We start from the raw sequence: 144179 nt of genomic DNA on the forward strand, positions 1-144179 counted from the left end.
GACAGGGCATCAGCTTGGTTATTTTCCGAGCGAGGGACTTGCCTTACTTCAAAACTTTTCAGTGGTTCTACTTCCTGATGGACGGCCTGCATGTATTTGACCATAGTCGGATCTCTAGCTTCGTAGGTTCCATTAACTTGGCTCACAATCAGTTGGGAGTCAGATAGTGCTACAATCTCCTCGCGCCTGCCGCCTTACACATTTTTATGCCACAAAGCAGGGCTTCATATTCGGCTTCATTATTTGACGCCTGAAAGTTAAATCGCATAGCATACTCAAAAGTATCTCCTTCTGGGGAGTGACAGATTATCCCAGCTCCACATCCATTCTGCGTGGACGAGCCATCTACATACAATGTCCACACCGTCTTTGTATTCTTGGCAAAGTATGGCCTTGTCATTTCAACAATAAAGTCGGCACATGCCTGCCCCTTGACAGCTTTCCTCGGCTCGTAGGTGATATCAAAGGCATTCAGCTCTATTGCCCAATTCAGCATTCGTCCTGACGCCTCCAGCTTTGTGAAGGGAAGTTTGAGCGGTTGATCTGTGTAGACCACTATTTTGTGAGCTAAGAAATACGGACGGAGCTTTTTGCTGGCCATGAACAGGGCTAAGCCAAACTTTTCCACTGTGGGGTATCTAACTTCAGCATTTTGAAGAACATGACTGACAAAGTATACCGGCATCTGTATTCCCTCCCTCTCTGTCAGTAGAACGGCACTCAACGAGTGCTCGGACACGGCGAGATACATGTACAAAGTCTCTCCTAGCAAGGGGTTAACAAGACGAGGCAAGGTATGCAAGTGCTCCTTTAATCTGACCAACGCCGCCTCGGCTTCGTCCGACCATTCAAACTTGGCCTTCTTTCTGACTGCCCTAAAAAAGTAGTGGCACTTGTCTCCAGCCCTGGAAAGGAATCTGCCCAGGGCGGCCAAGCAACCTGTGAGCCGCTGGACCTCCTTCACTGTCTTTGGTGAGCTCATATCAATTACTGCCTGGATTTTGTCTGGGTTGGCTTCAATTCCCCTTTCATCAATCAAGAAACCTAAGAATTTTCCTGCCGTCACCCCAAACACACACTTCTTAGGATTCAACCTCATGTTGTAAGCTCGAATAGTCTCAAATGTCTCCCTAAGATCAGTTATATGTGCCGCCCGCAGCTTACTTTTTACGATCATATCATCAATATAAGCTTCAATATTTCTGCCGAGCTGCTTTATGAACACAGTGTTAATAAGACGCTGAAAGGTGGCCGGTGCATTCTTTAACCCAAACGGCATCACTTTGTAGCAGTAAAGGCCTTGTTCGGTAACAAATGACGTTTTTTCCTGGTCGTCAGGCCACAACGGAATCTGATGAAACCCTAAGTATGCATCCATGAAGCTCATCATAGCATGCCCTGCTGTAGAGTCGACGAGCCGGTCAATCTTAGGCAATGGGAAACTTGAAGGAAATAATGCCCTTGGTCCAAGTATGCATTCTATGTTAAGTCTAATAAGTGCGGTTCAGTATTAATTAACAAGTTAATAAATTCAGTGAGATCAAGTGAGCTGAATGCCTAGCTAGAGGCCGCTTCAGTTCAAGTGGAATTAATGATATTAATCCACAGCTTACTCTTGACTGAACCCGTAGGGTCACACAAATAGTACGTAAACGGATCAAGTATTTAATGGCATTAAATACTCCATCTATGGATATTCGGAATCAACAGATCTTGGTTTCAGTGGGAGCTGAGATCGTCACAGGCAAGAAATGAATACTCCGGAAACGATGATATTGCCGGAAACGGAAATATGGATCGTATCGGAAATATAAATATTATCCAAGTCGCAGATGTTGCCGGAAACGGAAACATGGTACGTATCGGAAAATATTATCGGAAATGGAAATATTGCCGGAATCGGAAATATTGCCGGAAACGGAAATATTGTCAGAATCGGAAATATTATCGGAATCGGAAAATAATTCCGGAAACGGAAATATTAAATATTTGTTCGAAACGGAAATTGATTCCGGAATCGGAAATATTACATATTGTTCGTATCGGAAATGAATTCCGGAACCGGGAATTTAATCTGAAGCGCATCGTACGAATAAACATCGGACGAGCTTGCTAGACGCAAGGCCTAGCACGAAGCTAGGCCCAACGCCTAGCAAAGCCCGCGCGCGACCAAAGCAAGCAAAGCCCAAACGCGAGAGCAAGGCCAGCAGGCGCGCGCCCCTCGTGGGCTGCGAGCACTTGCTGGGCCTGGGCTCAGCGCGCGCGCGCGCATGGCGCCCCTCGTGGGCTGCTGTGCGTGCGTGTGTGTTTGTGCTTGCGTACGAAACCTTGATCGGTTAGGATTCGTATAAGATTAATTTCCTAAGTCTACTAGATAAATTAAGTGATTGAATTTTAGATTAATTCAGATTCACTAAATCGTTTCCTAGTAGGATTCTAATATCCGATACCCATGCCCTATAAATAGGTGATCAATGCTCACAATTTATATCGATTTTTCAAGTATTCAAAGTGATTTTTGAGAGCAAAAATTCAGTCATACAATTGCCTAATAAGTGCCGAAAATTCTAAGTACCTTAAGGGCGATCCTAGTTGGTCAAGCTTAAGGCGGATCCGGACGTGCTGTGGACTATCTACGGAGGGACGACACTTGGAGTCCTAAAGACTTGTTCTTGTTCGGTTCGGGCGCAGCTAGGGAAGGCACGCAACAAAGAGTATGCATCTAAACTATGCTAAATGATTATGTGAAAATAATATGCTTTCCTGGCTTTATGGTTTTTCCGCATGATTTATGAATTGTCATATGTATCATAACCCAACAGTGGTATCACGAGCCTCTTATTATTTTCATAATCTAAATTGCATGAACATGGTTAAATATTACTCCCTCCGTCCCGGAATACTTGACCTGTTTTCCTTATCGGGCCGTCCCTTAATACTTGACCTGTTTCTAAAAATGGAAATATTCTAACAATATTATATTATTTCTCACTCCACCCCTATTAACCCACCTACCCCCTACTCCATACAAAAAATAATTAAAAATTCAACCCCTACTCTCCCCCAACCCCACCTCTTAACCCACCTCCCACTAACTACATTAAAATAATACCCCACTATCAACTACTACCTATTAAATTAAATAAGTCAATTCATGTTCCTTAAACTCTGTGCCGGTCAAACCGGGTCGAGTATTCCGGGACGGAGGGAGTACAAATTTGCAAGAATTAAAAGGGGTGATTAATTTTCGTAATTGTTAATTAATTGCAAATTGCGTTTATTTAATTATACGTACGCAGTTTTTCGGCAGTTTCTTCGTTACTCATCCAAATCGAGTGATTTTTGTGTCAATTCCGCATGTAAAAGGCATTCTAAAATTTTGACAAAAATAGTGTTTTTCGGCCGAACCCAGAATTCTCAAATTCGAAGCCTAACTATGACTTTTCGGAGGTTTTAGTTTTTCGAATGCAAAATTTCGTAAATTTAAGATGTTAAATTAAATATTTGCGATTCTTGTTGATAAATCTTGAATTTTTGATTGACCTACTGTATATGTTTAACAAGTTTGAATGCCTAGCCTTGTTAATTATGCAATCTAATTTGTAATTATGATTAATTTGTTGAAAATTGGAATAATTTAGAATTAATTTGATTTTCATAATTAGTTATAATTTAATTAGAAACCTATGATTAAAAACCACCATAAAAATTGTAAATTTATGTTAAATTTTAAATTTTTATGACCTAGACATGAATCCATGTTAATCGGAAATCAATTGAATAATAAATTTTCGATTTTTCGCCCTAAAATTATGAAATTAATATTATTTATTAATTTGTCATTAATTTTGAATATAAATTTTAAATTTTTTATGCGATTCGCTCATATAACTTGCACGCACAAAGCAATGGACGCTACGTGTTACCTTTAAGGGGTGTTGTATAGTGCGGGCATGTGACGACGAGCAAGGGAGCTCGTCGCCCACGCGGTACGAATGCAATGAGCAAGGCCATGGTGCACGAGCACAAGGCAGCAGCCCTGCCTTGTGTCGTGGGCTGTGTGCATGGGCGAATGGGCGAGGGCGAGAGCAAGGCACGAGCAGTCGCGTGTGGGCAGCAAGCGAGCGTAAGGTCGCGTGCCACGAGTGTTGCGCCAAGCATCGATCGCTCGCGCGCAGCGAGCGCTATTGTGCGTGCGACGAGCGCTGCGCCCAGCGATGGCGTGCGAGTGCTTGTTGTGCGTGCGACGAGCGCTGCGCCCAGCGATGGCGTGCGAGTGCTTGTTGCGACGTGCGACGAGCGCTGCGCCCAGCGATGGCGTGCGAGTGCTTGTTGCGACGTGCGACTAGCGCTGCGCCCAATGATGGGCTGCGGCAGCATGCTCGTGCGTCGAGCGTTGGCGCGCGCAGCGAGCAACTGCTTGCGTGATGCCTTACGATGGTGAGCAGCAGCAATGCGAGGCAGCGCATGGGCTGCGCGCACATGGCCAGCGATGGCTGTGTGCGTGTGACCCATGGGCGTGCGTTGCGTGGGGTTGTTGCGTTACGATTAGATCGTTTTGAAATTTTAATTTGAAATTTTCAGTTTACGTAATTTTAATTAATTTTAAAATTGATAATTTAAATTATTTTCTTGGATTTTAATTTTGAATATTGTAATTATAATCAAATTTATTTATTCTAATTATTTTACTAAAATTAAAATCATGAATTAATTTAAATACGACTGAAATTAAATTAAACTTTTGGATTCAATTATAAATTTATATGAGCTTTAAATTTTAATTAAATTTGTATGTTTCCAGTTAGACTAGAAATACATTTTTATGTTTAAAATTAGTAAAGCATATGAATTTATTGGTTTAAGTGGGAGCCCCTTTTAGTCATAAACTCTTGATTAGTTCTACAAATCCTTAAGGTTAAAACAACTTGATTAGAATTAATAAGGACTGAATAATTGGTAGATTATTGGTGCCCTTGATTAATTGCTGCAAATGTTTATGTGATGCATAATGTGTTTTACTAACCAGCTATGTGGGCCATTCATGATAATGAATGGGTGAATGGTATATATTGTATATGTACTGTTTTGCAGGTTATGAAGTGACTAGTATGGCCCAAATAGGATAGAAAATATGGTCTGCGTACCATTAATTTGAATGTAATTGGTCTAAAAGTACCAAAGTTGTTTTTCAATTCAAATATGGTCTGCGTACCATCAAATAGTTGTAATTAGTTATAGCTTATTCTATTTGAAGAAAATGGTGCCTCCCACGGAGATTTTCAAGACGGACTTTGAAGTTAAAGCTTCAAGATGAAGTCGGGTCATACTAGATCACATTTATCTTATGCATGTTTTAAGTTATTTATTGCTTTTAAATATGTCTTAAAATGCATGAGATCAAAAGCTTGATTATGTTGCATGATTTAGGATTTTAGTTCACTTAAAATCTAACCAACATAGTAAGAGCCTTAAGTTCCAAACTTAAAAATTGAGTTAAAAGGTGCCATGCCAAAATATACACTTGCTTGAATATCCTTTACATCAATCTAGTAATAGTTTTCGCTCAGCGAGGTGTTACTTATTGGTCCTAAAGGGGCAAGGTACACAAATAATTGTGAGTACATGTTAGTTTTGGTGAAACTCAACGATATAAGTAAGGAGTCCTTTTATGTCGTGGCAAAATCGATAGGTTTACCTAATAAGTTCTTAGACGTACCTATCAACCAAGAATAGTTTCTAGACTATTAGCAAAAGGCTTTTGCTTACCTAAGATGTTTTAGGATTAAGTCGACAAACTGTGCTTAGTTCTTCAATGATTTTAGGATCTTGGAATCATTTTATTCACACCTGCCGGAACACATAATTCGAATAAAATGCTAATGACTTGTTTAAATTGCATGATTGCTTTAATTTTCAAGTTATTACTCCTGATAAATGTTTAGACTTTGCATGCTTCAATGTATGTTTTAATTATTGTTTATAATTAAATATCTTGCACTGCAATAAATCCTTTTAGAAAGGTAACAGTAAATTTCCTCGATTGGTAGTGAATCCAAAAACGATTCACGGAAATGAGAGAAAGTGAGGAATAAAATGTACGTTTCTTATAGCGACTTTTATGGTTGTTTTCGAACATCAAAATCGAATGGCAAACCAATTGGTGCTTGTGAATTAAAAATACAATGTAGTTTTGAGATCATAAAGCATTGAGTTTAAACGCTCAGCTTTACCAATGGTTAACAACCTAAAATATTTTTTCCATTTAATTCTCGAATGAGTCTAGTCCCTAGACATTCGAATAGATCGATGCTTAGAGAACTTTAGAAGCTTCTGGTAAGATCATCTAGTTGAAACTTAATATTCAACATAAATTAAATGGTAAGAACTTTGTTGGAGTGACATTGGACATGTCTAACAAAGTGTAAAAGTCAACACTAAAGAATTCAATTCTTAAGACTATAAGAAAGGGTACAAGAAATAGGAAAACGAGGAACAAATGAAAGGAATTTACAATTCCGTTTCTACCTATAAGTTTATGTTTAAAGAGAAGTGACCTAGCAATCAAACTTCCTTGGTATCATATACCGCTTGAGGTTCTTACTTCGGTAATAACTCAAACAATGGAAGCTAGGATACACTAATGACCTACAAGTGGGAAATGAAGCATGTCAATGCTACATTAGTTGTAGGGTCATCTAGTTTGTTTTAAGTCCTTTCAAAGGATGGAACTTAATGGCTATTTTGTTCCATAATCAACATACCTAAATTTCTGTTTTCAAACACAGAAAGACTCACATTCAAGAAAAACAAAAACAATGTTTGTTTATTTATTTGAATGAAATGGTCAATTACAGGTTGAGTCAATATGCTTGATTAAAACAAACAACTCTTTAAAGAACTTTACTAGGTTCAAATCAACCCCTTGATTTGAGTTCCACTAATCTTTGGCATTGTTGCTTAGACCATATCAACAAGTTAACATTCAAAAGCTCTATTTTGATGGACTTTTGAAAGTTTATTGATTTCTAGATCATTTTAAGACAACTAGTCTTACTTGTTGAAAGTAACAAAAGATATGAACTATTGTTAGAACGCCTAGACAATAGAGTTCAAAGCCAAAGAAAGATTTTATGACTTTATTATTTCACATGGATTTGAGTGAATATAGGTTTATTTACTCAAATGTGATATAAGTTGAATCTGTTTGGCTAGTTCAAAGATTCAGAAGTATAAAATCCACTTGGCAAGAAATCATAAAGATCTAGGTTAGATCATGTTGATGATTACTTGAGACCAAATATGATCATCAATGATTGTGTGTTGTAATTTCACAATCTAGGTCCATAAGATATGGCATATCTTAGTTGGAATAATCGAAGTCAATTAGTACTTGATTCGATTAATGATGAATCATAAAGACTTTTCCTATAATTTCTAAAAAAAAATGCTCAACTACCACCAAACTAAACCAAATTCGTCAAAGCTATTGAAAAGTAATTTCAGAATAACTTTTCATAAAATATATCTAGAGAGTTGCAAAACTCAGTGGGAGCCTAGTGTTTGTCATTCGACAAACTAAGGCCCAAGTATAGATATATGTTTCATTATGATTTATTCAAATGAGACACAAGGGTATTGTTTCTACCACGAATTTTTGAGAACATAATGTTTGTTTGCTCGAAATAATGTCCTTTTGGAGATTCGTTTCCAAAATGACAAGTGGGAGAAAATAGACCTCGAAAGTCTTCGAGGCGAACAACAAACATAAACGGACATTCCGGAGGCTTTTCGAAGTGCTTCAGAAAATCCGAACTTATTCTGTAAGGACTTTACAAGTGGCTTTAAAGAATAGACATCTCTTAGAAGACTTTACAAGTGCTTCAAGGAGAACAGAATATTCAAAGGACTTTCAAGTGGCTATTGATATTCTATTGTTTGATGTTCTATACCCAAGTAGGCATAGAATTCAAGTCACTGAAACTATGAGATTCTTCTATTAGATAGTGAAGAAACATAGAGATCATGTCAATGAAACTATGAGATTCTTCTATTAAATAGTGAAGAAACCTACTACTTGTAGTCAAAATATTATCGTATAGATTAATGAGTTTGTGACTTGTAAGAAAGCTATGACGAAATATAGATTCCCTAAAATGGTTAGAGGCCATATATAGACTATATGTTTAATTGGTTAAAGGCCATAAAACATACTCAATGTTTTGATGACAAAATTGAAATTTTGTTGATTTGCAAGAATAGTTTCACACCTATTGGTTGCAAGTTTGTTTTAAGGATAAAAACCATCAAACATGAAATTGTGTTCACAACACAAAGCTAGATTAGTTGCTAAAAGGTTACAAGCAAATTCACGGTGTGGATTGTGTTGAAACCTCATGCATAATCGTAATGCTCAAGTCTATAATTCAAGCAATGATTGCATATTGGTACATATAGCAATTGGATGACAAAACGTATTCCTCAATCAAATGTTGGAATAAACTATGTACATGGTATATCATAGGATTTGTGGATCCAAATAAATGCTTGAAAAGGAAAGCTAGCTTATAAAATCTAAGTACAGATTTAAGCAAGCAATTGGGAATTGGAATTGTATTTTAGTGAAGCTAATAAGTATTTTAGTTTCATAAAATGTACATGATTCTTATAGATTTATAAGAAGTTTAGTGGGAGTACGTAAAACTTAATTGGTCCTATGTGTATCACACACATATCTCTCTATTGAGAAATAACATTCAAATGCTAATGACTTAGATTTGAGATTATTCATCAATGACGGACCATGGCGAAACTTAGTACATACTGGGTATTAAGATCTGGTTACAAAGATCTTATAATATTGTTTTAGATTAAGTAATGGAATTTACTAAATCAAACACGAAAGACTCCATTGGAGATATTCGACCCATATGAATAAATCTAAGTAAAGAATGTTTGAACTATGTATAAGCATTTACTAAGTTAAAACATCAAAGGATCTAAGTGAGATTCTTAACCTATATTATATGTCAAAGAATTTAGCTGGATTCAGTATCTACTGAAATTGAATGAGCTAAAGTTACATGAATAGAATTCGATTGAGAATTATTCTGCAAAAGAATTTATCATGTATGTTATAATATGAGGATCGCCAAAAACGTATCGTATGACTTTAGGCATGACAAACATATACCAATCTCTATTGATCTAAGTGAAGATCAACTAGATTGAGATCAAGAATACTTATGGTACTTGAAATGGTACATAGGAATATTTCTTGATTCAAGGAAATAAAGATATGCTAAATATTGATGCTACACGCATAAACACTGGCAAAGGATCAAGCAAGACCCTTTGGAGTTAACCATTGATAAGGACGAGCTATAGAGCATCGTGTTTTGAAATGGCAACATGGATTGGAGACCATGAGTTGTTGCGTGGGAAATTAAATATTAATTTCTATGTTTTAAGATACAGCTGGAAATTCTTCCACATATCTGTGAACTGCTTGGATAAGTAAATCCAAACAAAGCATCACTAGCAAGCTATACAGTTGAAGTGAAAGTACTTATTGCCTAAGAAGCAATAAAACTGAGTTGTTTACATTAAAAAGTTCTTCACTGAACTTGGCTGGATCACATGTCTGCTGACTTGATGGTTCTTCATTGCAAAATGCGTAGAACCACTATTTAAATAAGAAAGACTAGATCACATAATAAACAAACTCAAAAGATCTTATCATCCTATCTCGAAAAACATTCGATGAAAGGGATATTAAGATTAGCAAAGCATGATAACTAAAACTATGCAACAAGTGAGAAGCAACACTCACATTGTAGCACTGGAAATCAAGCATAGCTTTGAATTCCATGAAATGTTTTAAAGATGGGTTAGAGGCCCATGGTTGTAAAACGTTGGGGTTGAACATTTATCATATATGAAATGTATTTTTCATATTCCATTTAATCTTGGTTTAGTATTAAATGATGAGTCCCTTCAATTTGACGATATATTCAAGATAGACTGTCAGGACCAGTCCTGTGACTAAGAAATGTCTATCAAGTGAACTTGAATGTCAAAAGTTGAAAATGGTCCCTAGTCGGAGTTTTCTATAAAATTGGACGCATAGAAAACGTTAGACGACTAGAATGCAAGATGACTAGTAGTTCTGTTTCTTGAACTATGTGGACATGGCAATGTCATAATCATTTGCATAGATACTTACTTTGGGAAGACTAGTATCGGACAGACCTATGAAACTTTACTGTAAGAGATGAAAATTTGTCATAAGTAAATTTCATTAAAATTATTAGACACTAAATCCTCAATACCTGAGTGATTTGAGATTACTTGTTTGAGAACTGGTTGCTTTGACGTTGACCAACCGTCGCACCGTAAAAGGAGGCTATAAAGGCAACGCTCAGGTAATCACCTGTCAAACGAAGTCTAATCTCAAGATCGCAAGATTGGGATTGTCCTCCCATAAATCGGGATGAGATGCTTAAAAGTTGTACAAGGCCACTCGGAGAGCTAGAAACTGTGAAATGCATGGCCGTGCTCGGATGAATCATAGGCTATGATTATCTGTTTATTTGATCAGTTGAACTCTGAAACCGAGGAACACCTCTGGACATAATAAGGATGACAACTCTTACCTTATGCTCAAGAGCAAGCATCGAGTGACAAAGGAATTAGGAAATGCACACTTGTCCCTAAGGACAAGTGGGAGACTGAAGGAAATGAATACTCCGGAAATGATGATATTGCCGGAAACGGAAATATGGATCGTATCGGAAATATAAATATTATCCAAGTCGTAGATGTTGCCGGAAACGGAAACATGGTACGTATCGGAAAATATTATCGGAAATAGAAATATTGCCGGAATCGGAAATATTGCCGGAAACGGAAATATTGTCAGAATCGGAAATATTATCGGAATCGGAAAATAATTCCGGAAACGGAAATATTAAATATTTGTTCGAAACGGAAATTGATTCCGGAATCGGAAATATTAAATATTGTTCGTATCGGAAATGAATTCCGGAACCGGGAATTTAATCGGAAGCGCATCGTACGAATAAACATCGGACGAGCTTGCTAGACGCAAGGCCTAGCACGAAGCTAGGCCCAACGCCTAGCAAAGCCCGCGCGTGACCAAAGCAAGCAAAGCCCAAACGCGAGAGCAAGGCCAGCAGGCGCGCGCCCCTCGTGGGCTGCGAGCACTTGCTGGGCCTGGGCTCAGCGCGCGCGCGCATGGCGCCCCTCGTGGGCTGCTGTGCGTGCGTGTGTGTTTGTGCTTGCGTACGAAACCTTGATCGGTTAGGATTCGTATAAGATTAATTTCCTAAGTTTACTAGATAAATTAAGTGATTGAATTTTAGATTAATTCAGATTCACTAAATCGTTTCCTAGTAGGATTCTAATATCCGATACCCATGCCCTATAAATAGGTGATCAATGCTCACAATTTATATCGATTTTTCAAGTATTCAAAGTGATTTTTGAGAGCAAAAATTCAGTCATACAATTGCCTAATAAGTGCCGAAAATTCTAAGTACCTTAAGGGCGATCCTAGTTGGTCAAGCTTAAGGTGGATCCGGACGTGCTGTGGACTATCTACGGAGGGACGACACTTGGAGTCCTAAAGACTTGTTCTTGTTCGGTTCGGGCGCAGCTAGGGAAGGCACGCAACAAAGAGTATGCATCTAAACTATGCTAAATGATTATGTGAAAATAATATGCTTTCCTGGCTTTATGGTTTTTCCGCATGATTTATGAATTGTCATATGTATCATAACCCAACAAAACTGTCCTTGGGACATGCCTTATTGAGGTTGGTGTAGTCAACACACACTCTCCAGGTACCATTAGGTTTCTTGACGAGGACTACATTAGCAACCCAGTCGGGGTACTGACTAGGCCTGACGAACCCTGCCTCCATCAACTTTTGTATTTCCGCTGCTGCCGCCTGATTTCTATCTTCCCCATGGTTCCTTTTCTTCTGACGAACCGGTTTGAAGTTTGGGTACACATTCAGCTTATGGACGGCCACAGCAGGATCAATACCCGGCATTTCGTCCACTGTGAAAGCAAAGATATCTTCAAATTCTCTCAGAAGGTGGACCAACTCTGCCGCCAGCGGGTCGTCAGGAGAAATCCCGATGGGCACTACTCTGTCAGGTTTATCTGTGTTTAATACCACATTGAAATGAGCCCCAACAGGCTCTGGGCGTCTCTCTTCCATGTGCCCTGCTGAGATAGTTAATGTTTCTTTGACGATCTTGGGTTGTGTGTCGCCACATTTTCGTTTGTTTCCCGATGTCCCTTTCTCTTCACCTGTCCCCCATGCTTTTGGACTCAAGGTGGTTAGGTAGCAATCTCTAGCTTGTTGCTGATCACCATGTATAGTGCTGACACTCCCATCGTCACAAATAAACTTAAGAAGCATCAGATGAGTCACGATGACAGCCTTTGCCCTATTTAAGGTGGGACGCCCCAAGATGATGTTATATGCCGTCAGGTCTTTCACTATGAGAAAACGGACGTCCATTTGTCGAGATTCCTTTTTATTTCCCATCCTCAGAGGAAGAGCAATTATGCCGACTGGGTGGATGATACTACCTCCGAAGCCTATAATGGGATAGTGGATTTTCTCAATCTTTGAGGAATCATGTTGCAGCCGGTTCAAGCACTCTAGACTAATTATGTCCGACGAACTTCCTGTATCAACCAAAATACGCCTAACCCTCAGATTAGCAACTTTTAACTGAATTACCAAAGGATCGTCATGTGGGGTGGAGATTTTCCCACGGTCGGCTTTGCCGATTTCTACTTTTGGAAACGGGTCGGCTGTGGCCTTGCCGGACAGCATCACTTGCCCCAATCGCTTGGCATAATCCTTCTGGCCCCTCATGGTCGGCCCGCCGGCGGCCAATCCTCCGGAGATGACTGCTACGCATTCTGGGTCAGTACGATTCCCATCTTCCTCCGAGGGAGGGGATTTGTTCTTCTTGTAGAAGGGTTTGCCAGAACCTCCCGTGTTCCTACTGATATAACTCTTTAAGAATCCCTTAGCGGCTAGGCCGTCCAGTGCCCTTTTCAAGCTCTTATATTCTTTGGTGTCATGCCCAATGTCGCTGTGAAAGTGACAGTACAGTTTGGGGTCCCTACTTTCTGGTGGCGACTTCATGGGAAATGGACGATCAATGTCATATTTGGACCCGATGTCCATCAGAATTGTGTACATGTCTATGTTATACTCAAATCGCTCCCGATCATAAGTTTTGGATCGTTTCTGGCCTGCCGCCCCGGGAGCCCTGTCTGACTCTTTGGCAATAGCCCACGTCCCATTAGGCCGGCTCTTCTTTTCAAATTTCTCCTTTTTTGCCGCCGGCTCGGCGGTATCACTTCCTCTGGGATCTTTCGGGACGCTGTAAATCTCTGTTGCATGGATGAAGGCCTCGGCCTCATCCAGCACTTCTGCCATTGTTCGGACGCTTTTCTTTACCAGATCAAACTTGAAAGAGCCCTTTTTAAGCCCTCGAATGAAGTTATCGAATGCAACACCATCTGGCAAATCCGGAATTTTCCCTGCCTCTAGATTGAATCTCTTCACATAGCTCCTCAGAGACTCGTCTTTTCCTTGCTGAATCCTACTCAGATGCATGCTTGTCTTCTTTTCTTCCTTGTGAGCCATGAACCGAGTAGAGAACAATAACTCGAGCTCCGAAAAAGAGCGAATAGTTCCAGCTGGAAGTCTCTCGAACCACTTAGATTCTACTCCTTTGAATGTGCCCGGAAAATACTTACACCAGGTTGAGTCAGTTGTTCCTAGGACATACATGTGATGCCAGTAAACCAAGAGGTGCATGTCTGGATCTGTGGTCCCATCGTAAGCATCAATGTTGGGCGGCTTGACTTTGGGTTCCCTCGGGGCTCTCATGATGGAGTCTGCAAAAGGGGTGGTGTGTCCTAGGGCCATGTTGGACACCCCCTCCTGAATGTGATACACAGGATCTTGACGCCTTGAGTAGGGTACCCGCTGGGAAGACTCGCGTCTGCGAGTTTGACGGGTTGGACGGGTGACCCCTGGGCGCGCCTGGCTCAGGTGCGTATAAGTTGGATGAGGGAGAGGTCTATCCGGCATGACGGGGGTTGACCCAGTGTCAGAAAGTTCAGACTCAGAGTCAGGCAACTGCTCTGCGCGTGGCCGCTCACGTCCTCGGGACGTTTCTCCGATCAGCCGATGTGGCAATCAGCGTGGTAGGTAAGACATTGCCTGATTGGGCTGACTCGCTGGCGGCTGCCTCCTCAGGTCCTTGCCTGTCTGCCTGGTCCAGACGTTTGGGGGGAGCAAAGAAAGTGTTGGCCTATTGCTTGCCGGTCCCTCATGATTTGCAGCCGCGGCAGTGGTGTAAATCAGCATACTCTTCTGTACCTCAGCATTAACTGTCTTTCCCATATCAGCTTGGAACTCAGCCAAGATAGCCCGAAGAGCACCCACAGAGACAGGCATATCAGGGTTCTCCTCTATTACTGTATCCGCCCGAGGATCCAGGTGTCCTCCAGGAGGGGTGCGATTGGCCTGGTCGTCCTCCTCGCTGAGCACCTCTACCTCGGCAGCATGACGCGGGGTGTGCCCGGCCGCAAATATTCGCGCGGCATCTCCAGTGATTCTCGTGGCCGGCGTCTGATGCTCAGTCGGCATTTCTCTTTCGAGGGGTGGCCGCTCTACTCGCGTAGGCCGCCCAGTATCATTGTCCTGTCGTTGATCTTCCATGTTACCGTACCTCCCCACAGACGGCGCCAAATGTTGTGGGGTTTTTCCGGTGAGATACCTTGGAGGTTTCCCGGTAACTTCTGAGGATTTCACAAGAATGTATTTTTATAGAGAGAGAAAGTAGAGAGAAGGCAGAGCAGCAATTGCTCTTGATTGTATTGATTGTGACCCCTTTTCTAGGGAAGTGGGACTATTTATAGTACTAGGTTTTTGTGGGAATGACCTAATATTCCCTTTACATGATTGGCTAGGGTAGGGGAGGAGGACATGTGTCCTTTCTCCTTACAATTCTCTGGCCCCTTTTGGCAATAGTGGGCTTTTTGGGCCTATTGTGCTTATTCATACTACTTGGAATACCTACTACTTAACCCCCTTTTCAGGTATAGGTACATTACATACCTTTATACACACTTAAATACAAATACATATATATTGTAGATACGTAGATTGATACCCATGCTGTGGAGTAGTCTTCGTATGGTTTCTGCTTAGGGGGCGTAATACGTGTCATGTGTCGCATCCTCATTGGTACACGAAGGCATGGTAATTTTACCCACAAGAACTACTACTCCATTAGGACCCTTAGCGGTCGTTGTCTAGACCACAGATTCTTTCATAAAAGATAGTCAGAATAAACCCTAGAAAAAGTATTTTTTGACATTGTCTGCATTCCAGGTGCGTAAAATAGGTCGGCCCTGCATGTCCTGAATGCGATAGGTTCCATCTCTGACTTCGTCATAAATCTCATAGGGTCCCTCCCAAGTGGGCGTCAGTTTACCCTGTTCATTGGCTCGTCCCACAGACTCCATCTTTCGGAGAACAAAGTCTCCTACCTTGAGCACTCTTTTAGAGACTTTCTTGTTGTATTCCCTCGCCATCCTTATCTTGTACAGTTGTTGCCTCAATGCTGCATCTCCTCTTACTTCAGGTAAAAAGTCAAGGGCCAGCTTCATCATTTCCCAGTTGGCATTCTCGTCATATAGCATGACTCTTAGTGTAGGTTCACACATTTCTATGGGCAACACGGCCTCCGCACCATAGGCTAGCAGGAATGGGGTTTCGCCGGTTGAGTTTTTGGTCGTGGTGCGGATGGACCACAAGACGTTTGGCAGCTCATCAGCCCATAGACCCTTGGCCTCATCTAGTTTCTTCTTTATCCCCTCGGAGATAATCTTGTTAAACGCTTCGACTTGGCCATTGGCTTGAGTTCGTCCCACTGAGGCAAAACAGCTGTGTATGGCGTGATCTGCTAACCACTCCTTCAGTTTAGGCGTCTCAAACTGAGGCCCATTATCAAAGACGATAGCTTGTGGTATTCCAAAGCGAGTCATGATATTTTTTCCAAATAAACGCCCTCACATCACTTGTCTTTATGTTCTTGAGAGCTTCTGCTTCAACCCACTTGGTGAAGTAATCAACAGCGACTATCACATAGCGCCGGCCTCCAGGGGCCGCTGTATATGGCCCTAACAGGTCCATCCCCCACTTGGCAAACGGAATGGGACTCATAATAAGAGTGAGTGGGTGGGCCGGCCTGTGGATGAGATGAGCAAACCGTTGGCACTTGTCACATTTTTGCACCATGGCTAGGGCGTCTTCTCTCAAAGTGGGCCAATAATAACCAGTTCGCAAAGCTTTTTCTGCTAGGGCTCGTCCTCCAATGTGGGAGCTACATAATCCTTGGTGCAAATCGTCTAGAATTTCCTTTCCTTTCTCAGGAGTGACGCACCGCAGGAGAGGTCTGGAAAATGACTTTTTGTACAAAACTCCATTCCACCATTCAAACCAAGAACTCTTCTTTTGTATTTTGGTGGCCAGACTTGAATCGTCCGGAAGCGTACCGTCCATTTTGTAAGCAATGATAGGATCCATCCATGTTGACGACCGATCCAGGACAGCTACTATAGGAGCGCACAATTCCTGCTCAATACTTCGCTTATCCTTTACTTCCCAAAACACGTGACGCGGAGTATCACAGGAAGCCGAGCTAGCTAGTTTCTGAAGGAAATAATTCCCTTGGTCCAAGTATGCATTCTATGATAAGTCTAATAAATGCGGTTCAGTATTAATTAACAAGTTAATAATTCAGTGAGATCAAGTGAGCTGAATGCCTAGCTAGAGGCCGCTTCAGTTCAAGTGGAATTAATGATATTAATCCACAGCTTACTCTTGACTGAACCCGTAGGGTCACACAAATAGTACGTAAACGGATCAAGTATTTAATGGCATTAAATACTCTATCTATGGATATTCGGAATCGACGGATCTTGGTTTCAGTGGGAGCTGAGATCGTCACAGGCAAGAAATGAATACTCCGGAAACGATGATATTACCGGAAACGGAAATATGGATCGTATCGGAAATATAAATATTATCCAAGTCGTAGATGTTGCCGGAAACGGAAACATGGTACGTATCGGAAAATATTATCGGAAATGGAAATATTACCAGAATCGGAAATATTGCCGGAAACGGAAATATTGTCAGAATCGGAAATATTACCGGAATCGGAAAATAATTCCGGAAACGGAAATATTAAATATTTGTTCGAAACGGAAATTAATTCCGGAATCGGAAATGTTAAATATTGTTCGTATCGGAAATGAATTCCGGAATCGGAAATTTAATCGGAAGCGTATCGTACGAATAAGCATCGGACGAGGCCTGCCGGACGAGGGCCCAGCACGAAGCCAGGCCATCGCCCAGCAAGCCAAGCGCGCCACACAAACAGCCACGCCAGGCCCAGCGCAAGGCCAGGCCCAGCAGGCCGTGGCAGCGCGCACAGCGCGCGCAGCGCGCGCGGGTGCTTGCGTGGGCTTGTGGCTCGCGCAGGCCTCGCTGCGTGGGCTGCTGCTCGCACGCACGCATGGGCGGCCCATCGAGGCTGCCGTGTGTGTGTGCGTAAGTGTTTGTGTTCGTGCACGTTTCCTAAAACGTGCAGAGTTCGGTTAATGATTAAATTCCTAATTCTATTTGATAAATTAATTAAATTAGAGTTCTTGTAGGATTCTAGGTTTAATTAATTTGTATCTGAATAGGATTCCAATTCCCTTTCCATAACCCTATAAATATGTGGCCTGGGTTCACAACTTATAACGAGTTTTCAAAGTATTCAAAGTGAGTTTTTGAGAGAAAAATTCAGCCACACATCTTGCTCAAAAGTGCCGAAAATTCTAGTACCTTAAGGGCGATTCTAGTTGGTCAATCTTAAGGCGGATCCGGACGTGCTGTGGACTATCTACGGAGGGACGACACTTGGAGTCCTAAAGACTTGTTCTTGCTCGGTTCGGGCGCAGCTAGGGAGGGCACGCAACAAAGAGTATGCATCTAAATTATGCTATATGATTATGTGTAAATAATATGTAATCCTGGGTTAATGGTTGTTTCCGCATGATTTATGTAATATCATATGTATCATAACCTAACAGTGGTATCACGAGCCCCTTATTATTTTCATAATCTAAATTGCATAAACATGGTTAAATATTACAAATTTGCAAGAATTAAAAGGGGTGATTAATTTTCGTAATTGTTAATTAATTGCAAATTGCGTTTATTTAATTATACGTACGCAGTTTTTCGGCAGTTTCTTCGTTACTCATCCAAATCGAGTGATTTTTGTGTCAATTCCGCATGTAAAAGGCATTCTAAAATTTTGACAAAAATAGTGTTTTTCTGCCGAACCCAGAATTCTCAAATTCGAAGCCTAACTATGACTTTTCGAAGGTTTTAGTTTTTCGAATGCAAAATTTCGTAAATTTAAGATGTTAAATTAAATATTTGCGATTCTTGTTGATAAATCTTGAATTTTTGATTGACCTACTGCATATGTTTAACAAGTTTGAATGCCTAGTCTTGTTAATTATGCAATCTAATTTGTAATTATGATTAATTTGTTGAAAATTAGAATAATTTAGAATTAATTTGATTTTCATAATTAATTGTAATTTAATTAGAAACCTATGATTAAAAACCACCATAAAAATTGTAAATTTATGATAAATTTTAAATTTTTATGACCTAGACTTGAATCCATAACAATCGGAAATCAATTGGATAATAAATTTTCGATTTTTCGCCCTAAAATTATGAAATTAATAATATTTATTAATTTGTCATTAATTTTATAAATTTTAAATTTTTTATGCGATTCGTTCATATAACTTGCACGCACAAAGCAATGGACGCTTCGTGTTACCCTTAAGGGGTGTTGTATAATGCGGGCATGCGACGACGAGCAAGGGAGCTCGTCGCCCGTGCGGCACGAATGCAATGAGCAAGGGCGTAGTGCACGAGCACAAGGCAGCAGCCCTGCCTTGTGTCGTGGGCCACGAGCAATGGACGAATGGGCATGGGCGAAGGGCGAGCCAAGGCAGTCGCGTGTGGGCAGCAAGCGAGCTGCGCCACAACGCGCACTGCCTCGCGCAAGAGCGCGCAGCGAGCGCGTAGCGAGCGCAAGCTCGCGTGCCACGAGCGCTGCGCCCAGCGTTGCTCGCGCGCACAGCGAGCGATGGCTCGCGCGCACAGCGAGCGATGTCGCGCGCACAGCGAGCGATGACGCGCGCCCAGCGAGCGATGGCTCGCGCGCACTGCGAGCGATGGCTTGCGATGGAGATGCAGCAGCTATGCGACGAGCGCATGGGCTGCGCGCACATGGCCAGCGATGGCTGTGTGCGTGCGGCCCATGGGCGTGCAATGCGTAGGGTGTTTGCGTTACGATTAGATCGTTTTGAATGTTTAATTTGAAAATTTCAGTTCACGTAATTTTAATTAATTTTAAAATTAATAATTTAAATTATTTTCTTGGATTTTAATTTTGAATATTGTAATTATAATAAATTTTATTTATTCTAATTATTTTACTAAAATTAAAATCATGAATTAATTTAAACACGACTGAAATTAAATTAAACTTTTGGATTCAATTATAAATTTATATGAGCTTTAAATTTTAATTAAATTTGTATGTTTCCGGTTAGACTAGAAATACATTTTTATGTTTAAAATTAGTAAAGCATATGAATTTATTGGTTTAAGTGGGAGCGTATTTTAGTCATAAACTCTTGATTAGGTCTACAAATCCTTAAGGTTAAAACAACTTGATTAGAATTAATAAGGACTGAATAATTGGTAGATTATTGGTGCCCTTGATTAATTGCTGCAAATATTTACGTGATGCATAATATGTTTTACTAACCAGCTATGTGGGCCATTCATGATAATGAATGGGTGAATGGTATATATATTGTATATGTACTGTTTTGCAGGTTATGAAGTGACTAGTATGGCCCAAATAGGATAGAAAATATGGTCTGCGTACCATTAATTTGAATGTAATTGGTCTATAGTACCAAAGTTATTTTTCAATTCAAATATGGTCTGCGTACCATCAAATAGTTGTAATTAGTTATAGCTTATCCTATTTGAAGAAAATGGTGCCTCCCACGGAGATTTTCAAGACGGACTTTGAAGTTAAAGCTTCAAGATGAAGTCGGGCCATACTAGATCACATTTATCTTATGCATGTTTAAGTTATTTATTGCTTTTAAATATGTCTTAAAATGCATGAGATCAAAAGCTTGATTATGTTGCATGATTAAGGATTTTAGTTCACTTAAAATCTAACCAACATAGTAAGAGCCTTAAGTTCCAAACTTAAAAATTGAGTTATAAGGTGCCATGCCAAAATATACACTTGCTTGGATATCCTTTACATCAATCTAGTAATAGTTTTCGCTCAGCGAGGTGTTACTTATTGGTCCTAAAGGGGCAAGGTACACAAATAATTGTGAGTACACGTTAGTTTTGGTGAAACTCAACGATATAAGTAAGGAGTCCTTTTATGTCGTGGCAAAATCGATAGGTTTACCTAATAAGTTCTTAGACGTACCTATCAACCAAGAATAGTTTCTAGACTATTAGCAAAAGGCTTTTGCTTACCTAAGATGTTTTAGGATTAAGTCGACAAACTGTGCTTAGTTCTTCAATGATTTTAGGGTCTTGGAATCATTTTATTCACACCTGCCGGAGCAATAAAATCGAATAAAATGCTAATAACTTGTTTGAATTGCATGGTTGCTTTAATTTCAAGTTATTATTCATGATAAATGTTTAGACTTTGCATGCTTCAATGTATGTTTTAATTATTGTTTATAATTAAATATCTTGCACTGCAATAAATCCTTTTAGAAAGGTAACAGTAAATTTCCTCAATTGGTAGTGAATCCAAGAACGATTCACGGAAATGAGAGAAAGTGAGCAATTTAAAATGTACGTTTCTTTTAGCGACTTTTATGGTGGTTTTCGAACATCAAAATCGAATGGCAAACCAATTGGTGCTTGTGAATTCAAAATACAATGTAGTTTTGAGATCATAAAGCATTGAGTTTAATACGCTCAGCTTTACCAATGGTTAACAACCTAATATCTTTGTCCATTTAATTCTCGAATGAGTCTAGTCCCTAGACATTCGAATAGATCGATGCTTAGAGAACTTTAGAAGCTTCTGGTAAGATCATCTAGTTGAAACAGAATATTCAACATAAAATGGTAAAGAACCTTGTTGGTGACATTGGACATGTCTAACAAAGTATAAAAGTCAACACTAAAGAATTCAATTCTTAAGACTATAAGAAAGGGTACAAGAAATAGGAAAACGAGGAACAAATGAAAGGAATTTACGATTCCGTTTCTACCTATAAGTTTATGTTTAAAGAGAAGTGACCTAGCAATCAAACTTCCTTGGTATCATATACCGCTTGAGGTTCTTACTTCGGTAAAAACTCAAACAATGGAAGCTAGGCTACACTAATGACCTACAAGTGGGAAATGAAGCATGGCAATGCTACATTAGTTGTAGGGTCATCTAGTTTGTTTTAAGTCCTTTCAAAGGCTGGAACTTAATGGCTATTTTGTTCCATAATCAGCATACCTAAATTTCTGTTTTTCAAACACAGAAAGACTCACATTCAAGAAAAACAAAAACAATGTTTGTTTGTTTATTTGAATGAAATGGTCAATTACAGGATGAGTCAATATGCTTGATTAAAACAAACAACTCTTTATAGAACTTTACTAGGTTCAAATCAACCCCTTGATTTGATTTCCACTAAATCTTTGGCATTGTTGCTTAGACCATATCAACAAGTTAACATTCAAAAGCTCTATTTTAATGGACTTTTGAAAGTTGATTGATTTCTAGATCATTTTAAGACAACCAGTCTTACTTGTTGAAAGTAACAAAAGATATGAACTATTGTTAGAACGCCTAGACGATAGAGTTCAAAGCTAAAGAAAGATTTTATGACTTTATTATTTCACATGGATTTGAGTGAATATAGGTTTATTTACTCAAATGTGATATAAGTTGAATCTGTTTGGCTAGTTCAAAGATTCAGAAGTATAAAATCCACTTGGCAAGAAATCATAAAGATCTAGGTTAGATCATGTTGATGATTACTTGAGACCAAATATGATCATCAATGATTGTGTGTTGTAAGTTCACAATCTAGGTCCATAAGATATGGCATATCTTAGTTGGGATAATCGAAGTCAATTAGTACTTGATTCGATTAATGATGAATCTGTTAGGTTATGATACATATGACAATTCATAAATCATGCGGAAAAAACCATAAACCCAGGAAAACATATTATTTACACATAATCATTTAGCATAGATTAGATGCATACTCTTTGTTGCGTGCCTTCCCTAGCTGCGCCCGAACCGAACAAGAACAAGTCTTTAGGACTCCAAGTGTCGTCCCTCCGTAGATAGTCCACAGCACGTCCGGATCCGCCTTAAGATTGACCAACTAGAATCGCCCTTAAGGTACTAGAAAATTTCGGCAATTTGAGCAAGATGTGTGTTTGAATTTTCTCTCAAAAACTCACTTTGAATACTTTGAAACTTCTGTTATAAATTGTGAGCCCTAGCCTCATATTTATAGCGGTATGGAAAGGGAATCGTAATCCTATTCAGATACAAATTAATCAAACCTAGAATCCTACAAGAACTCTAATTTAATTAATTTATCAAATAGAATTAGGAATTTAATCATTAACCGAACTCTGCATGTTTTAGGAAACGTGCACGAACACAAACACTTGCACACACACACGCACGACAGCCACGATGGGCCTCATGCGTGCGCGCGAGCAGCAGCCCACTCAGCGCCCGCGCGCGCTGCGCGCTGCGCGCGCTGTGCGCGCTGTGCGCTGCGCGTGCTGTGCGCGCTGTGCGCGCTGCGCGCTGCGCGCAGCCTGCTGGGCCTGGCCTTGCTGTTTGTGCGGTGCGCTTGGCTTGCTGGGCGATGGCCTGGCTTCGTGCTGGGCCTCGTCCGGCAGGCCTCGTCCGATGCTTATTCGTACGATGCGCTTCCGATTAAATTTTCCGATTCCGGAATTCATTTCCGATACGAACAATATTTAATATTTCCGATTCCTGAATTATTTTCCGATTCCGGTAATATTTCCGATTCTGACAATATTTCCGTTTCCGGCAATATTTCCGATTCTGGCAATATTTCCATTTCCGATAATATTTTCCGACACGTACCATGTTTCCGTTTCCGGCAACATCTACGACTTGGATAATATTTATATTTCCGATACGATCCATATTTCCGTTTCCGGCAATATCATCGTTTCCGGAGTATTCATTTCTTGCCTGTGACGATCTTAGCTCCCACTGAAACCAAGATCCGTCGGTTCCGAATATTCATAGATAGAGTATCTAATGCCATTAGATACTTGATCCGTTTACGTACTATTTGTGTGACCCTACGGGTTCAGTCAAGAGTAAGCTGTGGATTAATATCATTAATTCCACTTGAACTGAAGCGGCCTCTAGCTAGGCATTCAGCTCACTTGATCTCACTGAATTATTAACTTGTTAATTAATACTGAACCGCATTTATTAGACTTAACATAGAATGCATACTTGGACCAAGGGCATTATTTCCTTCAGTCTCCCACTTGTCCTTAGGGACAAGTGTGCATTTCCTAATTCCTTTGTCGCTCGATGCTTGCTCTTGAACATAAGGTAAGAGTTGTCATCCTTATTATGTCCAGAGGTGTTCCTCGGTTTCAGAGTTCAACTGATCAAATAAACAGATAATCATAGCCTATGATTCATCCGAGCACGGCCATGCATTTCACAGTTTCTAGCTCTCCGAGTGGCCTTGTACAACTTTTAAGCATCTCATCCCGATTTATGGGAGGACAATCCCAATCTTGCGATCTTGAGATTAGACTTCGTTTGATAGGTGATTACCTGAGCGTTGCCTTTATAGCCTCCTTTTACGGTGCGACGGTTGGTCAACGTCAAAGCAACCAGTTCTCAAACAAGTAATCTCAAATCACTCAGGTATTGAGGATTTAGTGTCTAATAATTTAATGAAATTTACTTATGACAGATTTTCATCTCTTACAGTAAAGTTTCATAGGTCTTGTCCGATACTAGTCTTCCCAAAGTAAGTATCTATGCAAATGATTATGACATTGCCATGTCCACATAGTTCAAGAAACAGAACTACTAGTCATCTTGCATTCTAATCGTCTAACGTTTTCTATGCGTCCAATTTTATAGAAAACTCCGATTAGGGACCATTTTCAACCTTTGACATTCAAGTTCACTTGATAGACATTTCTTAGTCACAGGACTGGTCCTGACAGTCTATCTTGAATATATCGTCAAATTTGAAGGGACTCATCATTTAATAAACCACAAATTAAATGGAAAAATGAATTCCTTTCATTTATTGTGAATGATTAACCAATAATGTTTTACAAAGATTTAAACTCTAAAACTTTAAAACATTAAACAGAGACATCAAAGCCATTCTCCAATATGCTTGATTCCCATAGCTGCAGTGTGCGAGTTGTGCTTCGCTTGCGGCAGAGGTTTAGTTAATGGATCTGATATGTTGTCATCAGTTCCAATTTTGCTTATCTCGACTTCTTTTCTTTCAACGAACTCTCGTAGAAGGTGAAATCTACGAAGTACATGCTTGACTCTCTGGTGGTGTCTAGGCTCTTTTGCCTGTGCAATAGCTCCGTTATTATCACAATACAGGGCTATTGGTCCTTTAATGGAGGGGACTACACCAAGTTCTCCTATGAACTTCCTTAGCCATATAGCTTCCTTTGCTGCTTCATGTGCAGCAATGTACTCCGCTTCAGTTGTAGAATCCGCAATGGTGCTTTGCTTAGCACTTTTCCAGCTTACTGCTCCTCCGTTGAGGCAGAAGACAAACCCAGACTGTGATCTGAAATCATCTTTGTCGGTTTGGAAACTTGCGTCCGTATAGCCTTTAACAATTAATTCATCATCTCCACCATAGACCAGGAAGTCATCTTTGTGCCTTTTCAGGTACTTCAGAATATTCTTGGCAGCAGTCCAATGCGCCTCTCCTGGGTCTGACTGGTATCTGCTCGTAGCACTGAGTGCGTACGCAACATCCGGGCGTGTACATATCATAGCATACATTATTGAACCAATCAATGATGCATATGGAATCCCATTCATTCGTCTACGCTCATCAAGTGTTTTTGGGCACTGAGTCTTGCTTAGAGTCATTCCATGAGACATGGGTAGGTAGCCTCGCTTGGAGTCCGCCATCTTGAACCTATCAAGCACCTTATTGATATAAGTGCTTTGACTAAGTCCAATCATCTTTTTAGATCTATCTCTGTAAATCTTGATGCCCAATATGTACTGTGCTTCTCCTAGATCCTTCATCGAAAAACATTTCCCAAGCCAAATCTTGACAGAGTTCAACATAGGAATGTCATTTCCGATAAGCAATATGTCGTCGACATATAATACTAGGAAAGCAATTTTGCTCCCACTGACCTTCTTGTATACACAAGATTCGTCCGCGTTCTTGATGAAACCAAAGTCACTGACTGCTTCATCAAAACGTATATTCCAGCTCCTGGATGCCTGCTTCAATCCGTAGATTGACTTCTTTAGCTTGCATACCTTTTTAGCATTCTTTGGATCCTCAAAACCTTCAGGCTGTGTCATAAACACAGTTTCTGTTAAAACGTCGTTTAAGAAAGCAGTTTTGACATCCATCTGCCATATTTCGTAATCGTAATATGCAGCGATTGCTAACATTATTCGAATAGACTTTAGCATTGCAACTGGTGAAAAGGTTTCATCGTAATCCACACCGTGGACTTGCCTGTAACCTTTTGCAACCAATCTAGCTTTGAAAACTTCAAGTTTCCCATCCTTGTCCTTTTTCAGTTTGAAAACCCATTTGCTTCCAATGGCTTGGTAGCCATCTGGCAAATCGACCAAATCCCATACTTGGTTTTCAGACATGGAGTCTAATTCAGATTGCATGGCTTCTTGCCATTGCTTGGAGCTAGGGCTCGTCATAGCTTGCTTGTAAGTCGCAGGTTCATCACTTTCAAGTAATAGAACGTCATAGCTCTCGTTCGTCAAAATACCTAAGTACCTTTCCGGTTGAGATCTATATCTTTGCGATCTACGCGGGGTAACATTTCTAGATTGACCATGATTCTCACCAGATTCTTCTAAAGATCTCTGAGTTTCATCTTGAATGTCATCTTGAGCATTCTCTAGAGTTTGTTGTTCGACTCGAATTTCTTCGAGGTCTACTTTTCTCCCACTTGTCATTTTGGAAATGTGATCCTTCTCCAAAAAGACACCATCTCGAGCAACAAACACTTTGTTCTCAGATGTATTGTAGAAGTAATACCCCTTTGTTTCCTTTGGATAGCCCACAAGGATACATTTGTCAGATTTTGGATGAAGTTTGTCTGAAATTAATCGTTTGACGTATACTTCACATCCCCAAATCTTAAGAAAAGACACATTTGGAGGCTTTCCAAACCATAATTCGTATGGAGTCTTTTCGACAGCTTTAGACGGAGCTCTATTTATAGTGAGTGCAGTTGTATTTAGTGCATGTCCCCAAAATTCTAATGGAAGTTCGGCCTGACCCATCATTGACCTGACCATGTCTAGCAAGGTTCTGTTCCTCCGTTCTGACACACCGTTCCATTGTGGTGTTCCAGGAGGAGTCAATTCTGATAGAATTCCACATTCTTTCAGATGGTCATCAAATTCATAGCTCAGATATTCACCGCCTCTATCAGACCGCAGTGCCTTAATCTTCTTGCCTAATTGATTCTCTACTTCACTCTGAAATTCCTTGAATTTGTCAAAGGATTCAGACTTATGCTTCATTAGGTAGACATAACCATACCTACTGAAGTCATCAGTGAAAGTGATAAAGTAGCTGAAACCACCTCTAGCATTTGTACTCATTGGTCCACATACATCTGTATGGATTAAACCCAATAGTTCATTTGCTCTTTCTCCAACTTTAGAGAAAGGTTGCTTTGTCATTTTGCCAAGTAAACATGATTCGCATTTACCATAATCCTCTAAGTCAAATGGTTCTAGAATTCCTTCCTTTTGAAGTCTTTCTAAGCGTTTCAAGTTTATATGGCCTAATCGACAATGCCACAGATAGGTGAGATCTGAATCATCCTTTTTGGCCCTTTTTGGTATTTATGTTATATACTTGTTTGTCGTGATCTAATAAATAAAGTCCATTGACTAATCTAGCAGATCCATAAAACATCTCTTTAAAATAAAACGAACAACTATTGTCTTTTATTATAAAGGAAAATCCCTTAGCATCTAAGCAAGAAACTGAAATGATGTTTTTAGTAAGACTTGGAACATGGAAACATTCTTCCAGTTCCAAAACTAGCCCGGAGGGCAACGACAAATAGTAAGTTCCTACAGCTAATGCAGCAATCCGTGCTCCATTTCCCACTCGTAGGTCGACTTCACCCTTGCTTAACTTTCTACTTCTTCTTAGTCCCTGTGGATTGGAACATAAGTGTGAGCCACAACCTGTATCTAATACCCAAGAAGTTGAATTAGCAAGTATACAGTCTATAACGAAAATACCTGAAGATGGAACGACTGTTCCGTTCTTCTGATCTTCCTTTAGCTTCAAGCAATCTCTCTTCCAATGCCCCTTCTTCTTGCAGTAGAAGCATTCGGATTCAGAAGTGGGTTGACTGACCTTCCTCTTTGCAGATTTGGCGCCAGTTTGCTTAGTTGGGCTGGCCTTGTTGCCACCTTTCTTAGCATTCCTCTTCTTTCCAGATTTCTTGAACTTGCCCCCACGCACCATAAGCACATCCTGCTTATCACTTTTGAGCGTCTTTTCAGCGGTTTTCAGCATACCGTGAAGCTCAGTGAGCGTTTTGTCCAGACTATTCATACTGTAGTTCAGTTTGAACTGATCATACCCGCTATGAAGAGAATGGAGGATGGTGTCTATAGCCATTTCCTGAGAAAATTGCTGATCCAGCCGACTCATATTCTCAATGAGTCCAATCATTTTGAGAACAGGTGGACTTACGGGCTCGCCTTTCTTAAGCTTGGTCTCAAGAATTTGCCTATGAGTCTCGAATCTTTCGACTCGAGCCAGATCTTGGAACATGTTCTTCAACTCACTGATGATTGTGAAAGCATCTGAGTTGATGAACGTTTTCTGCAGATCCGCACTCATGGTGGCGAGCATTAGACATTTCACATCCTTGTTGGCATCAATCCAACGATTGAGGGCTGCCTGAGTGACCCCGTCGCCTGGAGCTTCGGGCATCGCCTCATCTAGGACATACTCCTTTTCTTCCTGCATAAGAACTATTTGCAAGTTCCTTTGCCAGTCAAGGAAGTTTTTCCCGTTCAACTTCTCCTTTTCGAGAATTGATCGAATGTTGAATGAATTGTTGTTTGCCATATTAAAAACTACAATTGAAAAGAATAAACAAATAAATAACCATTCACAGTTTCTCTTAATAAACTTAAATTCTAGCATTCATGCATAATTCAATGTTTATTAAGCATTTTATTCAAGTTATGTGTTCCGGCAGGTGTGAATAAAATGATTCCAAGATCCTAAAATCATTGAAGAACTAAGCACAGTTTGTCGACTTAATCCTAGAACATCTTAGGTAAGCAAAAGCCTTTTGCTAATAGTCTAGAAACTATTCTTGGTTGATAGGTACGTCTAAGAACTTATTAGGTAAACCTATCGAATTTGCCACGACATAAAAGGACTCCTTACTTATATCGTTGAGTTTCACCAAAACTAACATGTACTCACAATTATTTGTGTACCTTGCCCCTTTAGGACCAATAAGTAACACCTCGCTGAGCGAAAACTATTACTAGATTGATGTAAAGGATATCCAAGCAAGTGTATATTTTGGCATGGCACCTTTTAACTCAATTTTTAAGTTTGGAACTTAAGGCTCTTACTATGTTGGTTAGATTTTAAGTGAACTATAATCCTTAATCATGCAACATAATCAAGCTTTTGATCTCATGCATTTTAAGACATATTTAAAACAATAAATAACTTAAAACATGCATAAGATATTTGTGATCTAGTATGGCCCGACTTCATCTTGAAGCTTTGACTTCAAAGTCCGTCTTGAAAATCTCCGTGGGAGGCACCATTTTCTTCAAATAGGATAAGCTATAACTAATTACAACTATTTGATGGTTCGCAGACCATATTTGAATTGAAAAATAACTTTGGTACTTTAGACCAATTACATTCAAATTAATGGTACGCAGACCATATTTTCTATCCTATTTGGGCCATACTAGTCACTTCATAACCTGCAAAACAGCACATATACAATATATACCATTCACCCATTCATTATCATGAATGGCCCACATAGCTGGTTAGTAAAACACATTATGCATCACGTAAACATTTGCAGCAATTAATCAAGGGCACCAATAATCTACCAATTATTCAGTCCTTATTAATTCTAATCAAGTTGTTTTAACCTTAAGGATTTGTAGACCTAATCAAGAGTTTATGACTAAAAAGCGCTCCCACTTAAACCAATAAATTCATATGCTTTACCAATTTTAAACATAAAAATGTATTTCTAGTCTAACCGGAAATATACAAATTTAATTAAAATTTAAAGCTCATATTAATTTATAATTGAATCCAAAAATTTAATTCAATTTCAGTCGTATTTAAATTAATTCATGATTTTAATTTTAGTAAAATAATTAGAATAAATAACATTTATTATAATTATAATATTCAAAATTAAAATCCAAGAAAATAATTCAAATTATTAATTTTAAAATTAATTAAAATTACGTGAACTGAAATTTTCAAATTAAACATTCAAAACGATCTAATCGTAACGCAAACACCCTACGCGTTGCACGCCCATGGGCCGTACGCACACAGCCATTGCTGGCCATGTGCGCGCAGCCCATGCGCTCGTCGCATAGCTGCTGCTTCCCTATCGCAAGCCTCCGCACGCATTGATGCTCGCTGCGCGCGCCAGCGCTCATCGCACGGGAGCTATCGCTCGCTGGGCGCGCGCGCGACATCGCTCGCTGGGCGCGCGACATCGCTCGCTGGGCGCACGAGTCATCGCTCGCTGGGCGCGCGACATCGCTCGCTGGGCGCGCGACATCGCTCGCTGTGCGCGCGAGCCATCGCTCGCTGGGGCGCGACATCGCTCGCTGGGCGGGCGACATCGCGCGCTGTGCGCGCGAGTAATGCTGGGCGCAGCGCTCGTGGCACGCGAGCTTGCGCTCGCTGCGCGCGAGGCTGCGCGCTCTTGTGCGATGCAGCGCGCGTTGTGGCGCAGCTCGCTTGCTGCCCACACGCGACTGCCTTGGCTCGCCCTTCGCCCATGCCCATTCGTTCATTGCTCGGGGCACACGACACAAGGCAGGGCTGCTGCCTTGTGCTCGTGCACTACGCCCTTGCTCATTGCATTCGTGCCGCACGGGCGACGAGCTCCCTTGCTCGTCGTCGCATGCCCGCATTATACAACACCCCTTAAGGGTAACACGAAGCGTCCATTGCTTCGTGCGTGCAAGTTTTATGAACGAATCGCATAAAAATTTAAAATTTATATTTAAAATTAATGACAAATTAATAAATAATATTAATTTCATAATTTTAGGGCGAAAAAATCGAAAATTTATTATCCAATTGATTTCCGATTGTTATGGATTCAAGTCTAGGTCATAAAAATTTAAAATTTATCGTAAATTTACAATTTTTATGGTGGTTTTTAATCATAGGTTTCTAATTAAATTACAATTAATTATGAAAATCAAATTAATTCTAAATTATTCTAATTTTCAACAAATTAATCATAATTACAAATTAGATTGCATAATTAACAAGACTAGGCATTCAAACTTGTTAAACATATGCAGTAGGTCAATCAAAAATTCAAGATTTATCAACAAGAATCGCAAATATTTAATTTAACATCTTAAATTTACGAAATTTTGCATTCGAAAAACTAAAACCTTCGAAAAGTCATAGTTAGGCTTCGAATTTGAGAATTCTGGGTTCGGCAGAAAAGTACTATTTTTGTCAAAATTTTAGAATGCCTTTTACATGCGGAATTGACACAAAAATCACTCAATTCGGATGAGTAACGAAGAAACTGCCGAAAAACTGCGTACGTATAATTAAATAAACGCAATTTGCAATTAATTAACAATTACGAAAATTAATCACCCCTTTTAATTCTTGCAAATTTGTAATATTTAACCATGTTCATGCAATTTAGATTATGAAAATAATAAGGGGCTCGTGATACCACTGTTAGGTTATGATACATATGACAATTCATAAATCATGCGGAAAAAACCATAAACCCAGGAAAACATATTATTTACACATAATCATTTAGCATAGATTAGATGCATACTCTTTGTTGCGTGCCTTCCCTAGCTGCGCCCGAACCGAACAAGAACAAGTCTTTAGGACTCCAAGTGTCGTCCCTCCGTAGATAGTCCACAGCACGTCCGGATCCGCCTTAAGATTGACCAACTAGAATCGCCCTTAAGGTACTAGAAAATTTCGGCAATTTGAGCAAGATGTGTGTTTGAATTTTCTCTCAAAAACTCACTTTGAATACTTTGAAACTTCTGTTATAAATTGTGAGCCCTAGCCTCATATTTATAGCGGTATGGAAAGGGAATCGTAATCCTATTCAGATACAAATTAATCAAACCTAGAATCCTACAAGAACTCTAATTTAATTAATTTATCAAATAGAATTAGGAATTTAATCATTAACCGAACTCTGCATGTTTTAGGAAACGTGCACGAACACAAACACTTGCACACACACACGCACGACAGCCACGATGGGCCTCATGCGTGCGCGCGAGCAGCAGCCCACTCAGCGCCCGCGCGCGCTGTGCGCTGCGCGTGCTGTGCGCGCTGTGCGCGCTGCGCGCTGCGCGCAGCCTGCTGGGCCTGGCCTTGCTGTTTGTGCGGTGCGCTTGGCTTGCTGGGCGATGGCCTGGCTTCGTGCTGGGCCTCGTCCGGCAGGCCTCGTCCGATGCTTATTCGTACGATGCGCTTCCGATTAAATTTTCCGATTCCGGAATTCATTTCCGATACGAACAATATTTAATATTTCCGATTCCTGAATTATTTTCCGATTCCGGTAATATTTCCGATTCTGACAATATTTCCGTTTCCGGCAATATTTCCGATTCTGGCAATATTTCCATTTCCGATAATATTTTCCGACACGTACCATGTTTCCTTTTCCGGCAACATCTACGACTTGGATAATATTTATATTTCCGATACGATCCATATTTCCGTTTCCGGCAATATCATCGTTTCCGGAGTATTCATTTCTTGCCTGTGACGATCTTAGCTCCCACTGAAACCAAGATCCGTCGGTTCCGAATATTCATAGATAGAGTATCTAATGCCATTAGATACTTGATCCGTTTACGTACTATTTGTGTGACCCTACGGGTTCAGTCAAGAGTAAGCTGTGGATTAATATCATTAATTCCACTTGAACTGAAGCGGCCTCTAGCTAGGCATTCAGCTCACTTGATCTCACTGAATTATTAACTTGTTAATTAATACTGAACCGCATTTATTAGACTTAACATAGAATGCATACTTGGACCAAGGGCATTATTTCCTTCAGAATCATAAAGACTTTTCCTATAATTTCTAAAACAAAATGCTCAACTACCACCAAACTAAACCAAATTCGTCAAAGCTATTGAAAAGTAATTTTAGAATAACTTTTCATAAAATATATCTAGAGAGTTGCAAAACTGAGTGGGAGCTTAGTGTTTGTCAAACTAAGACCCAAGTATAGATATATGTTTCATTGTGATTTATTCAAATGAGACACAAGGGTATTGTTTCTACCACGAATTTTTGAGAACATAATGTTTGTTTGCTCGAAATAATGTCCTTTTGGAGATTCATTTCCAAAATGACAAGTGGGAGAAAATAGACCTCGAAAGTCTTCGAGGCGAACAACAAACATAAACGGACATTCCAGAGGCTTTTCGAAGTGCTTCAGAAAATCCGAACTTATTCTTTAAGGACTTTAGAAGTGGCTTTAAAGAATAGACATCTCTTAGAAGACTGTACAAGTGCTTCAAAGAGAATAGAATATTCAAAGGACTCTCAAAGTGCCTATTGATATTCTATTGTTTGATGTTCTATACCCAAGTAGGCATAGAATTCAAGTCACTGAAACTATGAGATTCTTCTATTAGATAGTGAAGAAACATAGAGATCAGGTCAATGAAACTATGAGATTCTTCTATTAAATAGTGAAGAAACCTACAACTTGCAGTCAAACTATTATAGATTAATGAGTTTGTGACTTGTAAGAAAGCTATGACGAAATATAGATTCCCTAAAATGGTTAGAGGCCACATATAGACTATATGTTTAATTGGTTAAAGGCCATAAAACATACTCAATGTTTTGATGACAAAATTGAAATTTTGTTGATTTGCAAGAATAGGTTCACACCTATTGGTTGCAAGTTTGTTTTAAGGATAAAAACCATCAAACATGAAATTGTGTTCACACACAAAGCGAGATTAGTTGCTAAAGGTTACAAGCAAATTCATGGCATGGATTGTGTTGAAACCTCATGCAAAATCGTAATGCTTAAGTCTATAATTCAAGCAATGATTGCATATTGGTACATATAGCAATTGGATGACAAAACGTATTCCTCAATCAAATGTTGGAATAAACTATGTACATGGTATGTCATAGGAATTGTGGATCCAAATAAATGCTTGAAAGAAAAGCTAGTTTATAAAATCTAAAGTACAGATTTAAGCAAGCAATTGGGAATTAGAAATGTATTTTAGTGAAGCTAATAAGTATTTTAGTTTCATAAAATGTACATGATTCTTATAGATATATAAGAAGTTTAGTGGGAATACGTAAAACTTAATTGGTCCTGTGTGTATCACACACATATCTCTCTATTGTGAAATAACATTCAAATGGTAATGACTTAGATTTAAAATTATTCATCAATGATGGACCATGGCGAAACTTAGTACATACTGGGTATTAAGATCTATTTTCAAAGATCTTATGATATTGTTTTGGATTAAGTAATGGCATTTACTAAATCAAACACGAAAGACTCCATTGGAGATATTCGACCCATATGAATAAATCTAAGTAAAGGATGTTTGAACTATGTATAAGCATTTACTAAGTTAAACATCAAAGAATCTAAGTAAGATTCTTAAACCTATATTATATGTCAAAGAATTTAGCTGGATTTAGTATCTACTGAAACTAGATGAGCTAAAGTTACATGAATAGAATTCAATTGGGAATTATTCTGCAAAAGAATTTATCATGTATGATATAATATGAGGATCGCCAAAAACGTATCGTATGACTTTAGCCATGACGAACATATACCAATCTCTATTGATCTAAGTAAAGATCAACTAGATTGAGATCAAGAATACTTATGGTACTTGAAAAGGTACATAGGAATAGTTCTTGATTCAAGGAAATAAAGATATGCTAAATATTGATGCTACACGCATAAACACTGGCAAAGGATCAAGCAAGACCCTTTGGAGTTAACCATTGATAAGGACGAGCTATAGAGCATCGTGTTTTGAAATGGCAACATGGATTGGAGACCATGAGTTGTTGCGTGGGAAATTAAAATAATAATTTCTATGTTCTAAGATATAGTTGGAGAGTCTTCCACATATCTATGAACTGCTTGGATAGGTAAATCCAAACAAAGAATCACTAGCAACCTATACAGTTGAAGTAAAAGTGATTATTGCCTAAGAAGCAATAAAACAGGGTTGTTTAAAGTTCTTCACTGAACTTGGGTAGATCACCTATCTGCTGGCTTGATGGTTCTTCATTGAAAAATGCGTAGAACCACTCTTGAAGCAAGAAAAACGTCTGCTAACTTGATGGTTCTTCATCGAAGTAAGAAAGACTAGATCACATAATAAACAAACTCGAAAAGATCTTATCATCATATCTCGAAGAACATTCGATGAAAAGGATATTAAGATTGGCAAAGCATGATAACTAAACCTATGCAACAAGTGAGAAGCAACACTCACGTTGTAGCACTGGAAATCAAGCATAGCTTTGAATTCAATGAATTGTTTTAGAAGATGGGTTTGAGGCCCATGGTTATAAAACATTTGGGTTGAACATTTATCATATATGAAATGTATTTTCATATTCCATTTAATCTTGGTTTAGTATTAAATGATGAGTCCCTTCAATTTGACGATATATTCAAGATAGACTGTCAGGACCAGTCCTGTGACTAAGAAATGTCTATCAAGTGAACTTGAATGTCAAAGGTTGAAAATGGTCCCTAGTCGGAGTTTTCTATAAAATTGGACGCATAGAAAACGTTAGACGATTAGAATGCAAGATGACTAGTAGTTCTGTTTCTTGAACTATGTGGACATGGCAATGTTATAATCATTTGCATAGATACTTACTTTGGGAAGACTAGTATCGGACAAGACCTATGAAACTTTACTGTAAGAGATGAAAGTCTGTCATAAGTAAATTTCATTAAATTATTAGACACTAAATCCTCAATACCTGAGTGATTTGAGATTACTTGTTTGAGAACTGGTTGCTTTGACGTTGACCAACCGTCGCACCGTAAAAGGAGGCTATAAAGGCAATGCTCAGGTAATCACCTATCAAACGAAGTCTAATCTCAAGATCGCAAGATTGGGATTGTCCTCCCATAAATCGGGATGAGATGCTTAAAAGTTGTACAAGGCCACTCGGAGAGCTAGAAACTGTGAAATGCATGGCCGTGCTCGGATGAATCATAGGCTATGATTATCTGTTTATTTGATCAGTTGAACTCTGAAACCGAGAAACACCTCTGGACATAATAAGGATGACAACTCTTACCTTATGTTCAAGAGCAAGCATCGAGCGACAAAGGAATTAGGAAATGCACACTTGTCCCTAAGGACAAGTGGGAGACTGAAGGAAATAATGCCCTTGGTCCAAGTATGCATTCTATGATAAGTCTAATAAATGCGGTTCAGTATTAATTAACAAGTTAATAATTCAGTGAGATCAAGTGAGCTGAATGCCTAGCTAGAGGCCGCTTCAGTTCAAGTGGAATTAATGATATTAATCCACAGCTTACTCTTGACTGAACCCGTAGGGTCACACAAATAGTACGTAAACGGATCAAGTATTTAATGGCATTAAATACTCTATCTATGGATATTCGGAATCGACGGATCTTGGTTTCAGTGGGAGCTGAGATCGTCACAGGCAAGAAATGAATACTCCGGAAACGATGATATTACCGGAAACGGAAATATGGATCGTATCGGAAATATAAATATTATCCAAGTCGTAGATGTTGCCGGAAACGGAAACATGGTACGTATCGGAAAATATTATCGGAAATGGAAATATTACCAGAATCGGAAATATTGCCGGAAACGGAAATATTGTCAGAATCGGAAATATTACCGGAATCGGAAAATAATTCCGGAAACGGAAATATTAAATATTTGTTCGAAACGGAAATTAATTCCGGAATCGGAAATGTTAAATATTGTTCGTATCGGAAATGAATTCCGGAATCGGAAATTTAATCGGAAGCGTATCGTACGAATAAGCATCGGACGAGGCCTGCCGGACGAGGGCCCAGCACGAAGCCAGGCCATCGCCCAGCAAGCCAAGCGCGCCACACAAACAGCCACGCCAGGCCCAGCGCAAGGCCAGGCCCAGCAGGCCGTGGCAGCGCGCACAGCGCGCGCAGCGCGCTCGGGTGCTTGCGTGGGCTTGTGGCTCGCGCAGGCCTCGCTGCGTGGGCTGCTGCTCGCACGCACGCATGGGCGGCCCATCGAGGCTGCCGTGTGTGTGTGCGTAAGTGTTTGTGTTCGTGCACGTTTCCTAAAACGTGCAGAGTTCGGTTAATGATTAAATTCCTAATTCTATTTGATAAATTAATTAAATTAGAGTTCTTGTAGGATTCTAGGTTTAATTAATTTGTATCTGAATAGGATTCCAATTCCCTTTCCATAACCCTATAAATATGTGGCCTGGGTTCACAATTTATAATGAGTTTTCAAAGTATTCAAAGTGAGTTTTTGAGAGAAAAATTCAGCCACACATCTTGCTCAAAAGTGCCGAAAATTCTAGTACCTTAAGGGCGATTCTAGTTGGTCAATCTTAAGGCGGATCCGGACGTGCTGTGGACTATCTACGGAGGGACGACACTTGGAGTCCTAAAGACTTGTTCTTGCTCGGTTCGGGCGCAGCTAGGGAGGGCACGCAACAAAGAGTATGCATCTAAATTATGCTATATGATTATGTGTAAATAATATGTAATCCTGGGTTAATGGTTGTTTCCGCATGATTTATGTAATATCATATGTATCATAACCTAACAGTTTCGACAAGGCATCGGCCTGATTGTTCTCAGTTCTGGGAATCTGCTTAGCTTTGAAGCTCTTTAGATGTTCTACTTCTTGATGTACAACCTGCATATATTTGATTATGTTAGGGTCCCTTGCCTCATAGTCCCCATTTACTTGGCTCACAATGAGCTGAGAGTCAGAGAAGGCAAGTATCTCTTGAGCTCCAGCGGCTTTGCACATTTTTATACCGGCTAATAAAGCCTCATACTCTGCTTCATTGTTGGAAGTTTGGAAGTTGAATCTCATGGCATATTCATACTTGTCTCCTTTAGGAGACTGACATATTATGCCAGCTCCACACCCGTTCTGGGTTGACGAGCCATCTACATAGACTGTCCAGCGAGTCGTCACATTCTTTTCAAAATTCGGCCTCTTCATTTCTGCAATGAAATCAGCAAATGCTTGTCCCTTAATAGCTTTTCGAGGCTCATATGAGATATCAAATGCATTTAGCTCAATTGCCCATTTCAGCATTCGTCCGGCAGCGTCTAGCTTAGTAAGGGGTTGTTTCAAAGGCTGGTGTGTGTATACCACTAGTTTGTGTGCCAGAAAATAAGGGTGCAACTTCTTGCTGGCCATAAACAGCGCAAGTGCGAACTTCTTAATTGGAGAATATCTTAATTCAGCGTTTTGCAGGACATGGCTCACAAAATAGACGGGGAGTTACACTCCTTCCCCTTCAGTCAGCAAGACAGCACTCAAGGACCACTCGGAAATGGCCAAATATACATACAAAGTTTCCCCCTGGAGAGGACTGACAAGCCGAGGTAAGGTGTGGAGGTGTTCCTTTAATCGTACGAAGGCAGTTTCTGCCGCCTCAGTCCATTCAAATTTGCTCTTTTTCTTGATTGTGCCGAAGAAGTAATGACACTTGTCACCTGCCCTTGATAAGAACCGCCCCAGGGCTGCTAGACATCTCGTCAGGCGTTGGACTTCCTTGACTGATTTTGGCGACGTCATGTCTATTACTGCTTGTACTTTATCAGGATTGGCCTCGATTCCCCTTTCATCAATGAGGAATCCCAATAACTTTCCAGCCGTCACCCCAAAAACACACTTCTTTGGATTCAACCTCATCTGGTATTTTCGGAGCGTTTCAAAAGTTTCTCTCAGGTCAGCCAAGTGTTCTTCACGTTGCTTGCTTTTTACTATCATATCATCAATGTAGGCTTCAATATTGCGCCCTAACTGACCAGAGAAGACAGTGTTGACCAGACGTTGAAATGTGGCCGGCGCATTCTTTAAGCCGAACGGCATCACTTTGTAACAGTACAGGCCCTGCTCAGTAACAAATGACGTTTTCTCTTGATCATCTGGCCACAAGGGAATTTGGTGAAAACCCGAGTATGCATCCATGAAGGACATCAAAGCATGACATGCCGTTGAATCTACCAGCCGGTCTATCTTGGGCAAAGGGAAGTTGTCTTTTGGGCAAGCCTTGTTTAAATCTGTATAATCCACACACATTCTCCAGGATTTGTTGGGTTTTGGCACCAACACTATATTTTCCACCCAATCTGGACATTGACTTGGCCGAATGAACCCAGCCTCTAACAACTTCTGAACTTCTTCCGCTGCGGCTTTGTTTCTTGCTTCCCCATGATTTCTCTTCTTCTGACGAACAGGTTTTAAAGACTCATCTACATTGAGTTTGTGGGCGTTATGCTTGGATCGATGCCCGGCATTTCTTCCACAGCAAAAGCAAAAATGTCTTGGAATTCTCTCAGGAGAGTGACCAAATGTGCCCCAAGCTGGTCGTCAGGAGAGACCCCTACTGGCACCGTCCTATCTGGACGTGCTTCATCGAGGATGATTTCATAATGTCCACCAATCGGCTCAGGTCGTCTGGTTTCCATGTGCGTCGTGGCAATGGTGAAGGTTTCTTTCTTGACTTTCTCCTCTATCTCATCTAGCTTTCTTTTAGAGCTTGTTCGTGCTTCGTCAGTTTTTCCCCAAGCCTCGGGGCTTAGCGTAGTGAGATAACAGTCTCTTGCTAGCTGTTGATCACCATGAATAGTGCCGACCTGGCCTTTATCGCAAACATATTTCATAAGCATAAGATGAGTGACGACCACCGCTTTGGCCTGGTTTAAAGTTGGACGCCTTAATATGATATTATAGGCTGTGAGGTCTTTCACAATTAGAAATCGGACGTTCAGGTTCTTGCTCTGATGCCGACCTCCCACTCGTAGGGGCAAAGTGATTATCCCTTGGGGATGAATTATGCCGCCTCCAAATCCAATGATCGGGTAATGTATCTTTTCAATGGTCTTGGGGTCATGTTCAAGACGATTTAGACAAGCTGTGCTGATAATGTCAGACGAACTCCCCGTATCTACTAATATACGCCTTACTTTGAGGTTTGTTACCTTCAATTCAATAACCAGGGGATCGTCGTGTGGAGTGGCGATCTTGCCCCTGTCTGATTCACAAATCTCCACTTTAGGGAAGTGGTCCATTGGGGCTTTTCCAGACAACATGACCTGCCCCAATCGGCTTGCATAGTCCTTTTGACCTCTCATTGTTGGGCCACCAGCGGCCAGACCCCCAGAAATGACGGCCACAATTTCTGGATCAGTATCATTGCCGTCACGGCGGTATGACGGTGACTTGCTTTTCTTGTAGAATTTCTTACCACTTCCTCCTGCACTTGAACTGAGATATGACTTCAAGAACCCTTTGGCAGCTAACCCATCAAGAGCCCTCCGCAAACTCTTGCAATCTTTTGTTTCTTGTCCTACATCACAGTGGAACTTACAGTAAAGAGAGTTGTCCCTAGTTTCCACCGGCGACTTCATGGGGAACGGACGATCAATCTCATATCTATCACTGACATCCAGCAGTATTGTGTACAAGTTAGTGTTGTACTCGAATCTTTCTTTATCATAGGGACGTCCTCTCTTCAGTCCTTGAGACTGAGTTGTCTGATAACCTTTCTTTTCAATGGCCCATGTCCCATTCGGACGGCTGGTATTTTTATCCGATTTTTCCTTTCGCTGCGGATGGTCAGTGGTCTCTGTTCCCTTAGACTCTTTAGGGACGGAGCAGATTTCAGTGGCATGAATGAAGGACTCGGCCTCATCTAGAGCGTCGGCCATAGTTCTAACACTTTTCTTAACCAGGTCAAACTTAAAAGACCCCTTCTTAAGTCCCCTGAAGAAATTATCAAAGGCTACAACGTCAGGTAAGTTTGGAATCTGTCCAGACTCCAAATTGAAACGTCGAACATAGCTTCGCAAGGACTCATCTTTCCCTTGCTGTATTCGGCCCAAATGCATGCTCGTCTTCTTCTCCTCTTTATAAGCCATAAATCTTGCAGAAAACAACATCTCTAATTCCGCATAAGTATTGTTCGTTCCCGCGGGAAACTTCTCGAACCATTTTGAGGCAACTCCTTTCAGAGTGGACGGGAAGTATTTGCACCAGGTTGCATCGGTAGTTCCTTGGACATACATATGGTGCCGATAGGCCAAGAGATGCACATCATGGTCATACGTGCCGTCATAGGCGTCAATAGCTGGCGGCTTCACTTTAGGCTCCTTGGGAGCGTTCATGATATCAGCACAGAATGGAGTGGTGTAATCAAGGATAATGCCGGCCACTCCCTGCTGAATATGGCATATTGGATCCTGCCTCCTATTCTGGGATGTTCTACGCCGCTCGCTGTCCGCACGGCTGACATGAGTCCTGGTGAGACGGCGCGAAGGGGGAGCGAGGGGTGAATCTTGCATGACGGGAGTGGAACCAGTATCTGAAAGCTCAGTTTCTTGAGGCCTATCCAGCTGAATGATCGGTACTCTTCTTGACGGTTCAGGTTTAGGCCGAAAAGTTGGTAGAACCCGACGCGGAGCTATGGGCTGGAAGGAAGTTCTGGTTCTGTCAAAGCGTCTGTCATGATCGTCATTTCGTGCTTGGTCTTGCCGCCAGACATTAGACCGAGCGAGTCCATTAAAGAATGGTATTCCCGTCCCCTGAGACTGAGAACGGATAATTTTGATCTCATCTTGTAGGGTGTCCATCTGCGCCTTGAAGCCAGCTAAGATATCTTTAAGTTTTCCAGCAGACACCGGCAAGTCAAGTCTGGGTTTTCTTCCATAACTGTGTCGGCATCAGCTCTCAAGTGGCCGCCTGGAGGAAGCGAAGGTTGACCCGTCTCATCGTCTACTTGAACCTGCTCAAGTTGCGGCTCAGGAGTAGGTTCAGGACGACCGCCCTGTCCTACAGACGGATTGCTTCTGTCGTCTCTCCCTCGAGGAGGACGATCACCATTGATTGCAGTCTCGTCGTTTTCGTTTTGACTGATGGGCCCGTCTCCGAAGTGCTGGACGTCTACCATGTTACCTTACCTCCCCACAGACGGCGCCAAATGTTGTGGGAGTTTTTCCTTGGATGATGACGAGGAGGTATCAGGTTCCACGTAGCGTTGAGTCCAGTCCACGTCGGCGGCGCACCTACAAAACAAGAATATTCCCGTAGGAATATTCCCTCCGATGCTTAAGTAAGACACGGGTTTTAAGGAAAATGTAATTGATAAACAGAAAGCATTAAAGTAAGTAGTAGAATGTTTCTTTATCTAAAATTGTGCAGTGTGTCCATTTCTTGGGAATTGGATGTATTTATAGTCTCCCCTTTTGAAGGGGAAAACCTTAGAGTCAGGTCATATGATTGGCTAGTTTACCAGATAAGGACATGTGTCACTATCACAACATTTCTTATGGGCCATGGGCCTCAAAGGGGAATAGTACTTTTAATGTAGTCCATGCATCAGCATAAGCTGATTCTTAGGTGGCAGCCCAAAGGGGCGGCGGACCATTGATTAGGAGCTACGTGTCGCATACCATTGGTGCCACGTAGGTGGGGTATTTTTACCCACATCAATAACCAATCTGAATCTGAATCCGATCCTGGCCCACATTTGACTAGGGCTGTCAAGAAGTGAACCGATCCACCCGATTTCTGACAAAAACCGAAGTGACCCGAAAATACAAATTCACACTAGAGCTGATCACACATGGGCCCGACCCGCTAGCCCGACCCGAAAAAATCGGGGTTTGGGCAGAATATTTCTGGCCCGGCCCAACCTGAACTTTAAAAAAAATTGCGGGGCTTTGGGCAACGTAAAATAATAATTTTAGTTATAAATTTTTCCGGCCTGAAAAAGCCGCTATTTTGGCCCGAAATAGTGGGTTTTGGGCACATAAAATTAGCCCTAAGCTTGGTCCGGTCGGCCCGGCCCGACACAATGGGCATATTTTTATTTTCTCGGCCTGGCCCGAACCCGACATTCAGGTCTAATTCACACATTCAATCTGCTTAAACTACATTATCCGATTATATCCAACCCGTAACCAATCGATGACCCAATTTGACACCCACATTTGACATTTGGCATTCACTTTTGGCATTCCTTCGGTTGGTTTCGCAACTACAGTCCTACGGACTAGTATTGTCGTCGTCCTCTGTGGTTCATCTGAAAAATGGGATGTTCATTCAATTCGCCAATTCCTTCCGAAAGAGCGATTTCCATGGTTAAACCTCATGAAAGGTAAACAATTAAACCCTCCTCCCTCCTTTTTCCCTTCTTGACAATATCGTCAATGTCTATAATTTGTTACTCAATTGTTGATTTGATGTATATAATTGATGTGTTGATTTGTAAATTATCAAACCAAAAACTTATTGGTAAATATTGGTAAATTATCAAACCAAAAACTTTTCATTGATTAATTAATGTTAAATAGCAACACCATTACATTAATAAGAACACAATTACATATTGATAACAGTAATAAGAACACAATTACATAGGTAATTTGATAAGGGAATACATAATTCTTGGCTAATTGCACTGGAAAATTGGAAATGTACTTAAAATTGATTGATAAAATCCTCAAGAGAAATTCCTTTGGAGTAATAAGGATTGATCTACTCAGATTCCGCTTTCGCCGTCTTTACAACTGAGGATACGACGTTCTAAGCAGTTAGCCTGTCAAATAGAAAGAACAAACAAACAGGTTTTGAGTTATGAGATTCAATTAGCAGAAATCAAGAAACAATCATGTTTTTGTTGCTAAATATTGATTATTAGCAACTTTAAACTGGTGGGTATTTGAAAGGGGTAGCTTAAGTGGGTGGGATTTATGTTTGCTACAAATTTCAGTTTCAGAACTGATGCTTTGGAAAAGTGTGTGCTATGTTGAGTTGATAAAAACAGTGGCTTCAAGTGAGGACAAATGGTTGGCTTTCTTTTATCATAAAAGAATTTAAGAACTAGAAAGCGAAAAGAGGCGAAAAGCGTTGGATACGTGCTAGTGAAGTATCATCATCCATTCTTGTCCATCTAATTATTTGGAATCTTAAAAGATAAGTTGTTTGGACTAGCAAGTTGCAAGAATACGAAACACAGGATATATTATCCAAAATCTAATTGAATGTCAAATGGATTCTTGTTTGTTTCCTGTCTTTTTTATAGGTGGTGAGGGATTGGGGACAGGATAAGGAGTTGCATCACTTGCATGTACTGTGAAATGTGGTCATGATTCAGGAATACTACATGTATCGTGATAATAAACTAGACGTTTCATACTTTCATTGTTTCGTGATTGATAAGTGTTATGTAGAAGAATCATCTATGAAACATAAGGTTGACATCAATGAAGTTCCCAACTTCTGGTATCAGTCTCTTGGACCCATGAAATTTACTATGGTGAATATTTAAGGTCACACATGTTCTGTTTGCGCCACACTTAGATCCTCATGTCTGAATTTAACAGTGGGCGGGCAGTAAATTATGTATAGTGAAAGATAGTTGACTGATTATCATGCTTGTTAAAAGGTGGAGGGACTAAAGTGAATGGTTCTTCTTAAACTTCAAGTGAATCTAGGAACATAGTTATGACTGCATGAGGAATGATGCATGCAATGTATGGTGGCAAGTGATTGGCTTGTAAGATTTAGGTTATACCTTCATTTGTTGAATTTGATGTTTTAGCCATTGCGTCCATTTGATCTGTAAGGGTATGGGACTTGACCTTGCTCGATGCTTTTAACATCCTCAACAAGGATTTCATAGTGCCTTTTTACTTCTTCTGGAGATTTCCCAACAACATTGGCAATCTTTTGCCAACGGTCTTGAGTGTCCTTATCATATAATGCCAAGGCCTTTTCGAACAGTTTGTTTTGCTTGGTTGTCCACACGGAGTTGGAACTGCATGATGTCATATGTGACAGCCAAACGACTAATTAAACTCTTCTTGTTTCTGGAAATGAATGAGATTAAGGAGGTTTATTTTTGGTCGATATTTAAAAAGGTCAAATGAGGAAGTGAGCTAGCAAAAGAATTGTGGCCAGATTAAAGGACTGGTCACTTAAGTCTGGGAGGACTCCTTGTATTGAGGATGGGAATGGTTTGAGATTAATCGAGTTACCTCCTTATAAACTAGAGGAAAAGTTGTTTGTGGGGTTAGTCCCAGCTGTGAGAATCCTGCAAAAGGTATTCTAAGCAGTGACCCTTCCCACATTTGAAACCACAAATCAATCAGGCCAAAGAGATCAGTATAGTATGAATGGATGTACAGTTCCACATCCCGGTTATCTTGTTTATCATATTGTTAGCAGACTTTTTTCTTCATATTTGTCATTAGTTGCTAAGATTCCTACGTGTCTTGAGGATAAATTAATCCCCACTAGTGTATAATGCTTCATTAACTCTCGTCATTTATTCCCTTGCTGTTCCTTTATTGGTATGTTCCCCAGAATGATACCCATTTCAAATTTGCTTGACTTCCAATCTATTTGTTGCCCCCACCCTATTGACTTGTGTTAAATTTTTTGGTGCTGGGGTTTATTTCACATATATTGCTAGAATCAACTTGCCCAGAACTTAAGGCTCCGTTTGGTTTGGTGTAAAACGATTTTCCACGGAAAACATTTCCCAAGGGAAAACACAATTCCAAACTAGTTTTCCTTTGTTTGGTTCCTTAAAGAAAATGGGAGAAAATTGTGAAGATTGAGGGGAAGAAAGGAGAGGAGGTAAGGAGGAAAAGTGGTATCCCTCCCTTTCAAATGGAAGATGTTTTTCCACCTTTGAGGGAGTTATGGAACATTGTTTTCCATCTCTTGCCCAACCAAACGAAATAAAATGATTGAAAAGGGGAAAATCGTTTTCTATAAAAACGTTTTACACCCTACCAAACGGAGCCTAAATCCTAGACGCAGAATAATAAAGAATATGCTACCAGAATATCAATTTTTATTTAATGTTTACATGTGATGTACAAAATTTGCAACTTGTATATGAATCGGCCTTTTGCAGATTCCCCTTGATGAAAGAGGGCGATGACCTGTGGCAAAGGAGTCTGAATAGACATCCAGCTTCAGGCTTCACTCTCTGGTTCTTTTAGTGTTTGGACAAGGAGCCAAATCTAAAGGAGTAATAAGGAAAAGGAAAAGCTAAATTAGAGATCATTCTTATTTTAATTGTTTTATCTATGAATTGCTCATTCTCTTAGCAACCAAGCATCAATATCTGACATTCTCACTTCAGCTGACATAATCAAGCACACTGGTTATTTTGCCGCACTAAACTAGAGAATAATCCCCACTTTGTTTTCTTTTTTGTGGTTTTAGTGGTAGGAGAAGAAAGCTTTAAAAAGGTTTTGTTCATCACTTTGTACGGAACAAACAACCTTTTATTAGTTTTACATACCTACCTAAGCTACATGATTCTTTTAGGCAGTATCATATACTGATACCATATATAGGAATTAAAACACTATGATTGGACTGTTGTTACATCTTTGAAGATCTTCTATCTGGTGATTCTTATATCTGTGCAGATTGTTATTCTTCCACTTTCTTTTATTCAATCTAGATATGGACTACATTTTATTCAGAGAATGAGTAGATTATTTCTGGCATATACTTTAAAACAAACTGGGATAATTTTTTTGCAATTTAGTTGCTCCTGAGCAAGTTGCTTGTAGCATCTACCCCTTTTAATAAGTGGAACACCTACTGTCCATCCATTTTGATTTTTGATTAAATTTTCAAGTACATCTTTGTCGTCATCAGGCATATAATAACATGAAATTCTTCCTTCAAATGCCGAGGTATTAAATTCTGTGATTGTCTGAGTTTGTTGATATGAAATAAAGCATAGCTAGTCTATATTTATAGTTTGACATTTTAATGGTGCTTGCTTTCCAGTTAGTAAAATATGTCCTAGTGGATTCTCCTGAAGTGCCTTTTAGGGTTATTTGCAAGTATGTGAATATTATACAATAATCTACCCGTACATACGAAGTATATTTCACCCACGTTGACATGTATTGTTTTATATGTCTAAATTTTAGTTGATGTGGTTAGACCAGTGTATAAAAAAGCGCAAAGCGCACTAAAGCGATATGAGTCCTAGAGCTTAAGCGCAAGCGCAAGGCGCGGGCTTCATCGAAGTGAAGCTCACTTTTTAAGAATTAAAGATTTTTACTATTATGAATATATATCTCACTAAAATAACCACAAAAATATATAAACATCAGATTTGCTTCCCAAAATATATTACTCCTTGCTTTAACAAAAATATATTACTCCTTGCTTTAACAAAAATAAAGCATATAACATAGTTTTTATCCAGAAGCTAGAAGCTAGGGTCGGCTGTTGTGACTGTTGTCTTCTCTTTTCTTCTTTTTTGGACTATTGGTATACTTTATATTGTTAAGGATTAATATGGAGTGGTCCAAAACACAATAACAACATATAAAAAAGCTTTCAACGTAAAGTAATAATAAAAAAAAAGAATTTCAATGAAGCGCCAAAAGCGTGCTTTTTGCACTTCACGGGCGTCATGCGCTTAAGCGCGCTTCGGCGGGCTTAATCACAAGAGCTTCGCTCAGACCTAATTAAGCGTTTTTCCCTAGAGCTTCGAGCTTCAGGGCTTTAAACATTGGGTTAGACTTCCTTTTATTTTGTAAAGTAATAAAGTAATACGTAATACGGTAATTTACCAACATACATGAATTACCAACATACATGAATGTTGTTTATTTTATTCTTGTTGAAATTTACCCCCCTCCCCTTCAGATTATACTTAAGAACCGTCACTTGAGTAAAATATGGTGTATATTTTAGCCTTGCAGGTGTACAAACTATCTAAGTGCGTGACAATGGATAGGCACAAGTCCATTACAAGATGATATCTGCAATTGATCGAAATTAGACATTAAACTTCATTCAAAGAAAGAGGAAATAATCAAGAGAGGGAGAAACTCAAAAGGATGATGTCAGAAAAATATGAGCTATTTCAATTTTTTTGTCAATATTTCATTCATGTTTCTATGTGCTTTTCTAGTGACGCCTTGAGGAAAAAGGCACACTATGTACAAAAAGAGAACCCCAAATCCCCAATATTGCTTTTGTATTTAGTTAATTAAACTACAAATAGGTGGATTTTTCCAGGAGAATAAATATTTGTGTGGGAAAAGACACTTATAATTGGTTATCATTTTCCAGGAAGGAATAAGAGTGAGGCGGGTGGAGTGTGTACCTGTGTGTCATTGGAAGAAAGAGGATCTATTGCGAAAGAGATATCCACCCACAATGGTCCTTAAGGTAATCATGATCATGATGCTACATATCTGGAATCTCCTTATCTTCTCAGTCTTCGTTACTCATGCATGGTTTACCAGTGATGTGTGATGGATGTGCATGTTTAAGTGATATTCACACGCTAAAAACAGAGAAAATGCAGGGTATATAAGGCTTAACTTTAGAGCTTCTTACTCCTACTCCCTCCGTCTCGATTTTATAGTCCCGTATTCTATTTTTGGGCTTCCCAAAATTTATAGTCATGTGTCTAATTTTGGCCATACACTTTCTCACTTTCCCATACACTGTATTCCACTTTTCTTAAAACCCGTGTTTTACTAGGACAGAGGGAGTACTTTTTATAATAGAAAGGCTTGAAAATGGTTATGTTTCGAATATAATTATGTCTCCATCTTGAAGCACATAGAGGAGATTATCCTTTCAACTACTTTGTCTCATAGCAAATGCAAAGACATGATGAGCTTTGTGATTGAGTCTTATCAGGGCATATATTTGAATATTTGATACTCCTATTGATTATAAAACATTTGGTGCTTCTTACAAGCATCGCTTATTCGCTTACCTGGCTCGAGTCACCCGCCCTATGACTCAAACCCATGAACTTGAATGGTGCACAGGATGTTCTTGTGCAGATACTTGTGGAATTGGAAAATAAATTGGTCATGTTTATTTATGAATTTTAACCGAAGGGATGATGAAACCATAAGCTGAGTTTCTGATGTTACAACTTTTGGTTGTATTGGATTGTGAGCTCCGCCTAGTCAATCTCCATGATTGGCGAGCAAAGCATATCAAGGGGTATTTTCGTAAATAAATTGTTAAAGTATACAACTAAATATTAAAGAGTAAACAGGTCTGGAGGTCCTTAAACTTTGCCAAAAGGAGCAGTTAAGTCCCTCAAGTTTATGACACATATATTATATAAATATAAATTATTGTAAATAATAGAAATAGTCAACCTACTAGAATTAGTTAGCGAGATTGCTTTGCATATTTCACGCAAGTTATTTACGTATATAATGTAGCTACCAACAATGAATTAATTTACGTATTACGTATATAATGGAGTAGTAGGTCGACTATTTCTATTATTTACAATAATTTATATTTACAGAATATATGTGCCATATATTCTAACAGATACATCATTTACAGTATCTCTTCACCAGCGCAAATAGGTCGACATTTCCTTTGGTTTAGTTAGAGAGAGAAAGTTAGAGAGAACAGAAGAAAAGTTCAATTTGCCTTCTTCAATTTCCTTGAACCCGAATGGGTTCATTTCCAAGACCACCAGATGATATCCTCATGAAACACATCAATCAAGAACACACTCCGTTCAAATCCTCAGCTACCTTGAATTTCAGAGAAGCAATAGCATCATCATCCCAATGGTTTAAAGAGGCTAGGAAAATCATTACTACGTCGTTAGAGTGGGAAAAAAATAATGATAAGATCCCGGATGACGGCTTAGCGGTGGCGTTTGATAGAATCACGTTGGAAAAGTTACGAGCGCCATGGAAATTGACACTCATGGGTAAGTGCATGGGGGTTCAGGTGAAATCGAGTTAACTGGAAATAAGGGTTCGAGCGATGTGGCGTATCAAGGGTTCTTTGGAGGTTATTGATATTGGTAAACAAGTTTATTTGTTTAAATTTACCCAAACCGATGATTATGAGCGCGGGTTGTTTGGGGGTCCATGGTTCATTATGGATCATTATTTAATGATAACACCTTGGAAGCCAAATTTTAGGCCGTCTGTAAATGGGTTCGATTTCATGTCGGTTTGGGTACGTATTGAGGAATTGCCGGTAGAATACTATGATAAAGATGCTTTATATGAGATTGCTAAAGTGATTGGAAAGCCAATTCGAGTTGATTATGCAACTGATAAAGTGTCAAGGGGAAAATACGCAAGAGTATGTGTTGAAATTGATCTTAGGAAACCAATTATCACCAAGGTGTGGGTTGGTGGATTTTGGCAGCCAGTTGTATACGAGAATATCACGGCACTTTGTTTTAAATGTGGTAAAATTGGTCACGTATTAGAGAGATGCGATCAGATGGATGGGAATGAGTTGGTAAATGGACAGCCCACTAATAAGCCCAAGTTGGGTAAACAGGATGAAGCCCAAATGGAGGTGGATGCATGTGAGGCCACTACAAGTAAGGATGATAGCAGGGTTGGACAAACACAATCTGATATTTATAGGCCTTGGACCCTGGTCCAAAATAAGAGAAGTCCAAGAAATAATTATGGGAAGCAACGACAGACTAATGCCCGGATTAATGAGTATAAGAGTGGTTTTTCCTCAAAAATTGCGACAACAACCTCATTAAATGGGGTTAACTCGAGAATGACAAGGGATAAGCAGGCTCACCAATCAGAAGGAGAAGTTAATGAGCCAGTGTTAGTTGCCCCAAGCCACACTTTACTGGAGATTAGTGCTACACCGGAGTTAATTCAAGATGGGGGTGATAAAACCGTACACTTGGCAAATTCGTTCAACCACTTGGCAAAGGAGGATGATTCACCTTCTGCCTTTTATAATTCGGATCCTTCTTTTCACTGTGTGGTAAACCAAGCTAACACTTCTTCCCTCTCACCAACCAATCCCCTTTCTTCGTCTTCTGAAATTCTTCTTCAAGAAGCTACTACTTCTCCCTGTTCAAATGGAAAACCAGAAAAACACAAACACCACATGCATGCAGACAAATTTCAATCCAAATCAAACCCAGTGGAGAAACAGCAGGACTTGGATTCAAAGAGGACCCAGACATTATCGCAATCAAGTCAACCAGCAGATGATGGAGGAAATTCAGCAAGTTCATTGCCCAATCAGGCAACCATCGATGTTGCAATTGTTTCCAGAGCAATCGGAGACGAGTGCATGCAGGAGTCAGAGAATGCCGAAGTCAGGGGGAATGGAGTTCAAGAATGTGGGATTGTTAGCAATGGAATTGAGAAGGAAAGAGGGGATGGAGCCGATAGGACCAAGACCGCGAACAAGGTGGGATGTACCCCCTCCACAGGAGATGAAACACTTACCATTAACAGGGAGGGAACCGGATTTCAACCCGATAAATATGCGTCCCCATATTCCGGTTCGGGTGCAAAAAGAAATTCCAGTTCATCCTTTGCAATTCGAAACTCAAAGTCAAGAAATGGGGCATGCGGATCGCCTTATGGCATTTTACGTCACTCAGAGAGAGGTGGTGGGAGTACAAGTTCAAGTCAGCACGTTTCAAAAGATGTTAGATCCCAGGAAAGTGTTTACGTACGTGACTCTAATTCGAATGGAGGATCTAAATATGATGGGAGTCGTGCAGTATTGGAGGGATTGGGAGGAGTATTTTCTTCCACCCAATGCGGAGGAGATGGAGCATCCTAGGTTAGGGGTCCAAAAACCAATTCCAAATTTACAAATGAAAATTTGTCTATGGAACGTTCGTGGTGCAGCAAGAGATGATTTTGTTCCAAGGGCTTGGAACATAATCCAAGATCAACATCCATCCATTTTTATCCTTTTGGAGACGAAGAGCGATGATCATCGAGCAAAGGAGGTAATGTTTCAATTGAAATTCCATGATTTTCGCGTGGTTCAACCGACTAACAGGAGGGGGCGGGGGGATATGGCTGTTTTGGAAGAACTCTGTCGATTTGACTCTGTTTTCGGAAGAAACAAATCTGTTTCATGCTCTGTTTCACTTCCGAAATATAAAACCAGAAGTTTTAGTAACCGGAATTCATGCTCCTAGTGTTTCGGGTCCACGTCATCAGTTATGGAGAGATATGCAGCAAAATCTACCTCCAGAGGATACTCCATGGTTGGTGGTGGGGGACTTGAATGAGGTGACCTCCCAAGCAGAGAAGAGTGGAGGACGTACGTTTAAAACTGGGCAGTGTAGGGATCTCAACAACTTCGTGGATGCAGCGGGGTTAGTTGATTTGGGTTATAGTGGATGCCCTTTCACTTGGACCAATGCACGCGATGGGGTGGACATGATAAAAGAGAGGCTGGACAGAGCAATGGCGAATGCGAAGATGCTGGACAATTTCCCGAACATACAGGTATTACATCTACCTCGTACTCACTCTGATCACGCTCCTATTATTGTTTCTTTATATAATGATTACTGTACAGGCCCGTTTCCATTTAGATGTAAGGACGTTTGGATTGAACATCCAAATTTTAAAGAATTTTTTGCTAAAAGTTGGACTAATGAAAGCAATGATTTCATAAAGGGTAGGAATAATTTTCTAGTTGGTATTAAAACTTGGAATACTAATGTTTTTGGTAATTTGACTAGTATTAAGAAGCGTCTTTTAGCCCGTATTAATGGAATCTAGGTTGCTTTAGCTAAATATCACTCACATTTTTTGATTAATCTGGAAAAAACTTTGCTAAAAGAGCTTAATGACATCTTTAGAAAAGAACGTTTGATTTGGGCTCAGAAAGCGGGAATGAACTGGAGAAAGTATGGGGATTTTAACACAAGGTACTTTCACTTAATGGCAAAAATCAGAAAAACTAGGGGAAAAATATTAGCTTTGAAGGGTGTGGATGATAAGTGGGTTACTGATCCTCAATCTTTAAAAACAATGGCCACTAACTACTTTAGGATGATGTTCCAAATAACCCATTTCTCAGAGTAGAAGGTTAGTTAACTTGGGTGGCAATAATAGAATTTCATAGCAGGATAGCATGGTTCTTCTTAGGCCCATTTCTGATGTAGAGGTTAAGCTTAACCTTTTCCAAATGGACCCAATTAAAAGCCCAGGGCCGGATGGAATACAACCAGTATTCTTTCAAACCTTTTGGGCTGAAGTTGGGCCAAGTATAGTTAAGTTTTGTTCTGAGTGTTTTAGTTCAGCTATCATCCCAGAAGATGTTAATGATTCCTACATTACGCTCATACCAAAGTCAGATCAACCGGAAAGTATGTCGGATTTTAGACCCATAGGTTTGTGTAACACTATTTACAAGTTGCTCACTAAAATTATTACGAGTAGACTCAGGCCTATCTTAAATAATTTAATTAGCCCCCTTCAATCAAGTTTTATCAAAGGCCGGGGGATAGAAGATAATGTAATAGTTGTAAAAGAAATAGCGCATCACTATCATAAAACAAGGAAAGGGAAAAATATAATGGCCTTGATATTAGATTTAACAAAAGCCTACGATAGTCTAGAATGGAGTTTCATTAGAGATACTTTAGTCAGCTATGGATTTCCTACTAAATTTATAGATGTGATCATGTGTTGCATTACTACCCCCAATATTTCTGTTTTATGGAATGGTGAGATTACGAAGCAGTTTAAACCTTCTAGAGGGATAAGGCAGGGGGATCCGTTGTCGTCTTACATTTTTGTGTTATCAATGTTGATTGAGGAGAAAGTGAATAGAGGGGATTGGGTACCTTTAAAGTTAACAAAAACAATTTCCATTTCCCATGTTTTTTATGCCGATGATGTCTTTTTATTTGGTTCAGCTACACAGCATAACATGGAAGTAATTATGCACACAATGTCTGATTTTGGGGCTATGTCAGGTTTACAAGTTAATATGAGGAAGTCCTCCATTATATTTCCAGTTAAAATGAACCATTTAATCAGGAATACCATAGCAGGTTCTTATGGACTACGAATTTCTACTTGTTTTGGAAAGTATCTAGGGGTGGATATTAGACCAAATAAATTAAAAATTAACAACTATTTTGGTCTTTTAGATAAAACTATGGATAGAATAAAGGGATGGCAAGCTAAGTTGTTAAATATGGCAGGGAGATGTACTCTTATTAAGTCAGTTTTAAACACGTATCCCCTCTATAATATGCAGACAAATATCATTCCGAGTGGTGTAATAGATAGAATTGAGAAATCTTGTCGTAAATTTTTATGGAATAAGGTTGATAGAACTAGATATCTGGCTCGTATTTCTTGGAATAAAATCACAATTCCAATGGGGTTAGGGGGTCTGGGAATAAAGAAGTTAAAAGAATGGAATTTTGCTTTTATGGCAAAATTGGGCTGGAAATTGCTAACTTCTCCGGAAAAACTGTGGGTTAGGATTTTTAAAGATAAATATTTAAAAAATGGCTCCTTTTTTGAATTCATTGCCAAACCCTCGCAATCCCCGATTTGGAGAGACATTTTAAAAGGACGGGGTCTTTTGGAAAAGGGGATAAGGATAGGAATTGGAAATGGGGAATCCACTTCGCTTTGGTATCATCATTGGGTCGGTGCTAAACCGTTGTATAAGTTAATTAATAAGGAAATTCCGGAGTCGGTGGGTCATTTGTTTGTTAGTGATATTATAAAACAAGGACAGTGGAACCTTCAGAGAGTTTCTCACATTATACCAGATTCTATTCAATCTGATATTTTAGCAACTCCATTGGCCAAAGTGTCTCAAAGCAAAGATTTCCTTATTTGGACCAAGTCAGATGATGGCAACTTTTCTATAAAATCTGCTTATTCTCTTATCTGCAATTCCTTTTTTGAAGTCTCTGGGAATTACAACTTCATTTCATGGAAAGCCCTTTGGAAAATCTCAGCCCCCTTTAAATACAGAATGTTATTATGGAATTGTGTACATGAAATTTTGCCAGTTGCAGATGCTTTATCGAATTACATGGAGTCAATTTCTAGATACTGCAGTCGTTGCTCCTATGCTCCTGAAACTCACTTACACTTATTTCGTGATTGTGGCGATTCAAGCATTCTTTGGAATTATATTTTTCAACGTATTACAGTAGCTAAAGAAGTTTGCTTGAAATCTTTTTTTACTTCAAATTGGCAACAATGGATGGCTTATAATCTTAGTTTAAGCAAGAATTGGAGAGCTGTTTTCATTGTGGCTGTGTGGCATATTTGGAAGGCACGAAATAGAGCAGTGTTTGAGTTGAAAATGATCAAGCCTTTTTCTGTCTATAATGCTTTCTATGTAGATTATAGGGAAACTAATTTAATGATGCAGGGAAAGGTAGCCGGAAACTGGTTGCAGAAAGCTCCAGCTTGGAAGCCCCCAGCGCCAGGCTTTCTAAAATTGAACATTGATGGCAGCTGGAAAGAAAAAGATGAAGCAGGAGGTGGAGGTGTTTTTCGAAGTGAGACAGGAAGTTGGTATATTGGTTTTGCGAGTAAGTACAATGCCATTACACCACTTGCAGCAGAACTTTACGCGTTAAGGGAGGGCCTTCAAATGGCGGTTGAGTATGGGGTGCAAAAACTTGAAGTGGAAACGGATGCGGAGCTGTTGATAAAATTGTTGACATCTATGGAAGATTATTATCATCATGAATTGGCTCCGGTTATCAAAGATGTAGCTTGCCTTATGACAAGATTCAGTTCATTCTCGATCACTCATCTTCCCCGGTTATTCAACAAGTTGGCGCATTGTATGGGTCAGTATGCAATATCAATGGCCTTGGGACATAAAGTGTTCCTGGATCCACCACCATTCACAGATGTCGTGTATCAAACTCAGCTTAAGCAGGCCAAATACAGTTTAAAGGAGATGGGAGAGTCTTCATCAGCACCTCAACGTCGTGAACAAGTCATTAACTTGGAGATTCCTCCACCACCAGAAGCAGAGCCCCCTACAATGATCACAACAGAAATTATGTTTGGAACTATTCCTACCAAAGTGACTACTCAGTTGGTGAGTGCAAAGAAGGCTTCAGATGCAAAGCAGGGTCAGTCCTCAAGTGATAAAGAGTAGTTTGGGTAGTTTAAGGTTCCCCTCTCTTCTTCTAGATAAATCTAATATTGGGCTAAGTGTAATTAGGGGGGGATCAGTGTTTTGGATAGGGATTAGATTTTATAGTTGCTTTTGGCTTACTCTTTACGGGCTGCAAGTTTTTGAGGTCTTGCCCGTAGCTTTTGTAAAGTTTGGATTGCACACTCATGATTTAGCTTAATATAAATATCTCCTTCGTTGCGTAAAAAAAAAAAGTACAATAAATAACTTTTTTAATGGAAAACTACAGCTTAGCTTCCAAAACAGTGTCGATTATTATCGTTATTGGTTAAAACATAAATAAGGTCTCACTGATTAGACCCCTAATTCTTACACTAGGTTTTATTAGGAATTAATTTACGAGTTAGTTTTACGCTTTTACTCCGTATTCTTGCCATAGAATTCCTAGCAATGGATGCCCAGGCAGATTCGGACCCGAAATCTCCAAAGAGCAGTCATCCTCTGTTAGTTGCTCCTCAACAATCCTCAATACCCTCAAACTAACCGAGTCAATCATTAGCTTATCAAAACCACCTTCATTCTCTCACCTCCAATGTCGCCGATACAGGACACCCACCCAAAAACTAGAAATCAATTCCTTGTTCATTTTTGTTTTGGATACGTTCAGTGGCTTCAATGAATTCCAATTAATTATTCCCTCATTGGCAAATTTACAGCAACAAGTAACAAATTCCACCAAATGATCAATCTATTCGTTTGGGGATTAGATCTCTGTTTTTTCTTTCTCGGAATTAATCAAAATCAAATATTTTAGCATCCCTTTTAATATATTTTGTTAATTTTTATTGTAGATGTATATAAAGAACCCACCCTTTTCAATCCCAAAACCATGTAACCATCTTTCAAATTTCAAGCTAAAACATGGGTTAAATTGCTCTGTTATGATGAAATGTGTAGGGTGAAAAAGCAAATGGAAAGGCTAAGGAAGTTGAAAAAGCTAAGTCAAAATCAAAAGAAGCTATTTTAAATCATTTATACACATGTAAATTGAATTCCCTTTATTTAAAATCAGTTTTATTATTATTTAATTGAACTTAACGGAAAATGTAACGGTGTTAATAAAAATAGCTTATTCCTTCCACTTTGAGGGACTAAACTGCTCCCTTTGAAACTTGAGGGACTAAACTGCTCCTTTTGGCAAAGTTTAGGGACCTCCAGACCTGTTTACTCAAATATTAAATATACAATCTCTTTTTTTATTAAAATTATTTTCTTTTATTTTTATTTTTTCAAAGTATCAAATAAACTTTTATATTGGAATATTTAGATTGTATATTTGTTCATTATAATTACGAGAATGCCACTTGATATGCTAATCAAGAGGATTGTTTTGAAATAACTCTTGGATTTGTTGGTGCCTTCAGTTTTTTTTGTTTTTTGTTTTTTTTTTTACTTTGGTGCGTAATTGGATTAAGAATATGCTGCCATAGTTATTGAACAAGAATAACAAAGACATTTGCTAGATTGATTTAAATTGAAGGCTAGGGTTTCTAGATAGAAGGCAAAATCATAATTGAATAGATTTTGCTCGTTTTGAGATGGGTTTAAACTATGTTTTTGTTTGTGGTTGATTATTTAGTATTCAAGTTCGTGTGGTTCAGTTAGGACTTGTGATTTGGTCACTTGAGATTCTTTTGCGCAGGGATGACAAACAGACGAGATATCTTATGTATGAGGTTGGCTAAAAATATATACGGGTTTGTCTATTGATGACGCTAACAGGGGCGGACCTATGCAAACCGCGTGGGGTCCATAGGGACCCCCATTATTTTCTTAAAAAAATCAGAAAGCATACCTAATTTGAATTTAAAAGAAAAATTATATGTGTGGTCCCCCATGTTATGAGTATATAGCAACAAAGATATGGGAAAGTGGAAAAGACAAGACAATTCTCATTCCCCTAATCACGTGAACCAACTGGTCCCTTTCAACAATTGTACTTACTAAATTAATTTTTTATTGAATTTTTAAAAAAAACTATAAATGTAAACCCCAAAATTCTTAATATCTCTTTCATCCTAAAATTCCAACGACTCTAATTGATCTCTTTCCCTATTTTACTTTGAGTTGTTGCTCGTACTGCACTACTATTGTCGGTCGCCGCCGCCTTCCGCCGGTATTATTAGTGTCGCTGGTCTCTATTGTCGGTCCCCGGAGTTTGTCACCATCTTATATTCTCATAGTAGTATTGTCCTCTTAACTCTTCATTTTCAATTAATCAATTTATATTGTTCAATCTTGTTTAGGTTTTTGTATTTTGTAAATTAAATTTGGGTGATTGTAATTATAGAATTGTATTAATTTGTATTGTTTGGCTTATCGAGTGGTTTAATTTAATTGAATACTTGATTAGTTGATTTTATTTGTGGGAAGCAACTTCAAGTTAGATAGTACCAAATAGTAGTAATCTCAAATACCAACTAGAGTACGCGCATTTGAGATTCTTGGTAGCTGAGATTTATCATTTATGACTGCCAATTAGATAATCTAGTTGGGCGCAGTATGCATTTCTTCCGTTCTTCTAATTGGTTGATAAACATAAGGTAGAGGGTCAGAACTCTGAATATCTAATAATAATACTAATATTTTGCATTCTTGGGCTAGTCAATTAGATATTCATGAGGGTAGAATTTAAGAAGTTCTGCAATTAGATATTGTGAGGGTAGAATTTAAGAACTTTTATTCTAGTCGAACATCTTAAATGAGTTAATTATTAAAAGCTAATGGTGAGAGGAACAAATTATGTGAATTTTCTGATTAGCTTTTTTGTTTAAAGTTGTTAATTGTTAGTACATTTGTTAATTGTTGTTTTGTTGATTTATATAGTGACTTTGTGAGAAGGTGAGAAGATGACTAATGACAATTGATAGCCCTTCACGAAAAAAGAAAGAAAGCAATATTGAATTGATTTGTTCAAAAATAAAAAGAAATGGTGAATCAAGTTCTATTATTTTCTATTACGGAGTATTTATTTTTTACATTTTCCTTAGTTTTATTGTGTCTTATCAACGAAATTATATTTTGTTTTTAAAATGCATTATCAACAAATCTATTACGGAGTACTTTGAAACTTTTTGTGCGATGAAGTCGAATTAAATTTGGGACCCCCATTTTATAATTCCTGGGTCCGCCCCTGGACGCTAACATGCTTTATTGATATAAATTAGTTTGTTATTGATGGTAATGACTACCAATAAAAATTTTGTTAGTACCAATAAAGCAAAAGTCTTGTAGGTAGTGATTAAATTGTATATTTGGTAGTACCATTGTACCAATAACATTACCTATGTATGCCAATAACATACTCCATAATAACTTTGTACCAATAAAACATGTTAGCATTATAAATGTGTCAACTCTGTTATTGCTCGAGACTCTCCTTATGGATACCCCCCACCTAGAGATGGCCAACGTGGCGGGTTGAGTGGGTCGTGGGTGGGTCGGGAATAATTGATACACGACCCACCTTAGTTAAACTAGGGTGGGTCGAGTCGTGGATTGTGCGGAAAAAATGGACAAAGTACATGATGTGAAGTTATAAAATTTGTATGAACTTAAATTAATTAATTTTTATGTTATATCTCTTATTTACATAAATGTGGTTAATGTATATATACACAATAAAATTAGAATTTATTAGCATTTTAAATATACAAAATTGTTTAAATTAAGATGAGTTTCGCGGGATGGGTTCGTGTATTGGATGGGTTTGGTTTGTGTGTTGGGTTGGGTGGGTCAGGTGTACCGTGGTGGGTTGTGTCGGGTCCTATGGGGTGGGTCGAAATGGATTGTGTTGAAAAAATCCGACCCACAACACATCAAAAAAATATTCTTGTTGGGTTGGGTTGGGTTGTGTCGGTCATAAGTGTGTCCAACACATATGACCCACTATGGGTTATGTCAGGGTGGGCTGAATCAAACCCGATCTACTGACCATCTCTACTGACCCTACCACCTATAGCCTCATAGGAACATATCCAACTTAGTCAACTACCCATCACATTCACGACTCCTTAGTTACAAGCTTCCACAAGTTAAAAGTGAGGAGAGACTACAAATAAAGTGAGGATTCACTAGTGTACAAAGAAAGTGAACCCAGCTAGCTCTATTTGAAGTACATTTATATCTAAGGCTTCCATTCATTTTTTGTTGTCCAGTCACTAATCAAAGTAATCATATTTGTTCCGGGGTTGAAACGATGGAAGGAGCGTCCTTGATGTCTTGAGTTCCGATCACGTACGGTGCCTGCAAGATGAACTTTGGGCCAAGGGGGGGTCCCCGAGGCGGAGCCTCCGACGCTCAAGTCAGTACAATTGATGTATAAAATGAGGTGTTTAGGGGAGAGAGAGTAGGGTGGCTTCTCTAGGGTTAGAGAATCACCTTTTTACCTTGCCCTTTGAGGGGTATATATAGTGCCTTTGTTGGGCCTTTGAGGCCTTGTAAGGAATATTGGGCTTGAGTGGATTTTATTGGCTTTTAGGTTAAAATGGTGGGCCCATTTTAACACCCCAACAATAGTTGTTAACGTAAACTTGGTGGTTGGTGTAATACTGGAAGTGGAGACAAAAAGGAGCTGATTCTAGAGTGCATAAAGGAGAATCATGAAAAATCTTACAATTAGGGGTGTTCAAAATCCAGCCTGGACAGGAAAATAGACCAGAACTAGCCCTGGTTTTGGACCGGTCCGGTCTCCGGTCCTTCAAATTTTGGTTTTCGGGTTCCTGGTCCGGACTGGTTGACCCGATTTCAATTAAATACAATATTACTCTTCTTTAATGTCTTAGAAGCATGCGTTATTTTGTTTTGTTTTCCTACTCTTTTGGGTGTGTTTTGTTTGCCAAAGAAACCTGAACTTATTTGAATTTATTGGAATTGAAATCTGATTGATCGAATAGGACTTTGATCAAACCTGATTGGAACTGGTTGTAAGAGAGTAATCTGGAGAGAGTCAACTTATAGGACATGAATAGAATTTTATTGACCAGATAAAACATGATTGCAATTTATCTGAACTTATTGGGTCTGAAAACTTTTTTTTTAAAGGTGGAGAACACCCTTTCTCTTCTATATCCATCTCTATTCTCTTAAAAAAAAACGGAAATTTAAAGTTCGGAAGATCTTCTAACTATATTTTATTATGGAAATGAATAACTTCGAAAATGGTATGGAGATACATTTAATAATTTCGGTTCAATTCGGTCTAACCCAGTTCGGAACAAAAAAAGTAGTTGTTGTCTGACCGGGACTGAATTTTTCTGCTTAAAATACATATGTTGATTCTTTATTTTTAGTTTTTTTTCGCACAATAAGGACAATATAAATAATTAAATATAAACGGAGGAGCTGAGGGAGACAACGAATTTAAACCTGAGATCTATCGTACCCATCACACGCATTCAGTTTTAACTATTTCAATTGTTTAAAACTTGTGCAACTTAAACGTTACCAACTTCATAAAAAAGCCAAAATAAATAAATGGATAAATACCTCCCACAAAAAATAAAATAAAAAGTGTGGGTGTGGGTGTGGGGTGTGAGCGTTGACGTTGACCCGTATTTTTCTAAAATCGTTCATCAAGAATCGTTCATTCATAATTTCATATCAAGTGGGGAAATATGAGACAATGACTTTGTTCTTCAGGTGTTGACCGGTTTCATTAATCACAAGTTATATTCGGATCACAAGCTTTTTAAATTTAAAAATCAGCTAGTTTTCTATCAAAACGTCTGTTAGAATTTTTTTTTCAACTATAAAATGGTGTTTAATGGGATGTCAGTTGGATAGGATGTAAAAGGAGTAAATAGGTCTGGAGGTATCTAAACTTTGCCAAAAGGAGCAGTTAGGTCCCTCAAGTTTCAAAAGGAGCATTTAGGTCCCTCAAAATGGATGGAAAACGCTGCTTTTTGTTTTCTGTCACTAACGGCCGTTAAAATGCAATTAAATTAAAAGGAAACTAAATAAAAGGCACTAAACGACAAAAAAACAGTTACATTTACCATTTACCAATAATTAAATAAAGGGAAATCCATTTCAGTTAGCTTTTTACAAAAATATAGTCGTTGAGGCTCTCAAAAAACAGAGTATTTAACATTCCATGCACAACAAAACAACAATAAAACACTTAAAAAAAAAATTCTTTCTTCTCCATCTTCTGCTCTGTGTTTTTTCTCTGTTGCTCCACCATAGCTGACTCTTCTCAACAAAAAGGTATTTTCTGCCATTTTTTTTAAAATCTTAAGTTAGCTTATTTTAACAATAATTAAACATATTTAGGAATAAATTATTAAAACGTAATTTATTTGCAGAATGATGAACAGGGCTATCTCTTTGTTCAACAATGGTGATAATGAACACCCTAAGAGGTGCTACTGTGGATTCACAGTATCCATTCAAAAGGCATGGACAAAAGAAAATCCTGGAAGGAGGTTCATTGCTTGTCCAGATTATGATGTTGAAACAAACAGAAGGGGTTGCATCTTTTTTAGATGGATTGATGAACAAGAACCAACAACTTGGCAAACAATTGTCATACTAGGGTTAATGCAAGATAAACAAAGCCTTGCTGCTGAAGTTGATAGTTTTAGGACAAAACTTAGTGAAGCTAACAATTATGCAAGGAAGAGGGAGGCAGACTATGTGATGAGCAAGATGAGAAGACCTATTAGTGTGAAATGTGAAGTGTGGGTTGTAATCCTAGTGGTTCTTTTTTTTTATCTGGTTTGTTTTAAGTTAAGTGGGTTAAGTGGGTAGGTAAAATGTAATGATCTGCACTAATGAAATGTAATGAAGACTTTAAATTCAATAAAATCTAACCTCATGGTCTTTTTTCTAATCTTCTAGCCATTGCAAGATCCTGCAATGCTTGGCTTGATATTGTGTGTCCTTGACTTGGTTGAGTCTGTGACAATGGGAAGTCATGTGCAGGGAAGGAGTAGATGGTTTGCTCACCCCCATGATCAGAATAGAAAGCTGCAGGAGGTCTTTGCCTCTGTGGTGTGGGGAAATGTTGTGATATAGGCTGCATTAATTAAAACAAATTAGGAACAAGTTGGCTTCAGTACAGTAAAGTAACATGTAAGAAAGAATTTGAGTCTATTGAATGACTTACAGTAGCTATTCTTTGATACCCATTTGGGTAGGTATAAATACCCACACCCCTATTGTGCATTGGTATAGCTGAACTGGTTCTTGGCTGTTGTTGCTGTGGTGTGGTCTGCTCTGCAGTAGCATGATTGTTGTTGTGTTGTTGTTGCTTAGGGGCATTCTTGCAACCCCTTTTGTTGTGGCCTATCACACCACATAAGCTGCATTTCATGGCACAGCCTGTTCTCTTCAGCTTACCAGATGCAGTTACCTCTCCAACACCATATCTCCTCTTTGTTTTAGGTTTTTCATTGACCTTTTTCACCTTTGGAGCCACAACAATGCTATCAGAAGTAGGCCACTCTTGAGGACCATTTAAAGGCTCTAACAAAAATTCATATGCCTTCATGTAGGTATGTTTGCAGAAATAGGCATTGACATATTGTTCTGGGTGGTCTACTTTATTCCATATAGCAACAATTGCATGTTTGCATGGAATCCCACTCACCTGCCATGCATTGCAACTGCAAGTATGTTGGTTCAGATCCACCACATACTTAACCTGTGTTGCACCTTCTCTTACTCCATAGCAAAACCCACCATCCCAGTATGCATTCCAACCCCTAGCCCAAATTTTGTGTTTCTCTAACTGAATTTGGATCCTAGGACATAACATTATCTCCTTTTTCCCAATGAAATCTCTTTTCTTATGCAGTCTTTCCATCAAACCCTCTTTGATATCTTCCAACATGGTAATAATAGGCTTGTGCCTTGCACTCAAGATGTATGCATTAAACACCTCACTCATGTTGTTATCTACACTGTCACAACAAGATAATGGAGTGTAGAATGCCCTACCATTTCTTGTAGTTCCTTTTCAGTAGGTCTTCAGCAGCTTCATGTGAAATAGCCCTCATTACTTCAATGTTTTCATTGAAGTGATTTACTGTGTTGCTTTTTGCAATAGTCCAGAATTGTTTTATGTACTCTAAACCACCTCCAAACACTCCCCTAAAGTTACAATACACATGCCTTGCACACACCCTACTTTCAGCTTGTGGAAACACATTTGAAACAGCAGCAAGTAAACCCTTTTGTTGGTCAGACATGAATGTGTACCCTGCTCCTTCACTAGTGCCTAAATCAGTAGCTAGAAGTTCTAGAAACCAACTCCATGTGTCAGTGCTCTCAACCTCACAAACAGCCCAAGCCAAAGGGAACATTTGATTGTTTCCATCCCTCCCTACTGCTACTAACAATTGACCCCCAAATGGTCCCTTTAAGAAACATCCATCAAGTGATATGAAAGGTCTGCATCCTGCCAAGAACCCTTTTCTAAGTGCCTCAAAACACAAATACAGTCTGTCAAACACATTTGCATCCAACTTCAACTTCACTGTGTTCCCTGGATTGCTTCTTAGTATCTCAGCTGCATACCTTGGGAGTAATGCATACTGCTCTTTGTATTCACCAACAATGAGTGCTTGACCCCTTCTCCTAGCCCTGGCAGCCTTGTCTTTGCTCACCCTTATACCCTTTTCTAACCAAATGGTTTCCTGAAGATCTTGCACTCTCATGTAAGGGTTAACCTTAAACAGATTCTGATAGTGTTCTGCAATCCAATGTGAAGTCATCTTCTTAATGATAGGCGTCCTACCACAAGTGTGCTCACTGACAAATGTCTTCACTGTAAATGACCTTCTTCCTCTCTCCCATGAAGCCCAAATTCTCCATTTACAACCTTTATCTTTGTGCTCACACTCTGCACAAACCCTAGTGGAATCATTTTTAGAAAATGGAATGTTTCTTCCTTTATCAATTGAATAATCTATGATTGCTTTCCTAAATGTCTTTGGATTCTCAAACTGTTGCCCAACATAAAAAGTGGCTTCCCTCTCTTCAGTTTCAATGTTGTTTTGCTTCTGTTTCCCTCTCCCCCTCTTATGGTGTTGTGGTGCAACTAAGTAACCAACATCATCCTCATCTTCTGACTCACTAGGGCTGTCTAAGTCACTGTATCCATCAAAGTCATCCCCTAAATTCAGACCACCTTCTACTTTACTTTCTGCTAGTTTTTTCAGCATTACTAACTCCTCAAAATAAGCCTTTTCCCTTCTCATATCATCAGATATCTTAGACCTAGCAGTGGCTAACTCATCATCATCCTCATCTGTACCCTCTGAATCATAATCAATTTCAGGTTGAGGCACATTTTGAGGTTAAATTTGAGGTTCAGGTTGAGGTTCAGGTTGAGGTTCAGTTTGTTTGGGTGGGAGTACTGTACACTAGAGGAAAAAAGCTCAAGTGCGGGCTCATTTTAAGGGGTTAAGTGCGGGCTTTTACATGTGCAGCACATGGCGTGCCCGCACTTGATGTTTCTCAAGTGCTGCCAAAATATTGGCAGCACTTGATGCTTCAAGTGCTGCCAATTTACAAAATGAGCCCGCACTTGACAAATTTGGTGCTGCCAATTTTGCAATATGAGCCCGCACTTGACAAAGTTTGTGCTGCCAATTTTGAAAATGAGCCCGCACTTGACAAATTTGGTGCTGCCAATTTTGGAAATTAGCCCGCACTTGACATAAAAAAGAGCCGCACTTGATATATAAATGAGCCGCACTTGATCTAGAAATTTGTTATATAACTGATATCCCTGCTACATATATTATATAATTAGACCACTCCCACTAGTTAACCTCCATACATCACATAAAAAAAATATCCAATTATATAGATAATTAAATTGAATAGTATATAATTGTAAATATAAAAATTGATTACATTACAATCCTATGAAAAACTAGCATCCATAATCTAAGATTCATTACAACAAAATATCAAAGACAATAAATGGTAATGAAATTTGCCAACTTTTCTCGAACTTCATTTATCTACTCAATGGTAAAAGGCTGCTCCCTTGGATTGTTGAATACCTAAAGAAGATCGACCATCAAGAAGAAAAATAATATGTTAGTTATATTATAAATGATTGTATATATGGTATAATAAAGTACGACATAATTTGCTCACAACAATGAAATAATGAACCTTATAAGAATAAAAATGGCTTATTTCTCTCTTAAATCAGAATATCATAGTTGCTTTCCCGTTTCCTGAGATGAGGGTTATTCATTTGATGCATAGTTGCATTCTACAACAAGAGATATAGATTTAGCTGCCTGCAATTCTTTGGTTAATTCTGAAAATTTCAGCATGTCCATGCTAGAGTGACTATTTCAAGGGAAGCAGATGTTTCTATATGCCAGCCAGGAATCTTATTAAATCGACAGTCTTCATGACATCTCTATAGAAGGAGGCACAAGAATAGAGCAAGACTTTTGCACTAGATAAGTACGATGAAGACGGAAACAAATTCTGAAAAACAATAGCAGCAAGAACACCTAACATTAATGCTGCTGATGGCAGGGTGCAAAGAAGTCAAATGTTTGCAGAGGAGACTGTTTCAAAAGACCAGCGGGGAAAATAAATAAAAGGAGGTGATAGTCGAAATTTTGTGATCCAACTAATGGATCTGGCTCCACTAAGTAATCAGCCTATATTATTCGGATCATTGAAAAGGATGCAGTAAGGGGATCTGTCAAAGGTCACACATTTTTGGCCTAACATGAAGCATCCAGATTTTATTATTATTAAATCCAGGTGTTTAAGGGTGAGTCTCAGACTCACAGGTACTTTGCATTCAAAGAGCAGGCCTGAGTAGCATAACTTTCAGTTAATTATCTGCAGGGCCGCAGGCTCTGGTTTTGATACTTGCTCGGTGATAATCTGACAGGACTCCGAGGCACTGAATTGTTGCTAGTCATTTTCATTTTTATTTTATTTTTCTTCAAGAAATTACAACTTTAGTCGCACTGGACTAATGGAGGGATAATAAAAAAGCTAACGGAAAGTTTTTACAGCAGGTACGTATCACATGTCCTAGGAGATTAGCAACGAATAACATATTGAAACCGACCTAATGAGACTTTCCACGGAGAGGAAACTAAAGACCCCATTAGACACACAAACAGTAGCTTCAGTGTATCTTCTCCAGGCCTTAAAAGATTGAAGTTGACACACGATTTTTCAAGAATACATTCAGAAAGACCTATTAAGCAGTAAAAAAGAGTGACAACACTTAAGATACCTAATCTTGTATACCATAAAATTAGCACCACTGACTTTCTCCAAGCAAATGCAATGCAGAATGAAGCAATAAGTCATGACACGATGATAGGGACTCAAACAATAAATGGCTCTACTTTAGAAACTAAGAATGAAAATCTCACACGCAGTATAAACAATCACATCAGATATCAAGACACCAATGCAAACATACAAATACTCGATCAGCATGATCAAATAAACCAATGCTATTGCAGTATACTGATGAACAAACATACAAATACTTGATCAGCATAATCAAGCCGGTCGGGGTGGACATGCAGGGTAAAGGTAAGGAGAGATGAATACAAAGTCACTACAGCAACAACAGGCATATCAGCTTGTGCTTCTATGATATGCATTTAATAAGAAAACAAAAATCAGTGGATAAGCAGTGTGTTTGGATAGCGAGCCAGGGCATTACCTGATATACTAAAACAACATCAACCCAAAAATAGTGTATAGGGGCAAATGCCCAAGCAGACGATCTTCAAAAATCCAAACATTCATTTAGAAAATCTTAAAATCGATTGATTAGTACTCCGTACCACATATTAAATAACTGGAGCACAATGAAACTGCAGTTTTTTAGGACCAAGTCAATTGAAAATGATGCAGAAGAAACAAGAGTTGGACTCATAGCACAAAACTATAGTAGTCATCAGCAATTCAGCAGTAATGACTCCCAAATAAAGCTGCAAAATACCATATTCAGTAAAATTAAATTCTTGGGAAAATACATGCACGAAAAAAAAAATCAGTCTTTTTTTCTGGGGGACGGGGGAGAAAGGGACTCTTTATTACAGAAGATGGTAATATCATCGACAGTGAAAGAACTAACCTTTCAATTGTTACATGTACAAAAACGAAAAGGTTCTAGAGATTCAGTTTGTTGAGATGTGGCATAGAGAAAATCCCTTCCATTGCTATTTCCCTTCCACAAGACAGCTAGGTGGTTAAGTCCAAAGCACGTTGGATAGCGAAGAGGTTCTCAAAAAGATACTCGTATGTGAATTCTATCCTAGGCGTACACCATATAATCACCATAGATGTACAGGCGTACAACACCCTTACAACTTCCTCTACTTAGCCCCTTCAATCCCCACAAAACAATCTGTAGTAATTCCAAGCAATAAAACGACAGACCCATATTCTCATGACATGAAAAAAAACTCCTCTGAGAAAACAATGTAACTTAACAAAGCATACAAATGTATGGCAAAGTAATAGGGGCAGCTCAACCTAGCGGGGCCGGGAGCTTTAGTATTTAAGCTTGCATTACAGCTCTTGGAGCACACAATGAAAGGAGAGAAAATCTAGGTTGAACAATTTATAGCATTCTCAAATATTTCCTCAATGAACTAACTGCTTAATTACAGTCTAAACATCAGAAATAAAAGTATATTTATCTTTCATCTACCTTTTCTAGATTTTAATTGCTTAAAAATTTACTTTCATGTCAAAACTCACAACACAAACACAATTACTCCAGTAATAATTCTTGACATACTAAACCCACATCTTTGAAAAAAATACACCGGAATTAGTCCATTGGTCATGGTTCCTACAATAATAGTTCTCCATAATTATTAATGGCAATCAAGGCGAGGCTTTAGTCTGAAAAATCACGATCTGCGATGTTATGACCTAGAAGACCACAGAAAATGAACTAAGCCTATACATGTGTGTAGGGGTGTTTCTTGCTCGTCAGTACTTAAAGTAACCATTTCCTCATTTACTCCTTGTGTTTAATCACATAATCGCAATATCACACCATACATATTGTGCTCGTGATCGTGTTTTTTGTGAGTCGGTGTGTGCATTATGCCATTATATATACATGTGTGTGAGTGTGAGTCCATAGAAAATGAAAAATATGACACCATACATATATACTACGTAAATATATGCGTTTGTAATAAATGCATGTAGCAATGTATGTGTGTGTTTGTGTCCACAATTATTTATATCCTGTGAGAAACAAAAGATCAAACTTTGAAACCAATACATTACCACCAACAAAAGCCAAAATCCAAAAGCCACCAACAAAAGCCAAAATCAAACAATCTGAACCCCAGCATACATCACCAGTGAACACAATCGCAATTCGAACAATAAAAAAAGTTTAAAAAATCAAAACAAAACCCTAAAAAATCAAAAGTTAAGAGAAATCAACAATAATTACAAAAAAAAAATACTAGAATCGAACTTTTCAATGCAAAGCATCATATCAGAAACACGAATCGCCAAAAAAAATGGAAAAAAAAATTGAAGAACAAACCTGAATTAAATCAATCCGGAAGTAGGTAGAAGCAAAATCGAGCACGCAATCGAAAAACCTTGACAAATTAGGCATTCGTCATTACAGTAACAAGATTATAGGAAAAAAAATAATTAAATTTAAATTACAAACCTAAAAGAGATAAGGATGAGCGACGCCTGTGTGCTGCGGCCGCGGCCAGAAGAGGAAGAAGTCGCCGGTTGGGGAACATCGTTGGCGACGCGACTGGTCGTGCCGGTGTATGCTGAGTTATGTTGTTGAGTTTCGCGTCCAGAGAACCAGAGAGGGGGAGGAGCAGAGAAACAAGAGAAGAGGGAAGGATGAGAGAAAAGGGAAAAGCAGTAACCAGAGAAGAGGAAGTGGGGAAGCGCGAAATGAAATAAAATTGGGAAATATTTTTAGAAATATTTTGTGCGGGTCATTTGTGAAATAAGCCCGCACTTGAACTCAAGTGCTGCCAATTTTCTAAAATGAGCCCGTACTTGTGAAATTATTTTTTTGTATTTTTTTTTGCTCTCAAGTGCTGCCAATTTACTAATGAGCCGCACTTGAAGAGAAGCACATGTCAATTTTTTTACTAGTGGTAAAAGGTGGTTCCACATAATTAGAATTTAAGTCAACCACATCAGTATTCAACAACTCAAGGAAGCTACCTCTCCCTCCTCCCCCTCCTCCACTCCTGTTTAGGTTAAAGTTGTAGGTGGGTTTGATTTTATGTTCAATGTATATATGAATGCTTTTGTATTCAAAGAGTAAAGCTAAGAAAGGGTCACAAGTACTACTATCAAAACCTAAAAACCTAACCCCATTCTTGAATTCTTTCCTAGGGTCCCAGAAATGTACTTTCTCTATATCATTATAACCTAAACTATCCACTAATTCCTTAACATATTTGCCATCTGCATTCTCATGGATGTAATCAAAGACATCCACCCTCCCCCCACTATAAACCATATCACCTTGCACAACTCATTCACCACCATGATGCACATATATGCAAGGGTTCAAAGTCAAATCATCAACATCTGATCAAAGTTAAACAATATCAATTAAAAAAACAAAACTTTAAGAAATCAAACCAAACCAAATCTTGAATAACAACACAAGAGATAACAAAAGGAAAAAGTTGCATTCATTCATTCATCATGATCATTTCAGTTGCATTTAGAAAAGGGTAGGCTTCAACCCTTACATTTCAAACCTCAATCCACTATTGAGGGAGAAGCCTACGGTTAAATATAAACTACTGTCATAGCAGTGACAAATACCAAAAACCAACACTTGTCACATTCACAAAAACCTAATTGCAATGACAATAGTAATGTAATTGTCCTCGAAAATTAAAAATTAAAAAAGCTATAAACAAGCTGGATCATCATAAGCTTGAAAAAAGAGGGGCCACCACCAGCGCCACCACCACCCACCCCTGCATGGCCTCCACCACCAGCTACTCCTTCTCCTTGAAAAGGAGGGGGAAGCCGTCAAAGTAGACGGTCATGTCCTTGTCCATCCAGGCGTGGAAGTCACGACCATCATTGTCAATGATGTCCATGATCACCCACTCCCGCAGCCACGCGCGGTAGCATCCTTGAGGGTAGTGGTATGGGAGGCGGTACCGCAACTTGGCCCACCTACGCCACTGCTTGTATACCATCTGCACAGCAGCCTGCCCCTCCCATTCCAGCTTGGTGAAGATCTGGGTGATGAGGATGTCTTGATGATGACAAAGGGGGTGTGTCTCCCTTAAAGCAAGGTCTCCTAAAGTCAAAGTAACGGCCAAAGTCAATAAAACAGTAAGTAAACCCTAATTATTAAACGGAATCTAGATTAAAATACTTCCAAATTAAGAAACAATAGTTTAAATAAACACCATTTTCAATAACATGCAAGCATCAATTCGAATTAATCAAACTCTGTTTTTTATTTAAGTGAATCAAAAACAGTAAGTGAGACCCTAATTGCTACAAAATCTAGTTTAAATTAATTCCAAATTAGGCAACAATTGTATAATTTAACATATTAAACACCATTTTCAAGAACATGCAAGCATCAATTCGAATTAAAAATTGGAAAGTAAAAACGGACGATACCCTAATTCCAACTTCAATTGATAAATTATGCAAAATCAGCCCACGATTGTTTAAATTAACATATAAAACACCACAATCAAGATAATGCATGCACCAATTTTGGGAAAAAGTTACTTAACAAAAAAGCCCTAATTTATCATGGCTCAACTGCAAACATTTATTGAAAAAACCGACAAATTGAATGAAAGTACCTTCATCCCATCTAGATATTCTTGTTCTCTTCCTGGGGGAGGGAACTTCCCACTTGGAATCACCAGATCGTTTGTTGGATACGCAAGAACCCATTTTTGCAGAATCACCAGAGCAATAACTTCAAATTCTCTCAAGTGTTTAAGTGAGTAAATGGGAAAAAGACAACTGAGAGTGAAAATGGGGGGGGGGGGGGGGGGGGGGGGGACCATATAAATAGGAAGTGAAAAGGGGGGAAATAGGGTTGGGAACAGTAAAAAAAATACCGCCAAAACATTATTAAGAAGGAACCAGAAAAAACGAGGGAAGTTGGAAGGGTTTCCACGTGTACACATAGAAAAAGTAAGTTGAAAAGGCTAAGTAATTGGAAAGGGCTTCTTTTCATCAAAATCATCTGTTTTCAATCATTAATCTACGTGTATATTAATTCTCCTTTTATTTTAATAATTTTTTATATTATTATATTCATTTTAACGGCCGTTAGTGACGGAAGACAAAAAGCAGCGTTTTCCATCCATTTTGAGGGACCTAAATGCTCCTTTTGAAACTTGAGGGACCTAACTGCTCCTTTTGGCAAAGTTTAGGGACCTCCAGACCTATTTACTCGATGTAAAAGATGTGATATACTGAGATGTGGTCTGATAATTTACTACTCTGCTCAGACTTTTTTGCAAAAATTTACATTTAACAATTTGAGACATATTATTCTCTCCGTCTATTTTTGTTTGTCCCATGTATAAAAACTACTTCACTGAGAATTGTGTTGGGTGAAATTGAGAAACACAAAAGCGGTGAGACCAAATTGTTTTATGTGAGAATAAAATACTCTGTAGCCGTCATCATGATCATTTTTAATAATCGAACAATCTTTTGGGGACATACCGATACGGTAATGGGTCAAACAAGAGAGACGATGCAATATTCTCTCCGTTTCACATTAATCGTTACACTTTCCTTTTTCATCTGTCCTACATTGTTGGTTATACTTCTAAATTACTAATATTGTCCCATAATTATTATATTGTCTCTCTCATCTCACTAAAAGAAGTTTGGTCTCACACCCACACTCATTCAATCAAAAAAAATATTTCACTAACTTCTCGCACATCTACTTCTTCAATAAAATAACAATTGATAAACCAAGAAATTAGTTATCCCCTAAAACTTTGTACAAAAGTTAATAACGAGTAATGTGAAACGGAATGAAAACTTATTAAATTTGTTGTCGATCGAATCCCTCAAATTGTATAGACGTACTAGAATTTTCACACAAATGGAATATTGGAATGCTTACTACGAAGTGAAATACTCCCTCTACCCCTTTTGTTTTCCCCATTTGTTATTTTAGACCGTGCTTAAAAGATTGTTTCATTATCATAAAAATTCATGGGACCACAAATTTCCTCTCACTTAAAATACGTTTGACCCATTATTTTTGTTTCTTCTCTATTTCAAATAACCAAATCTTAATAAAGCAATATTATTAAATGGACAAATAATTAGAGAAAAAGAGAGTATTAATTTTAATTTTAACTTTCTTCTTTCCGATTTTTCATAGTTTTAGATCCAGAGGGAACGAGAGTTGAAGAGATTTACATAATTTTTTTTGAAAAAAGTTGAACAGATGTTATGAGAATTTAGGCTAGGTTACTTCATATTCAGAAACATGAGTTCAAATATGTAGTATTTGGATATAATCCAATTCAAATAACTCATATAAAGGTTCTACAAACAAGAAGAAAGAAAATGGTTAGTGACGTAGGTACAGAATCCGAATCCTAATAACTCTTCTCCTTCTCTTTTTATGGTTTATAAAGATTACGGTTTCTTAGGTCGGAAAAGCTAAATTTCTTCGGAAATTTGGTTACTTTTTACCCTTTCTCTTATATTCTATTGTGTATATTACGTTTGATTTCAATAAAACTACATATTTTCAGTGTAGTAAGTATCCTTTTGGTTTGTTTGATTCTATAGACCTTTTGTCCTATTCTTTTTTGGCCAACCAACTCTCCTTATATTCACATCCATCCGAAAGTGTAAATCAATTAAGTTTCGTGTTTTTAGTTTAGTTCATGTTGTTTCTTTGGTAAATATTCGTACGGGACCGAAAAGGTGGTCAATTTTTCTACTACAATCAGACGAATCAGACTAACATATTTATTACGGCTACAACAGATCTACATACTCTTCTCGAAGAAAGTTGTAAATCACAGTAATATAAAATAGAGTATTCAGAATGTTCTATATACTACGACTGTAGCTACGATGAAATGAAGTTTTTATTTGATTCAATTACTATGTATTTGTTAGATTTAAATCTTTTTATAGATGTTGGATGACTTTTTATAATGAATAAGTTTGATTTTAAAAAAAAATGGTTAGTGACGTACTTAAAGTTTAGATAAGTAAATATATCAGGTAAAGTACTTCATCTATCCCTTAATACTCGCACCGTTTTGACTGGACACGCTTGTCAATACACAACTTTGACCACCAATATCTTTAATTACATATTATAAAAACTTATAAAAATATTAATATTTGAAAATATAAATTAAGATGAAGCCAACAATATATTATATACTAACATTTGTTTTTATATACTATAAATAAAATAGGGTCAAAGTGAATTATATGAATAGTGCAAAAAGTCAAAACGGTGCGAGTATTAAGGGATAGAGGAAGTAGTAATTGTCTATCTCTTGCTATTCAATAATATTTTTATACACTTGGGATGTGAAATGGGAGTTGAAGGTGGCTCAAGCAATCGAGGCCCAACAATCAAAGTGTTGCCTATATATTCGGTTATAGAGAGTTTTTGTTTACAAGAGTATAGTTCAATGTAATACCTTCGAGGCTTCGAATGTGTAAGAGCATGATCAGTCCCACGTCTTAAGACATGAATTGTGTTGATATGGCATATGATTCATCAATCTTAAGATCAGACATATAGAAATTGTAGCATTGAAGTAGACAAGTTTTATCAAAGTCTTAAAGTGAGTCTTGAAAAAATAAAGACTCAACTTAAGATTCGGTATGTGAGTAAAATTAAATAATAAAATGATATTTTACATAAATTTACAAGTCTTAAATGATTTAATGGGTGAAGAGCTAAATTTGATTGAATCTTAAGGAGTCTTAACAATAATTTAATTATTTAATATTAATGAAATGCTGACATGGCAAATGAAGAAAATCTTAAGACAAGACCCCCTTGATCTTGCTCTAAGGGTTTACAGGGCCCCAAAACTTTTGTAATGAACTGTTTTTTTTTTTTTACATAGGATATACTCCCTCTGTCCCAAAATTATCTTCCTGTTTGACCAATTTCACGGTTTTTAAGAAAAATATTTGGAGTGGATAAGTCTAATGATTGGATTGTACTTGTGTTGGAATAAGCAAAATGGTCCCCTCCTCTTTTGCACATGGATCCTAATCAAAATAGTTTAACCAATAAGAATACAATAATATTTATTCTCAACCAATCAAAATGCTCATATTTAAAACACACATATTCAGCACAAATAGGGGTAATATGGGGTCATTTTTTCCATCAAATGATCCCCTCCTCTTTTTCTGATTTTTGTGTTATTAATTAGTTTTCCTTGTTTTTTTTTAATTTTAGTGGTCTCAAACAAGGGTAAAGTGAAAAGTTAGTACATCTATAATTAGAAACAGGAAGATAATTTTGGGACGCTCGTTTAGGAAAGCAGGAAGATAATTTTGGGACGGAGGGAGTAGTAACTGGTATACTTTGTGAACTACAATTCTATAAAGTATTATTTTAACGGTTTTTTCATGAAATGCCCTCGAGGTTTGCAAAAATGCACCAAATACCCTCGCGTCTTTTGAATCACATAATATACCCCTATTTTTTCCCAAGTTTGCACAAAATACCCCTAAACCGACCTTCCGTTAGTCCTCCGTTAAGTCGTGTTTATAATTCACAGAATACCCCTATTTATAAATTTATTGCACAATATACACCTATTTTGAAACTAAGTTGCACCAAATACGCAAAATGCTTTTAAACTGCAGAATTTGATGGTTTTGTAGTAACTGAAACTATAAATAAGGATATAAAACTATTTTAAAACTAAGTTGCACCAAATACATCTAAATCCAGCAGCCACCATTGAGGAACGAACTCTCTTCCCAAGTGCAAGCAAACTAGACTCATGAATTTACCTCCACCTGATGTTGCCAGCAAACACTTTGAACCTCTCCTCTTCGAGCTTGGGCTGCGAAACGTGAACCTGAGAAACCTTCTGAGCCTGAAAATAAATGCATAAACAAATATTCAAGATATTAGCAAATATTCTCTTGCAACATAAGAGAATTCAAGCTCATAAATCATCAAAATCAGTCTCAATAATTCGGTAGTTCCATTGGTTCAATTTTATTGAACTTAACAATACCCACCCACTATTAAGAATACCCACCCACTATTCAGGGAACCAATAGAACCATGCTTGGGTATTCAATACTAACAATGACCACACTAGCAAGTTCGGAGCCTAATCCTCATGCTTTGAACATATGTACACAGAATGAATTCATATGTACCAATAACTACGAGTTCATAGTTCAAATATATTGACAAGTTGATATACAACGATGTTCTTATAATGCAATTTTTCTGCCTATTGAAACATAGGCAATTACACTATACCTATAAAAGCATTTCTGCTTACCAGATAATGCAGCAACAACATTTAGAATGGCGCCAGAAACTAGAACGTGTTGGCTGCATCCTGTCACCCGATTGCATAGAATACAACATGCTGAAGTTTTATGCAACTGGATTAACTTTGCATAAAGATCAGTTATAAAGTCAGTCCAATCAACATATTTTCTCATATACAAGTAATTAACAACCCAACTTTTAGCAACCCATAAAAGATGTGAAATTCTGGGTTACATACATACCAAAGGGGCTGATTGTATTCGAAAAATCAATCAATTTACTCTAATCAATCAATTAATTTACTTTAATCAATCAATTTACTCTAATCAATCAATCAATTCACTTCCACCGACAACAACAACCATAAAATTGACAGCAACAACAACAATGGCAACAATAGCAACAAAAAACAACAACAATGACGACAACATTCAAATAGCAGCAAACAGGTTATGTTTGGATTCGAAAAAAACAATACATTTACTCTAATAGTCTATCAATTCTATCGACGACAACAACAACATCCAGAAAATTGAAAACAATAGCAACAAAAAAACAACAACAATGACGGCAACAACATTCAACACTGAAATCAATAAATGCAATTCCAATCTAGTCAAGGAGAGAAGGAGAGAGTGGAACCTCACGACGGGTAAACTCGACAGCGACGAATAAGGACGTCGGAAAGGGGAAGACGGAAATCGGCCTCCGTCGGCGACCAGAGAGCGGAAACCGGACGCCGCCGGCCACTAGATAGCAGGGGGAAGAACGTCGGAGAGGAGAGAGAAAGAGAAATAAGTTTGATTTTTTTTTTTTGGAATTTATGTCGAAAACATGTATTAAGGGCAAAATAGTAAAACGCGACTAACGGCAGACTAACGGCGTTAACTCAAAGGTGCATCTCATGAACAGTATAAAAAAATAGGGGTATATTATGTGATTCAAAAGGCGCGAGGGTATTTGGTGCATTTTTGCAAACCTCGGGGGCATTTCATGAAAAAACCGTTATTTTAATGTACGTTTAAACTATCTTAAACAAAAACAATATAACAAACAAAAAAATCAACTTTGTACAATTATCAAATGCCGGTAATACTTTGACATATTCCTTACCAATAATTAACATAGTAAATAATTAGTAATGACTTCATTAGCAAGCCTAGCAGGTGACCAAACCCCATACACACCTATTGATGAAAAAAGACTCGATGTTTCTTATGCATGCGCACCTTTATTTGTTGGAGGCCCTTCCCCTTAAAATTAAATAACGTAAGTTAATGGGTTTAACGAAAATCTTGCCTTTTACCCCTAATCAAAATCAAAAAAACAATCCGTTAAATAGTTTCTTTTATATAAATTAGTAGCGGGCTATGCGCGTTGCGCACAGTGTAGCTGGAAATTTCAAATTTGACACCGATGGTGTTCTAGCACCCCACGAGTAGATGACAAAGTAGTACAGTATTTATTAATTTATTGTGCTTTAATTTACTACAGATTACATTGACAATTTTTAAGCATAAGTTCAAATAAAAAAATACTATCTATCAGCTTGTATATTCTTCTTTTATCATCTTCATATTTAATGATTTCCGAACCTTTTATTTTTTAATTAATTTTTTTTGACATTTTAAGGTTTTGGAGTAGGAATTTTGCTTTCAGTCAATTATCATGTTGATTAGTGTTGGTTTTTCGACAAATGATTGAATTAATTGTAGTTGCTTATTGAAATTGGAAATTTGCTAATTGTTACGGAGTATTTGCTATTGCTATATGCTGATAGTGAAATTTGTTGCTATTCTAAGTTGGTCCATTAAAATAGAGAAATAGGGTAGTTACTGTTCATAAGGAACAGTAACTTGATCTCCACTTTTTAAAGTGTAGAGATTTAATTTGGATGGCCCGGATGTATCGAGAGAAGATCTAACGGTCATAATCTTATTTCTTAATATAGTCGACGTAGTCAATGACTATGCTAGAATCATTAAGACACGCTAATCCCACATAAATGATTAAATGATTAATTAACATGACTTGTGATTACACCCAATTTCTAACCAATTAGATTCGAGAAAATATAGTTTATACATTCGGGTGCATATCATGTTTTAAAATGAATAAATAGTTTGAATTCAAAGAATATATACTCCCTTCGTATTTAAATAGGAGTCACATATGACCTGACGCGTGTATTAAGGAAAAATAGTTGAATGAAATAAAATAATAAAACAAGTGGGGTTGGGGTAAATATTTTAATCAAGTAAATAAGTGGGGACCATTAAAGATTGGAGGGGTGGGGTTTCTAAAATTAATTGTTTAATGTAATGGTTTTTTTTTTTTGAAGGTTGTTTAATGTAATGTAATGGTTAGTGATAGAATAATTATGTATATTATTTAATATAGTATTTAATTAGATGGTGGGGTAGAAAAGTTACTAAAAATGAAAGTGTGACTACTAATAAAATACGTCCAGAATTGGTAAGTGTGACTCTTAATAAAATACAGAGGGAGTATCTTTCATTCTCAAAGAACATATACGGAGTAGTTAGTTCATATCCATAAAACAAATAGTAATATAGCTCACGTGTACGCGTAAATTAAAATCCTTCTCCATGTATGTTAAGTGTAATCGTGATTAGGGGTGTTCATCGGTCCAAACCCGGATTGGACTGGATCGAAGACCAAAATATTGATAATTCAAGATCCAAAGACCGGACACATCGTGCTTGGACCGGATCCAGACCGGACCGGAAAAATCGGTCCCAAAACCCGGACCGGACCAGTTTGGTCCGATTGTAGACCTATTTCTATTTTTTTTTCTAAAAATTATGGTAAAAAGAAAAAATATCTATATAAAAACAATTGTTTAAGGCCCTTTTTGGAAGCTAAAACTAAATATATCACAATATTAAAGGAGAGAATTAAAATTTTGAATAGTTTATATTATACTTCGTATTTTACTCCGCATTAAGGAAAATTCGATACGGTACAAAATCGGGTTTTGAATCGAACCAGACCAGAAATTAATATTTCTCGACCCGCAGACCAGACCGATTCCCTTCGGTCGGGGATTTTTGTACACCCCTAATCGAGATACACTGTGAACATTTGGTATAATCTAAATGTGTAGTCGTGTAGACTATCGATTTGATAGCTCTACCGGGTCATTTGGTCATCAAGCTTTCTTAACCAAGTTATTGGTTTAAATAATTTAATGGAAAGGAACTTCTTACACTATGAAATTGCAACATGTGAAGTCAATATCCTTTTCTTTTTCTTCTTTTTTGGATATTGGAATTTCGAATTTTATTTGCTTTCATGTTGGCCCTACCATAATTTGATAAGTATATTGAAAAACAAGGCGTGACTTGTGAGAGAGAATATAATCCAATTGTATGATTTTGTGTTGATTAGAAAATTCAATTTTTTTTCCTTGCTAAGTAAACAATATAAATCAAACATTAGGGATAATGATACGAGTACTAATTAGCATTGAGTGACTCGAGTTTTAACTCATGTAACTGAACTGATTAACATGTGATAGATGTTGGTTCAATAAGTTCTTTTCTTCTTATCTAATCTAAAATAGAAATACTCCATATTTTATTTCATGGAGGTTGGTTGATTGAAGTCATGAGTTATAAGAATTCTGTCCATGACTTGAAGACTCTAATTTTCTCGTTTCTGAATAAGGGTAAAACCTTGTTCCTTGAAACTGAAAAATAAGACTTGAAATTGAAATTATGCTAAAAAGAACATGGTTAACTCTTTAACCATTACGGAGTAATATCTTAAATAGTCTATTAAATAAATTTTATTAAAAATTTATATTATAATATTTTTTATTTTTTTGGTGCTAAGTATTACTCCCTCCGTCCCGGAATACTCAACCCGGTTTGACCGGCACAGAGTTTAAGGTACTTGAATTGACTTATTTAATTTAATAGGTAGTACTCCATCCGTCCCGGAATACTCGACCCGGTTTGACCGGCACAGAGTTTAAGGGACTTGAATTGACTTATTTAATTTAATAAGTAGTAGTTGATATTGGGGTATTATTTTAATGTAGTTAGTGGGAAATGTGTAAAGGGGTAGGGTTGGGGGAGAGTAGGGGTTGAATTTTTAATTATTTTTTGTATGGAGTAGGGGGTAGGTGGGTTAATAGGGGTGGAGTGAGAAATAATATAATATTGTTAGAATATTTCCATTTTTAGAAACAGATCAAGTATTAAGGGACGGCCCGATAAGGAAAATAGGTCAAGTATTCCGGGACGGAGGGAGTAGTTGATAGTGGGGTATTATTTTAATGTAGTTAGTGGGAAATGTGTTAAGAGGTGGGGTTGGGGGAGAGTAGGGGTTGAATTTTTAATTTTTTTTTGTATGGAGTAAGGGGTAGGTGGGTTAATAGGGGTGGAGTGAGAAATAATATAATATTGTTAGAATATTTCCATTTTTAGAAACAGATCAAGTATTAAGGGACGGCCCGATAAGGAAAACAGGTCAAGTATACCGAGACGGAGGAAGTATAATGTTTGTTGTACTCCGTACTATAGTACGTGGTACTAATACGGAGTGGTACATTATTTTCCGTGGTACTTTGAAAGATTCTTTTAAATAGTGCTCGATAGCCATGCAAGCAAGGTCCAATTTCATGAAGTAGGAAGTACTTAATCTTTTCTTTTTAAAATGACATAATTATTTATACACGTTTATTAATGCATGATTTTAAATGTTAATATCTATAATTATGGATAAGAAAAAATTATAAAAAGTTGATATTTAAAAAATATTTGTTGAGCCGAATCTAATAAGACCCCACACGACTATGTTTTTTCTTAAATATAAATCACAAAGTGAAGTCAAAGGGGCTTTTGTGAATAGTGTCATAAATCCAATTATATTAGGTAAATAAGAACAGATGAAGTATGAAGTATGAATGCAAGAAGGAATATTAAGTTTAGCTCATGATTATTAAAATCGCGATTCAAATCGTAGAATCATAAGATTCTACGATTTAAATATTGTCAACGATTCGATTTACGATTCTACATGATTCTACACTTTTTTCTTGACTAACGAAAACCTCATAAATTTAAATCACGTTGAGAAAGTTATTAATAGATAAATATTGTTAATTATTGCTTATTTAGCTATTAAACAACTACATATTTCAATTATTAAGTTTTTTACCTATAATATAAGCACTTTAAATGACTTTTGAGAATAAAATCTTGATTATCTTGTTCGTAGAATCGTAAGATTCTACGATTCGATTTTATGATTCGATTCTAAGTGTCCCTTCCGATTTAAAGTAGAATCACGATTTTGATAACCTTGATTTAGCTCCTAACATATTCTTTGGTTAGTAGTCTCTCCTTCTCTTTTTGTTTGCCCTATAAGATTATGTAGTCTTTTTGTTTATTGGTTGAGTGAAGTTGTTGAGAAAGGAAATTCATGGGATCAAATGTAGTAAATAATGCGAGAGTAAAGTAGTGGACCAATATAATACTCCGTAGTTTAAAGTAACTAGCTTTTGAGCCCGTTCAAAGAACGGGCGGTTGTATAGTGGTTATATAATCTATCTTTTTTAAGTTCTAATTTTATTGAGCTTGTGACTTCAAAGATAATATATCATAGATTTAAATAGAGGTAAAATTTGAAAGTTAAATAGTGTATTAATATTGAGTGTTAATCGGGAAGATGGAGCGGCAGATGGTGAATGAATAGATTGGTAAATTGATGTTGTAAGAGGAAAATGAAGTGAAAGAAGCGGTTAGAATTGTATAATATATCAAACAACAAAGAAAAAGTAGAATAAAAAACCAAATGGATGAAGAAAAGAATGGATGACACGTGTCATCTAATCAAATGTGGTGACACTTGTCATCTAATCAAATGTGGTTTTCCTTTTTAAATACTAGGTATAGATATTGGACAGATTCAAAGGAATTTTTTTTTTCTAAACTTGGAAAAACTTTAAGGGACAGAAGAAGTATTATAGAGTACTTAGATCTGACTATGTAGTACTAGTACGGAAAGGTAACTTTTTATTTAACTTTTGAAAGGTAAGAAAAATACTTCCTCCGTTCTTTTTTAAATGACACAATTATTTAGGCACGTTAGCCAATGCACGATTTCAAACATTAAAAGCAACAATAAGGGGGAGCTCTTAGGTGACTCTTAAGGAGAGAGAAAAAAAATAAGAGCTAGCTCTTAAGTGTGTAATGAGAGTCTCTTATTTGAGATTGTAAGAGAAATTTCTTAAATAAGAGCTAGCTCTTACATATAAGAGCTAGTGCCATGTCATTGTTTTTGTATAAAAATATAATAAAAAAAGAGGGCAAGAGAGAATAAGAGTTGGTATTAAGAGTTAGTCCATTTCCACAAATTTTAGGTGGGGACTCTTATTTGAAGTTGAAGCTTATGTGGCATAGGAGAGAGACTAAGAGACACCAAAATAAGAGTCCCTCCCTTATTGTTGCTCTAATATCTCTAATTGTGGATCGGAAAAAATTATAAAAAGTTGATATTTAAATAATATTTACTGATACGAATCTAATAAGACCCCACACGACTATGTTTTTTCTTATGTATAAACCACAAAAAGAAGTCAAAGGTGTTTGTGTAAATAGTGTCTAAAACCCTATTGTGTCATATAAATAAGAACAGAGGAAGTATACATTATGAGCACTCCGTCCAAGGGATACTCTTAAATAGTCATCATGAAAAATAGAAAGTAACTGAAGATTATTAGGCTCCGTTCTATTGGACTTATTTTGACTAGACTTATATTATCTGAAATTAATTGAACTTATTTGAAATTAACGGAACTTATTTTATCTGGAAAAAAAAAATTATTTTATCTGAAATAAACTTATTTGTGTGTGAAAATTTCTGAAAAAACTTATTTTTGCTGAACTTATATTATGTAAACTTATCTAAACTTAACTGAACTTATCTTAACTTAATTTGACTTATTCTGAAATAAGTCAAAATAAGTTGAACAGAACAGAGTTTTACAAGGTTCGATATACACGCTGTTATTAACTATCCGTCCAACATTTGCAATCCAGTTCGCTGCTCTATTTGTCCCAAATCCAATGATCAAAGTGCTGGAGGAAAGCTTTGATGTATGTAATGATATTATGCAATCTCCAAGGTATAGCCCAAATTCATTTTGTTGCGTTTATGATAATTAAAGAGATTGTCTTCTTCAATGATAAGTTTTCTGATATTTTGATTTCTAACTTCTTGAAGTCCTTTATGAATGGCGGCTTTAACTATGTAGGCTTGAGAATGACCCAAATTCAAGGTGCAACTCGTGCAAGTAGAGGTGTAAATATGATGGTACTCCTATCCCTAATTCCCTACTATATAGCTCAAGTAGCATAAAACTATAAATGCGTATAGGATATTAGGATATATAATGTGCAACATGTATGAAGATTATCTGGAAATGCTCGATCAAATCATTATTCTTGTATTCAATTTCTTACCTACCAAGGAAGAGCTGTGGAGATGGGGATCGGTCTTGGGCCCTTGTCTTGGGACTTATCCCCATGTACGGGCTGGGTCGGGCTTCTGGCCGAGCCCACGGTTCATGGCCCTGAACAAGCCTGACTTACGCCAAGCTCACTTTGCATCGGGTTGTGCATGCCGTGTCAGACCGAAAATTTCAAAACAGAGCTCAGGCCCAAGAATTGGGTCAGGTCGTCGTGCCTAAACCTAATTTTACTAAATTTGGCGTATTTTGTTGTGTTGTGTCGTGTATTGTCGAGTTGTCGTGCTTTTCCCAAAACACTACGACACAAGCCCACGGCCCACGACTTCGTGCTCTTGCATGGCCGTGCTTTTTCGTACTGGGTCGGGTTAACCTCGGTCCGACCCAACCCGACCCACGACCATCTTTATCCGCATGAATCAGATTAGTTTTTCTTTGTTCCTTTTCATTAGGTAGGTGTAGGTTGTAAAGTTAATTTATAAAATTTTTAAAAAAATCTTACCTATCTATCGAGGAGTTAAAATAATAAAACTATAAAAGTGTCTATTTTTACTTATTCACTAAATTTATCCTTTAGATTATTTATTTATTCTTCTACCTCACGTCCCCACTTAAATATACTACACAATGATTGATATTTATAGGGGTTAATTAGCAATTTGTTTGAAGATTTCTGGTTAATTTAGTTTGGTCATTTTCGGATAATGAGTTATTCCATGCAACGAGTACATACTAGTTCATGATCTTTTCTACCATAAGTAGATCAAAAGGTCTTGCACGTATTATTGTGCATTGCAACAACTTTTACCCCTTTTTTTTTTGGTAAATTTAAACATGTTTTATATTAACATTTACATTATGAAAATAACAAAGGATATTTGACCATGTTAAGATCGACGCAAATACAATTTTAATTAATTTGAATCGAATAATTAATTAGTTTCTTCATGAGTTTCAAAATGTTAGATGAAGATCTTTTATCTAACAAACAGTGTATTCGGTAGTTACTTAATTGACATAAACGAAGTCCAAACATCTTATATTCAATCAAATACAAAAAAAGGTGTACAAATTAATTTTACTATTTCTCATGAAATATTTTAGGATTCGTAAATTCTCAAGAGTGTAACTTTTGTCACACGACCATTGACAAAAACGGCCATCAACCACTAAAATGGATAATAATTAAAAACCACTTAATTAATTCTAATTTTTTTTTGTAAGATTATGCGTACATCATCGGACGAGTTTTCTTTTTAATTGAATTGACTAAGAACAGGTAAACCAAAAGGGTTTTCAATTTTTCAATTTTCAATTTTTTAATTTTTGGGATGGTCTTCTAATAATAGAATTGACTAGTTCACCAATAATTAAGCAATATTACTAGAAATAAAACAAAGTAAAGACAATGTTCAGGGCGCAAAATCGCAATTAACTAGAAAGCGATCAAATTTGTGCGGCGGTCTCTCATTTTAAGCTTTTGGGAATTGGGAACGTGGAAATAGTCAAGATGTTTTCTTTTCCTTTATAACTCCTTTGTCTTTCTCTCTCATCAAAATTCTGAAACCTTCTTCATCTTCCACCTTTTTTCATTTTAATCTTCTGTTCTGTAAGTTGCAATTCTGAAGTGGGTTTTTAGTGTTGTGAATTGGGAAGCTCTGAATTGCTTGTTTCAACAGGAATTTGTGTTTTTTTTTTTTTTGTATTTTTATTTTAGAAAATGGGAAATGTGTATTTTTGCAGTTTTTTTTTCCTGCAATTTTTGTTTTTATAGTGAAGTGTAATCTTCGTTCTGGGTGCTGATTTGACAATCAAGAGATATAAAAGAAGAAGTTTTGGCCATTAATTTTTCTGGGTTGCTGTCTTGCTCTTGGGATTCATCTGGTACTCTCTTTAATCTTTAAAATAATTTGTACTGTATTATGATTAGCAATTATTTGTATAATTTTGTTAACCAAAGTTTGTTTTGTGGGTGCTTGACTGCTTCTTATTCTTAGTTAAAGCTAGTGATGTAGAAAAAGTTCAATGTTAAATTGACACTAATCATGTTTGCTTGCCTAGTGATGTATGAAAATCTTTGATTTATGTGAAGAATTATAATTTGAAATCTTTACTAAGTTAGCATTTTGGTAGTTGACAGGATGAGTTCTTAGTATATTTTATTATAATTAGATTTCTTAATATAATTAGGACTAGTTGTAACCCACTGTCAATGGTAACACTCCAATTCAAGGAGTTTCACGAAATCTAACATTTAGGTTGTTGATTAATCTTTGGTTTGGATGGTAAGGGATTCTAGGAAGTAGATAAGGCTTGTATACAATAATACAAGTATAAAATATACAATAATACAACAAGTCAACAACTACTGGTTTATGTTAGATCTTCGAGAGGCGTCGGTTTAGTAGGGTCTTTCTTCTTACAATTCAATAATTGATGTAGGCTCATCAGCTCATGTCATGTCTAAGATAGGGTTCTGTAAGAGCTTGAACGAATATAGCTTGATGAATACTACTCCCTCCGAATCTAAATGTTTTTCCCATTTATAAACTTGACACTATTCACAATGGAAGAGAATCTTATATATTGAATTACGTTCAATATATAAGAAAAAACATAGTCATGAGGTGTCTTGTTTGATTCATCTCAACGAGTACTTTTAAAATATGATTTTTTTTTATTTTTAATAACACGTAACTAGAGATATTAACGATGTAAAATGTGCATTGGCATGTGTGCCAAAGGGAAATGGGAAAAACATTTAGATTCGGGGGGAGTAAGTTGCATCCATTGATTCCTTGTGTGTTCTATTTCAACAGACCCCGGAAAGAAATTCCGGAGTTCTTATCATGGTTAGAAGTTAATGTGTCTTCATAGCTGTCTAAGACATAAAAAACAGGCTACATGCAATGTTCATAGTTTGTTTTACGTTTTACTTGATGTGTTTTGCAACTTTTTTTCACGAATGCTTGAACAAACAAATGTAGGACACTCCTGGGTTGTTTTTTGGTTTTGAAAAACAAATGAAAGTTAAGCTTTTTTAAAAATTGTAATAAGGTCTCTTTGTTTTTCATTTCATTTCTCATGCTTTGATCTTCTCGTTTCTTTGTTTATTGATTGGTATAGCTCAAATGTAATCGTGGCATTATTTATAATATCATCATGCGACAAAATTAGTATCCCTAATTACTATTTTTGATGTAGGACATTATCCTTTTGGATGGGGTCTGATGTCTCTGAAGTGCAGGAAAAACAGAAGCCTGCTCTTGTTATAAAGGTAATTAGCATATGTAGTTCTCATTTTATTTCATCTTCATTTGTTATGCACTTATGCTTCTACTTGTTTATGTTTAATGAATTTTTCTCTATTTGAAGAAGAACTCGAACTCATAGTACTTTTTGGTGAACATGATTTGAGTTTGTTAAGTTAATCTCGCAGTAATATGAAACTCTTGTCCCCTCATCTTTTCTATCCACCCAAGTCAATGAAATTATAAAATTATAAAACCGAATATTGATTTTGAATGAAAGGTTCTACTAAAAAATATCATCTGTAAATGGAAATGGTCATGGATAACTTTTTTAATCAACACATTTGTATTTATTGATTATGCAGGTGCATATATCTATGTGTAAACAACTCCTGGGACTTGTTGATAGAATCTCGAGGTTAATTCCAGATATTGAAGCAGCTCAGCCTCGATGTTCACTTGGATTACAGGCACTTTCACAGTTACATACTGCAATTGCGAAAGCCAGGGAGCTTGTTCAAAATTGTTGCACGTCTAGTAAGTTGTACCTGGTACGTAAAAATCATTACACCAAAAAAAGTACCTCTAACGAAATCATTTTTTGTGATTGCAATTCCATTTATCCTGTTAGACCGAATATGAGTTTTTTCAGTTTGAATACGCATAAAAATAAAATAAAAACCATCTTTGTCTTCGCCTACGTTCTTTCAGATTTATGAAAAAGAGGGGGGTGGTGGTATTTATTGCAGTGTATTGTTGCGTAAATATTGTATAAAAAAAGAGAAGATTATACAAAGTTACTATTGTGCATATCAACTTATAGGTGTTTTATTCTATATACTTCAGGCAATAACAGGGGAGACAGTAAAGTCAAGATTTGAGAAAGTAAAAAATCTTATGGAGCAAAATTTGAGCCAACTACAAAATATGGTTCCAGTGGATTTGAAATTGGAGGTATGCAATACTGTCTTAGTTTCTTCAGTTCATCTCTGCTTTCTTTGTTTTATCTTTTTCCTTTCCATGATTTTCTTAGTGCTGCTGACACCATTTCTAATGTGGCTTATCTGTTCTTTGTGGAGGCATGTTTTGGTAGGTTTTAGGTTTATCACAAAAACCCACCCCCCTCCACAGTTAAGGCTCCGTTTGGTCGGGTGTAAGACGTTTTCATGGAAAACGATTTTCCCCTTTTCAATCATTTTGCGTTGTTTGGTTTGGCAAGAGATGGAAAACAATTTTCATAACTCCCTCAAAGGTGGAAAAACCTTTTCCATTTGAAAGGGACGGTACCACTTTTCCACCTTTCTTCTTTACCTCCCTCTTCCTTCTTCCCCACAATCTTCACCATCTTCTCTCATTTTTTTGGAACCAAACAAAAGAAAACAAGTTTGGAATCGTGTTTTCCCTTGGAAAATGTTTTCCATGGAAAATCATTTTACCCTGAAAACGTTTTACACCAAACCAAACGGAGCCTAAAAAGAAGAAATGACATTTACAGATTTACTATCCCTAAAAGAATCCATTTGGTAATAAATAGCTATATTTGTGCTTGGCAGATGACTGGGATACTTAGTGGTCTAAGAGGTAAAAAATTCTCCGTGGACTCCTGTGAAGAATTGGCTGGAAAAGCATTACGAGCAATACTACAGCTAGATGTGTCTCCTATCGACTCAGTTGGAAATTCTGAGATAGAACAGCTTCAGTTTGCAGCTTCAATGCTTCATATTACATCACCAAAGGATCTCTTAATAGAGAAAAGATGCTTAAAGAACCTGCTTAATGATGTGAAAGAGGGAGGCTCAACAAAAAGGAAGACTCTGAAATACCTCTATCATCTTTTGAGGACACATGACAAGCTTATTTTGCAAGGACAAAAGAGGAATTTCTCAACTCAACAACGTGATGTAGCTTACTTATTGTCGGTGAAGTCTGACAGTGAATCTACAATAACACAGTCTGCCGGTTTCAGTTCCCGTGCTAGTCATGCCGGTTTTCTTCACGGGCCTGACCCGCCTGAGGGATTCAAATGCCCTATATCTTCAAGATTGATGCATGACCCTGTTATGATTTGTTCTGGAGAAACTTATGAAAGGGAATGCATACAAAAATGGTTTGATGATGGTCATGACACGTGTCAAAAAACAGGGATGAAGCTGTTTGATCTTTCCATTACACCCAATACTCACTTGAGGGAGAAGATCTTAAATTGGTGTGCGGAGTACGGCAATGAAATTTCTGACCCGAGTATAGTCACATCAGTATATGACTCCCTTGAGACTTCTTCAAATTCAATCCGTAGCACCTCAAGTTCAATGAAAGATATAAATCTTCGAATAGATACAAGCAACTTGTCCATGGTATCTCTTGATAGCAGTTACACTAATATGTCATCACATGGTAAAGTTGAAAACAGCTTTAGCTCGATTAAGGAGTTGTCTGGTGTTGTTGAATCTCATAGATTTCAGCATTATCCTAGCATAGATGACATTAGAAAACAGTTCTTATCTAATGTCAGAGAACTTGCTTGGGAATTGCAATGTACAGCTATTCAAGATGTTTATACTTATTTGATCTACTATAATCCTTCTTGTGCTTTCGTCTCCTCTGAGAATTTTCTGGATCCATTGATTTTGTTCCTGGAAGATGCTCTTGACAAGCTCGATAGAGAAGCTCAGAAAGCCGGAAGTAAATTGTTTTTGACATTTCTCCAAGCAAAGAGGTAATTTTCTTAATTATTAATCTTAACATGATTGCTTTTAATCTTCCATTAATTTTAGATAGGGTCTATGTTTACTGATCTAATCAAGTTTTCTTTTTGCATTTTGTTCAAGGTTTTCACTATCAAGATCATAAATTTTCCATTAATTTTAGATCAGGGTCTATGTTTACTGATCTAATCAAGTTTTCGTTATGCATTTTGTTCAAGGTTTTCACCATCAAGATCATAAATTTTTCCATTAATTTTAGATCAGGGTCTATGTTTACTGATCTAATCATGTTTTCGTTATGCATTTTGTTCAAGGTTTTCACTATCAAGATCATAAAATTTCCATTAATTTTAGATCAGGGTCTATGTTTACTGATCTAATCAAGTTTTAAGTTATGCATTTTGTTCAAGGTTTTCACTATCAAGATCATAAATTTTCCATCAATTTTAGATCAGGGTCTATGTTTACTGATCTAATCAAGTTCTCGTTATGCATTTTGTTCAAGGTTTCCACTACCAAGATCATAATTTTTCCGTTGTAACACGTTTCTAACTTCCGTTGACTTGTTACAGGAGGGAACCGACACAGTTAAAAGAGGACGTGTATTCTCTCTTAGCTTCTTTCCTTGACACAGAAGCAGCTGAAGAAACACTTGCCATATTGGAAGTATTATCTACCGAAGTTTCTTTTTCCAGATTTGCAGCATCCGGTGCTCTGACTTCAATCCTCAGAATTCTTGATAGCGAAAAAAGGGAGCTTCATCAACCTGCCCTTAAACTACTGCATAATCTTTCATTCGGAATTGCTGATAGTTCGTTGTACAAGTTAACTTCAGACTGGGTACCTATATTGGTTCCTTTCTTGGAAGATGATAATAGCTCAGTTGCTGGAACTTGTTTAGGTATCTTGGAAAACTTGTGTAGATCCGAAGAGGCACGGGTTTTTATTGCTGACACTCAAGGCTGCATTGCATCGATTGTTAAACTACTTGAGAAGAATTGCAGCTGCAAAGACCAAGAACATGCGGTCCGTATTCTTCTTGATTTGTGTTTACAACACGAATACTATTGTAAAAAGGTTATGGATGAAGGTGGTATACCGGCTCTCTGTAATGTATCAGTCAAAGGAAGCGAGAAAGGGAAAGCCATTGCGTCAGAGTTGCTCCGGCAATTGAAGGATACTAGATATGAAGAAGACGAGCAAGAGTGCCCTAAATCTAATAATGGTGATGTACTTCCGGTTCGTTATGTGGAGAATCCTGAACCGAAGTCATCCAAACCGTCTGGTTTTATGAGGAGGCTCTTCAAAAAGAAGTGACATTCTTCTTCTCCCGAATAGACCTTGTTATTGGTCAGGTCGGGTCAGGGTCGGTGCGGGTCAAATCGGGTCACAGGTCAAGCGAATACGAAGCTATCCATATGAACCCTATTAACATGCCATTGGGCTACCCTGTCCAATAACCAGGTCTTTTCCCGAGCCAAATTTTGGAGGTAAAATAACCATGTAGATTTAGACTGTCAATATGGTGAATTTGCTATTTGCTCTCTTATCAGTTGCTAGCTGATTCTTGATCTTGACGCGCCCTTTTATGTGTACAAAGTAATGTTAGTAATGTATATACAAAGTAGCATTCATGGTTTAGGTTAGCCATGTGATATTTTTGAGGCTTTGTTTGGTATGAGGTTAATGATAGGAGGTTACCTTGCTGAATTTTATACAAACAGATAAAAACTCATGTTTGTTACCTCCATTCGTTACCTTGTATCAAACGGACCGTTAGGATAACCTTTAGTATCTTCTTTTGTTTAGATTTAGTGTATAATTTGTCTTTGATTTTGGAAAGAATTTCCATTAGTAATAGGAACTTGTATAGAGCCTTTATAATGAAGGGAAACACTATTACTGTAACTTTTTAGGAATATGTAATATTGTAATTGTAGACTATATAAAATCACATTCCTTTGTAGTTTGTATTTGGACTTTGGAGAACTATACTAGTAATATGTTGCTTCAGGAAAGCAGACAACAGGGATGGTTGCCGGTCATTGAGGGGTCTTTGCTGGTGACATTTAGTATAGATGATGTAATGTACGGAGTTCCTGCATGTTTGACCTGAGATCGAATCTCGTGTACACCATTTGTCGTCTTTCCCTTTGTGGCTCTCTTTACACAAAAAAGAAAAAACATGGTGCTTACGGTTTAACAGGATACTTCATGATGCCATGTGCAAATGAATTAAGATATGGTATAGTCTATGGACAGCTGACTGGTACTGGAGAAATTCAACAAGAAATGCGTAAAGACGGTTGTGGTCCGGGACGGATTGGGCTTCGTGGCGAGCCCAAGGGCCGTGTGCCTGAACGTGCCCCGCCCACGCCAAGCCCACTCTGCATCGTGCGGGGGGGCGGAAGTTGCGAAACGGGGCCCACAACCCGTCGTGCTGGATCGGCTCGTCACGTCTAAGCCTAATTTTACTAAATTTAGTATCTTTGTCGTGACAGGTTGAGTCGTGTCATGCCTTTGTCATGCTTTTTGCAAAAAAATGCGGCCCGGCCCGGCCCACGGCTCCGTGCTTGTACCGGATTGGTCCTCGGGCCCGCCCGTTGCCGTCTTTCTCTAACTCTGAAGTGAAGTCAGAAACTTTCATGTCTAAGTTTGAAATGCAAAGATGATTTCATATATCTATGAATAATGTTGTTGATTTTATTTAGTTTTTGACCGCTTCAAGTTGGTCTTCAAGCTGTTTTAGTTGGTCTTTCAGGAAATAAAGGTCACTTTACAATACGAAATCTGAGTAGACAAGTCTAGGAGTTCCATAATTGTGCATATTTTCCCCTTATGTTGTTATGGTGGAGGGACTGGAGGTTGGAAGCCACACGTGTGCGGGCCGGGTTGCCGGATCTGAAGGGAGCATGTTGCATGTGTGGGTGTGGCCGTGTGGGTGCTGTGATGGTAATGGGCTGCTTCCTTGGTCAATGATTATGGCAACTATGTCATTGACGGCTACATGCTGTTGGTTCACAATCTGTGCAGATAGTACATGTTATCTCAGCAGATGTCAATATCATCAAAGATCAAGCAAGAGCTTGGTAGTTTAGGTTGTTTGGCACCCCCATACAATGCACCTTAACTTAAAGTCTCACCAATCGCCATCATACAAGCGCCCCAATCGGTCCTCGTCGCCAATACACAAGAGTGTCCGTCCTGAATCAAAAAGTTGCTCGTGCCCCAACGATCCCTGAGACACTCATTATGTACCTGGCATGCGCCAACGATCCTCGAGACACTCATTTTGTACATGGCATGCTCCCTTGCCACCAAATAGGCAAAAGCGTGATGCGCGATCCGGTGTCAAAACAATCGAACCGAGACAGTAATGGCCTCCGCCTTCTGGTCTGGGCACGCATTCTCATGTACAAACTCTTATTAACTCAAAATGCTTAAAAGTTATCTATTTTTCAATGATAAATTTTTTTATTTTATAAGAAAAAATATTTCTTCAAAGTCACTAATAATGTATAAATTTAATCATTTAACCCTAATGCTTATCTATCAACTCTTTTATCATAATATAAAAGTTAACATATTAAAAGTTGCGGAATAAAAAACAATAGACAAAAGTTACAAAAACTAGGCTAAAGTTATTTTGATGTACAATGAATTTATTAAACTAATATATTATACACCTTATGCGTGCAAGAACTTTTGTATCCTGTTTGGATTTCAACTCTAAGAAACAGGCTACGGCAGGATTCAAATCCTTCCTATTACTCTAATAGAAAAGAAAATTTCAATTTTAATATCGTCACTGCCAACTCGAGTATAATCTGGTATGACCTAATCTGAGTTCAATATCAAGCTATCAGCATTAACCCATTTTCATTCTCATTCTCTGTGCAAAATTGTTAAGCAGATCAAACTAGCCAAAAGAAGTTGCATGAACCACCAGCATCTCTTGTTGAGGCAAATACATGTAAATTTTAACCAGTTGAAATAAAAAAAAAAACTGAAATTACATCATACCCTACTTTTCTGGCACCATAAATATACATCCATTGATGTTCTACAATAAGAAATTTCCATGATTCCACAGTTAAGAAGAAGAAGTGAGGCTCTCATGACCATCAACACAGATTCCCACCATTGAAGAAGTACCAACCCTAAAAGTCATTCATTCGCATGCTGGCTTAGTGTCGAAACTGCTAAGACATATCGCAAACGCTTGAAAAGCAGAGAGCGGATAGCGATAATCCATGGTGAAAATATCTTTTCCAATCTTTCCAAATTGCAGAATTACCTTTTCTTGCTCGGCAACCGGGATATTATGGTGCGGCTCAACGGACGCCACGAGCTGGAAGTTCTTGACCGAGGCAACGGTTACTCGGCCTCTGAAATTCAAGCACCAACACTGCAGTTGCTCGTGCCATCTAGGAGCTTTATTTTTGAGGATTAGCCGGTCCTCCGAGAAGGCAGTAGGACTCGGGTCCGGGAGACTGGTGGTGCTAAAACCGATAATGGGTGTGTCCTTCCCGTGGATGCTTGGTGAGGGTGGCTCGTCAACTGAAAAGGGGAACGATTGAGGGGTCGGGGCAGAGCCACCCTCTTTAATCGAAGCTAAGGGAATTGAATGAATGATACAATGTAGTCTCCTGGGCCCACGGGTGCGGAGAACGCTGAGCTCGTAAGAGATGCTTGCTATGCTGTAATTGTATGCAGAAACTCTAGGAGATACCTGCTTTGAATGGAATCTCCGGCTAGAGCGACTGTTACTTTTGACTGCCGCGTCTTGTGGGGGTTGGCTGTCGTAAACGGTGAACTTAGTGCCCAGAAAATTCGACCTGAAATGAATAAATTTCGTTAGATGTTGTCGTCTATCATTGAACCAATTGGACAAACATTGAGATTAGACCTGATCAACATGTGCCCGGCCTGACCGGAAAGTTTGAGGGTTTGGCTGTCGTAAACGTAGAACTACACTCTTAGTTATAAATGGCCCGAAGCCCGGTATTTTAGGCCCGGAGTAATGGGTTTATGAAAAATAAATTGGCCCGAACCCAGCCCAGCCCACCTTTTGATCAGGTCTAATTGAGAGCTGATATGATAAGCAAGTATTACCTGAGCTTTCCGACATATGCATTGCTAGCTCTTGAAAAGTCGTCTGCAACCAAAGATATTACAAAATCTGTGCTTGTTGCTCTTCTGATTTTCCTAGCAGCCAGTAACAACTTATCGTTCTCGTCTTCGGCTGCAAATGCAAACTATTAATTTAGAAAAACATAGTAAAGTACTAAATCCTACTCGTCAAATATGACACTAATTACCAAGTAAAATGCTCCAAACACCAATCCACATAGATCAATTGTGACATTCACATAAGAAATATGCTTTGTGTAAGACTGTAAGGTTCACTTGGTAAATCAATGGCCTTTAAGTGAGCAATTCAAACAGGAAAAACACACTCAGTCACTAAGGCTTTGTTTGTTTTGTTTTGGCATAACCATTTTCCAGTTCCACCTGTTTTGTCAATAGGTGAAAAACAATTTTCCCAAGGAGGAAAGTAACACTGGAAAACATTTTTCTTTCTAAAGAAAAAATCTGTTTCTCTAAATCTTTTCTTGCAAGGAAACAAATAAAGAAAAAAACATTTTCCAATTGTGTTTTCCATTGAAAATATTTTCCGTTAAAAAAAAAGGAGCCTAAGTGTAAAATAGAAATAACAAATAGAAATGAATTACATGGTGTCAATCCATAGTAAAGGCGGAAAGTAGAAGTAGCCCGATCCCTTTTAATATAGCATTGTATAGGCTGATCACGCGATCCAGGCTGCAATCAATCAACATAGAACAACAGTAAGATTTCAAAGAGAGTAAAAACTTAAAATGAAACCAATTCTCTATACAAGTCTCAAGTGGTGAACCAAACTAAAGATCCGACTCTACTATGTTACTCAGACTTGGGTACCCATGTCCGACTCGGCTACTTCGTGGGAAAAAAATCATGATTTTCATTGTCAGTACCCATCTCCGAGTGTCAAGAATCTGACCCGGGTACTTGAGGTAAAATGAAGAGTCCAGGTAACATAGATATTTGGATATGTTTACCTGCTTCAAAGAGATAGGAAAAGTGAGCTTTCCACATTGTTCGGGAGTCTGAACGATTTCCTTGGTAACGTCTCTCCAAGATCGACAAACAGCAGCACAAAACACAACAACACTTCTTGCAGGCCATGACGTCTCACTATCTTCAACCCTCTTAATTATATCCAAAAGCAACTCGGAAGGCAAACTCGCCCACCGACCTTGCTCAACTTCTTCAGCATTGTGTGAAGAAGTTTGATCAGGCGCAATATGCGACCTCGTTCTACCACGCCAATGCCTCCCCCCTTCTCCACCACCTCGCCTAGACCGGTTTCCGATTCCGTCCCTCATCTCTTTAAGTTCCCTTACAATGCCCTTGAAAGACATCTTGTTAGTTTAAATACTAACCCGGTCTTTCAATACATTCACTGAAATGAGTTACAGAAAACCTGAAACAAATCAATGTCATTGTAATTCAGATAAGTAATATGGTCCTCTTTCAAGATATTGGACAACAATCTGTTGTCATCTTGATTGATTCAGACAACTGATGATAAGAAAACATGAAGGAAAACCTTAATGAGTTTTCGAAACCCGAAAATAAACAATTGCCATCTCTTTGTTTGTTTGTTTGACAATGAGTTTAAGAAACATCTAAACAAGGAGTTGTCAACAAATTGTCAACAGTGGTTCAACTATAGTGAAATTGTGACAGCAAACCTTCAAAGCAGCTAGGGTACAACCAAAATATGCCATTTCTATTCATACCTAAAAAAGTTGGGATTTTTTAACAAGAATTTTTATTTATGTTTTGACTTAAAAATATTACCTTAATTAATATAAATAATAAGTGTAAAATTTATGCATATGAAATTACAGATCTTGAACACCCTTTTAATGTTCATCAAAAGCCAAACCCTAGAAAATTATGATAAAGATTAATTTAGTAAAAACAGGATCTTTAACAACCCACAAACACACAAAATATTCCCAATAACAACAGCACATGATCTGATTAATCTGGCGCATATTACCACATTTTCACAATAATGCAACGAATTTCGTACCATAAATGTCAATAAATACCCTAAATTTTCTTTAAAAATAAAAATAAATTCAATTAAACCCCAGTAATAACATTTTCAATTTCCAACAATAAATTAAATTAAATTAAATTCAAAAAAGAAAAACTAACCTGAGGAAAGAAAACCGGTGGGTGGAGTATGGAGAGTAATAAGAGAGAGAAAAAGATGAGAGAGGAGAGAGAAAGAGTGAGTGGGTATAATTGATGAGCAGGAAAAATAAAAAAGTATGAAGATGAGATCAAAGATAAGATAAATGGAATCAAATCAAATTGACATCTTGTGGAATCAAAATCAATTGGATCTAATCAACATTCCCAACTTCTTTTGCCGTTAGATCGCCGCCGCTGTAAAACTCCCCCACGGCCGTAACACCGACGGAAACGGTGGACCACCACCACCACCGCAAAGAATCGGCAGCTCCGGTGCTGCCCTAAAACACTGCCCGAGTGCCCGTGCTGTTGCCCGGCCCCTGTTCTCTGAAATTAGATCCCCATCACTCTCTCTCTCTCTCTCTCTTTCTTTCTTTCTCTCTCTTCTTTTTGTTATTCTAATATTTTGAGATTTGAGGCGAAGGCTACTTTTCTCAATTTCGTTTCTCACTCCTCTATTTTTGTGCCGCTTAAAAATTAAAATTTAAAAGAAAATAAAGAAATAGTCTTTGGGGGCAATGGGGGTACTTGAAAAAAGGGCTTTATCCAATTTTCAATTTATGGTGATATAATTTTATTGTGAAAATAAAAAAAATAAAATAAATAAATCACAAACGCCCTATACCTACTCCGTTCGTATATAAAATACGGAGTATAAAAATAAGTTCAGTTAAGTTAGAATAAGATAAATTAATAAAAAATAAAGGTTTAATGTAATTTATGATTAAAATAAGTTTTATAAGTTCGGTTAAGTTCAGATAAGCCCAGTTTAGATAAATTTAAAATATAATAGTGAAAATCGGGTGAATAGAATGTATCCTAGATGTGATTGGATTTTAAAGTAAGATATAATTGGGGTAGATGGAGAATGAAGAATGGTAAATCGCTCCGTATTTTTTTAGGAGTCAGATGTTGACCGTCGCAACTATTAAGGATACATACTTAAATATGATATAATAATGATGCAAGTGGGGTAGTGGACAATAAACAAATCTATTTTAAAAAAAACAAGTGTTGCGTAAATGTTACCATGGTACAAGCTTAAAATTCATAAGCATGTAGCATGGTACTAGCTAAATATGCATAAGTTTCAGAAATTTTTTCTGAACAAAAAAATTAAATAAAAATTCGACGTTCCACCGGTAGACTCGGCCATGTAAACATTACTACGCATTTTTGGTGGTGGCGGTGGTTCCGACCGCCGGTGGTGGACGAAGGTGGAAAGGTAAGAGGGTAAATGATGATGGTAAATGTTGAATGAGGCGGTAAATAAAGGAGGGTACATGGGTAAAATAGTGGGGCGGCTTTTAGCGCTCCACTTTAAAAAGGCGGAATTAAGCTCAACAACACATATTTTAAGAAGACACAATTAGGCTTAGCAACACAGCCTATGGTTAGTGTGCATCCATCGGCATAATACTTGACTAATATCTAAAACAACACCAACTTTTGCATGGGAGGCAATGCATACGTGTCATAAATGACACCAGCGACCACAGGTCTTGCTGGAGACGAAGAATCTCCAATAATTTGATAATCAAGCAAACACTTGCGGAGTAGTAGACTATTAGGGTTCGTAAATAAATTACAAATGGGGATTGTGAAATTCAAACACTATGCAGAGTAGCATTGTTACCAGACTCTCAGTCTTAACTACTATGTCAAAAGCTCATTGGTTTTTGGTGTAGAGAGAGCCACAAATGACAAGGCGACAACTGATGCAGACGGAGTTCAATCCCAAATCTTGGGTACCACCCCCTCAAAACTTTACCAACTAAGTTGGTAGATTAGTAGTACAACTTACCCACAATGCTAAAAGTAGTAGGTCCGTTTTATGTACTTGCATGTTACAAAATAAAAGAGGAGGGAAGGGAAGGATGGAGATGGAACGACGCCCACATGCAATGTTATAAATATATATCCATTTGGTTAGAAAATACCACTATAGATAGCCCCAAATCCAATCAACCTCGATCCCTCTAGAGTTATATTGATGGATTAGTATAAGTTAGGTGGTTTCTTAATCTTGTCTCCTAGGTTTAATTATATACTTCCACAGTTTATAAATACTCGCATCTTTTGATATTTTTACACTATTTACATATTCTACTTTGACTATTGGTGATTTATATGTCAAATAAAATATAGTCACACGAGAGCTTGATAGATTTGTCTCAATACGTATTTTCGAAATATCAATTTTTTATAATTTTTTATTGAAGAGAATTTAAGATATGCCGATCTAAATTGTGCATTGACATACGTGAAAGTGATAAACATTGCGAGTATTTATGAACGGAGAAGTATGTGCTCAAACATGAAAAGGATATGGACTATCCATGGTGAATATAATACTTTGTTTAAATTAATTATGATAATTATGATTATGTTTCATCCTTTAATTTAATTAATACGTAGTAGCTTATTACTTGGTACTTTTTTTGAGGAAAAATTGTACTAGGTATTTGGTTGGAGAAGAGAGTATAAGTTGGAATTTAATTAGGCCCCTTGCAAAAAATGAAGTTAATTGCTAAAAATTATAATGCTATACTAGTAAGATATCATTCTTTCACATGAATTTCACTTTTATTATCTTATCTTATCTTATTGACTCTAAACTTATCTTATTATATCTTAATTTATTGACCCTAATTTTATCTTATACTCCGTATTATATTATCTGAACTTATCTTAACTTATCTTCTCTTGTTGGAAGTTATAAAAATGTGTACTTTGAACTTATTGACCCTTATTTTTTTTATCTTATCTTATCTTAATTATTAGACAAAAAATAAGTGTAAATAAGCCGAAAAGAACAAAGCATACGTAATAGGATGAAAATTGCATATTAGATGATTAAATGAGTATGTTCAAAATTTATTAATTATGCACTAACTTTAACTTTAGAATATCTGTACGTGTGCAACATTTAATCATTATGTTGTGAAATACAGAGAAAAGGGAGGATAATTTGGGAGAGAACAACTGTATGTTTTATTCCATGAACAGTAGGGATATACATACAATCGAATAGGGTTTGTTTGGAGAACAATAAACCCTAGATCTAGAATATTCCAGAAATATACTAGGGGTATAATGGGCATCCACATAATATTTCATAACACTCCCCCTTGGATGTCCATTATTGAAGATTATGCCTCGTTAAAACCTTACTAGAAAAACCCTATGGGATAAAAACCCAGTGAAGGAAAAAGAGTACATCGTTCTTTATAATACGCTTGATATGTTGCCTCATTAAAAACCTTACCAGGAAAACCCAGTGGGACAAAACCTTGGTTAAGGGAAAAAGAGTGCAACACGAATTTCTCCCCCTCATGAATACATCAATTGAGATCTTCTTGTGCAATCTATCCAATAATGTTGAGTAGCTTCTCAAATGTAGCAGCATGGAGTTCCTTGAAAATTGATTCTCCAAAGCTTAACTTGAATCTTCAATTCTCCATTTGAACAGATCAGATAAATATTTATATCACCAATGTTTTAAAAATAATACTTGTAAGATCATATGCTTTTCTCTATCTCATTCGATACATTTGTTTTCAAATTTTCCGATGCATAATATAATAATAATTTAACTTAACCTGAGATAAATACATTTTCTTGTACATGATATTACAAAACTTTTCCATACATATTGAACATATATATACCTTCTTCTGGAGGTCATAAATGGTAGTTTTCGATCAATAATGATCAAACTTTCTTTGGTCATATACTTTCATGGAAATACATGATAAATAACAATATCATCGTCCAACTTGGAGGTATAATATAGCTAATAACGTTATTTATGGTTCTTCTGGACCATAACATAATATCCATTGGAAGGATATTACATACTTGTATCTTATATTTTAAGGTGATTCATATTTGTACAAGAATTCATTTCATTTCATGAATAAATTAATAAGTATATTTCAAAACTCTCAAATACTCAAACTACTGGTTGAGAAGACATTTTAAAAATACTCTTTTAGAGTTTTGATAATATCTTATCAATGTTGGGATGTTTATATGCAAAACTCAAATGACTAGATGTTTAAGAATATATCATGTATAAGCTCTTCAGGAACTCTTATTTGCATGAATTATTACATGCTATTAAATCAACATCATATACTTACGTTGCAAGTACTAGCCCAACGAAGTAAGAATCTCCTCTTATAAATGTCTACCAAAGTTGCAAATTTGTCTTATTATGCTTTAGATGCATATTCATGTACGTCATGCTAATATAGTTTAGAAACTTTTGCATACAATATAAAATTCATAACTGGATAAATCAAAAGCATACAACGGTAAAATGTAAAATGAACTAAATGTATGATGAATGATGCTTTTATCTATTAATTACACATGCACATGAATGTAAAGACTCAAAATGCAAAACACTGTACAGTGTGGATATTTCAAATCCATAACTTGTTGGACTTCAGGCCCATGAGCTCATTTGATCATTATAATGATGTCTACATCGAAATATACATAGATTTACAAACCCTTATTCAATCCATTATTTCTCGCATATGCATTATATTTCGGTTCCATCATCTACCGATATCATCAAAATTCTTCAACATATATTGTGCATGCTATTCATTAATGATACCTGAATACTTATTCAGTAGGTACCATTCACCTTTTCTCATGGGCCATATGTTATAGTTATGATATCTATACCACTTCAAGGGTATTTCATACACTATATAATAGTGTTTTCTTTCTTTTCAAAAATATTATCAACTGCATTATCTTGCCATTTCATATAAATAATTCTGTAACTTATCACTATGTTGGAACCGTATACATAATCTACACTTTAGGTGTAGAGATTTGAATAAATATTGGCAAGATATATTTCTCAACACTTACTATATGTAACATCGAGCACTATGACTAACATATATCTTTATGTTTCAAAACATGTAAAACTTAACATAATTAAGTCATAGATATTTATGTCCAAACATACTTCGAGGACATAAAGCTGGCATGTACATTAACTCATATGGGGATCAATTTATTATCTTTTAATTTTGCCGACTTATTCTTGCTCGTCTCCCCCTAAGTTGGGAAAATATTTTCGACTTATTATGGGGCCTAACATTCTTCACCAACTAGATAATACACTTTTCAACATGTATCTTGATAAATATTTCATACTTTTGTTCTCTTCTGGAGCTCACATTGACTATGGGGAGTAGATGCAATATGCAGTTGTTTTTCTTCATATTTTCTCTTTTCGTGCTGACGTACGATTGCCCCAATCAAGAGATTTACGATACTTAAATCAAACAAAAAACACTTATACACTTCTTGGTGATCTTCAAGTCACTTACTATCATTTTGGTGAACATTGGGTCATTCACTATCATGGTGAACTTCAAGTCACCTATCATATCATTATACAAGTTTTCAAAGTAATTAATATCTCCTGTATTTATTTTCTCAATGATTCATTATAACTATTTGATTGAAATGCAACTCAACCTTATCATTATGTCTTGCCTTTGAATATATACAACATATGAGGGAGTGTCAGCACATAAATTTTTATTTGACAAAATTTTTCAAATTCTTGTGATGGGTGTTCCTAATTAAACCCGGATGACTTGAATTATCACATCGTACGTATATAATATCATATAAAATATTTCATTCAATAACTAATGGTTATCTTCCCAAAGTGATCACTTTAATTATAAAATACTATATTGAACATATTGGGATGTGATATAACGACACAAACTAGTGTCTCGTTTGTAATGCAAGACAATCCAACAAACTTATGGAAAGATAGCTTGTAGTCTTGTACTCTTCTGGAGTATGCATTGTAATTATGGTACATTTCAATTTCAATAAACACATTCATCTTTTTTTTTTCATCTACAGGATGATATCAATATCATAAACTCATACTCATGTTCATAATTATGAACAAAAATCTGTATCACATTTAACGTCCATGTATCATTTTAGTCCATGTACCACTATTTTATAAACTTAAAAGCTATCTCCCCTGATCTTTGCATATATTATTTTCTTAACTATTGTGGGAGCAATTATTCTACCCACTAAATATGTCTCTTCATGATCTATTCTCATTGATGTATGAGGGGCATCGTTAGACTTTAATAACCAATTATTTCCTTCAGAAGTGGTGATCAAGAAATCAACGATGTTCAAATGGTTGTCCAAAATCAATTTCTCCAAATTCATAGACCAGATTTTTCATAATAGAAATCACCCAAAATAATACCATGTCTAAAGCAAATAAAACATACGATCATAATACAACCCTAAGGTCACAACATAAAACACAATTATCAAAATAAACTATGATATTTTCATAATTAAAATCAATATAAACCATTTGAAATTTAATTATTCCCTCCAGGGGTGGTAAGAAAATCAACAACTTGTATTCAATAATATGTTTTGGTGTGCGGCACACATGAGACCAATGTTTTCCTCCACAAATATAACATATATTGGTCAAAATTGTTACTATTACCATCTTTGAGCTCCCACTTCACGTGGGAATGTGTGTTCACGAAATAATCTCACGATCTCTACCATATCCACCAAATATAATTCCACGTCAATAATCACATAATTGGCAACCATCGGTACTTTCGGTATGGTCTTTATCATTTAATTCTTTCTCAATATCGGATGTCATATTCTCTTCAGGGAATGAAGTTGAGCCAGTAAAACATGATTCATGATTTTCATCAATATCTCATTATTTTTATCACCCACGAGAATACAAGATATCCATTTAGAATAATTCTTAAAACTTTTTTTTTTTCTCAATATTATGTCTATAGGACAACATTGTTTGCATGAAAGTAAAGTATGTGTTTTCTAACATATATGTGTGAGGGGGTCGAAAAAGCACGAGGCTAATGCGTGACCTCGTCCCTCGTGGGTGTGACGTTTCTTTTTGTCAAATCAAGTGTAATTGGATTTCCTGTGAGTTTACACCCAATTGACTAGTAATATAGGACTCGCCATTCAGTTTTTAACGACAATGAGAAAAACTGACAAAATCCGATTATCGTGACATAAAGGGAGTGCAATTATGTTTGACCACGACGGTCGTAGGTTCCCTTGTGATCCCTGGTGTGGGGATCTCTCAACATACACCCGCAAGGTAGAGATTGAGGGTTCGAGGGACTGTAACTACCGAGAGGAGTACTCGCTCTTCGATAACTCCAGAGGCAGGATATCCTTACTAGCTCAGCATAAATAATTGAAGGGACATGCGTTAACTATTAAACTAATATGAGTTGATTTTAACAATATGCAACATATAATACTAGATCGATCGCGATTATCTAATTTAGATTGTTTTAAGGGACCTAGCATGATAATCCAATTTCCCAAAGATATTATCTTTATTAGGCGTGATAGAGCAATCAGATTTAATTAGTTTAACAGTTCATAAAAGGGCGAGGAAAGCAATTAAATCATGCGAAGGGACACATTACGACGCACCCTTGAGAGGTGCGTCACGGTTCTCAGAAAACTAACCACTTTGACTTTGCTATTTCTCCTTTTATTTAACGAATCTCAAGTTACGGGACAGGATATGTTCTGTTCGATTTTTGGATCGATTGCGACAGAATGCGTGATCAATTTCGCAGCGTGAGGCTTAGGCTTAGGGGTTAGAGTCAATACTCAGAATATTAATTGTGTGTTGTGTCTCTTTCTCGTTGAACTTGGGGCTATGTTTATAGAAAAGAGTTCGTGGAAAGATAGAATTGTATAACTCTAATCCACGAGGAATTAGGAAAGAACACGTCCCAGGTAATTTCAGCGCCCAGGGCTGGGCGCCGAAGATCCAGGCGTTGAAACTAGGGTCTGGGCCGTTTCTTTGTCAGATTCGGACTCTTAGAATCCGGAGTGTATAAGACTTAATCGACTCTTTTAGTGCGTATTAATTTTATGACGGAATGCGTCTGGGCCCGTTACGAACTCTAGGCTCGTTAGGATTTTAATTTAATACGTAACTCTTATTTTCGAATCGTATTAGGAATAGGATTCTCTCGCAACTTCTATCTCATTTAGGATTTATGTTGGAGTGCAACACCTAATTCTGACAGGTTTCTATCTTTTATGACTTGCCACTTTTAATAACTGCCCATTACGACAGTTACTATTTTTAGCAGGTTTCCATAAATAGCAGGTTAATTTCTATAAATAGCAGGTTTCGGGTGAAATGAAAAGGGTGATTGAGATTCGTTATTTTACAGGAGATGCGTTGCCAAGTGGAGATTTATGTTCTCATCATCGAACCTTCCCTTTCGGGAATGGGGACAAAAGTAGGTGTCTACAGTTAGCCCCCACTTTGACTGAGTCTTGGGGTAAGACGATGGTCAAAGTACTAGACGGAGTGCGTCACACAAGTCATGGTGAACTGTTTTTGCGAGGGTCTCACGAGCCCCCGAGTGATAACATTTGACTTAAGGGTCATCACTTGAAGTGTCGACATATCCCTCACGTGTCATTGGGATTTGTCAACGGATAGTATAAAAACTCCCTCACTTTGTCATTGGAAGTATCTAAAGAAGCGTAGAAACTCCCTCACTTTGTCATTGGGAGTAGCTACAGATGTTTTCGAAATCAAAGCTATAAAGTGTAATTGGGCCTGGCCAAGCCCAACCACGAGGTAAAAATGTTTTTAAAGACTCTCATTTTCAGGGCTAGCTAAACGAGAAAACCCCCTTGTTTTTACAGGACGTAAAACGAAGGAAAATCCAGCACATCGCTCTTTTTTGGAAAAAAACGGAAAACCAATCCTTTTAATTTTTGGAAAAGGGAAAACCAGAAAAAATTATCGCTGCAGCGACTAAGGACCTGCGCGGCTTGTGACGTAGACCCCGCCGGCTAAAGATGGCAAGCCTGTCCGCTAAGGGTGGACGCCCCGTCCGAAAGAAGTGGACGAATCTGTTTTGAAGTTTGTTTGCTTTTTTTGAAAATAAGGACCTACGCGGCTTGTGACGTAGACCCCGCCGACTAAAGATGGCGAGCCTGTCCGCTAAGGGTGGACACCCCGTCCGATAGAAGTGGACGAATCTGTTTTTGAAATTTGAAAATAAGGACCTACGCGGCTTGTGACGTAGACCCCCGCCGGCTAAAGATGGCGAACCTGTCCTCTAAGGGTGGACATGTTAGGTTATGATACATATGACATTACATAGATCATGCGGAAACAACCATTAACCCAGGACAACATATTATTTACACATAATCATATAGCATAATTTAGATGCATACTCTTTGTTGCGTGCCCTCCCTAGCTGCGCCCGAACCGAACAAGAACAAGTCTTTAGGACTCCAAGTGTCGTCCCTCCGTAGATAGTCCACAGCACGTCCGGATCCGCCTTAAGATTGACCAACTAGAATCGCCCTTAAGGTACTAGAAAATTTCGGCACTTTTATGAGCAAGATGTGTGTTTTAATTTTCTCTCAAAAAACTCACTTTTGAATACTTTGAAAACTTCATTATAAATTGTGAGCCCTAGCCTCATATTTATAGGGGTATGGAAAGGGAATCGAAATCCTATTCAGATACAAATTAATTAAACCTAGAATCCTACAAGAACTCTAATTTAATTAATTTATCAAATAGAATTAGGAATTTAATCATTAACCGAACTCTGCATGTTTTAGGAAACGTGCACGAACACAAACACTTGCACACACACGCACGGCAGCCACGATGGGCCCCATGCGTGCGCGCGAGCAGCAGCCCACGCAGCGCCCGAGCGCGCTGCGCGCTGCGCGTGCTGTGCGCGCTGTGCGCGCTGCGCAGCCTGCTGGGCCTGGCCTTGCGCTGGGCCTGGCGTGGCTGTTTGTGCGGCGCGCTTGGCTTGCTGGGCGATGGCCTGGCTTCGTGCTGGGCCTCGTCCGGCAGGCCTCGTCCGATGCTTATTCGTACGATGCGCTTCCGATTAAATTTTCCGATTCCGGAATTCATTTCCGATACGAACAATATTTAATATTTCCGATTCCGGAATTAATTTCCGTTTCGAACAAATATTTAATATTTCCGTTTCCGGAATTATTTTCCGATTCCGGTAATATTTCCGATTCTGACAATATTTCCGTTTCCGGCAATATTTCCGATTCTGGCAATATTTCCATTTCCGATAATATTTTCCGATACGTACCATGTTTCCGTTTCCGGCAACATCTACGACTTGGATAATATTTATATTTCCGATACGATCCATATTTCCGTTTCCGGCAATATCATCGTTTCCGGAGTATTCATTTCTTGCCTGTGACGATCTTAGCTCCCACTGAAACCAAGATCCGTCGGTTCCGAATATTCATAGATGGAGTATTTAATGCCATTAAATACTTGATCCGTTTACGTACTATTTGTGTGACCCTACGGGTTCAGTCAAGAGTAAGCTGTGGATTAATATCATTAATTCCACTTGAACTGAAGCGGCCTCTAGCTAGGCATTCAGCTCACTTGATCTCACTGAATTATTAACTTGTTAATTAATACTGAACCGCATTTATTAGACTTAACATAGAATGCATACTTGGACCAAGGGCATTATTTTCTTCAGTCTCCCACTTGTCCTTAGGGACAAGTGTGCATTTCCTAATTCCTTTGTCGCTCGATGCTTGCTCTTGAACATAAGGTAAGAGTTGTCATCCTTATTATGTCCAGAGGTGTTCCTCGGTTTCAGAGTTCAACTGATCAAATAAACAGATAATCATAGCCTATGATTCATCCGAGCACGGCCATGCATTTCACAGTTTCTAGCTCTCCGAGTGGCCTTGTACAACTTTTAAGCATCTCATCCCGATTTATGGGAGGACAATCCCAATCTTGCGATCTTGAGATTAGACTTCGTTTGATAGGTGATTACCTGAGCGTTGCCTTTATAGCCTCCTTTTACGGTGCGACGGTTGGTCAACGTCAAAGCAACCAGTTCTCAAACAAGTAATCTCAAATCACTCAGGTATTGAGGATTTAGTGTCTAATAATTTAATGAAATTTACTCATGACAGATTTTCATCTCTTACAGTAAAGTTTCATAGGTCTTGTCTTATACTAGTCTTCCCAAAGTAAGTATCTATGCAAATGATTATGACATTGCCATGTCCACATAGTTCAAGAAACAGAACTACTAGTCATCTTGCATTCTAATCGTCTAACGTTTTCTATGCGTCCAATTTTATAGAAAACTCCGATTAGGGACCATTTTCAACCTTTGACATTCAAGTTCACTTGATAGACATTTCTTAGTCACAGGACTGGTCCTGACAGTCTATCTTGAATATATCGTCAAATTGAAGGGACTCATCATTTAATAAACCACAAATTAAATGGAAAAATGAATTCCTTTCATTTATTGTGAATGATTAACCAATAATGTTTTACAAAGATTTAAACTCTAAAACTTTAAAACATTAAACAGAGACATCAAAGCCATTCTCCAATATGCTTGATTCCCATAGCTGCAGTGTGCGAGTTGTGCTTCGCCTGCGGCAGAGGTTTAGTTAATGGATCTGATATGTTGTCATCAGTTCCAATTTTGCTTATCTCGACTTCTTTTCTTTCAACGAACTCTCGTAGAAGGTGAAATCTACGAAGTACATGCTTGACTCTCTGGTGGTGTCTAGGCTCTTTTGCCTGTGCAATAGCTCCGTTATTATCACAATACAGGGCTATTGGTCCTTTAATGGAGGGGACTACACCAAGTTCTCCTATGAACTTCCTTAGCCATATAGCTTCCTTTGCTGCTTCATGTGCAGCAATGTACTCCGCTTTAATTGTAGAATCCGCAATGGTGCTTTGCTTAGCACTTTTCCAGCTTACTGCTCCTCCGTTGAGGCAGAAGACAAACCCAGACTGTGATCTAAAATCATCTTTGTCGGTTTGGAAACTTGCGTCCGTATAGCCTTTAACAATTAATTCATCATCTCCACCATAGACCAGGAAGTCATCTTTGTGCCTTTTTAGGTACTTCAGAATATTCTTGGCAGCAGTCCAATGCGCCTCTCCTGGGTCTGACTGGTATCTGCTCGTAGCACTGAGTGCGTACGCAACATCCGGGCGTGTACATATCATAGCATACATTATTGAACCAATCAATGATGCATATGGAATCCCATTCATTCGTCTACGCTCATCAAGTGTTTTTGGGCACTAAGTCTTGCTTAGAGTCATTCCATGAGACATGGGTAGGTAGCCTCGCTTGGAGTCCGCCATCTTGAACCTATCAAGCACCTTATTGATATAAGTTCTTTGACTAAGTCCAATCATCTTTTTAGATCTATCTCTGTAAATCTTGATGCCCAATATGTACTGTGCTTCTCCTAGATCCTTCATCGAAAAACATTTCCCAAGCCAAATCTTGACAGAGTTCAACATAGGAATGTCATTTCCGATAAGCAATATGTCGTCGACATATAATACTAGGAAAGTAATTTTGCTCCCACTGACCTTCTTGTATACACAAGATTCGTCCGCGTTCTTGATGAAACCAAAGTCACTGACTGCTTCATCAAAACGTATATTCCAGCTCCTGGATGCCTGCTTCAATCCGTAGATTGACTTTTTTAGCTTGCATACCTTTTTAGCATTCTTTGGATCCTCAAAACCTTCAGGCTGTGTCATAAACACAGTTTCTGTTAAAACGCCGTTTAAGAAAGCAGTTTTGACATCCATCTGCCATATTTCGTAATCGTAATATGCAGCGATTGCTAACATTATTCGAATAGACTTTAGCATTGCAACTGGTGAAAAGGTTTCATCGTAATCCACACCGTGGACTTGCCTGTAACCTTTTGCGACCAATCTAGCTTTGAAAACTTCAAGTTTCCCATCCTTGTCCTTTTTCAGTTTGAAAACCCATTTGCTTCCAATGGCTTGGTAGCCATCTGGCAAATCGACCAAATCCCATACTTGGTTTTCAGACATGGAGTCTAATTCAGATTGCATGGCTTCTTGCCACTGCTTGGAGCTAGGGCTCGTCATAGCTTGCTTGTAAGTCGCAGGTTCATCACTTTCAAGTAATAGAACGTCATAGCTCTCGTTCGTCAAAATACCTAAGTACCTTTCCGGTTGAGATCTATATCTTTGCGATCTACGCGGGGTAACATTTCTAGATTGACCATGATTCTCACCAGATTCTTCTAAAGATCTCTGAGTTTCATCCTGAATGTCATCTTGAGCATTCTCTAGAGTTTGTTGTTCGACTCGAATTTCTTCGAGGTCTACTTTTCTCCCACTTGTCATTTTGGAAATGTGATCCTTCTCCAAAAAGACACCATCTCGAGCAACAAACACTTTGTTCTCAGATGTATTGTAGAAGTAATACCCCTTTGTTTCCTTTGGATAGCCCACAAGGATACATTTGTCAGATTTTGGATGAAGTTTGTCTGAAATTAATCGTTTGACGTATACTTCACATCCCCAAATCTTAAGAAAAGACACATTTGGAGGCTTTCCAAACCATAATTCGTATGGAGTCTTTTCGACAGCTTTAGACGGAGCTCTATTTATAGTGAGTGCAGCTGTATTTAGTGCATGTCCCCAAAATTCTAATGGAAGTTCGGCCTGACCCATCATTGACCTGACCATGTCTAGCAAGGTTCTGTTCCTCCGTTCTGACACACCGTTCCATTGTGGTGTTCCAGGAGGAGTCAATTCTGATAGAATTCCACATTCTTTCAGATGGTCATCAAATTCATAGCTCAGATATTCACCGCCTCTATCAGACCGCAGTGCCTTAATCTTCTTGCCTAATTGATTATCTACTTCACTCTGAAATTCCTTGAATTTGTCAAAGGATTCAGACTTATGCTTCATTAGGTAGACATAACCATACCTACTGAAGTCATCAGTGAAAGTGATAAAGTAGCTGAAACCACCTCTAGCATTTGTACTCATTGGTCCACATACATCTGTATGGATTAAACCCAATAGTTCATTTGCTCTTTCTCCAACTTTAGAGAAAGGTTGCTTTGTCATTTTGCCAAGTAAACATGATTCGCATTTACCATAATCCTCTAAGTCAAATGGTTCTAGAATTCCTTCCCTTTGAAGTCTTTCTAAGCGTTTCAAGTTTATATGACCTAATCGACAATGCCACAGATAGGTGAGATCTGAATCATCCTTTTTGGCCTTTTTGGTATTTATGTTATATACTTGTTTGTCGTGATCTAATAAATAAAGTCCATTGACTAATCTAGCAGATCCATAAAAACATCTCTTTAAAATAAAACGAACAACTATTGTCTTTTATTAAAAAGGAAAATCCCTTAGCATCTAAGCAAGAAACTGAAATGATGTTTTTAGTAAGACTTGGAACATGGAAACATTCTTCCAGTTCCAAAACTAGCCCGGAGGGCAACGACAAATAGTAAGTTCCTACGGCTAATGCAGCAATCCGTGCTCCATTTCCCACTCGTAGGTCGACTTCACCCTTGCTTAACTTTCTACTTCTTCTTAGTCCCTGTGGATTGGAACATAAGTGTGAGCCACAACCTGTATCTAATACCCAAGAAGTTGAATTAGCAAGTATACAGTCTATAACGAAAATACCTGAAGATGGAACGACTGTTCCGTTCTTCTGATCTTCCTTTAGCTTTGGACATTCTCTTTTGTAATGGCCTATTCCATCACAATAAAGACAGCTTGATGTGGACTTGTCCTGCTTTGATTTAGCATTGCCCTTGGACTTTCCACCTTTCTTGAATGGTCTCTTTCTAGCCTTGAGTAAATCTTTGGCTTCACAGCCCAGTACTATTTCAGCCTTTCTGACAAGGTGAATAAATTCTGCAACTGTTTCTTCTCTTGGTTCACTTAGGTATAGTTGCTTGAAGCGACCAAACCCACTGTGTAGTGAATTGAGCAAGACAGAGACTGCCATCCTTTTGCTTATTGGTGTTCCTAGTAGACTTAGGCGATCAAAATATGAACACATAAGATCCACATGGAACCTCAGTGGGACGCCTACCCTCTGTTTAGTGCGAAGGAGCTGAACATGTGTTTCTTGGACCTCCATCCTATAACACCTGTTGGGAGAACTAACCTTTAGACCAGACATTGATTCAATCAACTCATGGACGTTCAGGTCCCTGTCCTCCGTACTTCCACGACAGATATCCCTCAGATTCTTGATGAGGGTAAAAGGTTCATAGGCTACAAACCTTTTAGCCCAATCATCAGGGATATTGTTCAGCATGAGACTCATAACCTTTTTGAGATCCGCATCCCAGGCGTAAAATCTCTCAGGGGTCATGTCTCTGGCATAGTAGCTTGGCATGGGATGTGACAGTACATACTCAAGTCCATTGAGTTTGACTATTTCAACTAGCTTAGCTTCCCATTCAAGAAAATTTGTCAGGTTCAGCTTGACCATAAGCTCAGAACCCATGATGATGTTTTGATTGTTGTTTGCCATATTAAAACTACAATTGAAAAGAATAAACAAATAAATAACCATTCACAGTTTCTCTTAACAAACTTAAATTCTAGCATACATGCATAATTCAATGTTTATTAAGCATTTTATTCAAGTTATGTGTTCCGGCAGGTGTGAATAAAATGATTCCAAGATCCTAAAATCATTGAAGAACTAAGCACAGTTTGTCGACTTAATCCTAGAACATCTTAGGTAAGCAAAAGCCTTTTGCTAATAGTCTAGAAACTATTCTTGGTTGATAGGTACGTCTAAGAACTTATTAGGCAAACCTATCGAATTTGCCACGACATAAAAGGACTCCTTACTTATATCGTTGAGTTTCACCAAAACTAACATGTACTCACAATTATTTGTGTACCTTGCCCCTTTAGGACCAATAAGTAACACCTCGCTGAGCGAAAACTATTACTAGATTGATGTAAAGGATATCCAAGCAAGTGTATATTTTGGCATGGCACCTTTTAACTCAATTTTTAAGTTTGGAACTTAAGGCTCTTACTATGTTGGTTAGATTTTAAGTGAACTAAAATCCTTAATCATGCAACATAATCAAGCTTTTGATCTCATGCATTTTAAGACATATTTAAAACAATAAATAACTTAAAACATGCATAAGATAAATGTGATCTAGTATGGCCCGACTTCATCTTGAAGCTTTGACTTCAAAGTCCGTCTTGAAAATCTCCGTGGGAGGCACCATTTTCTTCAAATAGGATAAGCTATAACTAATTACAACTATTTAATGGTTCGCAGACCATATTTGAATTGAAAAATAACTTTGGTACTTTAGACCAATTACATTCAAATTAATGGTACGCAGACCATATTTTCTATCCTATTTGGGCCATACTAGTCACTTCATAACCTGCAAAACAGTACATATACAATATATACCATTCACCCATTCATTATCATGAATGGCCCACATAGCTGGTTAGTAAAACACATTATGCATCATGTAAACATTTGCAGCAATTAATCAAGGGCACCAATAATCTACCAATTATTCAGTCCTTATTAATTCTAATCAAGTTGTTTTAACCTTAAGGATTTGTAGACCTAATCAAGAGTTTATGACTAAAAAGCGCTCCCACTTAAACCAATAAATTTATATGCTTTACTAATTTTAAACATAAAAATGTATTTCTAGTCCAACCGGAAACATACAAATTTAATTAAAATTTAAAGCTCATATCAATTTATAATTGAATCCAAAAGTTTAATTTAATTTCAGTCGTATTTAAATTAATTCATGATTTTAATTTTAGTAAAATAATTAGAATAAATAAAATTTATTATAATTACAATATTCAAAATTAAAATCCAAGAAAATAATTTAAATTATTAATTTTAAAATTAATTAAAATTACGTGAACTGAAATTTTCAAATTAAACATTCAAAACGATCTTTAATCGTAACGCAAACACCCTACGCGTTGCACGCCCATGGGCCGCACGCACACAGCCATTGCTGGCCATGTGCGCGCAGCCCATGCGCTCGTCGCATAGCTGCTGCATCCCCATCGCAAGCCTCCGCACGCATTGGTGCTCGCTGCGCGCGCCAGCGCTCATCGCACGCGAGCTATCGCTCGCAGTGCGCGCGCGACATCGCTCGCTGGGCGCGCGACATCGCTCGCTGGGCGCGCGACATCGCTCGCTGGGCGCGCGAGCCATCGCTCGCTGGGCGCGCGACATCGCTCGCTGGGCGGGCGACATCGCTCGCTGTGCGCGCGAGCAATGCTGGCTGTGCGCGCGAGTCCTCGCTCGTTGTGCGCGCGAGCAATGCTGGGCGCAGCGCTCGTGGCACGCGAGCTTGCGCTCGCTGCGCGCGAGGCTGCGCGCTCTTGTGCGAGGCAGCGCGCGTTGTGGCGCAGCTCGCTTGCTGCCCACACGCGACTGCCTTGGCTCGCCCTTCGCCCATGCCCATTCGTCCATTGCTCGTGGCACACGACACAAGGCAGGGCTGCTGCCTTGTGCTCGTGCACTACGCCCTTGCCCATTGCATTCGTGCCGCACGGGCGACGAGCTCCCTTGCTCGTCGTCGCATGCCCGCATTATACAACACCCCTTAAGGGTAACACGAAGCGTCCATTGCTTCGTGCGTGCAAGTTTTATGAACGAATCGCATAAAAAATTTAAAATTTATATTTAAAATTAATGACAAATTAATAAATAATATTAATTTCATAATTTTAGGGCGAAAAATCGAAAATTTATTATCCAATTGATTTCCGATTGTTATGGATTCAAGTCTAGGTCATAAAAATTTAAAATTTATCATAAATTTACAATTTTTATGGTGGTTTTTAATCATAGGTTTCTAATTAAATTACAATTAATTATGAAAATCAAATTAATTCTAAATTATTCTAATTTTCAACAAATTAATCATAATTACAAATTAGATTGCATAATTAACAAGACTAGGCATTCAAACTTGTTAAACATATGCAGTAGGTCAATCAAAAATTCAAGATTTATCAACAAGAATCGCAAATATTTAATTTAACATCTTAAATTTACGAAATTTTGCATTCGAAAAACTAAAACCTTCGAAAAGTCATAGTTAGGCTTCGAATTTTAGAATTCTGGGTTCGGCAGAAAAATATTATTTTTGTCAAAATTTTAGAATGCCTTTTACATGCGGAATTGACACAAAAATCACTCAATTCGGATGAGTAACGAAGAAACTGCCGAAAAACTGCGTACGTATAATTAAATAAACGCAATTTGCAATTAATTAACAATTACGAAAATTAATCACCCCTTTTAATTCTTGCAAATTTGTAATATTTAACCATGTTCATGCAATTTAGATTATGAAAATAATAAGGGGCTCGTGATACCACTGTTAGGTTATGATACATATGACATTACATAGATCATGCGGAAACAACCATTAACCCAGGACAACATATTATTTACACATAATCATATAGCATAATTTAGATGCATACTCTTTGTTGCGTGCCCTCCCTAGCTGCGCCCGAACCGAACAAGAACAAGTCTTTAGGACTCCAAGTGTCGTCCCTCCGTAGATAGTCCACAGCACGCCCGGATCCGCCTTAAGATTGACCAACTAGAATCGCCCTTAAGGTACTAGAAAATTTCGGCACTTTTATGAGCAAGATGTGTGTTTTAATTTTCTCTCAAAAAACTCACTTTTGAATACTTTGAAAACTTCATTATAAATTGTGAGCCCTAGCCTCATATTTATAGGGGTATGGAAAGGGAATCGAAATCCTATTCAGATACAAATTAATTAAACCTAGAATCCTACAAGAACTCTAATTTAATTAATTTATCAAATAGAATTAGGAATTTAATCATTAACCGAACTCTGCATGTTTTAGGAAACGTGCACGAACACAAACACTTGCACACACACGCACGGCAGCCACGATGGGCCCCATGCGTGCGCGCGAGCAGCAGCCCACGCAGCGCCCGAGCGCGCTGCGCGCTGCGCGTGCTGTGCGCGCTGCGCAGCCTGCTGGGCCTGGCCTTGCGCTGGGCCTGGCGTGGCTGTTTGTGCGGCGCGCTTGGCTTGCTGGGCGATGGCCTGGCTTCGTGCTGGGCCTCGTCCGGCAGGCCTCGTCCGATGCTTATTCGTACGATGCGCTTCCGATTAAATTTTCCGATTCCGGAATTCATTTCCGATACGAACAATATTTAATATTTCCGATTCCGGAATTAATTTCCGTTTCGAACAAATATTTAATATTTCCGTTTCCGGAATTATTTTCCGATTCCGGTAATATTTCCGATTCTGACAATATTTCCGTTTCCGGCAATATTTCCGATTCTGGCAATATTTCCATTTCCGATAATATTTTCCGATACGTACCATGTTTCCGTTTCCGGCAACATCTACGACTTGGATAATATTTATATTTCCGATACGATCCATATTTCCGTTTCCGGCAATATCATCGTTTCCGGAGTATTCATTTCTTGCCTGTGACGATCTTAGCTCCCACTGAAACCAAGATCCGTCGGTTCCGAATATTCATAGATGGAGTATTTAATGCCATTAAATACTTGATCCGTTTACGTACTATTTGTGTGACCCTACGGGTTCAGTCAAGAGTAAGCTGTGGATTAATATCATTAATTCCACTTGAACTGAAGCGGCCTCTAGCTAGGCATTCAGCTCACTTGATCTCACTGAATTATTAACTTGTTAATTAATACTGAACCGCATTTATTAGACTTAACATAGAATGCATACTTGGACCAAGGGCATTATTTCCTTCAAGACACCCCGTCCGATAGAAGTGGACGAATCTATTTTGAAATTTGAAAATATGGACCTACGCGGCTTGTGACGTAGACCCCGCCGGCTGAAGATGGCGAGCCTGTTTTGAATTTGAAGATTTTATTTTCCGAAAACTGAGGACCTGCGCGGCTAGTGACGCAGACCCCGCCCGCTGAAGGTGGGAGAGCCCTGTCCGCTGAGGGTGGACGTCCCTGAATTCGTTTTTTTTATTTGGAACTCGCGTGGTTCGTGGCGCGATCTTGCCCGATTGAGGTGGGCAAGTCGTGATTTCTTTTGAGAATTTCTTTTATTCATTCTTGCAAGAGCGAATTCTTTTGAGGGATGATCGGATTTAGTTGTAACCTGAATGTGGGTTGACAACGTGCTTAAACAGACCATTGTCTGGTGGTCATTTTCTTTCATAGTTTTGAGCTAGTCTTTATGGCTCAATTTTGCCATTACCCGGGTCCTTGATTAGGGGACTATGTATAAGTATCAACGGCGACCTGTGTCTTGAGGTCGTAATCCGATTTTATTTTTTTTGAGACATCCAAACATGGGACTTCGTACAGCGTAGTCTGGGAATATTGTTTTAACTTTGCATAATATATATTTTCCTTCGAGCCCCCAAGCACTCGTGCTTGACGGTCATTTCTTGTCAAAGAGATTCCTTGGGGATACGCATTCTGTAATGTCCTTGATCGTGTTTGGGATTGTGCTCGTAAGTGCGAGCGATCTTTGTAGTGGTGTGCTACTCTTAACAAAGCCGTGAGGTGCGACTTTCAGTAAAGAAATCGGCAATTTTCAAGTCGAATGAATAAGGCAGGGCCCTATAGAAGTCAGAGCTGTTTTTGAACCTGGGATCATTTTCGGCGCCCAGGCCTGGGCGTTAAAGATTTCGGCGCCCAGCGCTGGGCGCTGAAAATAATTTCTGGCAAGGTTTCTTGATGACACAGTTGGCCTCTTGTTCGTTCATTTTCTTCTTTTTTTTCCTTTTGAACGCGTTCGTAAATGTTCGATACTTAGAAAAGATGATATGTATGTGCGAACGAGCGTTCATAGAATGGCCGTTGTGTGCGAACCAGTTTGTTTGAATCATTTTTTTTGAGCAATGACTGATTTTGAATAGTTTGCTTAGAAGCTTGATAGGGTTCAGGCCCATTCACGAGGTGGGCTCAAACATCGTGCCCTTTCGATTGTTCAAACATTTTCTTCGAGATTTTTTTATTTTGCTATGGTTGTTTCGTAGCTTGGAGCCCCCAAGTATGAATGTTGGGATGCTTCCTTTTGGCGTACGATTTTTGTAGGTTCTTTCGAGAAAGATGCCCTGGGGTTCCGCTCGTGTAGGTGCGAGCTATCCCTTTCGTGGTAGGTAATATTTCGCTACCTTTAATCCTTAATGTAGATGTCGTGTGGCTTGCATTTTGAATTTGGGCGATAAGTAGTCTTTGCCTCTTTTACACATGCTCTTTGGTCGTGCCCGCATTAGTGCAATATGCCTTACTCTCTTTTTTAGACTTGTACCATGGGATGGTTGACCTTATGGTGCGACGTAGGCTTGTGTGGCCTAACAGTGTGTCTTAGAACATTCCTCCAGGTGTTGGGATATCATTATCATTTTTTACATTGGAGTACTTCATCACGCCTCGTTCAGGTGCTCGAACAAGTGTAGCACCTTCTGCGTGGGTTCGCACGGCTTATTACTTCGTTCGATGCGAGGATTCATAGATGTTTCTTTCTTGTTTTTATATCTGGGCAAAATTTGACAAGCAGAAAGATTCAACGCCCAGGCTGGGGCGTTAAAGATATCGGCGCCCAGCTCTGGGCGTTGGAAATGATTTCTGGGCAGAATTTTGACAGTTTTTTTTTTCTTGATTTTTTTTCTTTTGCTTTTGCTTTGGAACGACGTAGACTGTGTAACGGGTGCTTGTAGGGCGAGCGTTATGTGCAGTAGTTTGATCGGAGTTTTGGTGACTCGCGATTTTCAGTTACCCTTGTTAGTGGGGTGACTTTATATATTCTAAGTAGCGCTTAGAATTTGGGAGGGGTTGTGGCCATTCTAAGGTTCGTTTTACTCGATTAAACCTCAGGATTGTGCCCCTATGATGTATGTATAGCACTAGCGTCGAGAATTTGCGATAAAATCGTCATTTCGAGTATTTTTAGAGTGTTTTTCTCAAGCCCCAACTGTAGCTACGGGATTGGCTTAGTGCTATAATGCCTTGCATACGTTTTTATGCATTCATGGTGACATGGATCATGAATAGTTTGAACCAAACTCGTTTAGTGCGAGGTACGTTCGAGTAGTGATCTGCTACTTCTCTTGTAAATGTCGTATTGTGCGACATTGCCATGGTCAAGGTAGTCACATGTTGAAGTGTGCCTTGACCAAAAGCTAGGTGCCTTTCTTTATCCATAATCATATTTAGAAATATCTTTGACTCACTTGCAACATCGAGATAAACGCATACTTAGATTAAACCAATGACACTTTATTATGTTCGAAGAAGTCTTTGAAAATTATTTGAAATCCGAGTCCTACTGTGTACAATCCGAGGTGTCCTAAGTAGGTTGACTTATAGAAGGGTTAGTACAGGATTATATGAGTGAATCAAAATACTGTTACGATTTTTGGAATGCTGTCTAAGGATTTGCTGGAAGCCCGGGTGCAGGCGTCAAGATATTACTTGTGCCCGTTTGGCATATGCTTTAGGCTTTTAGGGCCATCTTTTCCAGAATTGCGGGAATATAAACCATTTTCAAATTGACTTAGATTTACTTGGTGTATGTCCGTACAAAAGGTCAAGGTATATTTAGTTCTTTCCCTAGCTCTTTCATTTCAATTTTTAGCCCCTAGTTGCTATTATGTCTTCTCATTAATGATGCTTTCAGATTTCGATTTTAGATGCCCGTGTCATATGTCTAAGTAGGGTGAGCCTTGGTTAAGGGCCAAGTCCTATTGACAATGTCTGATTTTTTCAAAAGGGATTAGCAAGCATTCGAATTACCATGAATGGGTGCCCTGTGTTCGAAGGAACGATGGGGCGATGTCGTAGAACAATCTTCTTCATTGCAAGCTTACTGCCTTTACTACTTGTTGGCGATCATGACTGTGTCTAGTGGTGAAAGAAGATCTTTAAGCGAACGACTATGTCTAGTGGTGAAAGAAGGTGTTTTTAAGTGAGTTAGTTCGCTTTAGGGAGGGTCAAGTCGAGTACTTTAGGGGTCATGGACGGTCGCGCTAGCCCCCATTCAATTGAGGCAAAGCGATCTTTTGAGTATTGGCTAAATGCCTAGGAGTGTGAGTGCTCCTTCTGGCAAGGGTACGTGCCCTTATTATTTTTCGATGTGTGCTCGTTTTGGCATCTTGATGACTTGGATTCTTCCTTTGACTTAAATTTTTCTTTCGACTTGGGTTGCAAGTAATTAAATTTCAATAAGGGACTCTATTTCTTATTCTTGTTATTCTATAGGCTCTAACATTTTTGCAAATTGGTTGGACCGAATCATGGATTGCCTACGTATCCGCCTTAAATAGATTTAATTTGGAATCAGGTCTTGCGTAGTTCTTAGCCTAGAAAATGGTTTCTTAGAATGCCGATTTTAAACAAGTACGTTCTGAGGTGGAAACATATTATTTGAAACGGTAGAATAAGTAAAGTTTATTATTATTTTAATCTGCTGCCTTGCCGTAAGCCAAAAGTTTGTTTTATATTTTTTTTTAGTACATGTGTTTTTTAGGTGGTACGTATATCTGAATACGTGATGTACCCCTCCAAGTGTTCGTTATTGTTCCGTGTATGTGCGGATAAAATGACGAGCACTTCTGGACAAATTTTAGCAAGCAGAGAGAGCAGCGCCCAGGCTGGGGCGCTAAAGATTTCGGCGCCCAGCTCTGGGCGCTGAAAATGATTTCTGGGCGGATCTTTTTTGGTGCGCTAAATGCTTCTTTTCCTTTTTAGACTAACTTTATAGGCGCTTTGCAAAGTTTCTTTTTTATTATTCACATTTTATTTATTTATTTATTATTTTTTTTTACGTTAAGCGTAGAACGTACTCTTCATTTGTTTTTTTATTCGTGACTCAAGACGTACGGCTTGAAAGACGGGTCGAATGAGATAGGATAATTTGTATAGGTATTAGTCAAGCATGAAGATTATATTTGCTAGGACTCACAATTTGCAGCCTCGAGCTAGTGTCATGAGTTTACATCAACCAAGGCCAATGAGTAGCATGGGGATGGCTCAATTAGGATGTATTCAAACAAGTTATATGGTCATTATGCTAACGGTGGTGTAATAATGGGTATGACGCACGTGTCAATGGCCGTACGTGGTTTGCAGTTGACAACAAGTTCAAGAACAAGAGTCGAGGTAATGGTTTCTTGGGTTATGGCAATGAGAACATGGATGGGTTAAATGAGCTGAATAGGGGCCCCAGAGCGAAGGTGTCTAAGAACATAAGGATTGGAAAGGGTAGACATCGTAGAACCTTATGTAGTTTTTGTGGCATGATTTGGATTGGTTGACTCAATTCTTTCCCTTCGGTTACTTGGGTAAATTTCGCACTTTGGGAGGTACGGGCTAAGTATTTCATGGCTCGCTCTCTTCGCTCTCCCTTTTCTCTTTATATTTTCTCTTTTGCTTGGGATTTCTCCCCATTTTTTTTTTATTTGGGCTAAAAGGTAGATGGTTGTGGTCTTTGAGTCACGAGGCGAGACTGAGTGAGCCTCGTTTGGTAGGCCTATAGTGGACCTTTAACTTTAGTAGGCCTAGGGTGGACCTTTAGCTTTAGTAGGCCTAGGGTGGACCTTTAAATCGTCTTACTTTGCAAGAGTATTTAGTCGTTTCTTAAAATGTGCAAATAGCGTAGATTCGAAATCTTGTTTTTACCTTATTGAAATTTAACGAAAGAATTGCATCGAAAATAACTTTTTTTTGCTTCTTTTCAGATTCCAGTTTCTGGGATTTAATTGGAAGTTGTGATTTAGACTCGAACTTTCATTAATCTTTCTGATTATAACTCGTGTATGAATACAAGGAGGTGGCCTAGACTCAAAATAATGACGTGGCGTAAGCCTATAATACTTGACCAAGCAACTCTCAGACTTAGGCTAATTGGACCATAACTTTTGTTGGTTGACACTTTAGATTTTAACCCTTGGGTGTCCATTGTCATGCGCCATTTTGCTTATTGTTGGCAAGGTAGTTAGTTGGGGAGATCGAATTTTTATTTTTGCAAGACTGGAATCATTAGTGCGGCTTCCCTCTTAGTGTGTATTGCTTTACCCCAATGGTAGCTTTATGGTATGCCGATTTGGGTATTTTCATGGTTGGTCATGTTGCATTCATGGAAAATCTTTTAGTGCGTACTTAGGAGTATTTCAAGGAGCGAGTGGCTCGAGAGGACTATGATAGTCGTGACCCAATGTGATCATAAGCCTTGAGGCCATTAATTTTTTGTTGATGGTATTGACACCTTAGGTTCACTTTGGGGGTTGTGCGACTATGGAGGAATGATTTTCAGAATGTGACTGTTTCCATTTTGCAAATACTATAATATATTCTTTTTATTGGTGAGAGAGAGTATTGAGGCCGTAGATTCTTAGCAAGGGATGACAATTACATATGGGTGCTTATTGATTTAAATGTTAGGAGGGGAGACTCAATATGGTTTAACCTTTTAACTTGCAGAAAGACACCAAGCATTAGGACCGATTCTATGGATAAGACAACTAAGACTTAGGATTTAGATTGTACTTTGGCATAGCCTAGTCTAGACCCGGATTTATTTTTTATTCGAACATTATTTTTCCTTGAAGACTCTATTTGAACATTATTTTTTGAATACTTTGCCCATGTGACATTCAAGGTCATTTAATTAGCATGTTCGGTTTTGGTGCCGAGCATTGTCGTCGTAGGAGGCCTAACAACGACACAAAGAGTTATTTATTTTTATTTTTGTAGTCGCTTTTAGAATCGAGTGCCTTTTCATACGCCCTTGCAGCAATTTTTACGAAAGGTTTTTTTTTGCTACGTATATTTTTTCTTACGCGGGCACCGAGGCTGCTGCGCCTGACCAAAAGGCCAGGCAGCAACTTCAGCGCCCAGCGAAGGGCGTGAGAAATATTGGCGCCCAGCCAGGGGCGTTGAAAATGCGTCCCTGGCTGATTCTCGTTTTCTGTTTGCGTCTACTTTTTGTTTATGCGACTTTGATTTTGCGTGCTTGCCTAATAACGTCCTTTACGCGTTGTGCAGCGTTTGTGGGATTCGTTACGGGCCATCTCGAGCGTCGCTTATTTTTGTGGCGATCGTTCGGGTTTGCGGAACACGTATCTTGGTATAACTCTTTGGCCAATTGGTTTATGAATGTTTGGGCACTTTTTAAGATCGTTGGTTTTCTAGGATGGTTTGTCACACACAATCACGTATTTCGCTACACATAACTAACATTACATCATGAGGCAAGATAATAATATGTCATGTAGTTTATGATAGGCTTCTATGGGTAGTATTTGCGTCGGCTTGGTACCGCTTCTATCGCAGATCCAACACATGCCCCGGTCGAGGTAGTGCCTTCAACAGACGAATTTCGCCCAAGAGGCCAATCACGATGTAAGCCAAGGGGGCATGCACCAATGAGAGGGACCTAGTGGGCGAACGATTGGGTTTGGGACGGGTGTACTACTAGCGAAAGTGCCGAGTGGGCAACATTCGAAGCGTATGCACCCCCCGGTTGGCGATAGGTATCCTTAGTCCCAACTCCCTAGATGAAACATCCAAGGGAGCCAAGATTCGTTATGCGGTTCTGCCCGTTCACATTAATTTGCTGATTTTCAGGTCGTCCCAACTTGATGGGGAAATAAACGCGGGGTAGGATCGTTTCACCCTTCGGCTATTTTGATTACCTACAAGCACGAGTATTTCCTTCACTATCCCCAGTGGAGTCGCCACTGTGAGGGGGTCGAAAAAGCACGAGGCTAATGCGTGACCTCGTCCCTCGTTGGTGTGACGTTTCTTTTTGTCAAATCAAGTGTAATTGGATTTCCTGTGAGTTTTCACCCAATTGACTAGTAATATAGGAGTCGTCATTCAGTTTTTAACGACAATGAGAAAAACTGACAAAACCCGGTTATCGTGACATAAAGGGAGTGCAATTATGTTTGACCACGACGGCCGTAGGTTCCCTTGTGATCCCTGGTGTGGGGATCTCTCAACATACACCCGCAAGGTAGAGATTGAGGGTTCGGGGGACTGTAACTACCGAGAGGAGTACTCGCTCGTCGATAACTCCAGAGGCAGGATATCCTTACTAGCTCAGCATAAATAATTGAAGGGACATGCGTTAACTATTAAACTAATATGAGTTGATTTTAACAATATGCAACATATAATACTAGATCGATCGCGATTATCTGATTTAGATTGTTTTAAGGGACCTAGCATGATAATCCAATTTCCCAAAAATATTATCTTTATTAGGCGTGATAGAGCAATCAGATTTAATTAGTTTAACAGTTCATAAAAGGGCGAGGAAAGCAATTAAATCATGCGAATGGACACATTACGACGCACCCTTGAGAGGTGCATCACGGTTCTCAGAAAACTAACCACTTTGACTTTGCTATTTCTCCTTTTATTTAACGAATCTCAAGTTACGGGACAGGATACGTTCTGTTCGATTTTTGGATCGATTGCGACAGAACGCGTGATCAATTTCGCAGCGTTAGGCTTAGGCTTAGGGGTTAGAGTCAATACTCAGAATATTAATTGTGTGTTGTGTCTCTTTCTCGTTGAACTTGGGGCTATATTTATAGAAAAGAGTTCGTGGAAAGATAGAATTGTAGAACTCTAATCCACGAGGAATTAGGAAAGAACACGTCCCAGGTTCGGCGCCTAGAGCCAGGCGTTGAAAATAGGGTCTGGGCCGTTTCTTTGTCAGATTCGGACTCTTAGAATCCGGAGTGTATGAGACTTAATCGAGTCTTTTAGTGCGTATTAATTTTATGACGGAATGCGTCTGGGCCCGTTACGAACTCTAGGCTCGTTAGGATTTTAATTTAATACGTAACTCTTATTTTCGAATCGTATTAGGAATAGGGTTCTCTCGCAACTTCTATCTCATTTAGGGTTTATGTTGGAGTGCAACACCTAATTCTGACAGGTTTCTATCTTTTATGACTTGCCACTTTTAACAACTGCCCATTACGGCAGTTACTATTTTTAGCAGATTTCCATAAATAGAAGGTTTCTATAAATAGCAGGTTTCGGGTGAAATGAAAAGGGTGATTGAGATTCGTTATTTTATAGGAGATGCGTTGTCAAGTGGAGATTTATGTTCTCATCATCGAACCTTCCCTTTCGGGAATGGGGACAAAAGTAGGTGTCTACAATATGCATCAATAATTTTCTCTCCACATAATTTCAATTGAGAAGTTATTTTAAACATGGCTGAGTTATATTCACTCACGGATTTAAAATCATGTAATCTTAAATGCAACCAATTACAACGAGCCTTTGACAATATCACAATTTTCTGGTGGTCATACATGCATTTCCTTTAAATTATTCTAAAGGACTTGCAGATCTTTTATGGCCAACTACTCATCTTAAGACCCTAATGGAGGTGATGACGAAGAAATGTCAAGCCTTTGCCTTGTTTTGACTTGTTGATTTATTTACTTTATTGATTGTATCACCACTCATCCTTTGCATCTAGGTGCATTTCACCATCTAACACCCATGACAAAATAATTTTTTTTCCAGTAATATCAAAGTCGTAAACTCAAAATTAGTAAGGTCCGATATAATTCATATTTAAAAGAGAATATTGCACAATTAGGGCTTAGCTAGTGAACATATTCATAACAAAACGTAATTATTCACAAGTATCCTACTAATCTACGAAGTATTTACGCAAACATATTACACATTCACCCCATGTATTCATACTAAGTTATCTACACAAACATATGCATACTAGTTTCATCAACCAGGCATGACACAAAAATCATTTTCACAATTAAACTAGTGTTCTTATGAAGATACGCATAAAGGAATTCTGCTTTGGTGACGGTTATTGAAACTAACCGTCACCAAAATTTAAATAATCAAATAATTAAACTTACATTAATCATGGTCCTTCGAGAACTTTTTTCTTTTTTTGTCGTTCCCATTGTTTTCTATCGCCGGTTATTGTGAAATACAGAGAGAAAGGAGGAGAATTTGGTAGAGAACAACTGTATGTTTTATTCCATGAACAGTAGGATATATATACATACAATAGAATAAGGTTTGTTTGGAAAACAATAAACCCTAGATCTAGAATATTCGAGAAATATATACTAGGAGTATAATGGACATCCACATAATATTTCATAACACATTCTAAATATTTACAACACACTATTTAAGAAAGTGATTAGAGAACCTAAACAAGCAAATTACTGTAACAACCTTAATCTTTCCTCATATCATGGTAAAATTATTTTAAGTTACTTTATCTATTTATATTTTCTAATTCCTTCCTTAAATTGCGTAATTCAGAAATGGACGAGGAAGCATCACACGACTTCTAGGAAGTGTGCCTTTTTTATTAACCAACAAAACATAGGTTTTGGGCCTACTAAGTTCAAAATATTTGTGTGGGCTAAGAATTGCAAGGTATTTGCGGGCCAGATATCACAAAAAGGCATTCCTCTATAAACCACTAATCCACTATAGTCATTTCCTTTTGGTCAAGTGATTTGCAATTTTTCACATGGCTTATTGAATAATTTTCTTTTTATTAATTAAATTAATTCATTGACAAAAACTCATACAACATTCATATAAAAATTTTTAATCGAAACAAATACATAACAATCAAATCAAATAAAAACTTCCTTTCACCATAGCTACTGATAGAGTTATGAGAAAGTTTAAATATATTGATATTACTGTTGGAGTATTTATACAACCCTCAGAATATTACAATGTCAACAATAATATCAATTGCTAAAATAACAAAGATATTGTACATAATTAGAAGATATTATAAAATCAAATCTACCACTAATATGTTATGTATATTTACATAATCAGTAACAATATAAAGGATATATTATCCTTTATATTATGATATTATCTCAATACGATTGTAGTATATCGAACATTCTATATACCTCCTTTTATATTGATGTGATTTACAACCTTCTTCGACAAGCGGGTCTACAGATCTGGTGTAGCCGTGATAAACATGATTTCCGTCTAATTCGTCTGATTGTAGTTAAAAGGTGGACCTCATTTTCAATCTCGTGCAAATCTCTACCAAAGAAACAACCTGAACTAAACTAAAAACGCAAAACTTAGCAAAAATTTACCCCACCATAGGGATTCTTAAAACACCAAAAACATGTAGTTTTATTAAGATCAAACGCACAAAACAAAGCAGAATTAAAGAAAAAGGGTCGAAAATAATAAAATTTCAGAAGAAACTTGGCTATTTCCGGCAATTGAAACCCTAATTTTTGTAAACCCTTGCCTTATTGAATAACTTGGTGTATGTTTAATTGTTTAGGTTCAAACGTTTCTTTAACTTTTTTTCTCATTAATTTAATCAAATAAAATTAATAAAATATCTACTTATTTTGTATTTTACTTTTTTCCTTTTTCTTTTTACAAACTCTTATTAAGGCGAGTTTAATTTCTCTTGGGAGAGTTTTATCTAGTTCTTTAATAGATTGAACTAGAGTTTAGCCCGTGCGATGCACGGATTCTATTTAATTGTTAAGTTCAAATAAAATTCTTATATATACCAACTGCTATATTTTATAGATTATATTAGTGTTTGATTTTGGATTGAAATTAATTTTAGATTTTTTAATTTAATTATTAGAGTGGTTGATTTTGGATGGAGTTGTATATACATAGTATTAGTAATTAATTAATAAAAATATCTACGTGTCACCTTATTTATCAATGTGACACTCAACTGTTTTAATTCGTAAATAAATTTAAAATCTTATTTTTCATTCGTCAAAATCATTAGATTTCCTATGTGGCGCTCTAATATTGGATTGATGTTTGATTTTGGATTGAATTTTATTTTAGATTAGTGTTTGATTTTGGATTAAATTTTTATTTTTGATTTATTTTTTAATTATTAGAGTTTGATTCACTAGTAGAAAAACCCTTGTTGCAGCCCCCTTGTTGCAGCGTACATGTATTAATACGCTTCAACAACCAGTCGGTCAACGCGGGTCAAAGCCTATTGCAGAGTACAAATTAATTGTTCCCTTCAAAAACGTTTGTTACAGCGTACGTTGTAAAAGCCCCCTGCAATAGCCCTTTCTGTTGCAGCGTACATTGTAAAAGCCCCTTGCATTAGAACTTTGTAAAAAAAAAACCGCTGCAACATATTTGGTTAATTAAGACCAAAATAATCTAAAAATTCTCGACCAAATAATTTATAGTCCCGCACTCAAATAATTGGGATGAGATTGTATATATATATATTAGTAATTAAATAATTAAAATATCTATGTAGCATATAAGGGGCTGTTTGGTTGAGGGTATTTAGGAAAGGAAATGGGAATGAAATTGGCAATTAAGTTCCCTTTGTTGTTATTTGTTATGTCATTTTAATCATTCCCTTTACCCCCTCCTTACCCCTAAATGGCTCTACTCTGATTCACCCCACCTCCCATGGTATTTCCATTCCCTTTCCCTAGTCATCAACACACCACCACATCCACCATGACCACCAATACACCTCCATGCGAACACCATCCCACAACCACATGTCATCCTCATCAAATCGCCGGAGCCGCTATCCTCGCCGGAGTCGCGCATTTTTCGTCGGTGTTGTTATCCTCGTCGCGGCCAACCACCACAAAACCTACCCAAAATCCACCACAAAAAATAACCCACCCACTCCCAAAACCACCACACCTACCTAAAAAATAAACCAACGACCCGGAAATCGGCAGTGAACAACCCCAACCACCAGATCTAAAAGAGAAGAGAGGAGTGGAGAGAGAAACAAATTACTTGGTGTTAGGGAGAGGGGAGGCGCCGAAGAAGGGGCGAGGGAGACACCGGAGGGTCGGTAAAGGGGGATGGGGAGGCGCCGGTGAAGGGGGATGGGCAGGCGCCGCCGCGCCGGTTAAGGGGGATGGGGAGGTGCAAAGCCGTGACTCTTGAGTAAAGGATTGTGGTGGGGATTATTTTGTAAAACAAATAACTTTTAAAATCAAACACTTTTACATTCCTTTCCCCTCCTTTCCCTTTCTTGAAGGCATTCTCTTTCCCTTTGTTGTACCAAACGGCCCCTAATTAATAATCTACATAGCACTCGAATTTCTTAATTCAAAATTAAATTAGAAATCTTATTTTAGTAATCTTACGTGGCTCTCTAATAATTCAGCAAATATCCTCCTTTATATATATACTAGATTTTTAGCCCGTGCGATGCACGGATTCTATTAAATCGTTAAGTTAAAATAACACTCCTATACATAGCAACTGCTATATTTATACAATAGATTAGATTAAATTTTGATTTTGGATTGGATTTATTTTTTAATTATTAGAGTGTTTGATTTTGGATGAAGTTGTATATTGGATTAGTGTTTGATTTTGGATTGAATTTCATTTTAGATTGGTGTTTGATTTTGGAAGAATTTTATTTTAGATTTATTTTTTGATTGTTTGAGTGTTTGATTTTGGATGAAGTTGTATATATTAGTAATTAATTAATTAAAATATCTATATGGCATCTAATTAATTATTTACGTTGCACTCGATTTTTTAATTCAAAAATAAATTAGAAATCTTATTTTTCATTGGTCTAAACTAATAATAATCCTAGGTGGCGCTATATATATATATATATATATATATATATATATATATATATATATATATATGGTTCTGGTGAGAACCTCCCTTAATTAAGATGAGAAGAAAGCTATTTCTGTAATAGTGTTAAGATGAGAACCTCCCTTATAATGAGAACCTCTGATAGTTGTTGGATTAAAACAAAACGGACGGAAAGTAAACATAAGATCAAGAAAAGTAAACACAATATCGACATAAAGTAAACACAACATCGAGTAAAAGTAAACACAACATAATCAAAAGTAAACGCACTATCGACAGAAAGTAAACACAATATCAAAAGAAGTAAACACAACATCGAGTAGAAGTAAACACAATATAATCAAAAGTAAACACAATATCGACATAAAGTAAACACAAGATCAGAAAAAGTAAACACAAGATTAGAAAAAGTAAACACAACATCGGATAAAAGTAAACAAAAAATAATGATTAGTAAACACAGCATCGACAAAAAGTAAACACAACATCAGAAAAAGTAAACACAACATCAACACACGAATAAGAACTAAAAACCCTAATTTCACTTGTTCGAAAATAAAAATTCAAAAGGGGATTACCTGGGCAACGGAAGAAACGAAAAGCAAATCCCATAATATGAATTTAGAAGAAGAAGAAGATATGAGAAAGAAGGAGGAAGAGATTGAAAGAGAGAGGGAGTGAGAGAATTTGCAGGGGAGGAGGGAGGAAGAGAGAGAAAGAAATTCTGAAAATTGAGGAGTTTGGGGAGGTCATTCAACGCGGGTCAATTACCATTTTACCCTTACTAATTTTGAAATTTCGGGTAGCTTTACAGCCATTAGATTCAATTGATCGACGGCTGAGATTAGTTCTCAGTTCTCATCTTAAGGGGTGGTTCTTACCAGATCCTGATTATATATATATTAGATTAGATTTATGGCTACAAAAATTGAAAATAGCGTGATCTTAACAAAGGAGGACAACGATATTAAATGGGTTGAGGACGGAGAAGAGGAGGAGACTAAGAGCACCATTATTGGAGAGGATATATATATCCTCTCCTCTACTCTCTCTCCTTCTCTCCTTTTGACACATCATTTTCTCTTTCTTCCATATCATTTCCCACTATCTACTTCCTCTTCCTCTTCCTAATTTTTTTTCCCCACACATCAAAGAGGATCCTCTCTTGCTTCCTCTCTCCTACTTTTACATACCCCACCACATATTATCTTTCTTATTAAAATATTTGATTTAGAGATAATGATAATTGCAAGTGTTTAAAAAATAATTTAGCCTAATTAATTATTTTTCCATTACAATTGATAAAATAATTCGATATCTAACATTTAATTTAATTATATTTATAAATAAAATTTGCATTAAATAACAGATCAATAATTACTTACTAAAGACGGTAGTACATTAATTACTAGAATAACACGTTAGTACTTTAATTACTAAAACAACGAAAAACATGAAAGAAATTAAGCGACTAAAATACATATTACATTAAAAATATACGCCGCAAACGATCTCCTGGACCTCCCCCATAAATGTTCAACCAAGTCGTTTTTCAATGAGAAATGAGTTGTTCTATCACGAACTTCTTGTCTTGTATCCATCAATCTACGAAAATTTTGTGGATCATAATGCCCAGGTGTAACGATGAATGTTGTAGCGTTTCCGGTTGATGATCCTGCCATATTTTCAGGTTGTTCTTGGGCAAACTCGCGTGGATCTTTATAATTCAAATAAGTATCACGTCATCTTCAACAATCATATTGTGCATGATGATACATGCCATCATAATTTTTCATAGCATATCAACGTTCCATGCCAAAGCAGGTTTCCTAATTATTGCAAATCGTGCTTGTAACACTCCAAATGCACGCTCAACATCTTTTCTAGCACTCTCTTGGCGTTTGGTGAACAACCTTTGCTTATAGGTTTGCGGGGCAGTAATGGTATCCACAAACGTGGACCATTTTGGATAAATCCCATCAGTGAGATAATACCCCTTCTTGTAAGTATTTCCATTCACGGTGAACTGAACTTGTGGAGCTCGGTTGTTTATAATATCATCGAAAACCGGGGAACGTTGAAGTACGTTTATGTCGTTGCACGACCCTGGTGTCCCGAAGAAAGCATGCCAGATCCATAAATCCCTTGAAGCAATAGCTTCTAAGATCACAGTCGCTGTTTTAGATCTACCTTGATACATACCTTTCCATCCAGCTGGACAATTTTTCCACACCCAACGCATGCAATCCATGCTCCCCAACATGCCAGGAAAACCTCTTTCCTCCCCTTCTCTAAGAAGACGTTGGACATCTTCAGGTGTTGGTTTACGAAGGTAGTCAATGGAAAAGTGAGCAATCACTCCATCAACAAATTTTGTAATACATTCTCTAGATGTGGATGCACCAAGTTTTAGATACTCGTCAACTTGGTCAGCTTCACAACCATAGGCTAACATCCTTATAGCCGCTGTGCATTTTTGAACAGCTGAAGCACCTAGTCGCATCGCTGCATTTGGATGCTGTTGAAAGTAGCGATTACTTGCACTTAATGTGTTCACAATGCGAAGGAAAAGAGGTCTTCGCATGCAAAACCTACGTCGGAATTATCTTCGTTGTACATTGGTTGGTCACTGAAGTAGTCTGCAACTAAACTATCGTGAGCTGCTTCACGATCCCTTGGCACAGTTATCCTCTTCTTTCTCGGATGTTGATGTTCGTTTTGTTGAACATTGGTGTTCACAAAATATCGTATTGCATCTTCCAGTACTTGTAAGTCACGACTCTCTTCGATAAAATCCATCATCATCTAATCATATAGATCATCACTTGAACTTGATGAATTTGAATCAATGTTCATATTGTGATTATGATGATTAAGTGAGAATATTTTAGATAAAGATTTTTGTGAGGGGTTGTGATGTTCTGTGAACGAAAGCATACAATTTATAGAAAATTTGTAGATAAGGCTAGTTGGGAGATAAGATTTGAAGATCAGATTTAAAGATAAGGGTAGTAGTAAAAAGATAAGGTTGGAGACAAAAATGTCATAAGGTAAGATTTTGCAGATATGAACTATTCATAATACACTACCCTACAACATTGGGCAGTAGAAGATAAGATTGAAAAATCAATACATGATGATGCGACTTAAAAATGTACTATAATATTGGACAATAAGTTAAATTTAATAAAAGTATATATATTTCGTGATAAATAAATGAAAAATAGTTTAAAACATTACAACTTTGTTAAAATAACATTAAGAATAATTAAATTATTACAATAAAGTAACATTCATAATAATTAACTAACAATGACAATAACAAACCCTAAAATTGAGTAATAAATGTTAGGTTATGATACATATGACAATACATAAATCATGCGGAAAAACCATAAAGCCAGGAAAGCATATTATTTACACATAATCATTTAGCATAGTATAGATGCATACACTTTGTAGCGTGCCTTCCCTAGCTGCGCCCGAACCGAACAAGAACAAGTCTTTAGGACTCCAAGTGTCGTCCCTCCGTAGATAGTCCACAGTACGTCTGGATCCGCCTCAATATTGACCAACTAGAATCGCCCTTAAGGTGCTTAGGAATTTCGGTTATTATTGTGCAAGAGTGTGGCTGAATTTTCTTTCAAAAACTTACCCTTTGAATACTTCAATTGTACATATAAATTATGACCCTAGGCCCTTATTTATAGAGGTTTGGAAAGGGAACTGGAATCCTAGTAGGATACGATTTAATTAAACTTAGAATCCTAATCGGAATAGGAATTTAATCATACATCAAATCCTAATAGTTTTAGGAATTATGCATGGACACAAACACACACACGAGCATGACCCGCAAGCATGCAGGCCATGCCCGCGCACAGCCCACACGCCCACGAAGCCCATGCGAGCTACCGCAGCCCACGAGGCTGCCATGGCCTAAGCTGCGCGCTGGGCCTGCCTTGCGGTAGGCCTGCCGCAGCCTTGGGCTGTGTTGTGGCGCGCCATTGCTTGCTGGGCGATGGCCTGGCTTCGTGCTGGGCCTTCGTCCGGCAGGCCTCGTCCGATGCTTATTCGTACGATACGCTTCCGATAAAGTTCCCGGTTTTCGGAATTCATTTCCGATACGAACAATATTTAATATTTCCGATTCCGGAATTAATTTCCGTTTCGAACAAATATTTAATATTTTCGTTTCCGGAATTATTTTCCGATTCCGATAATATTTCCGATTCTGACAAAAATTTCCGTTTCCGGCAATATTTCCGATTCCGGCAATATTTCCATTTCCGATAATATTTTCCGATACGTACCATGTTTCCGTTTCCGGCAACATCTACGACTTGGATAATATTTATATTTCCGATACGATCCATATTTCCGTTTCCGGCAATATCATCGTTTCCGGAGTATTCATTTCTTGCTTGTGACGATCTCAGCTCCCACTGAAAGCAAGATCCGTCGATTCCGAATATCCATAGATAGAGTATTTAATGCCATTAAATACTTGATCCGTTTACGTACTATTTGTGTGACCCTACGGGTTCAGTCAAGAGTAAGCTGTGGATTAATATCATTAATTCCACTTGAACTGAAGCGGCCTCTAGCTAGGCATTCAGCTCACTTGATCTCACTGAATTATTAACTTGTTAATTAATACTGAACCGCACTTATTAGACTTAACATAGAATGCATACTTGGACCAAGGGCATTATTTCCTTCAGTCTCCCACTTGTCCTTAGGGACAAGTGTGCATTTCCTAATTCCTTTGTCACTCGATGCTTGCTCTTGAACATAAGGTAAGAGTTGTCATCCTTATTATGTCCAGAGGTGTTCCTCGGTTTCAGAGTTCAACTGATCAAATAAACAGATAATCATAGCCTATGATTCATCCGAGCACGGCCATGCATTTCATAGTTTCTAGCTCTCCGAGTGGCCTTGTACAACTTTTAAGCATCTCATCCCGATTTATGGGAGGACAATCCCAATCTTGCGATCTTGAGATTAGACTTCGTTTGATAGGTGATTACCTGAGCGCTGCCTTTATAGCCTCCTTTTACGGTGCGACGGTTGGTCAACGTCAAAGAAACCAGTTCTCAAACAAGTAATCTCAAATCACTCAGGTATTGAGGATTTAGTGTCTAATAATTTTAATGAAATTTACTTATGACAGATTTTCATCTCTTACAGTAAAGTTTCATAGGTCTTGTCCGATACTAGTCTTCCCAAAGTAAGTATCTATGCAAATGATTATGACATTGCCATGTCCACATAGTTCAAGAAACAGAACTACTAGTCATCTTGCATTCTAATCGTCTAACGTTTTCTATGCGTCCAATTTTATAGAAAACTCCGACTAGGGACCATTTTCAACCTTTGACATTCAAGTTCACTTTATAGACATTTCTTAGTCACATGACTGGTTCTGACAGTCTATCTTGAATATATCGCCAAATTGAAGGGACTCATCATTTAATAAACCACAAATTAAATGGAAAAATGAATTCTCTTCATTTATTGTGAATGATTAACCAATAATGTTTTACAAAGATTTAAACTCTAAAACTTTAAAACATTAAACAGGGATATCAAAGCCATTCTCCAATATGCTTGATTCCCATAGCTGCAGTGTGCGAGTTGTGCTTCGCCTGCGGCAGAGGTTTAGTCAATGGATCTGATATGTTGTCATCAGTTCCAATCTTGTTTATCTCGACTTCTTTTATTTCAACGAACTCTCGTAGAAGGTGAAATCTACGAAGTACATGCTTGACTCTCTGGTGGTGTCTAGGCTCCTTTGCCTGTGCAATAGCTCCGTTATTATCACAATACAGGGCTATTGGTCCTTTAATGGAGGGGACTACACCAAGTTCACCTATGAACTTCCTTAGCCATATAGCTTCCTTTGCTGCTTCATGTGCAGCAATGTACTCCGCTTCAGTTGTAGAATCCGCAATGGTGATTTGCTTAGCACTTTTCCAGCTTACTGCACCTCCGTTGAGGCAGAAGACAAACCCAGACTGTGATCTGAAATCATCTTTGTCGGTTTGGAAACTTGCGTCCGTATAGCCTTTAACAATTAATTCATCATCTCCACCATAGACCAGAAAGTCATCTTTGTGCCTTTTCAGGTACTTCAGAATATTCTTGGCAGCAGTCCAATGCGCCTCTCCTGGGTCTGACTGGTATCTGCTCGTAGCACTGAGTGCGTACGCAATATCTGGGCGTGTACATATCATAGCATACATTATTGAACCAATCAATGATGCATATGGAATCCCATTCATTCGTCTACGCTCATCAAGTGTTTTTGGGCACTGAGTCTTGCTTAGAGTTATTCCATGAGACATGGGTAGGTAGCCTCGCTTGGAGTCTGCCATCTTGAACCTATCAAGCACCTTATTGATATAAGTGCTTTGACTAAGTCCAATCATCCTTTTAGATCTATCTCTGTAAATCTTGATGCCCAATATGTACTGTGCTTCTCCTAGATCTTTCATCGAAAAACATTTCCCAAGCCAAATCTTGACAGAGTTCAACATAGGAATGTCATTTCCGATAAGTAATATGCCGTCGACATATAATACTAGGAAAGCAATTTTGCTCCCACTGACCTTCTTGTATACACAAGATTCGTCTGCGTTCTTGATGAAACCAAAGTCACTGACTGCTTCATCAAAACGTATATTCCAGCTCCTGGATGCCTGCTTCAATCCGTAGATTGATTTCTTTAGCTTGCATACCTTTTTAGCATTCTTCGGATCCTCAAAACCTTCAGGCTGTGTCATAAACACAGTTTCTGTTAAAACGCCGTTTAAGAAAGCAGTTTTGACATCCATCTTCCATATTTCGTAATTGTAATATGCAGCGATTGCTAACATTATCCGAATAGATTTTAGCATTGCAACTGGTGAAAAGGTTTCATCGTAATCCACGCCGTGGACTTGCCTGTAACCTTTTGCAACCAATCTAGCTTTGAAAACTTCAAGTTTCCCATCCTTGTCCTTTTTCAGTTTGAAAACCCATTTGCTTCCAATGGCTTGTTAGCCATCTGGCAAATCGACCAAATCTCATACTTGGTTTTCAGACATGGAGTCTAATTCAGATTGCATGGCTTCTTGCCATTGCTTGGAGCTAGGGCTCGTCATAGCTTGTTTGTAAGTCGCAGGTTCATCACTTTCAAGTAATAGAACGTCATAGCTCTCGTTCGTCAAAATACCTAAGTACCTTTCCGGTTCAGATCTATATCTTTGCGATCTACGCGGGGTAACATTTCTAGATTGACCATGATTCTCACCAGATTCTTCTAAAGATCTCTGAGTTTCATCCTGAATGTCATTTTGAGCATTCTCTAGAGTTTGTTGCTCGACTCAAATTTCTTCAAGGTCTACTTTTCTCCCACTTGTCATTTTGGAAATGTGATCTTTCTCCAAAAAGACACCATCTCGAGCAACAAACACCTTGTTCTCAGATGTATTGTAGAAGTAATACCCCTTTGTTTCCTTTGGATAGCCCACAAGGATACATTTGTCAGATTTTGGATGAAGTTTGTCTGAAATTAATCGTTTGACGTATACTTCACATCCCCAAATCTTAAGAAAAGACACATTTGGAGGCTTTCCAAACCATAACTCATATGGAGTCTTTTCGACAGCTTTAGACGGAGCTCTATTTATAGTGAGTGCAGCTGTATTTAGTGCATGTCCCCAAAATTCTAATGGAAGTTTGGCCTGACCCATCATTGACCTGACCATGTCTAGCAAGGTTCTGTTCCTCCGTTCCGACACACCGTTCCATTGTGGTGTTCCAGGAGGAGTCAATTCTGACAGAATTCCACATTCTTTCAGATGGTCATCAAATTCATAGCTCAGATATTTACCGCCTCTGTCAGACCGCAGTGCCTTAATCTTCTTGCCTAATTGATTCTCTACTTCACTCTGAAATTCCTTGAATTTGTTAAAGGACTCAGACTTATGCTTCATTAGGTAGACATAACTATATCTACTGAAGTCATCAGTGAAAGTGATAAAGTAGCTGAAACCACCTCTAGCATTTGTACTCATTGGTCCACATACATCTGTATGGATTAAACCCAATAGTTCATTTGCTCTTTCTCTAACTTTAGAGAAAGGTTGCTTTGTCATTTTGCCAAGTAAACATGATTCGCATTTACCATAATCCTCTAAGTCAAATGGTTCTAGAATTCCTTCCTTTTGAAGTCTTTCTAAGCGTTTCAAGTTTATATGGCCTAATCGACAATGCCACAGATAGGTGAGATCTGAATCATCCTTTTTGGCCTTTTTGGTATTTATGTTATAAACTTGTTTGTCGTGATCTAATAAATAAAGTCCATTGACTAATCTAGCAGATCCATAAAACATCTCTTTAAAATAAAACGAACAACTATTGTCTTTTATTAAAAAGGAAAATCCCTTAGCATCTAAGCAAGAAACCGAAATGATGTTTTTAGTAAGACTTGGAACATGGAAACATTCTTCCAGTTCCAAAACTAGCCCGGAGGGCAACGACAAATAATAAGTTCCTACAGCTAATGCAGCAATCCGTGCTCCATTTCCCACTCATAGGTCGACTTCACCCTTGCTTAACTTTCTACTTCTTCTTAGTCCCTATGGATTGGAACATAAGTGTGAGCCACAACCTGTATCTAATACCCAAGAAGTTGAACTAGCAAGTATACAGTCTATAACGAAAATACCTGAAGATGGAACGGCTGTTCCGTTCTTCTGATCTTCCTTTAGCTTTGGACATTCTCTTTTGTAATGGCCTATTCCATCACAATAAAGACAGCTTGATGTGGACTTGTCCTGCTTTGATTTAGCATCGCCCTTGGACTTTCCACTTTTCTTGAACGGTCTCCTTCTAGCCTTGAGTAAATCTTTGGCTTCACAGTCCAGTATTATTTCAGCCTTTCTGACAAGGTGAACAAATTCTGCAACTGTTTCTTCTCTTGGTTCACTTAGGTATAGTTGCTTGAAGCGACCAAACCCACTGTGTAGTGAATTGAGCAAGATAGAGACTGCCATCCTTTCGCTTATTGGTGTTCCTAGTAGACTTAGGCGATCAAAGCATGAACGCATAAGATCCACATGGAACCTTAGTGGGACTCCTACCCTCTGTTTAGTGCGAAGGAGCTGAACATGTGTTTCTTGGACTTCCATCCTATAACACCTGTTGGGAGAACTAACCTTTAGACCAGACATTGATTCAATCAACTCATGGACGTTCAGGTCCCTGTCCTCCGTGCTTCCACGACAGATATCCCTCAGATTCTTGATGAGCGTAAAAGGTTCATAGGCTACAAACCTTCTAGCCCAATCATCAGGGATATTCTTCAGCATGAGACTCATAACCTTTTTGAGATCCGCATCCCAGGCGTAAAATCTCTCAGGGGTCATGTCTCTGGCATAGTAGCTTGGCATGGGATTGGTCAGTACATACTCAAGTCCATTGAGTCTGACTATTTCAACTAGCTTAGCTTCCCATTCAAGAACATTTGCTAGGTTCAGCTTTACCATAAGCTCAGAACCCATGATGATGTTTTGATTGTTGTTTGCCATAGTTAAAACTACAATTGAAAAGAATAAACAAATAAATAACCATTCACAGTTTCTCTTAATAAACTTAAATTCTAGCATACATGCATAATTCAATGTTCATTAAGCATTTTATTCAAGTTATGTGTTCCGGCAGGTGTGAATAAAATGATTCCAAGATCCTAAAATCATTGAAGAACTAAGCACAGTTTGTCGACTTAATCCTAAAACATCTTAGGTAAGCAAAAGCCTTTTGCTAATAGTCTAGAAACTATTCTTGGTTGATAGGTACGTCTAAGAACTTATTAGGTAAACCTATCGATTTTGCCACGACATAAAAGGACTCCATACTTATATCGTTGAGTTTCACCAAAACTAACATGTACTCACAATTATTTGTGTACCTTGCCCCTTTAGGACCAATAAGTAACACCTCGCTGAGCGAAAACTATTACTAGATTGATGTAAAGGATATCCAAGCAAGTGTATATTTTGGCATGGCACCTTTTAACTCAATTTTTAAGTTTGGAACTTAAGGCTCTTACTATGTTGGTTAGATTTTAAGTGAACTAAAATCCTTAATCATGCAACATAATCAAGCTTTGATCTCATGCATTTTAAGACATATTTAAAAGCAATAAATAACTTAAAACATGCATAAGATAAATGTGATCTAGTATGGCCCGACTTCATCTTGAAGCTTTAACTTCAAAGTCCGTCTTGAAAATCTCCATGGGAGGCACCATTTTCTTCAAATAGGATAACCTATAATTAAAACTAATTACAACTATTTGATGGTACGCAGACCATATTTGAATTGAAAAACAACTTTGGTACTTTAGACCAATTACATTCAAATTAATGGTACGCAGACCATATTTTCTATCCTATTTGGGCCATACTAGTCACTTCATAACCTGCAAAACAGTACATATACAATATATACCATTCACCCATTCATTATCATGAATGGCCCACATAGCTGGTTAGTAAAACACATTATGCATAACATAAACATTTGCAGAAATTAATCAAGGGCACCAATAATCTACAAATTGCAATCAAGTTGTTTTAACCTTAAGGATTTGTAGACCTAATCAAGAGTTTATGACTAAAAAGGGCTCCCACTTAAACCAATAAATTCATATGCTTTACTAATTTTAAACATAAAAATGTATTTCTAGTCTAACCGGAAACATACAAATTTAAAATTTAAAGCTCATATAAATTTATAATTGAATCCAAAAAGTTTAATTTAATTTCAGTCGTATTTAAATTAATTCATGATTTTAATTTTAGTAAAATAATTAGAATAAATAAAATTTATTATAATTACAATATTCAAAATTAAAATCCAAGAAAATAATTTAAATTATTAATTTTAAAATTAATTAAAATTACGTAAACTGAAAATTTCAAATTAAAATTTCAAAACGATCTAATCGCAACGCAACAACCCCACGCAACGCACCCCCATGGGCCACACGCACACAGCCATCGCTGGCCATGTGCGCGCAGCCCATGCGCTGCGTCGCATCGCTGCTGCTCACCATTGCAAGGCATCAATCGAACACGCGAGCTGGTGCTCGCTGCGCGCGCCAGCGCTCGATGTACGTGAGCCATCGCTCGCTGCGCGCCCCAGCGCTCGATTTATGCGAGCCATCGCTCGCTGCGCGCTTGCCTTTCCCGCACGCGAGCTTGCGCTCATCGCACGAGGCAGCAGTATGCGAGCTGGCGCGCGCCAGCTCGCTGTGCGTAGCGCTCGTGGCACGCGAGCTTGCGCTCGCTGCGCGCGAGGCTCCGCATGCTTGCGCGAGGCAGTGCGCGCTGTGGCGCAGCACGCTTGCTGTCCACACGCGACTGCTCGTGCCTTGCTCTCGCCCCTTTCCACACGCCCATTGCTCACAGCCCACGACACAAGGCAGGGCTGCTGCCTTGTGCTCGTGCACCATGCCCTTGCTCGCTGCATTCGTACCGCATGGGCGACGAGCTCCCTTGCTCGTCGTCGCATGCCCGCACTATACAACACCCCTTAAGGGTAACACGTAGCGTCCATTGCTTTGTGCGCGCAAGTTATATGAGTGAGTCGCATAAAAATTAAAAATTTATATTCAAAATTAATGAGAAATTAATAAATAATATTAATTTCATAATTTTAGGGCGAAAAATCGAAAATTTATTATTTAATTGATTTCCGATTAACATGGATACAAGTCTAGGTCATAAAAATTTAAAATTTAACATAAATTTACAATTTTTATGGTGGTTTTTAATCATAGGTATCTAATTAAATTATAACTAATTATGAAAATCAAATTAATTCTAAATTATTCCAATTTTCAACAAATTAATCATAATTACAAATTAGATTGCATAATTAACAAGGCTAGGCATTCAAACTTGTTAAACATATACAGTAGGTCAATCAAAAATTCAAGATTTATCAACAAGAATCGCAAATATTTAATTTAACATCTTAAATTTACGATATTTTACATTCGAAAAACTAAAACCTCCGAAAAGTTATAGTTAGGCTTCGAATTTGAGAATTCTGGGTTCGGCTGAAAAACATTATTTTTGTCAAAATTTTAGAATGCCTTTTACATGCGGAATTGACACAAAAATCACTCGATTTGGATGAGTAACGAAGAAACTGCCGAAAAACTGCGTACGTATAATTAAATAAACGCAATTTGCAATTAATTAACAATTACGAAAATTAATCACCCCTTTTAATTCTTGCAAATTTGTAATATTTAACCATGTTCATGCAATTTAGATTATGAAAATAATAAGAGGCTCGTGATACCACTGTTAGGTTATGATACATATGACAATACATAAATCATGCGGAAAAACCATAAAGCCAGGAAAGCATATTATTTACACATAATCATTTAGCATAGTATAGATGCATAAACTTTGTAGCGTGCCTTCCCTAGCTGCGCCCGAACCGAACAAGAACAAGTCTTTAGGACTCCAAGTGTCGTCCCTCCGTAGATAGTCCACAGTACGTCCGGATCCGCCTCAAGATTGACCTACTAGAATCGCCCTTAAGGTGCTTAGGAATTTCGGTTATTATTGTGCAAGAGTGTGGCTGAATTTTCTTTCAAAAACTTACCCTTTGAATACTTCAATTTTACATATAAATTATGACCCTAGGCCCTTATTTATAGAGGTTTGGAAAGGGAACTGGAATCCTAGTAGGATACGATTTAATTAAACTTAGAATCCTACAAGGACTCTATTTAATTAAATAATCCTAATCGGAATAGGAATTTAATCATACATCAAATCCTAACAGTTTTAGGAATTATGCATGGACACAAACACACACACGAGCATGACCCGCAAGCATGCAGGCCATGCCCGCGCACAGCCCACACGCCCACGAAGCCCATGCGAGCTACCGCAGCCCACGAGGCTGCCATGGCCTAAGCTGCGCGCTGGGCCTGCCTTGCGGTAGGCCTGCCGCAGCCTTGGGCTGTGTTGTGGCGCGCCATTGCTTGCTGGGCGATGGCCTGGCTTCGTGCTGGGCCTTCGTCCGGCAGGCCTCGTCCGATGCTTATTCGTACGATACGCTTCCGATAAAATTCCCGGTTTTCGGAATTCATTTACGATACGAACAATATTTAATATTTACGATTCCGGAATTAATTTCCGTTTCGAACAAATATTTAATATTTCCGTTTCCGGAATTATTTTCCGATTCCGATAATATTTCCGATTCTGACAATATTTCCGTTTCCGGCAATATTTCCGATTCTGGCAATATTTCCATTTCCGATAATATTTTCCGATACGTACCATGTTTCCGTTTCCGGCAACATCTACGACTTGGATAATATTTATATTTCCGATACGATCCATATTTCCGTTTCCGGCAATATCATCGTTTCCGGAGTATTCATTTCTTGCTTGTGACGATCTCAACTCCCACTGAAAGCAAGATCCGTCGATTCCGAATATCCATAGATAGAGTATTTAATGCCATTAAATACTTGATCCGTTTACGTACTATTTGTGTGACCCTACGGGTTCAGTCAAGAGTAAGCTGTGGATTAATATCATTAATTCCACTTGAACTGAAGCGGCCTCTAGCTAGGCATTCAGCTCACTTAATCTCACTGAATTATTAACTTGTTAATTAATACTGAACCGGACTTATTAGACTTAACATAGAATGCATACTTGGACCAAGGGCATTATTTCCTTCAATAAAAACATTACTACTAACGTTAATTAATACAATACACTAACAGTAATTAAAAAACAATGACAGTAAACGAAAAACAATGACAATAATAAAACCTAACGGTGACAGTAATATTAAAAATTGCACTTACTACTAATAATTCAAAGCAAAAACCTACTACTAAACTCATCTCTTAGTTTCAGGTACATTTGTGCTTCAACTTCATCATGATCTTGTTTTTGCATCAACATTTCTAGCATCCTGAACTTTGTGGCCTCCTCCCTTTGCTTTTTCCTTTCTTCACCTCGTTCCTTCATCGCCTCTAGCATCCGTTCTCACAAGTCATTCCTCTTTTCACTAATAACGTCAAGAGTTGTGTTGAAAGATTCAAGACTTACGCTTGAAGAAGAAGAGGTGGATTGTTTAGCCTTCATTTTTGTTTGCTTTATGCCGCTTGGTCGTTTAGATCTTCTCTCAACATCAACTGGTGAATCTGGTTCTGACCTTTAGAGCTTCCCCCACTTTCCGTGGGTAGTTTTTGTGAGGTTATCATAGGGTCCCATTTCGGAAATTCCCTCATAATATAAAAACAATGCAACAAAGG

General features: G+C 38.0%; 6 protein-coding genes and 1 long non-coding RNA gene across 13 annotated transcripts; 2 read left to right on the plus strand and 5 right to left on the minus strand.

Annotated features, from left to right (window-relative positions):
- The first annotated feature begins 42966 nt into the window (after nt 1-42966).
- LOC110789785 (uncharacterized) lies at nt 42967-62735 on the plus strand. Of its 7 annotated transcripts, none has more exons than XM_056840969.1 (4): nt 42967-43152; nt 47736-47886; nt 48117-48215; nt 49368-51602. In XM_056840969.1, exon 4 carries the CDS (start codon nt 49803-49805, stop codon nt 51600-51602), a length of 1800 nt encoding a protein of 599 aa, XP_056696947.1. In that variant the 5' UTR covers nt 42967-43152; nt 47736-47886; nt 48117-48215; nt 49368-49802. The 7 variants fall into 7 exon arrangements, 4 of the variants coding, with proteins under 4 accessions (XP_056696947.1, XP_056696946.1, XP_056696948.1 ...); XR_002533663.2 differs by lacking the exon at nt 49368-51602 and adding an exon at nt 62279-62735 and having other exon boundaries at nt 42985-43152; XR_008931276.1 differs by lacking the exons at nt 47736-47886; nt 49368-51602 and adding an exon at nt 62279-62735.
- LOC110789783 (protein RADIALIS-like 3) lies at nt 43305-45032 on the minus strand. The gene is made up of 2 exons (XM_021994485.2): nt 44572-45032; nt 43305-43593 (listed from the first exon to the last, which is right to left on the minus strand). The coding sequence occupies exon 1, from the start codon at nt 44826-44828 to the stop codon at nt 44595-44597; it is 234 nt and encodes a 77-aa protein (XP_021850177.1). The 5' UTR covers nt 44829-45032; the 3' UTR covers nt 43305-43593; nt 44572-44594.
- A 1175-nt stretch (nt 62736-63910) lies between the features above and the next one.
- Nucleotides 63911-65762, minus strand: LOC130470188 (uncharacterized). Its single transcript, XM_056839827.1, has 2 exons — nt 65753-65762; nt 63911-65235 (listed from the first exon to the last, which is right to left on the minus strand). The coding sequence occupies exons 1-2, from the start codon at nt 65760-65762 to the stop codon at nt 63911-63913; spliced, it is 1335 nt and encodes a 444-aa protein (XP_056695805.1).
- A 15-nt stretch (nt 65763-65777) lies between these two features.
- Nucleotides 65778-70010, minus strand: LOC130470580 (uncharacterized). Its single transcript, XR_008931277.1, has 3 exons — nt 69634-70010; nt 69502-69559; nt 65778-65989 (listed from the first exon to the last, which is right to left on the minus strand). It is a non-coding gene; the product is annotated as an uncharacterized lncRNA (long non-coding RNA).
- A 15359-nt stretch (nt 70011-85369) lies between these two features.
- Nucleotides 85370-91892, plus strand: LOC110778691 (U-box domain-containing protein 5). Its single transcript, XM_021983250.2, has 6 exons — nt 85370-85849; nt 87170-87242; nt 87582-87767; nt 88063-88170; nt 88770-89932; nt 90494-91892. The coding sequence occupies exons 2-6, from the start codon at nt 87186-87188 to the stop codon at nt 91236-91238; spliced, it is 2259 nt and encodes a 752-aa protein (XP_021838942.2). The 5' UTR covers nt 85370-85849; nt 87170-87185; the 3' UTR covers nt 91239-91892.
- A 1949-nt stretch (nt 91893-93841) lies between these two features.
- LOC110778690 (tubby-like F-box protein 5) lies at nt 93842-97677 on the minus strand. The gene is made up of 5 exons (XM_021983249.2): nt 97194-97677; nt 96023-96447; nt 95657-95744; nt 95037-95166; nt 93842-94759 (listed from the first exon to the last, which is right to left on the minus strand). Exons 2-5 carry the CDS (start codon nt 96383-96385, stop codon nt 94093-94095), a joined length of 1248 nt encoding a protein of 415 aa, XP_021838941.1. The 5' UTR covers nt 96386-96447; nt 97194-97677; the 3' UTR covers nt 93842-94092.
- A 33944-nt stretch (nt 97678-131621) lies between these two features.
- On the minus strand, nt 131622-132628 carry LOC110779288 (uncharacterized). Its single transcript, XM_056839828.1, has 2 exons — nt 132425-132628; nt 131622-132347 (listed from the first exon to the last, which is right to left on the minus strand). The coding sequence occupies exons 1-2, from the start codon at nt 132626-132628 to the stop codon at nt 131622-131624; spliced, it is 930 nt and encodes a 309-aa protein (XP_056695806.1).
- Nucleotides 132629-144179: the final 11551 nt, after the last annotated feature.

This window comes from Spinacia oleracea, chromosome 3 (genome assembly GCF_020520425.1).
Source record: "Spinacia oleracea cultivar Varoflay chromosome 3, BTI_SOV_V1, whole genome shotgun sequence".
In the NCBI taxonomy this organism is placed as follows: Eukaryota; Viridiplantae; Streptophyta; class Magnoliopsida; order Caryophyllales; family Amaranthaceae; genus Spinacia; species Spinacia oleracea.

Excerpts from the sequence above, each read along its gene's own strand:
- LOC110778691 (XM_021983250.2), top strand. The coding sequence starts at position 87,186 with ATGGGGTCTGATGTCTCTGAAGTGCAGGAAAAACAGAAGCCTGCTCTT. Across the intron at positions 87,768-88,062 it reads CGTCTAGTAAGTTGTACCTG|GCAATAACAGGGGAGACAGT; the intron begins GTACGTAAAAAT and ends TATATACTTCAG. Across the intron at positions 88,171-88,769 it reads CAGTGGATTTGAAATTGGAG|ATGACTGGGATACTTAGTGG; the intron begins GTATGCAATACT and ends TGTGCTTGGCAG.
- LOC110789785 (XM_056840968.1), top strand. The coding sequence starts at position 49,803 with ATGTGGCGTATCAAGGGTTCTTTGGAGGTTATTGATATTGGTAAACAA.
- LOC110789783 (XM_021994485.2), bottom strand. The coding sequence starts at position 44,828 with ATGACATCATGCAGTTCCAACTCCGTGTGGACAACCAAGCAAAACAAA.
- LOC110778690 (XM_021983249.2), bottom strand. The coding sequence starts at position 96,385 with ATGTCTTTCAAGGGCATTGTAAGGGAACTTAAAGAGATGAGGGACGGA. Across the intron at positions 95,745-96,022 it reads TTCCTATCTCTTTGAAGCAG|CCTGGATCGCGTGATCAGCC; the intron begins GTAAACATATCC and ends GATTGATTGCAG. Across the intron at positions 94,760-95,036 it reads GCATATGTCGGAAAGCTCAG|GTCGAATTTTCTGGGCACTA; the intron begins GTAATACTTGCT and ends TATTCATTTCAG.
- LOC110779288 (XM_056839828.1), bottom strand. The coding sequence starts at position 132,628 with ATGGATTTTATCGAAGAGAGTCGTGACTTACAAGTACTGGAAGATGCA. Across the intron at positions 132,348-132,424 it reads ACAACGAAGATAATTCCGAC|CATCCAAATGCAGCGATGCG; the intron begins GTAGGTTTTGCA and ends TACTTTCAACAG.